Source organism: Populus trichocarpa, chromosome 1 (genome assembly GCF_000002775.5).
Source record: "Populus trichocarpa isolate Nisqually-1 chromosome 1, P.trichocarpa_v4.1, whole genome shotgun sequence".
In the NCBI taxonomy this organism is placed as follows: Eukaryota; Viridiplantae; Streptophyta; class Magnoliopsida; order Malpighiales; family Salicaceae; genus Populus; species Populus trichocarpa.
In genome coordinates, this window is record NC_037285.2 from 1,527,810 (window position 1) to 1,652,958 (window position 125,149).

A 125,149-nucleotide genomic window follows, 5' to 3' on the forward strand; every position below is an offset into this window, starting at 1 on the left:
AGTCTATTGAATAACTTTCTAAACAGTAAAACAATGTAGGAATTAATATAAATTAGGAGACAATGTGATTGTTTTATACACTTATTTTGTATTAATTATAATATGTTTGGATCAAATGAGGAATAACAGAAACGCATGTGTTTACCAGGTAGCCAGCTACAAATGGAAATATTCTAAAGAAATATAGGATAGGTCATGTACTTTGACTTATAAGTAAAGATATGATATAGGCCGAATAGTGGATTGAAACGTTCGAGAGAGTTCAGTTTATGCTCTAATCACTTTCAATACAAACCGAATGTTAACAAGTGAACTTTATTTTATGTGTAAATAAACAAGTCAATTATGTCCAACAAAATTGTGCATATGAATTTCTACGCCTTGTGCCGGTGAACTCACCAAGTCATTCAAATTTCATCACATCAACGTAAAAAAAAATGTTCCAAATAAACCACAGCCTAAATTTAATAACTATGCTATTAGTGTTGGGCTTCAAGTTTCTAAGAGATACTTTCCAACTTGATTCTTGGATCTTATTTAATTGATTTTGTCTTGAAAAGAAACTCTTATGAAAAGAAAAGAGTGCCTAAAATATAACTTCGGGGATTATGGTGCCAGAAATAGGCCCAAGTCATAGATTTAGAGGTAAGTATGGGCTACACAATCCAAAAGACATTGTTTTCCAACAAAGCAAACCCCCCAACAGTATTCTATATGTGATCTTTGTAAACAAAAAACTACTTGTCCATGAAACTTCACGGAGAAAATCCCACTACCTGTTCAACAATGTCCATGTACAGATTGTTCCATTGTTCTTCTTCTGTTTGGCATAATAGCCTATATATATATATATATATATATTAAAAAAAACGTCCGCATAATGGCTAAGCAATGGACTATAAAAACTGTAACGACGACCTTAATTCCTTCTTATTTGATTATTCTGTGGGCACCCTTTGGGAAGTGGATGAAGCCATTACAAATAGACTTAAAGCAACTTGCTTTTTGATCAATCACATAGCAGATCTTTCCTTCCATCGACAGAAAAAAAAAAAAAACTTTCAGCCACGATTGAATGCACAAGTACTTTTAGGTTGTATGGTTCTTGACTTCATCATGGCCAACACAATTAACTCTCTTGTCTTAAGTAGTTCTGATTGGGACGCCACTAACTAATGGTTGACACATAAATGCACCAAACAACACGGAAGATCACTATATAAAGGGTTACAGAAGCGTATGCAAGTCACAGAATTACAGTTCTAAGAATTCAATTTCAGGTTATATATCAACCTTCAATTCCTAGGAATGGGTACTTGGGGAAGGCCAGGGCATTGGCCTTTACAGCCTGTTTAAGCAGTGGCATTTTGCCTTGTACCACTAGTGTGGTTGCCTACCAGCCTTAATTCTTCGCCGCCGCCACCTCACCACCCCAAACTCTTCTACAAACACTCATCTTATAAGTTACCTTCAATACCAAAACATGTTGCTCATCTTCCACACCATTACAAACCTCATCTTCCTAGCATGAAAAATCTCCATCCTACCAGTACAAGTGATTAGTACTTAAAAGTGCATTTTTATCAAGGTTTTATATCATCATTTTGCACTTGAAGTATCAATAACTCCTTAACTAAAACATGTTTTATAATAACATGTTTAATAATATAAGATACCTTTAATTTATTGTAAATGTTCATCTTAAATGCAAGCCTATCACATAAATCAAAGGATTGATTGATGAGTTTAACTACTGAAATTGAGAAGACAGAGAGGGATAAGCTTAGAAAAGAGATGTTGGTTCAGTTCAAACTAAAACACCATTCTGTTATTAGATCATAACTGGAGTTGTAGAACTTGGATTTAGGTTTGGTTTATATGTATGAAAAGCTAAGACATAAGCCTAAAACTTTCATGAGGAGTCCAAGATTTAAAAGAGCCATTTTCAAGTTCAAATGGTAGCAACAACGGAGAAGTCAGAATTTGTCCTGCAGCCCAGACATTGTTCAGTGTTCAGCCCATATCTCGAGTTCTAGAAGTCCAAATGCACCGATTCTTGTTTTGTTGGAAAGCTGAGACAATTTCCCAAAACTTTCAGTTCAAATTCTGATGTTAGCAATGACATTTTGTTCAGACAAGAAGATAAGGATTGTCACCAAGTCAAAATGTGGTCATCCACTCAACAATTAGTCATCAAATCAATAGTTTTGAATTTTAGCCTATAAAAGGAGGCATTTGCCATGCATTTAGGCATCTTAGTTTTCAAATCAAGATCATGTTTTTGCTCTCTCTTTTTATATTTTTGTAATGCTTAAATTTTGTTTATATTAATCTCTTGTTTATGCTTTTCATTTCCTTTCCTTTACTTAGTTAACTTATATCTTTTATGTTCTTATCTTGTTTATTTATGTTTCTCTCTTTTATTATGTTTAGTTAAGTTTATTATGTCAAGGTGAAAAGGTTACACTAATGGTGTAAGAATAAGTATAATGTAAACTCAACATGGACTTTAATGTTTGATACTAACATGTTTTGTATTTGTTATCTTATCCACTCTTAATACTTTGCTTGGTAAATGGTTAATCTAGATTTATGTTGTATAACCCTTGGTACAATAAATACTTGATCCTTTCATAACCAACTGTATGAAAGGAACTTGATTTGTTGTTAATATAAATTAACATCATGAATACCTGACAACATTTACAAGTATTAGCATTATTCGAATAAGATAACTAATGTAATCATGTTAACAATATATAATCCGATTGGAACCTCCTTTGTGTGTGGTTTCCAGTGGAGTAATAAAAAGAGTTTATACTATACTTATTTGAAATACTATTAGTAGATCCTCTAACCTTGACAATTGTTTTATCCTTGTTTAATCCTTACATCAATATCCTATAAAATTCTCATAATTCTTTGTTTTATTAAATATATATATTATTTGTAATTTATATAGTTCACCTCCCTGTGGTTCGACCTCGGTCTTACCGGATTATTTATTACTTCGACACTCCTGCACTTGGGATAAGACATCAATATTTTAATCGTGTCAACAAGTCACCTCTACCGCCACCAAAACATGTGTTGCATTTGTCATATTATTACAAATCACCGCCTCCACCTAAATATGTGACACATTCACCTTATATTTACAAGTCACCACCACCACCAAAAAAGCAATCAAAACATACTCCTAAATACTATTACAAATCACCACCAACACCAACAAAATATGAGGTGCCTTCACCATATTATTACAAGTCCCCACCATCACCAAAATATATAAAACACCCACCTTATTATTACAAGTCACCACCACCACCAAAGCATCATCAAGCACCATATTATTATTACAAGTCATCACTTCCACCTTTGAAATCTCCACCTCCACCGTATTATTATAAATCTCCACCACCTCCATCTCCATCACCCCCTCCTCCATATTATTATAAATCACCACCCCCTCCATCCTCATCACCACCACCTCCTTAAACTACAAGTCACCACCACCTCCATCTCAATCTCCTCCTCCCCCATACTATTATAAATCACCACCTTCTCCATCTGATCCATCACCACCACCTCCATACTACTATAAATCACCACCACCTCCCTCTCCATCTCTTCCCCCTCCATACTATTATAAATCACCTCCTCCACCATCTCTATCATCACCATCCTCATTCTATTATAAGTCATCACCACTACCATTATCATATCCCCCCCCCTCCTTGTTACTAAACATCCCTTCCACCCACCCTATTTTAATTGTATACTACCACAACCATCTGACCATTTTCCATGAATCACTTCCTCCACTATCTGAAGGATACTAAGCTTACGTGTGCTTTCTTATTGATTAATTCACTATTTCAAATTGTAAGTCATTATTTCATTTGATTTGTTTTGTGTGAGAGTTTTTGACGTTTCCTTGTGAAAGGCAAGCGTTTTTGTTCTAAAATAAGGTTTGAAGAGAAGATATTCGTGATGAATTTTGTTGTATGATCTGTTTTTGGTTCCAATTCTTCTACTTCATGAAATATTAACACAATCATGAAGAGAATTGTTTTGCATCACCATATTCGGTGCTACATACATCATACAAGCACACACATTATTAACACACATGAAATCTATTAATTTAAAAATTCTAAAGAGATGAATAAAATTGTAACTTGATTTGAAATAAACAAACAGATTATCAAACTCACACTCTATTTTAATTATTTTTTTCATCATTACAAAGAAGAAACTCTTTAGGCGTGGATCATGGAGACAAAATAATATAAATTGGTCCATGATAATTTCCACTGGTTAAGCTCATGCATGCATGTTTTTCTTATATTTAAATCAACATGATGGCTCTTATCTTTTTTAGGCAGATTGAATTACCTAGAATAGGAATCGAATAACATAGAAAGAAAAATTTATGAAAAAAAATATATCAAAATAAAACCCTGGTTGTATTTTATTTCATACACTTTTTTCCAATCTCTAGAATAAGAAAAAAAATATATAGAAATTTTGGGCTTAAAAACTCGTATAGAAAAGATGCTCTTTCACCAAGAAATCAAAGTTGTGGGTTAATTAAGAGCTAAATTGAAGAAATTCAAGATCAAGGATCTTTTCGCAAAAGGCGCACGAACTCAAGGGGCGAATTCAGTTGAAAAGAGGGGTGAAATTGAAGAAATTAGAAGTTTGAAAGTCAATTGAAGATAAAATTGAAAATATCTAAGACCAAGGACCAAGATAAAAAACGTGCTGGAATTAGGGGGTGCTTTTAAAACTTAGCAGGGATGAAATTGAATTGATTCTTATAATCAAAATTTAATTGAGAACTTACTTGAATAATTGAAAGTTTGAGGGCTGGAATTAAAAGAGAGTTTAAATCCTAATTTCACCCTAAACACCAAAACCATGTCATTTCATTTTGGTCAACGCCAAGTAAAAAATAAAGTCAAACAACACATCATCTGGCTATTGTTCATCATCTTCCCCAACGAACCTGAAAATGGCACCTCTAATGCCACCTTTCCAGCCCCCCCTCTCTCTCTCTCATATCTTCACCATATAAGAAAAGAAACATATCATTCTCATGACCTAACAATGTATTACACCCTCAGCTCAAAAACCGCTGATTTTTCACCCAAAAAGTCAATGAAAAAATGGCTTGAATCTCTTAGCCCGATCAGCCTTACAACCTGGTTTTGCAGGACCAGGTTGTTGGTTTGTGGCCTCAAGACCAATAGGTCCAACCCATGTGGTGGGTCAAGTCCAAACTCCGACATAAGGGCGTGTTTGGCACACCCTATTTTTCCTTAAAAAATAAGGTCATGTTTGGCTCCTAAGGGCACGTTTGTCAAACATGCCCTTAAGGTATTTTTAATGCCTCTAATTTTATGCTAGAAGCGTGTTTGGAAAACACACCCTAAGCCTTTTCCTTTGTTTTTAATTCGTCTATATTTGTGTGCCTAGCCAAACAGACCCTTAAAATTTCATAAAAGAATCTCAAAAAGTTTGGGATCATTTTGAAATTATTTGTAGGTTCCTCATGTGTTTTCCCAATTTTTTTGTCTAATATCGAATTATAGACATACAATGTAAGATATGAACTTGGTATTAAAAATACCTGATTTTTCTCTAAAATTTCAAAAAAATCAAAAATTCAAAACAAATTCCCTTTGTTTCTAGAAAACTCTAAAACATGTTTTTCTTCAAGAATTTCATTTAATATTGTGTTGTACATTTACACTGTAAGATATGGACCCGGTATTAAAAATACTCGATTTTCTCTGAAATTTCAAAAACATATCTAAAAAAATTCAAAAAAATCTTCATTTAAAAAACACAAAAAAAATATGTTTTGTTTTCGTGCATACAACAAAATTTTAAAGGTTTTTCATGTATATTTTCTACGAAACAAAATCACATTTTATCATGTAAAATAAATATTGTAACCAGTTTATAATTATCTATTAGGATTTGATCAAAATATAAAAAATATCACAACAATTAATTTGTTTAGTTAACATTTAAAGTGTTAGGATTTAGTTGTAGACTTTTCGGATAAAACATATAAGGGCATGTAGACTTTTCGGATAATGGACTATGTAGACTCTAATAGCAACCAATTCAGAGGTCGAAGTGCAAATTATCTATCACAAGGTCCACATATATACGTATATATGTCGTTGATTTGTGGGCTCGTTTGTGTTCGGCTTGGAGTTTCTGAAGAGTTATTCTCTTCCTTGAATATTGTTAGATCTTATTTAAATTGATTTTTTTCCTGAAAAGAAACTCAGAGAGACTAAAATTATCTTATCTTGTGGGGGATAATGGTGCCATAAATAGTCCCAAGTCATGGATTTAGAGGTAAGCATGGGCTACACAATCCAAAAGACATCCATTTTCCAACAAAGCAAACCCTCAACATTATTTCATGTGATCTTTGTAAAGAAAAACTACTTATCCGTGAAATTTTATGGAGACACTCTGACTTCAAATTTCACTATGTCCATATACAGATTGTTTCATTTGGTTTAATTGCTTGTTTATTCTTCTTCTGTTTCGCATAATAGCCTATATAAAAAAAACGTATGCATAATAGCTGAGCAATGTACTAAAAACCTATAACGAAGACCTCAAATTCTTCTTATTTGATTTTTAATTATGTGGGCAACCTTTCGGAAGTGGATGAAGTCATTACAAATAGATTTAAGCAACTTGCTTTTTGAACAATAATATAGCAATTCTTTCCTTCTATCCACAGGGGAAAAAAAATTCAGCCACGATTGAATACACGAGTACTTGGAGGTTGTACGGTTCTCGACTTCATCATGGCAAACACAATTAACTCTCTCTTGTCTTAAGTAGTCCTGATTGGGAGGCCACTAACTAATTGTTGACGCATAAATTAATGCACCAAACAACACGGAAGATCGCTACATAAAGGGTTACAGAAGCTTATGCAAGTCACAGAATTACAGTTCTAAGAACTCAATTTCAGGTTATACATCAACCTTCAATTGCTAGAAATGGGAACTCGGGGAAGGCCAGGGCAATGGCCTATGCAGCTTGTTTATGCGGTGGCATTTTGCCTTGTAGCCACTAGTGTGGTTGCCTACCAGCCTTACATTTATGCTTCGCCACCACCACCTCACCACCCTATCATCTACAAACACCCATCTTATAAGTTACCGTCAATACCAAAACATGTTGCTCATCTTCCACACTATTACAAACCTCATCTTCCAAAGCATGAAAAATCTCCATCATACCAGTACAAGACACCTCCACCACCACCAAAACATGTGGTATCTTTGTCATATTATTACAAATCACCGCCTCCACCTAAATATGTGACACCTTCACCTTATATTGACAAGTCACCATCACCGACAAAGCAATCAAAACATACTCCTAAATACTATTACAAATCGCCGCCGCCGCCCCCAAAACATGTGATGCCTTCACCATATTATTACAAGTCCCCACCTCCACCAAAATATATAAAACATACACCTTATTATTACAAGTCACCACCACCATCACCACCAAAGCATCATCAAGCACCACATTATTATTACAAGTCATCACGCTCACCATTGAAATCTCCACCTCTATCGTATTATTATAAATCTTCACCACCTCCATCTTCATCACCTCCTTCTCCATATTATTATAAATCACCACCTCCCCCATCCCCATCACCACCACCTCCCTACTACTACAAGTCACCACCACCTCCATCCCAATCTCCTCCTCCTCCATACTATTATAAATCACCACCTCCTCCATCTCCATCGCCACCACCTCCATACTACTATAAGTCACCGCCACCTCCCTCTCCATCTCCTCCCCCTCCATACTATTATAAATCACCTCCTCCACCATCCCCATAACCACCACCCCCATTCTATTATAAGTAATCACCACTACCATTATCATCTCCTCCCCCTCCTCATTACTAAACATCTCTTCCACCCACCCTATTTTAATTATATACTACCACAACCATCTGATCATGTTCCATGAATCACTTCCTCCACTATCTTAAGGATACGAAGCTTATGTGTGTTTTCTTATTGATTAATTCACTATTTCGAATTCTAAGTCATTATTTCATTTGATTTGTTTTGTGTGAGAGTTCTTGGCGTTTCCTTGTGAAAGGCAAGCGTTTTTGTTCTAAAAAAGGTCTGAAGAGAAGATACTCGTGATGAATTCTATTGTATGAGCTGCTTTTGGTTCCAATTCTTGTACTTAATGAAATACTAACACAACTGTGAAGAGAATTGTTTTGCATCACCATATTCAGTGGTACATAAATGCACACATTAACACATATGAAATCTATTAATTTAAAAATTCTAAAGAGATGAATAAAATTGTAACTTATTTGCAATAAATAAACAGATTATCAAACTCTCACTCTCTTTTAATTTCTTTTCATCATTAAAAAGAAGAAACTCTTTGGGCCTGGATCATGGAGACAAAATAATATAAATTGGTCCATGATAGTTTCCACTGGTTAAGCTCATGCGTGCATCTTTTTCTTATATTTAAATCAACACGATGGAGCTTGTCTTTTTGAGGCAGATTGAATTACCTAGAATAGGAATCGAATAACATAGAAAGATAAATTTATGAAAAAAATATCAAAATAAAACCCTAATTGTATTTTATTTCATACACTTTTTCAATCTATAGAATAAGAAAAAAAAATAGAAATTTTAGGCTTAAAAACTCATATAGAAAACATGCTCTTTCACCCATATTTTTGTCCTTAATCTCATATCATAATATTTTTCCCAAGCAGATATAAAGCACACATTGATAATCTTTAGCATATCACCAATCATCCCAAGGGAAGAAAACATGTTCTTAATCATGATCTTCTCTCCACATATCAAGCAAAAAGGGGTTGGTGGCTAGCATTTAATCAATTTTCAGCCCAAATTCATTATCCAAAAAACTAATCCTCTTATTGAGCCATAAGAGTCAGATTACAATAATGTAATTATTATTTTTCTCCTTGGTCTCACTACCTCTTCCCCTTCTTTTAGCCACTATTTATAGGAGAGAATTTGATATTAAATCTTCATCAATAATGGGTATTGTCATAACCTAATTCTGGGTTATTCTCTAAAATTCATTTTTTTTTCAAAATCAAAATCAGAAAAATAAAATAAAAGCTGATAACGTGAAGAAAGCAGGCCAGAGAGAATTTTAAAAATACATAAAAAAACAAGCTGTAATTTTAGAGGAAATTTGAAGCCTAATTGTACCCCATCATGCCAAAAAATAGAGAAATAATGCAAATTTAACGTCAAATTAAATTATTATTGGATGGATTTGCATAACAAATAAGTTCAAGAACATAATTAAATTTTTAATAGGCCAATTTGATTTAATCATGGGCCAAATTAAAGTTTAATTATGTTTAAAGAATTGATTTGTGTCCAATTAAAGTATTTAATTAAGTGCAAGGACTTAATTACACTTTAAATTGGTCAAATTAATTTTATTAGGGGCTCAATTGGTGAAACATTAAGTGTGGGAGCCCAATTTAGGCTTAATTGAGAAGATTTGAATTTTAAAAGACCAAATTTAATTTTTACCAAGTTAATTGATTGAAATCATGGGCAAAATCATAAGAAAATAGAAGTTTTGGGGTTAATTAGGGGTCAAATTGAAGAAATTCACAGCCAAGGATCAATTTATAAAAAATACCAAACTATGGGGGCTTAATTGACAAAAACTGGGGGTGAAATTGAAAGTTTAATGGTCAATTAGGGGTTAAATTGCATAAATTTGAAACCAAGGACCAAAGTGCAAAAGGCGCTTAAATGCAGGGTTCACATTAAAGTTCAACAGGGGCTTAATTGCACTAAATCAAACATTTAGGGTCAATTAGGAGTACAATCAAAAAAATTTGAAAGTGGAAGGACTAAATTGAAGTTGGACAAAAATTCCTAATTTAACCCTAAACGGCATCGTTTTGCATTAAAAAAATATCAGACAACGCGTCGTCTGGTCACTGCTCATTATCTTCCTTGATTTTTAGCCGAAAAGTTGCCCGGGTGGCTACTTTTCAGGTACATTTAATGCTTCATTTCTCCACCAAATTTATACGCAAATGATCACCTGACATTGCTCTATAACACCATGTGGTCCGTTCAGGCTGATTGACACCATAAAGGTCGCGACACCGGCCTAACGTTGCCAACTCAACCAATGATTGGGATCTTTTCTGGACAAATCAAGGGCAGAAATTTTTCTCCAGTAAAGACAAGATTACCCTCTTTCATCCCCTATAAATAGGGGTGGATTTCATGGCTTGAGCATGAAGAATATCGGGTCCACAAATTGCAAAAAATCAGCCCCCTCTATTTTTATTGTTGTCGTCTCTCTCTCTCTCTCTCTTCCTTCTCCCTCTCTGCCATGGCCTTCGGCCACCACCACTGTCACCGTCGAATTGACCACCATCCTCTCCACCATAAGCGACCGCCTGACGTGGTGGTCGCACCACCTCTTTCTCTCTCCATTACAAAACTCTTCTTCTCTGCCACCACTACCCCAGCATCAACAGCAACCACCTCGTCCAGCAGCTTTCATCCTTCCCAATAGCAGCAGGGGCGGCAACTCTGTCGTCAGCCACTCCAACAGCTCCAAACGTGAGCAACTCTAGCATCAACCACAGTAGCAGCAGCTCCAACAACATGAGCAGTAGCAAATCTGGTGGCAAAACTCTCCACCAACGCCGCCACCAGCCTCATGTCATCCTCCACGACCAGACGACGGCCAACGCTCCATAGCCCTGGTATCCTTTTCCCTTCCCTCTGCCCCCCTACCATCTTCATCACCCTGCATGCAAAATGAGAATTCGTTTTGCATGCGGGGTGCAAGATAATTAACTCTTACTTTGGGTCAAGCCAATTATGGCCTCACCCAAATGTCTAGGCCGGTCCGGCCTAGACCAAAAAAAGAAAAAGAAAAAAGATATGTTGGGCCGAGATCAACGCAACCCAACTTTTTTGGGCTCGGCCGAGTTACTTGGGCTGGCCCACCTAATATATTTAATTATATTATATATTATAATATTTCATAATTTCAAAAAAAATAAAAAATAAAAAATCCATTCAAAAACTTGTGATTTTCTCGTATATTTTTCTACCAATTTTGTTTAATATTGGGTTGTATTTTTTCACTGTAAGATACAAATCCAGTATTAAAAAACTCGGTTTTATCCAAAATATTTCTAAAAAAATTCAAAAAAAAATCTCAAAACTTTTAAATTAATTTTCCTTTTCAAAAGGCAATAAAAAAAAAGAGAAACAAAAAAAATATTTTGTTTTCATGCATACGACCGAATCCTAAAACTTTTCCAAGCATGTCTTCATAAAAATAAAAATTGCATCTTTCTCATGTTAAAAAAAACAAAAAAAATAGATATCGTAACCAGTTTAAGATCATCCATTAGGATTTGACCAAAATGTCAAAAACTCTTTACCAGTCTTTTTTTTAGGGTCTAGATGCAGACTTTAATATTTATAGGATGAAAAACTACATATCTATGGGATGAAAAACTATACGATAGAGTACACCCTCAAGTATTAAAGATATAAGGTGTAAAATAAATGCGATGTTAAGATTCAGACTTTAGAACGGTTAGGATTTAACCCAATAAGATAGAGACTCTCTCATGACGAGAGATCCACCTTGAACCGTAAATGAGACCAATAAATAGAAACCCGACCTAGAAAAACAATCAAACAATGATACAGCTTACCTTAGGTAGGGTGCACTAGGGGTGATGCGTCTTCCCCTTGCACAACCAATCAATTAGCCAGACTCTCGCAGACCATATGTTCCTAGTGACCATATTAATACTAGGTGGCGACTCCTGAACTTTAATCATAATTTTATGATTAAATCTAAAAAACTCGTGACTATAATACTATGTGGCGACTCCCGAACTTTAATCATAATTTTATGATTAAATTCAAAAAACTCTTCCCAATACACACACCTCATCAAGAGGTACAACAAAAACCTCATCGTCGCCCATGACATTGCGGTCACCCCGCAACAAGTATCAATCCTTCATGATTTCAACCTTTGAAGAAGAGGATTTTGTCAAAAATCTTCCTCTATAATAGCTGCCAATCTTTGATGATTTCCATCTTTTTTTAGATTAGACTAGACATGTTGCCCGCTGGTTGCCATATATGGGCGAACAAATTTTATGGATCTTTGTAAAGAAAAACTACTTATCCGTGAAATTTTATTGAGAAACTCTGAATTCAAATTTCACTATGTCCATATACATATTGTTTCATTTGGTTTAATTGCTTGTTTATTCTTCTTCTGTTTCGCATAATAGCCTATATAAAAAAACGTATGCATAATAGCTGAGCAATGTACTAAAAAACTATAACGAAGACCTCAAATTCTTCTCATTTGATTATTATGTGGGCAACCTTTCGGAAGTGGATGAAGTCATTACAAATAGATTTAGAGCAACTTGCTTTTTGAACAATAACATAGCAATTCTTTCCTTCTATCCACACGGGAAAAAAAATTCAGCACGATTGAATACACGAGTACTTGGAGGTTGTACGGTTCTCGACTTCATCATGGCAAACACAATTAACTCTCTCTTGTCTTAAGTAGTCCTGATTGGGAGGCCACTAACTAATTGTTGACGCATAAATTAATGCACCAAACAACACGGAAGATCGCTACATAAAGGGTTACAGAAGCTTATGCAAGTCACAGAATTACAGTTCTAAGAACTCAATTTCAAGTATACATCAACCTTCAATTGCTAGAAATGGGAACTTGGGGAAGGCCAGGGCAATGGCCTATGCAGCTTGTTTATGCGGTGGCATTTTGCCTTGTAGCCACTAGTGTGGTTGCCTACCAGCCTTACATTTATGCTTCGCCGCCACCACCTCACCACCCTATCATCTACAAACACCCATCTTATAAGTTACCGTCAATACCAAAACATGTTGCTCATCTTCCACACTATTACAAACCTCATCTTCCAAAGCATGAAAAATCTCCATCATACCAGTACAAGTCACCTCCACCACCACCAAAACATGTGGTACCTTTGTCATATTATTACAAATCACCGCCTCCACCTAAATATGTGACACATTCACCTTATATTTACAAGTCACCACCACAACCAAAGCAATCAAAACATACTCCTAAATACTATTACAAATCACCGCCGCCGCCCCCAAAACATGTGGTGTCTTCACCGTATTATTACAAGTCCCCACCTCCACCAAAATATATAAAACATACACCTTATTTTTACAAGTCACCACCACCATCATCACCAAAGCATCATCAAGCACCACATTATTATTACAAGTCATCACGCTCACCATTGAAATCTCCACCTCCATCGTATTATTATAAATCTCCACCACCTCCATCTTCATCACCTCCTCCTCCATATTATTATAAATCACCACCTCCCCCATCATCATCACCACCACCTCCCTACTACTACAAGTCACCACCACCTCCATCCCAATCTCCTCCTCCCTCATACTATTATAAATCACCACCTCCTCCATCTCCATCGCCACCACCTCCATACTACTATAAGTCACCGCCACCTCCCTCTCCATCTCCTCCCCCTCCATACTATTATAAATCACCTCTTCCACCATCCCTATCACCGCCACCCCCATTCTATTATAAGTAATCACCACTACCATTATCATCTCCTCCCCCTCCTCATTACTAAACATCCCTTCCACCCACCCTATTTTAATTGTATACTACGACAACCATCTGATCATGTTCCATGAATCACTTCCTCCACTATCTTAAGGATACGAAGCTTATGTGTGCTTTCTTATTGATTAATTCACTCTTTCGAATTCTAAGTCATTATTTCATTTGATTTGTTTTGTGTGAGAGTTTTTGACGTTTCCTTGTGAAAGGCAAGCGTTTTTGTTCTAAAATAAGATCCGAAGAGAAGATACTCGTGATGAATTCTGTTGTATGAGCTGCTTTTGGTTCCAATTCTTGTACTTAATTAAATATTAACACAATCATGAAGAGAATTGTTTTGCATCACCATATTTAGTGCTACATACATGTGTCAAATAATCATCTCAACCTAATTTAAGTGAGGTCCCAAGATATGATTTATATTATTCTCTAACACACCCGTGAAAGCCCTTTGGACTTGAAACTTGCATAGACCCACATTATCTTATGCTTAATTTTTATCAAATAATTAGGGATGGTGAGATTCAAACTCATGACCGCTTGGTCATCAAGGCTTTGATATCATGTCAAAGAACTATCTCAACCTAATAGCTTAAACTTTTAAGTGAGGTCCCAAGATATGATTCATATTATTCTCTAACAACATGCACACATTAACACATGAAATCTATTAATTTAAAAATTCTAAAGAGATGAATAAAATTGTAACTTGATTTGAAATAAACAAACAGATTATCAAACTCTCACTCTCTTTTAATTTCTTTTCATCATTACAAAGAAGAAAATCTTTATGCCTGGATCATGGAGACAAAATAATATAAATTGGTCCACGATAATTTCCACTAGTTAAGCTCATGCATGCATGTTTTTCTTACATTTAAATCAACATGATGGATCTTGTCTTTTTGAGGCAGATTGAATTACCTAGAATAGGGATCGAATAACGTAGAATTTCATTTGATTTGTTTTGTGTGAGAGTTTTTGACGTTTCCTTGTGAAAGGCAAGCGTTTTTGTTCTAAAATAAGATCCGAAGAGAAGATACTCGTGATGAATTCTGTTGTATGAGCTGCTTTTGGTTCCAATTCTTGTACTTAATTAAATATTAACACAATCATGAAGAGAATTGTTTTGCATCACCATATTTAGTGCTACATACATGTGTCAAATAATCATCTCAACCTAATTTAAGTGAGGTCCCAAGATATGATTTATATTATTCTCTAACACACCCGTGAAAGCCCTTTGGACTTGAAACTTGCATAGACCCACATTATCTTATGCTTAATTTTTATCAAATAATTAGGGATGGTGAGATTCAAACTCATGACCGCTTGGTCATCAAGGCTTTGATATCATGTCAAAGAACTATCTCAACCTAATAGCTTAAACTTTTAAGTGAGGTCCCAAGATATGATTCATATTATTCTCTAACAACATGCACACATTAACACATGAAATCTATTAATTTAAAAATTCTAAAGAGATGAATAAAATTGTAACTTGATTTGAAATAAACAAACAGATTATCAAACTCTCACTCTCTTTTAATTTCTTTTCATCATTACAAAGAAGAAAATCTTTATGCCTGGATCATGGAGACAAAATAATATAAATTGGTCCACGATAATTTCCACTAGTTAAGCTCATGCATGCATGTTTTTCTTACATTTAAATCAACATGATGGATCTTGTCTTTTTGAGGCAGATTGAATTACCTAGAATAGGGATCGAATAACGTAGAATTTCATTTGATTTGTTTTGTGTGAGAGTTTTTGACGTTTCCTTGTGAAAGGCAAGCGTTTTTGTTCTAAAATAAGATCCGAAGAGAAGATACTCGTGATGAATTCTGTTGTATGAGCTGCTTTTGGTTCCAATTCTTGTACTTAATTAAATATTAACACAATCATGAAGAGAATTGTTTTGCATCACCATATTTAGTGCTACATACATGTGTCAAATAATCATCTCAACCTAATTTAAGTGAGGTCCCAAGATATGATTTATATTATTCTCTAACACACCCGTGAAAGCCCTTTGGACTTGAAACTTGCATAGACCCACATTATCTTATGCTTAATTTTTATCAAATAATTAGGGATGGTGAGATTCAAACTCATGACCGCTTGGTCATCAAGGCTTTGATATCATGTCAAAGAACTATCTCAACCTAATAGCTTAAACTTTTAAGTGAGGTCCCAAGATATGATTCATATTATTCTCTAACAACATGCACACATTAACACATGAAATCTATTAATTTAAAAATTCTAAAGAGATGAATAAAATTGTAACTTGATTTGAAATAAACAAACAGATTATCAAACTCTCACTCTCTTTTAATTTCTTTTCATCATTACAAAGAAGAAAATCTTTATGCCTGGATCATGGAGACAAAATAATATAAATTGGTCCACGATAATTTCCACTAGTTAAGCTCATGCATGCATGTTTTTCTTACATTTAAATCAACATGATGGATCTTGTCTTTTTGAGGCAGATTGAATTACCTAGAATAGGGATCGAATAACGTAGACATATAAAATTTATGAAAAAAAATATCAAAATAAAACCCTAATTGTATTTTATTTCATACACTTTTTTCATTCTATAAAATAAGAAAAATAAATATAGAAATTTTGGGCTTAAAACCTCATATAGAAAACATGCCCTTTCACCTATATTTTTGTCCTTAATCTCATATCATAATATTTTTCCCAAACAGATATAAAGCACACATTGATAATCTTTAGCATATCACCAATCATCCCAAGGCAAGAAAACATGTTCTTAGCCATGATCTTCTCTCTACATATCAAGCAAAAAGGGGTTGGTGGCTAGCATTTAATCAATCTTCAACCCAGGTTCATTATCCAAAAAACTAATCCCTTTATGGTGCCACAAGACACAGATAACTATTCATTACAATAGTGTAATTATTATTTTTCCCCTTGATCATTTTATCTTTAGCCTTTGTTTTAGAGGTAAGGTGGTCTTTTCACCATGGCATAAATTTCTTTTGATGATTGTGCAGCGTTATTTTGATGATTGTGTTTTATTATACTTAGTAAATTTACTAATGAAACCCTTGAATAAAATAATCTAATTCCTTATACATAAGGACATTTATGTATTTTCATATTTTATAGAACTATTGAATTACTACATTACCCTTACAATTCAATTTTCTGAGTTTTAGCTTCAGGGGCTTGGTTGTAATTTCACTGTGGTTTGTTTGTCACTATTGTTTAGTCCTAACGGCATTTTTAGTTTTTGCACACAAAAAATGAAAAAGCTCGCACGCGCCATTCGCTCCGTCGTATTCTAACGGTGCGTGCAACTTGCTTCTGCGATTGGAACCAAAATTCTGTTGTATCATTTTGATTTGTCTCGATGTCTTCTTCCTCTCTAGATGGCGTGTGTATGGTGGTTCGGCGTGGTTTGGCCTGAAATTACTTTTCTTTTCCTCTCTTTCTTTCTCAGATTGCATGTTGTTTATGCAAAAATTCATATCAACCCTTCAATTTACTTTTTCTTTTGATTCAGTCCCTCTTCTCTTATTTGCAATTATTTTATTTACATTGATTATTTCTCATTCAATTTTATTTCATATTTCATTCCTCATCATTTAATTTTTTTAATTTATTTTTAAATTTAGTTCTCATTCTTTTAATTTCTATTTGTTTTTTTAATCGTTTTCTTTTTTTTCAATTCCACCTATAGGAATTTATTTTCATTTAATTTTTATGTCAAATTTGGTCCTAATTATTTTAATTGATATTTTTTTAATCATTTTCTTAATGGATTTGTTTTTTACAATTACATCCCTAAACATTAAATTTCATTTGATTTTTCCCAAAACATTTAATTTTTATGTAGAATTTAGTCCTAATTTTTTTAATTGCTATTTTTTTGTTTTTCATTGCTTTTTTATTGATTTATTTTTCTCAATTTCATCCCTCAATGTTTGTTTAATTAAGAATCTTACTTCTTTATTTTTTCAGATTTGTTTTTAATGGGATCACCCTCGTTTCATGACCCAGGTAATAGATCTGAAAGATTAGCTCATGTCGACTTCTTTTTTTTTAAAGCATTTTTTTCGGTGTTTTTTTCACTTTTCTATTTATAAGGTCATCCCAATTTAATGTCCTGGGTCATGTAATTGATTTGTTCACCCGAATTAGCTGTTGGGTTCGCTCGAGGTTTTTTTTGTTATCTTTTTATTTTTTGCTTTAACAAGTTTTTTAAATTGATTTATAATAAACTTATTGATGGAACCTGGATCTAGGATTTTATAGGTTGCGACTTGCGAGCTTTTTAAGATTTGATTATGTTTAGGATGTTTGTTCGGGTTTGCTTGGTTTTTACAAATATTTTTAATTTTACCACCTATGATTTTTTAAAAATTTTAAAATTTGATCCTTAATCTTTTAATTGATATTTAGTTTATTTGGGATTATTTTATTATTTTTTTCATTGAATTGCATCCTCTTTGGGTTTTTTCTATCAAATTTTATCCTCAACTTTTTGTTGCTTTTGCATGTGTTTTTATTAATACTTTTCTACCGATCTCATCCTTCGAAATTAAATTAGTTAAGAATTATGCTACTTAATTAAATCTGGGTAAAAACAATTCATGGGATGTAGCTTTTAGAGATTAGACAAGTTTAAGAGGTTTGCCTTATTTTTTTCTCTTTTTCTAAATTGATGTTGTTTTATTTTTTATCCTCTTTTTTTAACTTTTTTTTGTTATTTTTTTTTATTTAATTCTATTGGGTTAGCCCTTAACAATTTTTTTCTATTTCACCCCTACTTTTTTTTAATCTATAAATAATCTATCATAATCTTTCAAGTTTGGTCCTAATTTTTTTAATTGTAATTTTTTTTGTTTGCGATAATTTGTTTTTAGATTTCATCCTCATTGAGTTTTTTCCTGAGAGATTGTAGCCCCATTCTTTTTTTGTTTTCTTTTTTGTTGTCTTTTTTCTTTTTCAAGTTTTTTTATTAATAGTTTTTTCAATGATTTCATCTTTCAAAATCAAAATTAATGATATTTAAACTTCTTTATTGAACTTGGATCTATAATTTAAAAAGTTGCAAGTTTTTTAGATCAGATTAGATTTAGGAGATTCGTTTAAGTTTATTTGGTCCCCCCTCATGTTTTCTTCTCTCTTTTTTTAAGTTTAACTTCTTCTTTTTTGTTTTCTTTCAGTTAGGTTATTATTTGATAGTTTTATAATCTGATTAGACTTTGGTATGTATTTTTTATATATTTTTTTGTTGATTTATTTATTACTGTTTTTTATTAAAAAAAAGAATTAAATTATTAATTTAACCATTGACTTGAAATTTAAATATAACTTTTTTTACATTAAAAATAAAATTTGTTCGCCCGAGGAACATGTCCAGTCAGCTCTAAAAAAAGATGGAAATCATCAAAGATTGGCAGCTATTATGGAGGAAGATTTCTGACATACTCTCCTTCAAAGGCTGAATTCTTGAAGGATTGATACCCATTATAGATGAAGATTTAATATGAAATTATCTCCCATAAATAGTAGCTAAAACTAAAAGAAGGGGAGGAGGCAGTGAGACACGAAAAAAAAAAAAAGCAAGAAAGAAAACGAGGGAACACACACAGAGAGACCATTGATCTCCCCATCTCTCATTGATCACCGCTGTCAACAACAACACACACAAACTCATCTTCCTCTCCCATTTTTTAACCGAAATTGACACCAAGATTAAACAAATCTCTTCCCTTTCTTCCTCTCAGGAGCACAGCCGAAGACCACCCCACCTCTCCATTTTTCTTCACACCACCAGCAAAGAAAATCCCAAATCAATTTGTTTCTTCACAATCGTTTCTGGCTTGCTGGTTATTAATTAGGTGCGTGACAAGCATGTGATTCAAGTTCAGTGGAAATTAATTGGCCAGACCGTGAGTTGCACGGGCGTGCCTCACTGGTATTTTTCAATATTTTATGGTGTTTTTCCGCCTTAAAAGTCAATTTTGAACCCCAAATAAATATTTTTTTTTTCTGTTACTTATGTTTTTAAGTTTCATGTATATTGATATTTTTGTTTTTATTAGTGTGAAAGCGCATTTTTTTAGTGATATTCTCATTAAAAAAAACAAAACAAAAAAATTGTAAAAAAATAAAATAATTTATTTATCATTCCAAAATATTTTCCAAGCATACATAACAATTTGAACCGGGTCACCATGATTTCATTAAAGCCCACTGAATAATAATGGCAGCTTTCAAATCCATTTCAAAACTAACCAAAATAATAGCCAAAGCGCAGTATAAATTTGTATCATTTTTATGGGTCTAATATCCATTTTAAAAATGGCTTAGTTGACTTGACACGTTTTCATTTTATAAAGTAACCGATGTCCAGTTTTTAAAATAAAATACAGGTTACGCATACTTTTAATAATTTCAAAAAAAAAATTATTACTTATTTGATGAGTCTTTTTATTTTTAGAAATCAATATAATTTTCTGACGTGTTTAAAAATTAACATTAAATTTTTCAAAAATAAATTTAAAATAATTAGAATAATTAATGGCAATTACAAATATAAAAAAAGGAAAAAACACATAATAAAAATAATTTTTTTATAAAAAAAATATTGTAAAGGTAATGTTGGTTTTTCTTAAGAATAACTAACTTGTTACTTGAATTAGAAAACCAGTACTTATTTTAGAATCATTAATTTTTTATAATTATGATGTCCATCAAGATGAGAAAATATTATTAATTAAACTATCCATCAACCTCAACATTCTTTGAAGTTCAATTTTCATTTCATAATGTTTCCTTTGGTTTGTGTGGACTTTGTGTTCATAAGATAACAAGAGCAGTTGCGAATATACCAATGAGGAGACGCAAGGTGAAAAAACCTCTTAGGCTATCAGCGGTTAGACAAATTCTACACTAGTTGACAAACAAAAAGGAAGCATAACAAGTTGACAAACAAAAAGGAAGCATAAAAAAGCACTTGAGAGATGCTTCTTGTTGGTCTCAGAATCTTAACATAGATCAGGTAATAGCTCTCTATCTCTCTTTCTGACTATAAGAATATCTACATTTTTTTGCTTCCCATTTCTATCAAACACTTTTTTCTTGCTTTTCTTGGTATTCTTGCAGTGTAAAGTTATGCTGTTTATTTATTGTCACCTATCCACTTGAAAAGCTAAAGATTGTTGGATTCTCTTCTGTTGTTGAATGATATATTCCAATGTCAAGATCTTTTCTTTATGCTTTATTTGATATTCTTGTGAAGAATCTCCATCTGGGTTTTCTTTAAATTGGTTAAAGAAAGCTTCTTTTTTTTCGTTGGATTGAATTCAACTTTTAAAGCTTTTTATTGGTTTGAAATGTTAAAGGGATGGTTGTATTTTTTGTTGATTATGACAATTGAGGTTGTGGGCAGCTATAATATTATGTTCTATGTATGGACTCTTTGCCTTTGCATATATTCTTAAGGTATTATATGGGCAGTAATCATGCAAATTGCAATCCCACTTTTGTGTTACAAGTTGGTGGTTCTGGTTTGTTACAAGCTTAAGTTGTTCAATTTTGCATTAGGATTATTGGTTTGTTAGAGTAGTTGAAGTGATTGATCTAAGACAAGTTAGAAATTTTGGTCTTGCAGATGTACTCTTTCTTGAGTTGTCTGGCTGAAAGTAGTGGTTTGTTTGGAGGAATGAAATGAAAGATTATAACATGGATGATGGGGAGATAGAGCTTTCGGATCATGTTTTGTTACCGAATCCCGATTCATCTGGCAGTTTGCAGAGCTCTGCATCTGTGGATTCACTTCTTGATGAATTCTTGAAGAATACGAGAACATGTACTCACACTCACACTTGCAACCCCCTTGGCCCTGACATAACTCATACACATACATGCTACCACACACACACCCAAGTCATTACTTCTGAAGAAGATGATGACGTAAACAATAGAGAGCATTCCAATTCTAAAGTAAAAAGGCCAGCAGGAAATAGAGAAGCAGTTCGAAAGTACAGACAAAAAAAGAAGGCACATACTGCTTACTTAGAAGAGGAAGTGAAGAAATTGCGTATATCGAACCAGCAGCTGGTGAGGAAAATACAGCAGCAGGTAATTCTTGAAGCCGAGGTTTTGAGGCTAAGAAGCATATTGATGGGCCTGAGGGGAAAGATTGATACTGAATTGGGTGTGTTACCATTCCAAAATCAGGGTGACGCTACTGCTGCTTTCAAGGATGGCAATTGTGGTGCGCAGTCTACTGGTGGGCCAATGAATCTACAGTGTCAGACAGATTTACCGTGCTTCCATACTCAAGTAGTAGGTTCGTCTTCGCGGGTTAATATTGACGGAAATGACAAATTGATGGAATCATGGGAAGGGACTTGTCAGCCTGTGATATTAAATTCTCAGGCTAACATGGATAATATGGCAACTACAGAAGGACACGCAATGGACATGGTGGAAGCCTTGATGTCATCTGCCTCTCAAGTTCAATAACCAGAGGGAAAGATAATATCTGTAAGCTCTTCAGCTCTTTTGATCTTCCTGCATCGAAGATATGTTGAAGTTGAGAATACTGATCTTGTGTATACTAAAATGGATATAGGACTTAAAAGGCTGAGGGCCACTGTACAGTAGTATATATGTATGGTGCTCAATAAAACTTCAGCCAGAAAGTCATATACTTCACGACAGACTTTTGTTTTGATTATCTCTATAGATTGTATGAGGATTAGAATGTAAATATTACTTTTCCTTTCTTCCTTGATGAAGTGCAAAGATGTGGGAAAAATGTATAAGCTACTCCTTGGTGAAAATAGCGATTGTCCATTGGCTGAAATACAACTGTAGCATGATTAAGTTTCTGCTTGTTTTGCTGTTGAAAATATCCATGGTGATTAGTGTATTGTAACATTTTTCGCTAGTGTACAACTTGATCTATGCTCAAGAGCTTAAACGATTTCCACGAAAAACTCTTTCAGTTTCAGATTTTTGAAGTGGTGGTAGACACAACAGACATGGTCATTCTATTTACATACATGCTTTATTGTATTTACACTTTGTGAATCTGTGATGATGGTGAAAATGGTATGTGCAGCTTATTCTGAACCTCTCTTCACATCTCTTTCGGTCTTCCCTTTTGAAAAGCTAATGCTTTTACCTGATTTCATTTCCTGTCTAGGTTATTTCATCCGGCTGTGCCCAATACAACTTTCCTTTGGTTTTTCTAGTTTTGCTTCTCCCTTTTGGTCTGTTCTTGAGTAAGCTTCCGAAGTCGAAGTAAAACTGTAAAGGTAGTTAATAAAGCATGCTCACCGAGTGCTATGATGCAGAGGCTGGCATCCTCACCTTGATGACCTCTGCTTGATGAAATGTATCGAGGTACTTAGCATCAGTTTCTATGTCCACTATAAGTGATACCAAATGCAGCAGAAGGTTAAAACAGGTCCCTTATTCCCACGTCAATGAAAATTGTGTGTGTGCCGGGATAGAGGGGATTTCCACACTTACCAAATCACCTAGGTTTGTAAAGTGGTGTCCTGTCCCTTTCATATTGTTCAAGTAAAATGGTGTATGCAACTGCTTGTAGCTAGATGCCCTTGCCTTTGCCTGGTCAAGGATCCTGCTCTTGGTGCAAGTCCTTGCAAAATATGGCCAAAACTTGGATTTGAATGTAAATAATTGGTCCTAATTCACCATGATCTCTTTAAATATAGCCCACAAACTCACAATGGCATAGGAACTCACACTGTAGTCACTTGAATTGTTTGGAAGAATAACAGCTGCTGGTACCTGAATGCAGAAAATTTATTAAAAAAGACACACAAAACCCCATCAGCCAGCGCATTGATGATTTTGCCCTCCATGTTTGTAAGGAAATGGAGCCAGCGCACTGATGATTTTGCCCTCCATGTCTGTAAAGAAATGGTTGAGTTTTTTTTTTTTTTTTTCTGGGATGGTCTTTTTAGGATTTAATTAACATTACCAATTTACTTGGGGTAAATTGATCACTTTATAGTTTATAGGATAGTTAAATTAGTAATCTACCCTTTAATAACAAAAATTACAGCCTAGGGGCAAGGAACATTTTTTATTTTTTTATTTTTTAAATAGTATAATTACTTAAATACCCTTACAAATTTGTTTTTCTTTCACTCGGGTCTATAAATGTTTTTTTTTCCTTTGATTTTTCTGTAATTTTTAATTACAATTAGTTGCGATTTAGTCTTTTAATATATAAAAAAAATATTTAAATAGAAAAAAAATTGATACTTGTATCACTTTAATTTCTCTTTTTTTAATAATAAAAAAAATGAATCAACTCATGCTCGCAGCAGAGCCATATAAAAATATATAAGAGCAGGGTTACTCAGAACGTTAATATCACAGTGACAAACTTACGAGCACAATAAATGAGATCTCATTCAAAATTGCAGCAACTCCAAAGCAGATGTGAGGGTAATGAAAATGAGGCAATGACAGGAGGTGGGGAGACTGGAGAGCAATGAATGACACGTACGTATGCCATTCATCATTCAGAAGACTCACAGGTTTGAACCGTACGTGGATGAAAAGAACTGTAGCTTTGACAGGCCCGTAATTAAAGGTAAGCTAAAACCAGAGCAAAGCAAGATGGAAGGTGGACAAGTGTGTTTGAGTTGGGTCAGTTTAATCTGTGCCTTGAAAAAGTTGAATCAAGAGAAGAAACCATCTTGGGCCATTTCCTATAGGAGGGGAGAGCAGCAATGATCTTGTCAGATTGATATTGCTTCTTCTTTCTTGATTAAGAAGATGCCTCACATGTTTCAGAAACATGAGCAGCTTGGCGCCAAACACCATTGATAAACCCTAAGAACAAAGGTATCATCACCGTATCAGCAAACAAATGCAACAGTCCAGAGTCACATCCACGAAAGCCACATCTCCCTATCACATTATTCATATATTGATTATTCATGTCTTTTTGACCCCACGTTATATTTATTTCATGAAAGTGCTTGTCCCTAACTTGTTCTCTGCCCCTCTTCCTTAACTTGTTCTCTGGCTTCTTTCATTTATTCTTCACTGTTCTTTTACCATATCTTTGCGTGGTTCTTTTTCATGATTCAGTGCAGAGATTCTCCTTACCGAAGCAGTTTGGACCCTTTACTAGTTAGATCTAATGTGTAGATTTTTTCCATTAATTTCTTAACATCGCAAGTGTTGTTTAGATTTGTCTTTTGAACCACATAAACGTGTGCAGAATTAGTTGAAGTCCGTAGAGGTGGAGATGTTATGTGCAAGCTTGGATCTTGTAAGTTGTTACCCCACAAACACAGACATGTAGATTTCATACAAGACAGAGTTTTAATGCGTCGGTCACACAGAAACAGGTCTCACCTGGGCTCCATGAGAACCTCACACACGCTCAAACTTCTTGTATGAAAGTGTGGCCGAGTTTCATAACAATACTGCTTGTAGGCAATTTCTTAGTTCGAAGATTTTAAAAAAAAGTTGTTGAAAAATCGTTAAACTTTAGGTTCTTTATTCAATTTTTTTTTGTTTTGTTTTTATACACCAGACATTTTTAATTCCAAAAACTTGAAACAATTTTAAATAACTTTACCAGCTCAATCAGCTTTTTGCACATAAAATGAGGATTGCACGACGTAATGGCACTATGAGCGTTCAACATTTGGATAGTTTGTGACCCATACGTGCCCACCAAAACGCACCTGTTATTAAACTCTCTAAGTCCAGCGTGTAAACTTAGTGATTTGTCCTTTAGAACTTAGCTCGGGCTTAGTTTTAAGTTAAATTCTAATATTGTCGACTCATTAAAATTTGGTTTAGTTTTTTTTTAAGATATTAAAATAATATTATTTTAATTTTTAATTTTTAAAAAAATTAACTCAAGTTAACTAAGATTAACTCACCCAAATTATTCCTCAAATCTTGAAACTAATCAAATTTAATAATTATAAATCATGTAAAATCTAAATAAAAAAATGTCAACTACCTCAACTACCCTTGATAAAAGCATATCTAATTTGATTTTTTAAAATTTATAATGTGTACTTGTACCAGAAGAATAGCCATTTAACTCATGTAAAATCCAAATAAGGAAATGTCAACTACCACAACTACACCTGATAAAAGCATATCAAATTTGATTTTTCAAAAGTTATAATGTGTACTTATACTAAAAAATCCATTCAACTCATGTTTTGTCGTGGATTATAAAAAAAATTCAAAACAATATCAGGTATGAAGGTTGCTTTAATATAAATTTTTATATAAAAAAAATTAAAAGATAAATTGAAAAGTCTATGCAAATAAGATCAAGATATTTCATAACATAAAATAAGATGTGCATCTAATTTTATTTACTGAATTTATTTATTTAAATAAATCAAAGATAAATCTACACCTTAAAAAACACATGACTTAAAAAATAAAAACAAATTTTTTATATAAAAAAAATTGAAAAGTCTGTGCAAATAAGATCAAGATATTTCATAACATAAAATGAGATGTTCATCTAATTTTATTTACTGAATTTATTTATTTAAATAAATCAAAGATAAATCTACACCCTAAAAAACATATGACTTAAAAAATAAATACAAATAAAACTAACTGAATAAACTCACACCATAAAAAAAAAGAATAAGGACTGAAATTAATAGAATGAGAGCTGAAATTGAAAAGTAAGAAACAAAGAAGACAATGGTATACATTACTTGTCAAGAAAGAGAAAAGAAAGAAAAAAATCAAACGACCACCAGCGATAATCCGGCCACTATCAGCTGTCATGTGCCACTCCAAATGGAAGAAGACACGGCGGCTCATCTAGGAAAATGACGGTAGGCCAGGTATGTATATTAGATGGTGTAACACATGCCGCCTGAATGGCGTGGATACCAATCATGCGCTTGAGCATGCCAAGCACACTCCAACAACTTTAAGCATTAAAAAATTCAAAAGAATATGAAAATATCAAAATACCCCCACGACCCCGATAATTACACAAAATACTCATATGAAAGTATAAAATACCTCCAAATGCTAAGCTTATGTTTTGTCTCTTTCAAGGTTAAAGATATAATTGCATTATATATTAAAATTCAAAAATCTTAAAATACTCTTATTCAGTTATACAATAATTTTTTTGATTCTATGAGCAAATGCGTATTTTTAATGTTAAGAAGGTTATGCAAAATCAAAAAAACTCTTAGTCAACAGGTTTGTATTTTGTTGATTTTAGAAGCAAAATAATATTTTTATGATAAAAAAAAATAAAAAATATATCAATACTCTCACCCGAAAGACTTAATTTTTTTTTGAAACAAAGGGCACGACTGTGATTTTATTGTGATCCAAAATACATATAGTACTATAGATTGAACTATAATAAAACACCCAAGTCATTTAGATTTGCAGGTAATTCCGTTGAGCTATTAGTTTAGGCTTACGGCATTCTTAATTTGCTTAGCCCAGCTGATTATAGAGTGCTATAGCTCTCCCAACTTTTAATTAATGTACTCGGTTCATTGATGGTAGGAAGAATAGACATCTCACCTTAATGCTAGGTTTAAAAACCTTGTTTGGGAGTTCTTGTCGATGCATATTAATGAAAATAGCTTATGAACAAATTAATTGCTATAATAGATAAGGCAAGGTGCTGGTAGCACTCCCCTAGTTTCTATCTACCTTATTTTAAATGTTCATGCTATCTTAACAATTAAAAAATATTTTAATTTTTCACATCAATTGTCAAACCCATGGCTTCTCAAAAACAATCTCTGCTACCAGGCATGTTGCAAGTGCTATTAAGGATCAATTCGATGATTATTAACTTGAAATCTAGTTTAGAATGGATTTTAAATTAAATTAAGTGAGTTTATTTTACTTAGTATTTTAATTTTATAAAAATTAAAATAATATCATTTTGAATCGATTTTAGTTAACACATTTAATTTATAATTTAAATCTTACTCGAGTTAAGTTAGATTTAATAATTTTATCGTAAGTTATTTATTGATGTCGAAGCTCCATTAATGAAATTATATTACATGTTGTGCAACATATTGGGTCATTTTAAGCAATGAATGTTATCATAGTGTTGATTGGACACAATATTTATATAAGAGTGATTGTTGCATTATATCTAGCTAGGGCATAAGTGAAATAAACTAAAGCAAGAGAAGGCCAAATATGATGGATTAATTCAGATTCAATTATAGGAATATAATTGTGTATATCACAATTTCACAATATTTAATTCGGATTCAATATTTAAAAAAGGAATGTTTTCATGCAAACAAGCCTAACTTTTATATATCAACGACATTATTTTCAATTTATAAAAAATGTGAAAAACATTAACGATTGTTAGATTTTTAAAATTCAAATAAAATGATTTCAAGAATTGAGATAGTAATTGTCGATCATACATTTTTTTACAACAAAATAATTTTTTAATTTTACTTAAAAAACACTTAAAATCGATACCACAATAATACTAATCAACAAAAAAAAAATCATTTCTAATTGTAATCAATTACTTATATGTTTATTATAATAAAGCCGGTACTAATACTATAAGCAAAACACCACAACAATACTAAGCAAATCCGAATTCTAAATTTTAGTTGAGCAATAAATGCTTACTTTAATTAAACATATTTAATGGGGTAGCAACCCTTTCATGAAGTATTAGTATCAAAGATCAAATTCTATTTGATTTAACGAGAAAATAGATGTTAATCTCGATTTTCAAACATCATAAAATACACGTTGCGTTATTGCTTGCGACAATTTCTTGAACCCAGCTTAAGTTTATAGATTTCGTTGAAATTTCACTGAAGAAATTTTCAAGGCAATGCTAAGAATGTAGTTTATATATCCACGTACCAGAGTCCTTGGCAGGTGCAAGCCAGCTAATTGTTCCAAAAGTTTTTTATTTTATTTTCTTGGCTCCAGAAATTTATGAGGTGCTGAATTGGGACCCGAATTCTCAACTGAGGGTCCCTTTATTTTCGAGTTTCCACACCCAGTGTCTGGTCCTAATCTGAAAATTTGTTATGTTTTTGGCCTTGAGTGAGTATAGTAACCCTTTGATGGGGGAAATTCATTGATAGCTTCCGGGAAAAGGAGAAGGTGGGTCTCCTCTATATTTAAAAATATATATATATATTAATATGTTAAGCTATTAAATAAGATTTTAAGATATAATTTATATTATTTTATAATATATTTTATCAAATAAAAATTCTTTAAACTTGAAATTTATACAAGCTCACACTACATCATACTTAATTTTTATTATATAAATAAAAATGGTAAAATTTGAACTTGTGACCACTTGATCATCAAAGTTTTGATATCATATCAAATAACCATCTCAACTCAATAATTTAAGTTATTAGGCGAGGTTCCAAGATATGATTTATATTATTCTCTACCACTCACTAATGAGATATTTATGAGCTTCAATTTTATTTTAATGTAAAACATATGTTTTGATTAATTAATTAAGATTAAGTTTTTTTTTTATTTTAAAAATATATTTTTTATATTAATTTAGTGTAAGCATATGCATCTCCTTAATCAATATAAGGGCAATTCATTGATTCATTAATATTTTTTTTATGTTTTATAAATATTTTTTAATGATTCTGGTATAAAAATACAAAGAATTAGAGAAATCAAATCAGTGTATTTTTAATTTGAATGTAGAATTACAATAACACATATATTTACATTATCAAACACACATATACGAGCAAAGAATCTTAATATCTATCTTTAAATTCCACACAACAACAATTAACTTAAACTAGCTATTATATATATACATGTGATCATATTCCATGAATTTATCGTACTAGCTATCACTTTATGATAGAGTTGCTACCCCATTAGCTAACAAAGAGGATTAACATTGTGAATATGTTTAATTAAAGTAAACATATATTCCTCGGACTGAAATCTAGAATTTGGATTTGTTGTGTTGTGTTATAAGTTGAAAAAAACATTAGCAAAAATGAGATATGATTTTATTTTTTATTCACAACTTTAAATATAGACTTGCTATTTTTTTGATGAAAGAATACCAATGTGTGAATGTGTTTATCAATACAAAACATTTATTTACATTTTTATTTATGAATGTATTAAAAAGCAGGTTCAAACCCAATATTTATTAAAAAGGAAAAGTATTTACATTTTAACTGGGTGCATGAACATTGGCAAGATGCATTATGGCATTATGCAATGCATTAGAATCTCAAATTTCCACACAATGTTGGCCATGCAAAAATATCTTCAAACTGGAAGGTTTAGGGGGTCACATTCTTTTTATTTTCCATTTATTCACGATATAATTTTGGATTGCATGCCTTAACAATTTGTGGCCTCAAAAGCATACAAACAAATAAAGAATAATAAAGAAAAACAAAGGGAGGGAGGTGCAAAAGTCTCATCCCACTCACAAGTGGGGAATGGAGAACCAAAAAAGCAATAGCCTTTCTTTAGAATGAAAGAAAAAGGGGGCAACTTTAGGCCTTTAGCACAAGAAAATAGAAAGCAAATTGAAGGAGAAAAAGAAAAAAAGACAATGGTTAAATCAGGCCATGGCACGTGCAGAGAAGCGTGCAAATTGCAGAGGAAAATGTCTCTGTGTTTGGTAGTCTAAAGCCTGTATTATTAAAGGTGCATGGGATTTACAAACAGTAGCCTATATTTTAAGCACAAGATTCTAATACAGGAGAATAATCACCGTAAGACTCAAGACACTATTGACGACAGTTCATTGCGCCAACGCGGCGCCCTGCAATTGCTGCTGTGATTGTATTTGTTTCTCGCCTGTAAAAATACAAAAAATATTTTTGTTGCGGATGCGTTGCTCCTCGTTGTCAAACAGTGATACCTAGAGGAGCTTGAAGAATCAACCACTTTGCCCCCTTTTTTCACCAAACTGTTTTCTTACAATGTTGTCACTGACGACACAGATTAATAGTTGGTTGGTACGATAATTAAAAAGTTTCCTGTTCCAGAACGAAAGTGAATCTATATATATGCAGAAATGTCACTCCCGAGAGATGTTAGCTTCATTTGAATCATAATTAATAATTATCTCAATTAAGTTCTTAACGGGTTTGTTAAGATTCATTCAATCCGATATCTGAAATTTGAGTTTTGTCATTAATTTTCTGTTAACATGCATGGTCGTATCAATATCACTCGCAAACATTTATTAAATATTCACTTCAATGTTATATATGAAAATCCATATAATAGTACTGTGTAGACGTGAAAAATACAAGTATTTCTTTACTTACGGGACATATTCTCCATTTATAAGTTAATTCTTTAAAATGCAACAATGGTAGTAAGGTTTTCTTATAAGAAGGTGGGTTAATGTATGGCGGATCACTCAATAATTATATATATATATATATATATATATATATATATATATATATCTCTAGACTCCACCATTCCCTAATAGGTTGCTTGCTGGGATGGTTGGATTTCATCACAGTAAAAAAAATTACACGCAATTATTTAATGCATAATTAATTGGCCTAGGGACAGGTAAATTGAGTACGTAGCATTTAAGATAATTTTGTTTGATTTTCTCCTCCTATTAAACTATAATTAAGCTACTTAAAAATGTGTTCCACCCAACTAATTTCTTGAGATTTTACAGACACTTTTGATAAATGTGCACGCATTAATATATGCTAGCTGCTCAACCTCCCACCATGAATTTAGGATAGCATGGTAGTTCCTTAGGCTGTTAGACATGACTGATCTATCACTAACCATGTGCTGTCTTCAATTAATTAAAGTATGATAATTGATTATTGATTTAGATTTAGATTTCTGATATAAACGTAACCAAGTATAGAAGTACTTGCTGCTTCATTAAAACATAGTTTACCATTTTTATATTTAATATCTTCTTTTTACTGGAGCATATTCAAATTCTAACTAAATCACAAAAATGACTATCTTCCATTATTTAATCCAAAATCCAATAAACTTGTCCATGAATAAATTGTCATCTCATTACACATCCATGCATATCTTCCATTAAATATAACCAGTTTAAAGCTTTTTTTCTCGAGCAAGATCCTTTAACAAAATTTTCTTGGTGACCAATGAAGTTAGTTGAAAGGATATTGAGTTTTCTACAACTGATCTTTAGCTTGAATTCCTAAAAATAAAAAAAACAAGTTTTATACACAAGTAAGGAAAACACATGGGACAATATGTAAGAATGTAACGATGGATAGAAGGAAAAGATGTGGTTGTGTGTGGGTATGATATTTTTGTTTCCAGTTATCTTTAAGTTATCCTCTATATTTATAAACATTTGATTATGAGAGAGTTGATAATTATTAAAGAATCAATTCAACTTAAAATTTTTAGTTGTTACGTAAAAACTTTTTAGGTCTAAAATTTATATAAATTCATATTATTTTATGTTTAATTTTTATCAAATAAATATGAATAATAAGATTTAAATTTGTAATTTATAATTGCTTGGTTTTTAAGATCATGTTAAAAAAACTAATTTAATCAAAATATTTAAATTATTAAATAAAATTTTAAAATATAATTTATATTATTAAAAGGATGAGGTTGCCAGCCTATAACAAGGATACGGTGGCAAACCTGTGGGAGTAGGGTAGGATTGTAAGCCTGTCGCATGGAATGGGTTGTGTGTTATTCCTGAAGCTATCAATTAATTAAGTTAAAGAACATTGAAATACGCTATATAAATATTTATTACAAGAGTACTTCAATGATACAATAATGTCGGAGGCAACATGTTGATTGCGTGTTAACATCAATACATTAGTCATTTGTCAATCCATTGTTCACGTTAAAACCTCTCGACTCTCGAGCGAGGTAGGATGTCTAAACGAGAATTCAAGAACCTTCGAGGAGGGTTGCTGTGGAGAATCTGAGACAATTTGAATGTCTAAAAGCGACATTGCAAGAAAACGTCAAATTTGATATCTAAAATCATTTGGAGGTGTGTTAGATGCTTAACCCTACAAGTGACAACAACACTTTAGTCAACAGTGTCTTTTTAGTGTTGAATTGGTGTGAAAATGGGTATCGGCAAAATCAGCACTCTCCAGAAGAAATGTGATAATTTCCCTTGATCAGAACAGAAATCTGTGATGCCAGAGCATCATTTTCCAACAATTTTGAATGTGGAAATCTCAATTTTTCTAATATTATAATATAGTGCACGACCATACATTAGTTTCTTAGAATGTTCGTTAACAAACACTTTTCTTTTTTTAATTAATATATGCATGCATGAATCTAGAGGCGAGCTACGATAATTTTTTTAATTTGTTAAAATTTATTTTTATTTTTTTGTCTTTTATAAGGGTTACACATATAAAATATATATATAATTTTATAAAAAAATTCACCCGCTGTTAGAGAATAATATAAATTATATTTTAAAACCTTACCTAATACTTTAAACTTTAAGATTGAGATGATTCTTTAGCATGGTATTAGAGTCATGATTACCAAGAGGTCACGAGTTCGAATATCATCATTTCTATTTATTTGATAAAAATTAAGCACAAGATACTGTGAATCTGTACAAGTTTCAAACTCAATGAGCTTTCACTTGAGGGAGTGTATTAAAGAATAATATAAATTATATCTTGAAACTTTATATAATAGTTTAAATTTTTAGATTGAGATGATTCTTTGGTATTTATTTATACCTTTATCTCCACACCTGCATGAATTGTTACTAGAAATTTTTAGATAAATTTAGTCTTGAACAAAATTATATAAAATGCATATATATTATTAGATAGAATCATGTACAAATGCATATTTTATATTTAACTATTGATTTAATATACAAATGATGTGATGGAATAAATCTATCTATGACAGTTTCTTCAATACCCAGGCTTGCAAGTTATTGCAATTGAAAAGTCATGGGATTTATAGTATGATATATTTAATTCATCTTTGAATTCTTCTGATTTAGGCCTGAATTAACTGTTTCGCGGATTCCACACCTTAATCTCTACCTATCTTCCTCGCCCTCTTCAATGGGCAATCAAGATATAAACAATTACCATTGATCATCAAAGTAAAACAAAATATTGTTAACTATTCAGGTGGTGGTCCTGTGGTAAAAGTTTGGGACCAAGAGGTTTGTTCCCTCTGTGGTCTCAGGTTCGAGCCCTGTGATTACTCATATGATGGCCACTGGAGACTTACATGGTCGTTAATTTCAGGGCTTATGGGATTAGTTGAGGTACGCGTAAACTGGCCCAGACATCCACGTTAAACTAAAAAAAAAAACAAGATATTGTTGCCATACGTTTGTACTAAGTTTTCATTGCAAGCATGTCACACTCAGAACGATTGATCTACATTGTACCCTGGTGAGAAAACAACAAGCAAAAGTGAGCTATTGATCCTACTTCAGTCTTTAATGCGAGAACAAGAAGAAAAAAAAAAGGTGGGAATGAACATCCATGATGTTTCCATTGCAACATCAATTAAAAAAAAAATATTTTTTGCTGTATATTTTTAATGATACACTACCTAATTTCTCGATTTGCCACACAGCCTAGTAATGATGGTGAGAGAGGAACAATTTTGATCATTGAAACCTTATCCAACTACCCCAAGGAGCAAAGTTTTTAGACAAGGGGCCAACGTTGTTGGCAAAATCTTGTGTTCGGATTTATGATTCAAGGAGGTTTTTAACGATCAACAGCCATATAAACTCCTCGTGCTAAAGTTGATAAATCTTTCTGAGTAGAAAATGGTAATCATGACATAGAACGATGGTAATCATGACTTCATTTATGAGCATCAGTTGTGTAGAAACCTTCACTTGTATCTAGGAAAAGATCAAATGACAGATCATTGTTTGGTGTTTTGCTTTGGTTCAATGCCTTGATCAAAGCATTACGAAAGAAATATAGTATAGTGTTACTGCGGAAATGTGATCCTAACTATTTTTTATAAAAAAATAACATATTAAAATTATTAAAACACTAAATAGATATTAATTTAATATTTTTTTAAATAAAAATAACTAAAAACATTTTAAAAAACAAATCCGTATTATAAAACAGAACATTTAAATGTTAGCTTTTTTTTATTTTATGTTGCATGGTTGTTTTGCGGCACAACTATAAAATACAATTTAGATTAAAGGATTGAGTTTTTTTTAGAAGTGTGGTTATAATTGTTTTTGAAAATATTTTTCGTGTCGAAATGCATTAAAATGTTAATTTTTTATTTTTAAAAAAATATTTTTGAAATCAGTGTATCAAAACGATTCAAAACATACAAAAAAAAAATTTAAGAATGTGGTTTGCATTATATTCCCAAACATTTTTTAAAAACTCAACTTTGAGCCGGGTTTTAAAAAAGGTTATTCTGAAGTTGATATGGTTGTTTGAGCAAATCAACTCATTATTGATAAAAACTTATTTTTTAAAAAATAACTCTTTAATAGAAATATTTTTTAGTAGGGAAGTTTTTTTTTTTTTTTTTAGAATCGTTTCACAATATTAGTTAGATAAAATCAAAAGGTCAGGCCTCAGATTGTGGAAAAATTAATAGCTACTTGACACACATATTCAATTGATAAAATCAATTAAATAAATAAACTACATCGAAAAAAATATGGTCAATATACTCGATTGCAAAAACCATAAAAGTCTCTGTATACTCACAGAAAAATCATCTCTTTTAGCAACATTACAAAGGTAAAAAAAAAATTAATATGGGCATAACTCTCAAAATAATTGTCAGTAGAATTTAATTTTGATGGTATATATGGACAAATGAATTTAATTTAACCGAGTATCTTCCCAAATAATTCTTTTAAACCCAACTTAAGCTTCGTGCCCGGTACCGGGTCGACTTGCTAGCCGGTTTTAGAGTATTTGGTATTGTGATTATGGTTACCTTTCAAAATATTTTTCACTTGGAAATGCATTAAAATAATATTTTTTTTTATTTTAAAAAAATTATTTTTGACAACAGCACATCAAAATAATCTGAAAATATTAAAATAATATTAATTAGAAATAAAAATAATAATTTTTTAAAAAATACTTTTAAAATATAAAATTATCAGAAATTCCACGCAAATTTCCCTTTCTTTCATCTTTATTCACACATCATTAGGGTAAGTAAAAATTAAAAAAGGTGTAATAATGAAGGTTGTGCTGTGAATTATAACAAGCTAGGGTTGGTCACGAGCTGGTTGATTGCGTGCTGTAACGCTGTTATTTATAAAGAGGAAAAAACTGATGAGAGAAGGAAAAGGTTGAGAGATTCAGTAGTATCGTTTATTTATTCTGTGGGGAAATGGTAAAAACGACAAGTGATGTAGGAGGTAAAGGGGCTATGCAGGAGCCTCTGCCCCCTGTTCAAATACCATCACCTTTCTCCTATTCTCTGTCATTAATATAATTCTTTATTCTTTATTTTCATAGGAGTTTTTTCTTATCATTTGATATATATATATATATATATATATATATATAATGGAATATTTTTATAAGAATTTTGAAGAGTTTGATCAGTAAATATGTTAATAGCGTCTTTAGAAATGTGGTTATGGTTGTTTTTTAAAATGTTTTTCACTTTGTATTAAAATAATATTTTTTTATTTTTTAAAAATTATTTTTGACATCAGCACATCAAAATAATCTAAAAATACCAAAAATATATTAATTTAAAATAAAAAAAAATTCAAATTATTTTAAAAATATCTTTGAAATGCAAAAACATGGTCTAAATTTTTATAAATTCAAAGCTTATTATCTCTAAATGTTTTCACATGTGAACTAGAGCATAATTTCATCCTTAATTAGTTTCCTCACACTACTTAGCAAGATGGTTTCGACGTATTTTTTTTTCTGGTTAATCAAAAAGTGCCAAAGGAATTTCTAATGGCTTGTCATTCTTGGAATGTGGTATTTTATCAGCAAATTTTTTACACACCACGATTAATTTCACAAGTTATATATATATATATATATATAAAATGTAATCTCTCCCTCCCATAAAGAGAATCTTTATTTTCTCATTTAGATATTCCAGAATATATGTCTTTTATAAAAAAAAAAATCAAAGAATTTTTTATTTAATTATATTTTTAAAAAGAAAATATAATAAACACAGCAAAAAGTATATGAGTTGACATCATATTTAATACATTATTTAATATGTGTGAAAAGCCTAATAAAAATTTCTTGATATGAAAAAATGGGGTAAAAGTTTTACAAATATTTTATTTTCCATGACCAAGACTTAAACTCGATAATTTAGGATATCTTTTTAGCCACCACCTAGATGCTTAGGCTTGTATATCTTGGATATGACATTGAATATTTTCAAAGTAAGCTTGGCATGCTCAAATGATTGCACTCATTCTTTTAGTAAGAAAGAAGAGTATGTGACACATTGTTGCAATGCAAGGATTCTAGACGTGTGTTACAATTAGCTTTGATTTGCTAAGTGGTGCTAGAAAGAGATTAAAACTCCACGATTATTACTCCTATCATCAATTTAAATATGCCAAGACTTAGTGCGAATCAGTTGTTACTATTATTGTAATGTTTTGATTATATTTTAACGGGCGTTTGTTCTTGGGATTCAACGTGTTTTTATCGGTTTTTACATGAAAAAAATATTAAATTAATATTTTTATTATCGTCCGCAAAAACACCCTACAAACCATTACCAAAACAGCTGAATAAATAACTTCAAAGAAATTCAACTACTAAGGTAATCTTTCCACTAAGACAAGCTCCAAGGTAGGATGAAAAGAACACTCTGCCCTTGTCTCTCTTCTATTTTTATACACTATATACTATCACAATCATGATCACCTTGATATCAATAATTTAAGTGAAACAAGAAGGTGACTCACTCATGGAAAATGAAAAGAGGAGAAAGCATATGCCTGTGGGGCATGGCCAAATACCCCCTCAAATCATGTGTTCAGGGAATGAAGAAAAAGAAGCGAATATTTTAGAAGGAGGAAAAAAGAAAAAAGAAAAAAGGAGAGGGGTAAGTAGGATGCATGACTTCACGGATATTTTTTGTTTTATTTTTTTAATTCCACAAGAGTAAATGTTATTACGATTAAATCTTAAAAATATAACTATCGTATTCGTATTGATGTCATTAATTCATAAATTTTTTATACTAATCCTAAAACTTTTTTAAAAAATTATTACATCAATTCCTTCAAATTATGAAGAGTAAATGTTATTAAACGAGAAGATGCATTTAAGTAGCATTATTAGTATTTTTTTTATTTTAAAAGTGTATTTTGATATGTTGATGTTTAAATAAATTTTTAAAATATATATAAAAAATATTATTTTAATGTATTTTTAAATAAAAAACTTTAAAAAATAATTGTTATTATATTTCCAAACACCACTTTCCATCCAATCTAGCCCATAGAATCAACTTGATGCCTAAGAATCTATTGGAGTTTTAAATTATACCGAGAGGGTGAGTTGGTTGAAATTTAATTTTTATTTAATTTTTTAAGTTCATATGGTTTTTTATAAATTAATATAAATAATTTGAATTAGCACTAATCCGCGCAATGGAACTGGGTTATCAGGTAAGGTGACAACTTGGCATTAACTATCCAAGAACACCAACCCATAACACAAAACATATTATGAATCAATCAAAAAGACAATAAAGGCAGAAACAAAGGGGGTCACACTCTCCAATCACCACACATGGTGATCATCTCAAAAAGGGTCCCACAAAATGAACAAGATACTCATCATCAGCGCGTATGATACACAGTCTACATGATCAAGTGGGCACTCAAGAAAACCCTAAGAAATTTTCTTGAAAAAGAAAAGAGTTCCATGGTGTGTCAGGTCAGGGGTTTGGAGCAAGAACGTGCATTATTTGAAGCACAGATCTGGATCCACTCAAAACACCTAAAAGACCCAACTCCCCACACGCTCTCACTCTCCGCACTCTCTTGGGTCCATGTTTTTATATAATCTTCAAGAGAGAGAGAGAGAGAGAGAGAGAGAGATGGAGACAGTGTCCAAGTGCTTAGAGGGAGAGAGAGAGTTACTATAAGACAGTGTGTAGATAAAGAAATATAGCTTTGACTGTCTACTAATAAGCCCAGAACCCAAAACACCAAGCAGCAGCTTCCTCCACTGAATCAATTAATGGTTTCTCTGCTGCTGCTAGTAGCTCCTGCCAATCAGCCTCGTAAGATGGCGGTGGTCTGGCTTTTGTAGCAAGTTTGAGAGAGGAAAAAACCCCATCGAAAGTGAGAAAATATAAAAAAGATCCTTGCTTTCTTCATGGGTAAGTTTTACTGTCTTGACTAGAGCTGAGTTACTATCACACTTCTTCTTTTGTTACTGTTTCTTTGGCATTCTTGGCTTGCGTTATAGAGAAATTCAACGGCAAGATTTTTTGGTTTTATTTCTCTTTTCTGTTGTTTTTAACAAAGGCAACTACTAAGAGTATTTCTTAGTTTCTTTCTTCTTTGTGCAGTTATCGTTAGCCTCCTTTTAAACAACCGCACGAGAATACTCTCCTTTTGAAAGCTTTCTTATCTTCTCTTTACCTTCCTTTTCCTGGGTTTTGCAGGAGTGGGAGAAAGATAACTGCTTTAATACTACTACTAGTGCTAGTGTTAGCTGCTACTAATACTCTTTCTTTGATGTTGGTAGGTAGGGTTTGTGGTTGAGAAAGAAGTTTTACTTGTAGAAGAGAGTACACAAAACTTGCTCTCTCACAAGGCAAGAAAAAGAGAGAGAGAAAAGGGAGAAAACAAGTCTCTATTAGCATAGACAAAACAACTACTACTGCAACAACAAGGTTTTGTAAGAGAGGTAGGGTTTGGTGTGAAACATAGTACCAACTCTCTCTCTATTCACTGCTACTGCTACTACCATGGATGGTTATGAAGCAACAAGAATAGTTTTCTCGAGAATCCAAAACCTAGACCCAGAAAATGCTTCAAAAATCATGGGTCTTCTTTTGATTCAGGACCATGGTGAAAAGGAAATGATTAGGTTAGCTTTTGGACCAGAAGCACTTGTTCACTCAGTAATCCTTAAAGCGAGGAAAGAACTAGGACTTTGCTCTCCAACAAACCCTTCTAAAAGTCCTTCGCCCCCTTCGCCTCTATATTCAAGCAACCCAATAACCATCTCTAGACAGAATTCATCTTCTTCAACTTCAAGACTTGGGTTTAACATCCCACCTTCACTTACTATCCCAAACCCTTCATCAAATTTTTCTTCTTCTTGGAGTGACCTTCCAAACCCTGATGACTTGATTAGTCCTAATGGTAGTTCACTCAATCCTGCTTCTGCTCCTTTCTATGCTAATGGAGTAAGAGGTGGAGGAGAGTCTGATTTGATGGATGAGTTTCAGCTCCAAGACCAGCTTTCATTCTTGAATGACAATTCAGCAAATCTTGGTCCAAAAAGCTCAGATCTTTTTTACTCTCAACTGGATGCTTTATCAAGTCCAACTGGTGCTAGTGATTCTGTGATGTTTCCTTCTTACTGGGGTGGGTCTGTGCACAGAAGGAGCTGTTCTGTCAGTGATGTTTTGGGGTCTGAGGATCCAAATTCAGGCTTTGGGTGGAGACCTTGCCTTTACTTTGCTAGAGGGTACTGTAAGAATGGAAGTAACTGTAGGTTTGTTCACGGTGGGCTCGGAGAATCTGATGGTGCAGGTGTTGTTGTGGGTTCACCTAATGGTAACAACAAGATTGATATGATGGACCAGTGCCATGAGTTGCTTAGATCCAAGTCTGCTCAACAGCAAAGGTTAGCTGCTGCTTCTCAGCTCATGGGTGGCTCTGCTGCTTCTTTTCCTTACTCTCCTAAAAGCATGAACTTTCTTCTTCAACAACAGCAAAATGATAGCCAGAGGTACTTATTGAGTTTGTTTAAAAAAACACATCAGTGTCAATTTTTTTAGTGTTAATTGATTTGTGAGCTCCTTTTCTTTCTTCTGCAGGGCTGCTGCTGCTTTGATGATGGGGGAGGACATGCACAAATTTGCAAGATCTAGGCTTGATAGGAATGATTTGATTAATCCTGCTTCCAGGCAGATCTACTTGACTTTCCCTGCTGATAGCACTTTTAGAGAGGAAGATGTGTCAAATTACTTCAGGTTCATTTTCTCAACCTGGTTTATTTTGCTTTTTTTGGTTTTCTGCAAGATGAACATATCAGAAAGCTTCCTTGCTTAATCATTGTGGTTTTGTTTTTTGAAGTATTTATGGGCCAGTGCAAGATGTGAGGATTCCTTATCAGCAGAAGAGGATGTTTGGATTTGTTACCTTTTTGTATCCAGAGACCGTGAAGATAATATTGGCCAAAGGGAACCCTCATTTTGTTTGTGATGCAAGGGTGCTTGTTAAGCCTTACAAAGAGAAAGGCAAAGTCCCAGACAAGTACAGGCATTCTATCTCACTATATACTTAGCTTAAAATTTCTATAAGCTTAAGATATGCTTTTTTGGAGTTCTTACTTGTATGATTCTGTTGCTTGCAGGAAGCAACAGCAGCAACAAGTTGAGAGGGGTGAGTTCTCACCATGTGGTACTCCTACTGGCCTTGATTCCAGAGATCCATTTGATCTCCAACTTGGTAAGCAATGCAAACAATCCAACAGTCGATGTCTGTTTTGCACTTTAGACATTGTTGCTCAGTCTTTGTATCATTCTCTTTATTCAGGTGCAAGAATGTTTTACAACACACAAGACATGTTGTGGAGGAGGAAGCTAGAGGAGCAAGCTGATTTGCAGCAAGCCCTTGAGCTTCAAAGTAGAAGATTGATGAGTTTGCAGCTTCTTGATGTCAAGAAACATCATCATAGGGCTCTTTCCACTGGCAGCCCTGTCCCCTCCCCAACTCACTCTCCAAATATTTTCAATCAATCTCTTGCCTTTCCTCCACTCCACAGCAACACAGAAGTTCCACAAGGTATACCTCTCTTTATTAGTCCTTTCTGTACATGTAAAAAAATTGAGCTTTACAACCTAGCTCTGGGTTGTTTTGTTGCAGAGAATTGTTCTAGCCCAATGCCAGCCATTTCAGTGGCTGCCCCAACTGAAAAACAGATATCAAATGCTAATTCTGGGAAAGAATGTACTAGCAGTGAAGAGAATGGCAGTGGTAAAGAGAGCTCCCATGGTGAAGACAGCGATTTACAAGAAAGGTAATACGCCAATCCTTTTGCATTTATTTATAAACAGTAAGGCGACCTAGAATAGTAACCACCATATTTTTGCACAAGATTTGCATCTAATATCTGTTTTGGTCCATGGTTTGAAATTCTTGAAACATTCCAATTTAGTTAGAGTTTGTATAATGAATCTTATCATTGATGACACAGTTTGGAGCACAACCTCCCTGATAGTCCCTTTGCATCTCCTACCAAAGGCTCCGGGGACTACTACTCTGCCTTCATCCATGGAGTTCCTGACCTCTCCCATGAAAAGGATGCTAACATCCCGGCTTCATCTTCTGCTAACAATAGTTTGGTCACTACAAGTCTAATCTCTCCTAATTCTTCACTAGAAATGGCATCCTTCAAGTCCTTCAATTGCCAAATGCCCAGGTAACAATGAAAATGCCTACATGTATACGTGATTTGTTAAAACAACATTGAAGACAATGTGACAAGCTTGTTGACATGATTTGATTCTTTTTTCCTCTAGGTTTTCATCCGGGCATGGAGCAATAGGGATGTATGCCAACACAGATGGACCTACCTGCCCTGTTGGAATTTAGCTTTTCTGTGCCTATAGGTAAATTATTGAAACTTTGGATTCCTTTACACGTTTATTTTGCTAACTTCATATGCATACAAGTTATGATTTGTATTTTTAATGGGGTTTGGTTGGTCCTGCTTTGGCTTTTTTCTTGTAAATTTACAGGAAGATTGAGAAGTGTAACCAAACAAGAACTCACATCAAATATTATGTAGAGATTGAAACATCACCACCACCACTACTAGCGACGTTCACCATATCTTGCCACCATCATCACCATTAATACTATACTACTTACTACCATACAAATTGCATACGTGAAAGGGAGAGAAGGAAGCGGGTCAGCCATTCCTTTCGTTGTTGTACCATTTTCATCACTCATTTCATTTCATCAGTAGTTGAAGTTGGACCACAGGTAAAGAAAGCAAAGAACAAAGAAGAAGAATCACACAATGTGTAGTTGTAAGTTGTAATTTCATGGAACTGTAATTTCTTTCCCTTTCCCTTTTTTTCACCACTCCTGTCTCTACCCTAGAAGAAACAAAGAAAGCTCATATTTAGTGTTAGTTTGTGTTGTTTTTAGGGTATAATCAAAATCTTTGTACAGCAGAAGCTGAACCCCAGAGATCAGAGAATCTATATACTACTTATCTATCAATATCTACGTGGATGAAAACAGGGACTGACACTGTTCCCCTTCCGCAGCAGTAGTTGTACAATTTCCATCACCAACAAGCTCTCACTTGTCAACTCTCTTCATTTTGAATTTAAGCGTATGGCTAAGATGAAAAATTAGGCTTTCTAGGCTCCGAAGTTGTCATAAATACTATATAGAATTATAGAAAATCTCTTATATTTTATATATATATATAAAATAATAATATGATGTTTAGCTTCACAACTGTTTTAAATAAGTCTAAAACTAATTTAAACAAGAAAATAATTAAAATTTATAATTAACTAGAAAAATAATTAAAAAGAGTCTTAGTTTTAAGAGATCTAATGATTTGACAAAGTGGATCCCGTGGAAACTTGGTCTAGAGCTCGATTTATCGGGTGGATTTTATCTTTGAGCTTTTATATATATATAATTTCACTATTGATTTGTCGATGAAACAAAGTGGATCCCATGGAAACTTGGTCTAGAGCTCGTGGATGTAACATTTTGGAGAAAATGTTGACTGCAAGCAAATATTCAAGAAACTAACTCACAGTGGATTCAATATTTATTCCTGGAATTTGTCTCGGTTAACATGCAATTAGCTGTTCGGAAAGTAATTTTAAGAATCAAGAAATGGCAAAGACACTGTCCTTACAAAGAAGTTACTTGTTGCCTTTCTGCAAGCTGTTAGGAGCAAACGAATCCTTCTTCACTTACTGTCAAATGTTGTTTGCATCACTCTAAAGAGCATTTTTTCGTTTGCGCCCGAACCGTATGACAATTTCTTCGAACGAAGATCTTAAATGTGATGGAAAAAACACCTTCTTTCGAAATTCCAGTTTGTCTCGCACCCTCTTGTTTTATTCTCCGGCCACATATTGTCTTCTGTGTGGTTTCTAAAAATCTCTCCTTTTTCCACTGTAATCATACTACCTTATGCCGCGGGTTGCTTGAGTCCAGACTCATGAAATTGATGGGAAGTAATTTTCATAAATTCTAAATTCAACCAGTTATGTATTCTTTGTTGCTGTAATGCATAAATTCTAAAACCCTTCAGATTATGAGAAAGAAGGCAAAAAAAATAAATAAAATCATGATCATGAAGAGAAAAAGAAAAAAAAAAGGTGGGTTTAAAATATTAAAAAAGGGTCTCTCCCCCTCTTTCTGATGTCCTTTTGTCTTGTTATGGGAAGAATTATTGTTTGTCACTTAGTTAGCGCAAATAAATTAATACTTTCAAGTATTTTTTGCAGTTTTTCTTAGTGGGGTCTGCCTTTAATTCTTGCCATTCATGGAGAGGAAAGAAAGAGAGACAAAAAGGGGCCAGAGGGGATAGCATCACATGGGATGCTGACGATGCATGTGGGTGCTCTTCTGCTTTTATTTTGTATCTGATTGTGCCAGGTTGTTTGTGGGTCCTATCCATCACCAACCACTGCCACCACTTTCACCATGACATGTGATGGCTCTCTATTTTAGCGGTGTTTGTTTGGTATTATAATAATAATTATTTTTTAAAATATTTTTTATTTTTAAATATTTTAATTTTTGATAATATCATATTAAAACATGATATAAAATTTTAAATTTTTTCAAAAATATTTTTAAAATACAAAAATAAACATGTTTTTATACTACTACACAGTCACACTTTGCCACCATAGCTATAAAACATGGTTAGGTAGTATTTGAGATTATACTCTAAAATGATTGTGTTTTCAAAGTGTTTTTGTTCGGAAATACATTAAAATAATATTTTTATTATTTTTTAAAAAAATTTATTTTTGATATTAGCACGTCACCACTTTATTTGTGGGTTCTATCCATCACCAACCACTACCACCACTTTCACCATGACATGTGATGGATCCCTATTTCCTTGTAAATATTTGTTTGGTGTCGTGAGAGCGGTGTTTATTTATTATTTTTAAAAGTTTTTTTTATTTATAAATGCTTTGAAATTTTTTTATTTTTTAAAATTAATTTTTAATATTATCACATTAAAACAATATAAAATTTTATATTTATTCAAAAACGTTTTTAAAACGCAAAAATAAAACTATTACACAATCACACTTTGCCACCGTAGTTATAAAACATGGCTAGGTAGTATTTGAGATTGTGGTAGTGATTGCTTTTCAAAGTGTTTTTTGTTCGGAAATATATGAAAATAATATATTTTTTATTTTTTTAAAATTTTATTTTTGATATTAGCACGTCAAAACTATCCAAAATCATAAAATAAATTTGAAGCAAAAAAAAAAATTCAAAACTTTTCAAAACACTTTTTGAAAGCAAAAACAAACACTCCAAGTCTGGTTGGTTTAATTTAAAATCTGGCCACCTCAGCTCTTGACCAGGATCAAGTTTTAAAAAAGTCAACTTGGAATTGATTTGGGCAACCCAGTGTGTATTTGGTATTGCGGTAGCTGTTGTGGTTGTGGTTTGAAAAAAATTATTTTATAAAAAATACTTTTAGTTGAGGTTGGTTTGAAAAAGTAAGTGTTTGGTTAAAATTGTGGTTGGAATTGAGGTTGAAGAAAAAGTAGTTTAATGTGTTTGGTTAAGAATGCTTTTGAAATTGAGGTTATAAAATAATTTTAAAAAATATATATTACTATTGATGGTTTTAAATTTAAATACTGTAGAATTAATTACTCCTATTACATCATGAAATAAATAATACTTTATATAAAATATTTTTTATTATTCCATTAAACTATTTATAATTCAATTACGTACAAAATTCATCCGATAAGAACTACAGTTTTCATAATTTTTTGAGCGTGTAATAAAATTAGATAAAATATTATCAGGTATAAACTTGATATTACAGTGCGAGTGAATTTAATTCACTCTATACTAGTTTTTCGGGAAAAAAATAATATTGTTCACATCATAATGCGAGTGAATTTAATTCACTCTAAACTAGTTTTTTTTATATAAAAAAAAATGTTAATAAAATCAACAAACTGAAAAAAAATAATTCAGGTGAACAATGGAATTCTCTTGCACTGTTCACATGAACAATGTATCAATGTACACTGTTCATGCTAATTGCACTGTTCAGTGAACAGTGCAATTAGCATGCACAGTGCGTGAAAAGCAGGTTGCTTTTCATTACCTGCATTTCGGACGCAAAAATCATGTGAGACCCATAAACAGTAAATCACTTTTTTTTCATTACCAAACAGTAAAACACAGCCGCAGCTGCGTAAACAAACGACCTCTTAATATGTAACTTCATCGACTAAGAGTGTATTTGATATTATGGTGCATAGTGTTTTTGAAAAGGGTTTTTCGCTAGAAAATGCATCAAAATTATTTTTTTTCAGATTTTTTTTGTTTTACACATTAGCACATCAAAATTATTGGAAAACACTGAAAAGACATTAATTTGATTCTTTTTCAAGTGAAATGCATCCAAAATTAAAAGCTAGCGCACTTTAAAACAATCGTTAAATCAAAACTTGATTTGACTTTTAAATGTTTTTCAAAATATCATCGTTTTAGCTTTAAAATAAAAACAAATTAACCAGGATTAACTTAACTTATCCCGCCCAACCTACAACTTAGATCTTAAATCAACTCTTGGACGAGGTCAAGTTTAACTTTGTTTGTCACTCCTCTTGTGTTTGCGAAAGGGTATGGCGGCTAGGGTATGTTTTCATTTTAGTCATGAGATTCTCGATCCCATATGAGGCTGCGAGAAGTGAAAAGTGTGTTCATCCTTAATTGTTAGGGTTTAAATCTTAAAATAAATAGTGAGAAATGAGATTCCCATAAAATCTTTAATATGAACTTGAATGATTTGATTGTAAAAAATTGAAAAGATGTACATAGTTTCAATGCTTGAAAACTAACATAAAGGTTTCCACGACCATGAAACTAAAAAGATATTGATGAAGCTATAGAAAAACTTCACTTGGAATGAACTTTTCCTAATTGAGTTCTGGAACTGAGTTATTCCTATAAAAATAAGTTTCTTGTAGAACAAGAAACACTCTGATATTGAAATCAGTATTTGAGTTTGGTTAATCAAGTGACAAGCATGTAAAAAATCAAGATGATGAAAAATAATATTTAGTTGTGTTTAGAGAAGCTCCGTGTCTTCCATCTCTTCCATCTCTGTTGTTGAGACAATATCCTCCTTTTATCTCCTTAAATTTTAGAATATATTGCTTATTTTGAACAACATTTAGAGCAGCTTACCATGAAAGATAAAAGAGGAAAGGCGGTGAACCCTTGAACTAATAAATACTAGTTTTTTTTAGAGGGTATTTGAGAGTGCAATACTAGTTGTTTTTTAATGTGTTTGTTTGCTCGAAAATACATCAAAATAATATATATTTATTTTTAAAAAAAATCATTTTTGATATCAACATATCAAAATGATAAAAAAACATAAGAAAACAATTAATTTTTTAAAAAAATATTTCAAATATTTGAAAAATACTGTTTCAATTGTGTTTTAAATTAAATTATGTAGAAATTGATTTTGTGTGGTTCAATCAATTCAACAAGTAAACCCATGAACTTATCAAATTCCAATTCAATTTTTTTAAAAAATATTTTTTAAAAACAATGTAATTTTAGACGTTAATTCACTCCACTGATGAACTTTTGTGAAACATAGGTTTGAATGCGGAATATCCTATTAAACAAAACCGATGCAATAAAAGAAAATTACAATAACGTTTAAAAACTGGTTGGAAAATACCTTTTACTGTTAAGAAACAGAAGTACAAAGTTCTGCTTCTTTTCTTACCCTCTCCTCTTACTATTTTACTCACAGGGCCTTGGATATATTGGAAAAATATTCGTGATTGTTTTTTAAATTATTATTTTTTTAGAAATATATTAAAAGAATATATTTTTTTATTTTTATAAAATTATTCTTAATATTAGTATATGTAAAATTAATTTAAAAAAATTAAAAAATTTAAATGTTTTTTAAAATATAAAAACAAATTATCTATCTATTGATAAGAGGAAAGGACACCTACATAGAAAACCAGGACAGACATAGATATAATAAAAGTAAAGAAGATGATATGATATAATTAAAAGCCCACACGTATGACAAAAGTGTACTGTTGTTGCAGGAATCTTTTGGAGTTTGTGTTCAATGTGTCGTGTTTGGTTATTGGTATTGTCATCTCTTAGCACGTGTGTTTTTTTCTCTTCTTTAACTCGATTCTGTAACAATTGGAGAGAGTGGGGATGCAGGGAAGCCGGCTTCATGGATGAAGGGAAGCCGGCTTGCTGTTCTTGATAATGTCAGGGATCTGATTTCGGCTTTTTATGAATCAAAACGGATCATGTAGTGTTTTTTTCTTCTTTTTTTACTTGTAAGCTATTAGCATGATATTAAAACTCGCTTAGGAGGTTTATATTTTAGAGTTAATCAATTCGAGTCTCATAAACTTTAGGGTCATTGAAGATTTATATATTCGTTAACTTCAGAGCCCGTGAAATTAGTCGAGGTGCACGCAAGTTAGCCCGGACACTCACATTAATAAAAAAAATATTTATTATTCGAAACCTTATTTAAACTAAAAAAAGATATTAAGTTTGTTAAGCTTTGTTGTTCTAATATTTTTATTTATCGCTTGGTTTGATTTGGCCTAACCTTGTCGGGTTAATATTAAGAATAAAAAAAAAATGATGTTATTTTTATAAAATATATTAACTTGACTTATTATTTTTTGGTCAGGTTAATATTAAGAATCTTTTTTTTTAAGACTCGGAAATTAACTTGATAGACCAATAATCCATGACTTTTTTTGAGAATTTATAGACCAATAATCCATGACTCGGAAATTAACTTGATAGACCAAACCAATTTTACATGCGTAAACAATTAGTCCTATTTCTTCTATTTTTAAGAATTTATCGCACGATCTTTTGGTAGATTTGAGGAGGCACCGCAATGAGCTACGTTTTTTGTTTTTCCTTGTCAGGTTTTCTGGTAGGAGGGTCCGGTTCTTTATGCCTTCTTGTATTTTCAGAGAGTTACATGTATAAATAACAAGAAATTGGTGTGCATGATAAAATATAAGCTTGGAAGCCCAGAGACTGAGTCAGACTCAAGTCCAATCATAGAAAGATTTTGGCCCACGAAAAAACTGGTCAAACCCCAGCTCGTTTTGCTCTATTTGATGTTCATTGCATGATGGAGGCTGCTCCACTAGCACGCACTTGGTTCTGTCATGGCGAAATTATGTGATTAGGGTTTCCCTAATCATTGATTAGAAATACTAAAACATCAGAATCATATAATCTTGGTCAAATTGATGGAGACTATATATATATATATATATATATATATAAGATGATGCCCACTGACATTTGTTTAATGGAGATATTGTAGTTTACAAATCATGATGGGAGGCCATTATATTCTTTCTCAGACTTTAGAGTTTGTTTGCGGCCTTTTGTCTTCTTATGAGACATTTTCGAAAGTTTTGTTGAATTTTGCTCCTTCATTTTTCTTGAACTTAGTCCTTAGCACGCGAGAAAAAAATGAACAAGTTTATTACAGGAAATAATACAAATAAATCTTCATAGATCATGTCAATGTTCATGGTGGTTGATTTTGTCCATATGTGAAAGAAGTCATACTATAAAATATAATAAAAACTATAATTATAAAATATGATTTGAGTCGAGTTTTATTTCGAACTAGCTTTTTATTTTAAATTTAATCATATATACTTAAGAGACTCATAATTAGAGCGATGCTTCTTGAAAGTAGTTAGGTTTTTTTCGGTATTGAGGTTCTGTATTTTTAAATTTTTAAATTTTTTTATTTTAAATTAAATTTTTTTAATATTTTTTTTATTATTTTGATGTATTTATATATAAAAAATATTTTTAAAAGCAATATTTAATGCACTTTTAAATACCAAATTAGCTTTTGATTTTTGCCACAATCATTACCATATTATGCTAAATGGAAATATAGCTTTCGATTTTTGCCGCAAGAAGTGTGTAGATTACTAAAATTTTAGTGGCAGTTAATCCAGTTTTAGCAATTTTACCATGCATGAACCACATGCAGTCATGTCAACAAACAGCAAACAAAGCTTTTTTCAGTGCCTGGTTTTGGAATTTAGGTCCAAATCCAATTCTTGATCAGCAAGATTTTCAATCACCTGAATGATTGAGAATTTGAGATTGCTTTTTTCCCCCCCTCTCTGTTACCAGGGTGCGGTGCCCTGTCATTGTCTGCTGCAAAAAGAAACTTGTTTAGCAATAACAAAATTTCATGTTGTTTTTTTTTATATATAATATGAATTAAGTAATCATATGTAGCTCAGGAGTACCTGTCATGCATAACTTATAATATGAAGTATGAACCCTTATCATATATATATTCATGCTATCTCTTCATCAGTAGCCCAAGCAATCCCAAGTCTATCCCATCTGCTAGTCAGGCAGCAGCAGCAGCAGCCGTAATATTAGACTATACGAACAATGTCATCAAGTAGAAGCATATTAAGCTGTTTTTTGTTCTCTTGTATTTGTTACTATATGCGATTCAACTCTCTAGAGGGTGTTTCATGCTGTGGTTTGACAGAGCTTTTTAATGCTTGTCACTTGTATAATATTAAATTTGATAATTGAGTTTGAATTATATTAAAAAGATTAAACATACTCCATATGGTTATATTATATTATATTTATTGAACATGAAATAGTTTCTTAATTAATGTATATGATAGGTAATGTTTGATTACTTCTGAGACAGAAAAAACCTAAGAGAACTTATCTCCATGTACTTTATTTTCAAATTCCAAGATTCTCCTGAAAATATATTTATATTATTCTTTTTTATCTCAATCTCTTTAATCAAATATATCTTTATTTTTTCATGTTAACCTAAGAAAACCAAGCACAAAAACCTAATATTATACAGAACTGGACCTCCTACAAAAGGCAGCCCAAGCGAGTATACCTAGGCCTATAATTGTTATCTATAACCATGTTGAACCCAAATGCAGGTGGCCCAGTGAGATTTAGACTTCATTTATTGGAAAGATTAAAATTGGAGACGGATCCATTTCTCTTTTATAAACATGATGATAGTGGGATCGCTCCCTTTGGTTTCGGCATCAAGCTCTTAACCTCACTGGCTAAAACGCTAGCCTGCTTCTGGAACTCTGCAAGGATAGGATAAATGTTCCTCAAAGCAGTGTAGACGGATTCTGAGTACTCTTCGAATTCTACTTCTTTCTCTCCCATAAACATGACAAAAGTTAGAACACTCCATTTGGAACTGATCTCTAGCTAGTCTACTTCTAAGAGTACTCTTCTAAGGACATGGCGGATGTTATTGAAGGCAGTGTGATTGTCTTCTCTCGTCTTGACACAACTTAACGCACCATGACTGGTGCTGAATTGCTCGAGTACAGGACACTTAACATCATATATTGCATGCATGCAGCAATATTCTAAGCCTTGAAGTTTGTAGACTTTACAGGAAACTCAACTTTTTGAACAATTCCTGCAAACTTTCGTTTCTTGTATTGGAACTCAGTTCTTACACCTGCAAGCTTTCCTGATCGAATCATTAATGTTGTTGTTTTGGGTCGCAATTTGACTCTCCTATATCAATAGAGAGACGACTAGCTGGGGTTATATTTTGCATTTCATGCTTGTAGGGCTTTTACAAATCCAACTGTCCATTTGTTTTTTAGATTGCACCATAACGGGAAAATCCTTCACTAATTCCATGCTTTAACATTTAGGAGCTTTAAGGTTCCATAGCGAAGCATTTCATTTTCGAGAAAAAAAAATTACAGCATTGATCCCTGTGATTGTAAAGAGATATGAATGCATGTGACATGCTCTTAGAATGATGATTAACAGCAAATTATCACAGACTTGTAATTTCATAAAGCATTGAAAACTTAGTTGCTTCATATGTGACAACGTAATCATCGGGCCGGGGACTGGACAACAATTTGAGTTTAATTTCTTTTTGATGTTTGGTCCTTAAAGATTAATATATTGGAGTAAACTAATTCCAGTAAAAATATTTTCATTCTAGATCCCGCCATTGCTTGACGTTCAATTTTTAATGGTGGGAAGGTGCAAGAAGAAAATTGCAGTGTTCCAATGATGTTTTTCTGAAAATTGCATGATTAAGGATTCTCCAATCATGATTAAAAATAAAAAAAACACTATTAACGGATAATATTGTTGGATTTGACAGGGAATTTAAAATCTGCTTGTTTTTGCGTTTTAAAGATGTTTTTTTTTAAAAATAATTTTTTTTACTTTAAATTAATATTTTTTTAGTATTTTAATATCATTTTGATATACTGATATCAAAAATAATTTTTTTAAAATTAAAAAAATTATTTTAATATATTTCCGAGTAAAATACATTTTAAAAAACAACTATTACCATACTTCTAAATACCCATAGAAATATGATGGTTCCACTAACATTTTTTTAAGGGAGATATTATAATTTACTACTCTCCTAGTGATGGGAGGCAATCATATTGCTTTTTGAGTTAGTACATTGAATACAATATTGTTTGCGGCCGGTCTCTTTATGGAACATTTGCATGAATTTGCTCAATGGTTCTTAAGCTTTAAATTTATGTTGTATATACTTTTTTTTTAAGGAAAAAACTATCTTCAAACTAGTTCATATATATGTTAATTAAATATTTGAGATTAACGTTTGTTAAATAATCTTAAAAACAAATCTTCTAAAATTATCTACATCTTCATCCGTCTGATTAATTTTTGTGTTGAAAACTCAGAATGCATAATACAAGAAAAGTATTTTCTTACCTCAACATGAAGCAATTTTATTTCAGTGATGTGTGTCAATTTGCAAACAATGGTAAATGGCTGAAATCCTTCTTACAATATGGAGGGGATAACTTCTCATTATACACATAATAATTACAGCCATGTAATCCTATATAATAGGATGGATTAAATACAAATAATTAAAATATCCCAACAGCTATACAAGCGGATATAATTATGGTAACAGAGAAATGAATGCAGTGTATATTATGGAGAACCATTCGATTCTTTCCTTATCACCCCCTGCAAGGTGAGCATGGCAGAAGGGATAACATTGAGCTTGCTTTAAAATAGAAAAAACTGAGGTTTGGTGATGTTTTTTTGTCAGCGAAGCAACAAGCTGCAGATGTGAAGGAAAAGAATTAACTTTCAAAGTGCCATTAGCAACAAGTTTACGAACAAATGGTAGTTCATCGCAATATGTTTTGACTGAGGACGAGTAACCGGATTAATTGAGTGCCATAAGAATTGCACTTTGATCGTGGCAAAGAATTTTAGGTGGCGCTGAGAGTGTAACAAGAAGGTCCCAAAGCAATTGAATAATCCAAGCAATATCAACAGTGGCGATTTTCTGCTTCCACGCTTGAATGAGATACAATGCTTTGTTTCTTTGAGGACCAAGAGATTAAACTGGCTTAGAAAAAGATAGCATAGCTGGTAGTAGAATGACATGTATTAGGATATTCAGCCCAGTTCGCATTAGAATAGAGGAACAAACTGGTTTCTCCATAACATGTAATTGGAGGACATATGCACCATTGTGTTGAGCGGAAGAGTAGGAGATAAAAAAGACGAATCAACCATGGTGAGGATCGAAAAAAAAAAAACCGAGCTCTGATACAATAAAGGTGTTTGACAAACAATGATAAATGGTTGAAATCCCACTTGTGTAGGAACCATGGTTCAAATCTTTTTTTCTAATGAAGTAGTTACATTAAGCACACAGACCAGTTTATTAAATTTCTCTAAATACACAAGATAAAAGTGTATCTTTAAGATCACAAGTGAAGAATTTTAGTCTCGATTGATAGATACTTCAGTACTTCATTGATGTAAAGATGAACCGTAAAGGGGAAAAAAAAAGAAAGACTTCATTGCTATAAGGACCATCACCATTAGCATACACTTTTATTTCTACTGGTAGGGATCATTACCCAGATAGAGAAACAAAGGAAATTACAATCTCAGCCATTTTTCTCACAATCCTCTGGACCAAAACTCAGCACTCGAGCTTTAGTATCGTACACAAACTTTTGCTTCATTTGCTGATAAGCACCAATTATGGTCTTAGAATCATCAGAAAGCATTGACAAGCAGAAAACATTTTTTCCCTCGAACTCACGGAACAAGAAGATGGCTTCAGGTTTAACTTCAAGGTCAGCATTCTCCAAATGGAATGTAACAACCGGAAGGTTCTTGCGGCCGGCATCCGATAATTGTTCATAGCAAAGATCCTTGTGCAACTTGTGAATGACCCATCTCTTCAGGTTTTGATTGCTCGACAAATGATTTGCCAAAGCTGTGTGTAGTGTATCAAAAATAGGTTTGACAAGTAATGTGGCCAGGGTACCAGCATCTATGATGCATCCTCTGCTACCATCTTTTCTCACAGCAAGATCGGTTTTGGTGATGTTGAGCTTCACCCCATTAACACTTATGCCTAGCAAATTCACATGATAAGCTGCAGAGGGCTTGACTTGCATTATTTTTGTAGTTTGTAAATTTTTTGATTTCACAACATGTTTGCCAAACCTTAAATAGGTATTGTGTGTGTTGTTTGCTGTGATGCAATATGAGAACTTTCCATGACTGATTGAGCCTAATTGTGCTAGAAAAGATCGAGGACCCCATCCCATACCCAAAACCCCACTCACCGGATTTTTGTCAAGCAAGAAAGCATATATCATGTTTCTACTATCGGTGCTGCATCCAAAACTAATGCTCTTGAGAGCTGTGTGTTTGCCATGGTTAGAATAGAAAGTGAAAGTTTCATTAGCAAGATTCCCGCTTGTGTAGGAACCTGGACCATAGGTTACATTATAGGCACATAAGCCTTCTTTGCATTGGTTTGGCTCGCAGAAGGAGTGTTGATTGCAAGATACAGGATAGTAAGATTTGGATTGAGAACTGGGGTATGGAGGATCCTTATGAGGGAAGCACACGTTGCCTTTATTTTGGCAACCTTCACATTGAATCCAAGAGAGCTCATTACCAGTGTCTATTTGAAAGTAGTAGGTTTTGAAATGTGTACGATGAGATTTTTCTTGGAAGGAGCCAACACCAACTTGTGCCAAGAACAAAAAGGGGTCACCATAGGAAGTGAGAGGACTCATCATCCTGTTCATGACAGCTTTATTTGTTGACATCATGCTGGTTTGGTGGTGCAACCCAGCAAAAGGGCAAGCAGCTGGCTGTAGAATCTGCTCACCAGGAGGAAGATTACCAGGGTAAAGAGGGGATTGTGGGGAGTCTTTGTGTATGAGATCCATGGTTAAGCCATCAAGTTGCATTGTTGCAATGCAACCCAGCATCATGGATGAGAGAAAGAAGTGAAAAATGAAGGAAAAATTTAGGGACATTTTACAGACTAGATAGAGATTCAAGATGGATTCTGATGGAGAATTATGACAAGTAGGAGACTATAAATATATATTTTGCAAATCAATCTTGTATGGCATCACTAGAGATAAAGGGTTGTCAACGTTTACTTGTTGCTACCTTAATTTTGGATTGTTGTTAATTATTATATCATTGAAGGTGAATCTGGAGACCAGATACTGGCTTTCAAAGCCCATTAATGTTTAACTAAATAGAGCTGCAACTGCAAGATTATCCGTTTGGTGCAACTTGATATATCACTATATATATATCTCACTCGTATCCGCCGCGGATTGTAACTTTTTTTAAAAGAAAAAAAATCTACTAGATAGAATATTTTAATATGTTTTTTTGTTATAAATTTTTTTTAAAGTGTAAATTAAAAATTATATATATATATATATATATATATATATATATATATATATATATATATAATCAAATAAATTGATAATCACCAATGTAAATAAACAAAAAAAATAAAATTGTTAACAATAATAAAAAGAAAAACAAGAAATTTAAATTGAGTATAAAAACAAATACTATGCAATGTGGACACATCATAAATATTATTTCAAAATAAATATTTTTTTATATAAAATAAACCTTATCCGTATAAAAACAAAAACATTTTTTCAAAAATTAAATACAAAACATAACATTTTTTTTAAAAAACTTCAATTAAAAAAAAGCTTGCAAAACTCGTGGCCTAAATTATGAGACTGAGACCCGTTTGTGTCTATTAAATTTATTTATTAAAATAAATAAAATATAATAGAAATAGAAACACATATGAAATTTAATGAATAAAATAAAAGAACAAAAAATACTATGCGAAGTCGGACAAATTAGAAATATTATTTTAAAATAAATATGTTTTTTAAAAAATGAAGCTTACCTATGCAAAAATAAAAACATTTCTTCAAAAATTAAATACAAAACAAAATATTTTTTTTTTTAAAAAAACCTCTATCTAAAAAAGACTACAAAACCCATAGCCTAAATCATGAGACCAAAATAAATCAATAGAAAAGAAATTGATGATAACCACAAAATTAATTTTTTTTTTTTTAAAAAAAGGTAATATGATAAAATCCTTACCCATATCATCTCTTAAAACTCGTGACCTGTGTTATTAGATCGGAAGTACAACAAATAAAAAAACCACAAAGCCCAATCCCCAATAAATCAAACACCGAAAGATAAAACCGAGAAAAAAACCTATCATAAAAAAAATGTAATTAAAAGAACAAGGGTAAAAATAAAAATAAAAATAAATTAGAGGGCATAAAAAATTAAATTGGAGGGTTACATTTAAAAGTAAAAAAATTTAACAAAAGAAAAAAAAATCAAAAGAATAAGGACTAAACTGAAAAAATAATGTATAGACTAAATTGGAAACATTAAGAACTTTTCTAAAAGAGTCAAGAACTAAAATAAGCAATCAGAAACATAAGGACCAAACTTGAAAAATAAAAAGAAAAGAGGACATGCATGAACTTTTTCAGCAAAAGAGAGAAAAGAAAGAAGAAAAAAAAGAAACTACTGTCGACAATAAATCACTCATCAACAATCATCAAGTGTCGCACCAAGATGAAAAGGGAGCGGCGATGCTTTTAATGAAATGATGAAACAACAGATTTGGCTACCGAGAGGTGTCGTACATGTTGTCTAAAAGGCACATGCGGCTCCTATGGGCCAACGTGTATTGTCCACATTCCTACATCTTTTTTATTAAAAAATTAATTATTAAGAGCAAAAAGTCCAAAACACTTTCCATATTTTTTGTATTAACAGAAAAACCTTTTTGAAAAGACAAAATCACCCCTGAACTATTGCCTTTTTTTTTATTATTTTAAGGGCATAAAAGTCAATGCATAATTTTATAGAAAATGTAAAGATATAAATACCCTTAGTCAGCTGCTAATTTTTTATTTTATTATGGGGGTAAATAAGTGTTTTTTATTGTTCATAAAAAAGATGAAAATAATCATTTACAAATCTTTAATGGTTAATTGGCCTTTGGAAAAGAAAAAACCACAGTTGAAATCAAGACAAATAAAAAAAAATTCAAAGGATAAAAGTTTAATTTTACTATCACAATGAATAATCTTTTGTGTTTGTGTGCATAGTAAACTTTATAGTGTTTTGGCAATGCGTTTTATATATGTTCTCTACAATGTTCAAGTTATACTAGGTATGATCCGGGGTCTGGACTGATATAGATTGAAAAATAAATAGAAAATGAAAAAAACATAGATGACCCGGTTAAAAACCTAGGTTGACCTGGTCATCAACTCGTCAACTTTTTTTGAATCCTTTTTTTTTTTTTATCAAAACAATATAGTTTTGATTATTTAAAAAAAATAATTTTAGAGTTGACCCTCCCAACTCAAGATATAGGTCTACTCTCCGGTTATGTTTTAAAATTATAACTTAACTGTGAAATAGTAAGTGATAGGAAGCAATATATCTAATACTATTTTTTTTTATTATAACCTATCCATGCTAAGTATATGACATGATTTATTTTTTTGATAAAAAAATTTATTTGTGCCTTGAATTATAATTTATTTTGGAGAAAAACTTATTAAACTAAAAAAAGAAGAAGAAGAATTGCAAGTGATATGAAACAATCATAAATCTATTATTTCAATTGAAAAATTTTGTTCTAATTTGTATGAAAACCTTCTCACTATTTTATTTTTTGTTTAGAGTATCAGTAATAGAAAAAAAAAAAATGCTAGGTTTGTTCTTTATAAGAAACCATTGCATAAATATGAAATGCATTTAGATAGGGTTCGGGAACACAGTTCTAACACTGTTTGGTAAAAATTATAATTTGTTTTTGTTAAAATTAATTTTTTTATATTTTTAAATCGTTTTGAAGTGTTGATATAAAAATAATTTTTTTAAAAAAATATATAATATTTTGATGTATTTTTTTATAAAAAAATATTTTGAAAAACAACTGATATTACACTAACAAATGCTACTTAATCATTGAGTCATAAACAATAATACTACATTGATTTATTCATGTCCTCCTTTTGTTTTCGCATTACCAACTTCAATTATTTATAGATAATATTTAGGTATTTGTCTGCCAAACTGGTTCTTTAATATATATTTATTAGATTCACCTGCTGGACTGAGAGGAAAATAATTAAAATAAAATAAAATTGACCCAATGCCTAGAAGTTTGATAAAAAGACAATGAAATCAATCCCAACTAATAATTATAGTTGTGAAACCTAATTTGGTATAACAATTTGATTCGGAAAATTCAGGATAAAGAGTTAAACCTGGGTTGAGCTTTCCCTTGAAAAAGACAAAATCTGATCAATGAAATCAGGTTTTTAATAATTTAACTAACTCGGTCAAATCTAAGTCTAAATCTAATCAAATCAACATCAAATAAAATAAAACACTATTATTTTAAGAAAAAATGATTAATTTGACTCAATAACACATCAATTGAACGGTGTTCATAGATATAATTGGATTGAATTTAAATCTATAATTATATTTAATTTAACTTTTATTTTACAAATTTTAAACCCAATTCTTTCAAAAAAAATTACCCGAGTATACTGGATATAATGAGTATCTCCTAATGGGGTTTAAACCTGACTACCCTTCAGACTCTGCTCTCATATACAAGCTTGCACGTTGTCAGGATTTTGAAGCGGTTGAGGAAGTTCTTGGTTATGTGCAAGATAATACTGTTCATTGTCAAGAAACCCTTTTCATTGCTTTGTTTCAACATTATGGGAAAGCCCATCTGGTTGATAAGGCTGTTGAGCTTTTTCATAGAATGACTTCCTTTAACCGTGTCCGTACGCGTCAGTCTTTGAATAGTCTACTTAATGTTCATGTTGATAATGATCGGTTTCTTGTGGCCAATGAATTGTTTGATAAGGCTTGTAAATTGGGGTTTCGTTTAATTCGGTCGCCTTTAATGTAATGATCAGAGGGCAGTTTGAGAAGGGTGAGTGGAAGCAAGCTTGCAAGGTGTTTGAAGAAATGCTTGAGACGAAAGTGGAACCCAGTGTTGCGACGTTTAATAGTCTTATTGGGTATTTGTGTGGAAATGGGGAGTTGGATAAGGCATTGTTAGAGGATATGATTAAGAGAGGGAAACGTCCAAATGCGGTAACATATGCTTTGTTAATGGAAGGCTTGTGCTTGATAGGCGAGCATGATGAGGCTAAAAAGATGATGTTTGATATGGAATACAGAGGGTGTAAACCTGCAGTTGTGAATTTTGGTGTTTTGATGTCCGATCTTGTGAAGGGAGGGAAGATTGAGGAAGCAAAATCTTTGGTTCATGAAATGAAGAAGAGGCATTTAAAGAAGGATGTTGTTACTTACAATATATTGATCAATTATCTTTGCAAGGAGGGCAGGGCAGCAGAGGCCTATAAAGTTTTGTTTGAAATGCAAGTTATGTAACCTGATACTACAGTCAATAAATTGTTATTTTCCTTCCCCATTTGCAGTTTACCGTCTGCTCCATACTTTCTTTCTCAATTGACCATAAGGAGTTCAGAAAGTAAAATGATTCTAGCATTCTTAAAAAAAAAAAAAGGGGTTCAAATCCTTCAGTTTCAGCATTGCAGATTTATTATTTCATCATGTCTATAAAATTTCATGAATTGAAACTTGCCATAAAGAATATCAAGTATTTGCAAACAAATCGTAGTTTCCCACTCCAAAAGTACAATTTCTTGCCTTATCTCCCATAAATTCTGCAGACAATCCAAGCACACTGCAACGCAACAAATACTGAGGTATCGGGAAGATGTTAGTTTGGTGCTTGTCGCTCATTTACAAGACCTTACTTTCAAATAATAGAAGGAAATATTTGTTTCAGCTCCACCTGCAAATAAGGGCAAGCCACATCAACAGTAAATACAGCTTGATTTTGGCTGCTGCTTTCAATGCATGTTGCCTACGGTATTTTGCTTTAGACCCTTCACAAGTCAAACACTCTACGCCAAATCCGGACCGCTAGGAAGAGGCTCATAACCATCGTGATGCTTGGCAGTGTTGTCATCTTTCTTAGTTTCAACAGGAATGCACTTCAGGATGACAGCAATGACTAAACTTGCAGCTCCAATTAAGATACTGGCCAGCCATAATTCCCAGCTTAATGGAACAGTATTAGCAAATGTGCCCAAGAATTCAACTATCACAATCTGGAAAACCACCGTGGAGAACATGACAGCCAAGAAAATCCAGCTACTAAAGATGCCTTTGAAGACATTTATCTTCTCCATATCTCGGCTGTTTATTTCGTTGAACACCTAAACATATATTGGATATTTAGCAATGAAATTTCTATGAGATGTTGTGATGCTAAGGCAGTTGAAGATCAAAGTATGGTACCTGGCAGAGAACAAAGGTATTGAATATGAATGTATTCAGGATTTTAGTAGCATCTGAACCCGAAAGCTTCAGGAGATGTTTCCCATCAAATTGGAGGATGACAAGGACAATTATTTGATAGATGCTTTGTCCAATGATATTCCTCCACATGGTCTTGGTGATTATGCTTACATTCCTTCCTATTGGAGGTCTTTTCATCAGTCCATCATGAGGTGGTTCTGTAGCCAATGCTAATGCACCAAGAGTGTCCATGATTAAGTTCACCCAAAGCAGCTGAACAGTGGTCAATGGCGCATTGCCTGCAAATTATTTCACCAATTTTAGTCATGTATTTTGAAGTGCACATATCAAGCTCCAGAAGAAAGTCAGTATCAGGATATTATCCAGTTAAAGTTCTGCGAAAAGAGGGTCCTGAAAAGGAGAATTTAGGACATTCTTATCCTTCAAAATTTTCCATGAATTGACTGCTCTAGATTCTCAAAGCTGCATCCTTTTTACTGCAAGTTTATGAATCAACTATTGCTCCAAGCATTGGTCCCTAAGGCCTTGAAAGAAAGATCAATAAAAGATTAACATTTAGAACTTAGCAGGTAGTGATGCAAAGGAACTAACCAGAGATGCATGCAGAAATAAAATTGATCATCAGGGCAACAACATTGACCGTTAACTGGAACTGAACAAACTTCTGAATGTTGATATAAACTGCTCGACCCCATCTTGCAACATTCACTATGGTTTTAAAGTTGTCATCCATCACAATAACGTCGGCACTTTCTTTTGCTACCTGCAGGAAAGAGGAGAAAAATGCTGAGCCACTGCCTACTGGAATTACCAAAAACAGACAATGAGGAAGTGTATCCAGGAGGACCAGGACATTAACAAACCTCTGTTCCTGCTATACCCATAGCAAGCCCAATATCTGCCTCTGCCAAGGCTGGAGCATCATTAGTACCATCTCCAGTCACTGCCACAACTTCCTTAAATACATTCCTCAATTGAGTAACTAATTTATGTTTGTCTAAAGGCGATGATCGCGCCATAACCTGCATTGCCATTTAAACATTTTAGGAACTTTTCCACTTGATTAAGAATAAGTTATTCAAGTTTCGAAGAAGTTGCAAGACCTGAAGTTTTGGTATTATTTCCTCCAACTCCTGAGGACTCTTAGTGCGGAAATCTGGCCCTTCAATTGCCAGGCCAGTATCTGTCAAGATGCCACATTCCTTAGCTATGGCTTTTGCAGTGTTGATATTGTCACCAGTGACCATCCGCACGGTGATTCCAGCAGCTAAGCAAGTCTTAACAGCTTCCTTCACCCCAGGGCGTACAGGATCCTTGATTCCAACAACAGCAATTAGTGTATAGTTGTTGTCAGGTATACTATCTGCATCAGAAGTCTTCTCTATATCCTTGAAAGCGAAGCATAGAGTTCGTAGGGCTTCACAGGCAAAACCATTTATGACATCTGTGATGTTCTGTCTTTGATTTTCAGATAGTGGCACAGATTTGCCATCAGCAGTTAAAATCTTGTCACACATTTTCAAAATTATTTCTGATGCACCTTTGCAGAATGCTCGAAATCTACTGTTGTCAGGAAGAGAAACAAGCACAGACATCTTCTTCTTTTCTGAATTGAAGGGCTCGACTTTCACTATCTCAGATTCGATATGATGAGTTTTAAAATCACCTCCCAAAAGCAATCCAAACTCTACTATTGCTGTCTCTGTCGGCGTCCCCAAAATGTTAGTCTTTCCATCTTTTCCCTTGGTCACCTCTGATCCTGTGTTCTGAAATATAGATTGCAAAAGGATTCCATGCACATCTTCAGAGACAGAGGACATCAACAGATCTTTATTGTCATTAGTTTGTATTGATTTTGTTTTCTCACAGATCCATATTTTGTTCACCACCATATGATTTGTAGTCAATGTTCCGGTTTTATCTGTGCAAATGCAACAAGCAGAACCCATTGTTTCACATGCAGAGAGATGCCTCACTAGTGCTCTATCTTTCATTAATTGCTTCATTGCAAATGCAAGACTAAGTGTAACTGCTAATGGAAGCCCTTCAGGAACGGCGACAACAATTATGGTGACCGCAATGGCAAAGAAATTTAGAAGCTGCAGAGCATCCCCACTAGACCATTTTGTGATCTCATGGTTGTGTGCCTTGGCCACTAGAAACCGTGCCATCAGAACCAAAAATGTCATGACAGCAAAAGCCAAACCAATTTTCCCAATAATAGTTGCAACCCCATTAAGCTTCACTTGCAGTGGTGTTTCATCTTCCCCGACTTCGCTCAAAGTAACCATCAGCTTACCCCATTCAGTCCTCATACCAACCGCTGTCACCAGCATTTTACCAGACCCATCCTGTACTTTGGTTCCTGATAGAAGAAAGGGCTTCTTTTCATTTATGTTCACCGGCTCACTCTCACCTGACAAGCTGGATTCGTCGACTGATAAGCTGTGGCCTGATATAAGAATGCCATCTGCAGGAACCACATCTCCAATTGATAGATGAACAACATCTCCAACCACCAAATCAAAGATAGAAACCTTCTGTCTTCTACCTTCTCTGGTAACCTGAACAGTAACATTTTTCTTCTCCTTATCCAAGACCTTAAATTGCAAGGACTGCCTGTAATCACTTATTGCAGTGACCATCACTACTAGCAAAATGCAAAGTACTATTCCCACCCCATCATACATTCCATTTGGCCAACCTTCAGTTGCAATACCAACACCAACAGAGACCACAGCACATGCCATGAGAATAATTAATGTCAAATCATGCAAAGCATCCCAAACAAACATCCATAAAGATCTGGCAGGTTTCTCAGCATATTTGTTAGGGCCATATATATTTTGCCTAATAGATATGTCACTTGAGACAACCCCATCATTCAAAGACACAGAGACTTCTCTGGCCAATCCTTCAACCCCCCCATGAGATTCCAAAGCCTTGTTATCTTGGGACCGAACGATGGCTGCGAGTTCATCCGGCTCAATGCCGAAACCAGTTTGCCTGACATTGTCTGAGAGCTTGTGCTCAACTCGATTAGCAGCTGTATCAAATAAAACCTCATCATTCAGAAAAAGACAGAATTGAAATAAATTTTTTTTTTACTGAATCTAGTAACGATCGTACCCTCGATGAAGTGCAATGCTGCCTTTTTCACATAAAGAGCTATCCGTATCTTTTCCTGGCCAAACATGAGAGTGTGTTAATTCTAGGAACTGTTAAAAAAGGGGGGGGAAACCATACCAGCACTCTCTCTTCTACAGCGGTAAAAATCTAACTACTAGTCCAGGATCAACCAATACTAGAAAAGAACATAATATTACTTGGGCTATAAAAAAACATAAAATTGCAGTTTTTGCAGAATATTAAACATCATTACTACATGGTCAAGTGGTTGGTATGGAGTGTCTTCAAAGCTGGCAATGATTTCTGTAAGAAACCCAGACACATACTTCTCATGATGGACCTAAAATTTTCAAAAAGTCATTAGCACCCAAAAACTTTATGATTGATTAGATAGACCACATAATTGGCCATTAAATCCTAGGCCACCAGTCTCACTAACCACTCGAACAGTATTTTTCTGGATGGATGTTATTATTTATGAAGCAATATCATCCAGTTCTGCTTCTGTATGTTTTAGACGGATTAGCTACCCTTGTCTCAGCGAAAAACTCTGGCTGGTAGTTCTTCGTATGGAATATTTATAACCCAAATTTTCAGTTTAAAATCATACACTGATGCACTGGTAATATGTACACATGTGTGATGAACTTGTATTTAAATTACTGAATTAAACATACTTCAAATCTGATCAACATAAAACCTACGTCCTACTCGAAAATTAAGTACTTTTCATCCTCACTGTAACATCAGCACAATCAAAGCAAGCTATGCGATTGGTCTGGCAGTCTTTCGAGGATAAGTTTTAGCTCTATCAAATAGAAGCTAGTCATGGATTCGTGGGTTATATATAGTGTTAAGTGAAGACAAGAAATGACTCCACTCTTCATTGTTTGAAGTACATAAAGTATATCAATAATGGGAAGAAAAGAGATGATGAAAATTCTAAAAAGTTGGATCATATTCAATTCTCTAGGTATGTATATTTTGACTAAGATACAACCTGTGTGTTGTACACGTTTGAAAGTTCCAGAACTATATCATTCACATTAATTATCTGGTCTCAAGTTGATAATTCTTAACCTAGGTTTCCGGATAATATATTGCCTAGTCTTCCTCCCTAAGACGACTTGTCATTTCAATAACTGGGAGCAGCCATTAGGTACTCGTCGTGGGACACCATCAAAGAACATGGCATTGTTCCTTATTTCAACGTTAATAGTCAAATGACATGCATGGTTCGTGGGGGTTGCTAAGAAAGCTGTAAATTTCTTTGGTTACCGTTCGAGTCTTTGAAAAGAATACCTACCTGCTTTATCAGCTATTGAAAACACCATAACAACAGAGGAAAGCAACATTCAAGTATCTAAACCTTTTAGCTAGCAGACTCTTGGAAAAGAAAGCCCTCCTTACCGGCTATTTAAAACAAGTTGCTAGCTTAGGAAACAGACATTCAAAGCTTTGAAACTTTAGCAAGCAGTTGACTTTAGGAATGCTGATGCTACAGGGAAGTTTCCTAAGATCCATATTACTTTTTGTTACATGACCAGTTGAACACAAGGCAAGATTTGTCTGAATAATGCTGAACTCATATTTGAACAAAATGCTAGTTCACAATTTTTTTGGTTCAAATGGAGGCCTAATAGTTCTTACACTCCAAGGATTTGAACCTGAAACTTGTGGAAATCTAAAGCCTTAGTATGTGTTTGGCATTGTTATAACTTTTGCGGCTAAAGTTTTCAACAAAATCATGCAAAACTATGGTGTGTGATTAACCAATAAACGAAATGCTTAATTAATTTTCAACAACTAGCAACCAGTTTAGAAAAGGAATTCAAACTGCCATTCAAGAAAAACTCCAGTTTTTTTTTTTTTTTTGTGATTTACGTGGGTGTACGGGCTAGCTTGCGCGCATCACGACTAATCCCACGGCCCACTGAACACCCTGCAAACCCAGTGGGCATGTAAGGCACCGCGGGGGTGACAGGCGTGCACATGAGGACTCGAACCCAGGAGCGAGGAGACAAGCCCCTCCTACCGCCAGGCCAAGACCCTCGGTGCGAAAAAAAAAAAATTTACATAAGCTTTGAATGCATGAATACGTCAACAAATTTCTCAAAAACAAACAGGATACAAAGACTTAAGAGAAGGGGTTATCCCCTTTGGTAAGACCTTTCCATCAGAGGAAAAGAAAGAAATATCAGCAGTGGCTCACCTTTTCTTCTTCATGAACAGCCAATTTACATATACCACTCAACCTAAATCAAGAGTCTTGGCCCACGAAATCAATACTTGGATGACCTTTCCCAGAAGTCAAAAGGTGTAAACAAAGGGATTCTCACTTTTTTTTTTTTTTTTTCTGATTTGAATATTTCGATTTGCTAAGAAAACAATTAAAACATCTCTACCTGTATAAGAATGTGGGCAGCATGAAAGAGAGTTTAGTTAAAATTAATAACGAGAAAATTGCTTCCTCGTAGAAATCAGTAAAAATTGAGCACAAAAATATTTTGGTTTCTGCCAAAACAAATTTCTTGAAAGATTCTTTAGGATTTTTTTACAAAGTGATTAATTGCTCGAAGATTTTTGGTAAAATCAGCATGCACGATTCGATTTCTTTCCGATCAACTAACCACATTGGACCCATAATTTATTTACAATTTGTAGTAACATATGGTAAAATTTTGCCATGTCTTGTCTCGACGATAAGAGGTATTCTCGTATCAGTTTTTATGCAACAATTCGATCACCTAGTCCTCCTTGGATTCGATCTTAAGAAGGTTATCCAAAACATCTGGACTTATGCATTTATATTATATATATAAAAAAATTCTTATCAACAACTTAATTTCTGATAGTGACATTAATTATTTGTTCAAAAACTTTCTGGAAAAAAAATCAAAAGAAAAGGAGAAAGTGTGAACCTAGATCACAAGAAACATGACCAACAGGCATTGTAAAGTCTGACCTGGAGATTTTGACGTTTCTTTTCAGCTTCAGCTCTTTTGGCAAGATCAGCAACCATTCGAAACCTCCGGCGAGGATTCCTGACGACGGAAACAGCAGATCTCCATCTTCTTAAAGCCTCGTCAGAGGGTCTCTTTGCATCAACTACGAAGTTTTCTTTCAAGTATTTCTCCATATAGAAAGCTTGTCAAATCCGAAGATCAAAAGAGAATAAAATGGTGTATCAAGAAATTAAAGGGTTTCAATAACATGGAGCTAGCAATACTCTTGATGAGGAAAGATTCAAACGTAGCCGATAATGGCGCGCAGGAATCAGGAGAAACAGCAAGACGGGAGGAAAAAGTGTGGCGAGAACATTTGTTATCAAATATTTATAAGCATAGTTACCTCCTTACCGTATCCTACCCGAGGGTCGACCGATCTAAGGCTCAAAATCATTGGTCGGTCGAACACAACTTTTTCTTTTTATAAAAATCTCAAAACAATATTAAAAATAATAATAATCATATTTCCATTGATTCGAGTCGAGTCGGTGAAGTTGTAGACAAGGTGGTCACCAAGAAAACTCACCGATACGAGTCCTATAGCTAGGTTTAGAAGAATAACTGTCAAAATGGACTTGGTTTCTATTTATACAAGGAAAGAATTCAACATATAGGAAATTGAAATTTGATATAAAAAAAAAACCCGAAATGGAAATTAATGACATTTTTTATATCAATATTGAGATAAATTCCATGGGGCTAAATATTGAAGGTGTAACACGTGATCATAAAGTTTATGTTGACAGAGACAAATATGGAGAAAAATAAGGTTATACCAAGAGAGAAACTGGAATCAATAAAGGAGTTCGTTGAGTAAAACAATAAGGTCGGTACATGCACAGGATTTTTACAACGGTTTGCATGTTTTTTTTTTAATTATTAACGTGGGTGTTCGGGTCAGTTTGCACGCATTTCAACTAATTTCACGGGCCCTGAAATTAACAATCATGTAAGCTTCCAGTAGCTATCATATTAGCAAAGTTTGCATGTTTTTTGATAACTACCTATGGTATATTTTAAATTGAAATATCACATAGAAGAACTTAATCTTATTAAAAGTAATTAGATATAAAGAAAAAAGTTAATATAAATCAAGAAGGAATAATTATATAAATATAAACTAAGGTCAATGGCAATAAATCTATACTCTTTAAGTTAGTATTTTTCACATTGAAATATCACACAAAATATTTTTTAAACTACTTTTCACATGAAAAGATATTAAATTAATATTTTTAAATTCTTTTTTATTCTTTTAATTAATGTGTTGATGTTAAAAATTAGAAAATCTAAAGAAAATCATTTTAATGTATTTTTAATTAAAAAAGCATTTTTGAAAAAGCATTCTACACCATATTATTAAACACAAATTTAGTCGGATGGAACCTTTTACTTTATATTTTTTTATCAAATCAATCTAATAAAAGCAATGCAAGATGCTCCCTTCAATTATGTCACAACATATATGGCATTAATTTGTCCTGGATGTTCAGTTTGAACTTCATCTTGGATCATAGCATTTTCAGTGTTTGAAAGGGTTCCCCACGATTAAGCTGTGTTTGGCACTATGTCAAAAATTGCTTTTAAAAAAAAAATTTATTTTAAATTAATATATTTTTAATGTTTTTAGATCATTTTGATATGCAAATGTCAAAAATAATTTTTAAAAAATAAAAAATATATATTATTTTAATTTATTTTAAAATAAAAAACACTTTAAAAAAAACCATTACCACGTTTTCTAAACATCCCTAGAAAAAAAAGAAAAAAAGAAAAAGGACCGGTGGCTGTTTTGGATGCAGCTAATGAATCCGCCACCACCATTGGTCAAGATCCGCCAGCACAAACTTTTAGCCACCGTTGAATCAAAACGTGTTTTGTTCCAAGAAACAACATTAATTGTACCTGAGGCAATGTTACATTTGAAATTTCATGGTAACCCGTGGCGCTGTTGTATTCCATCCGAGTCTAGCTTATTAAAAAAACTTCATCCTTAATCTGTTTTTTTTTTAACAATATTTTTTTAATTTCTTTTAAGAAATAGAATTATTTTTTTCTTGTGGCTTGGCTTCCTTGTATTAGATGAATTCTTGAACTGAGTTTTACAATTAAGTGTGTGTCTACGACAACGGTGCATGAAATTTTGAAATTGTTTTTTTAAATTAATTATTTTTTTTATATTATTTTGATGTATTGATATTAAAAATAAATTATAAAAAATAATAAATATATATTATTTTAAAATATTTTTTTAAAAAAAATTAATCACTATCCCGAATATACCGGAATTGAAGGTGCAAATGTGTGTTCGTTCAAATTGAAAAAAAAAAAAAAGAAAAAGGAAAAAGACAGGACATTAATCAAGCTACTAAACGAACAGTCAAAGATATTCTTACGTGTTCTATGGGGAATGACAATTGGATCCGCTTGCATTGGAGGAGATAGACATACACATAGGGGACTTTTTTATCCATGGATAAGCATGGATTTTAAACCAGTCAGGTGATCATGGATTTGAACACAGTTATTAGATTTTGATCAGATTAATTTTTATTTTTTAAAAAATTATTTAAAATATAAATAATCAATGGGAGTTTCTTACCAAGTCAGTTAGGATTTTATCTTTTTCTATTTTGCTCGGGTTCGATCCCGAGCTGGAAAAGATTTTAAAACTACGCAAAATTGTTTTGGTTTCATCTAATTTAAATTTTAAGTTACAGAGTTAGCAAACCAATCTTAAAACTCAATTGTTTTACATCAACATAATTATATTTTATTTCGCCAAAATAAACATCAATCAAGTGCTGAAATTTTTTTGAGACATTGCGAGAATCGATACCCAGGCAAATAAGACAAACTACAAAGTCAAATCTCAAATAAAATTAATATAAATGTATCAAATTAAAAGAAAAAAGTTGAGTTACTAGAGGAAAAAAAAACATATACTCTTTGATTGTACAAATTAATCCCTGATATTAGCAAAAAAAAAACTAAATATTTTTCTAAACCTTAAATTTGATCCTATAAACTTTAGTTCTTTTAAATCAATGAAATTGAACTTTATTTTACAAAATCAAGTATCAACCAAGCAACATAACATTTCTCCAACACCTCATCATCCTCACATGTAGACATGAAAAATAAATCTTCAAAACCAATCACAAATAAAAGCAACTAGTTAGATGACCAGCGCGATGCCGCGGGTCAATCTTTTTTTGCATAAAAAATATCAAAAAAAGCTAAGATTTAAAAGTGTTAGCTCTTTCTGCAAAGTTATACCTAAGAGTCTTGCATTTTACTGCAACGCCTGACCCAAGAGTAATATTTATAATATTAATAATAACATTAAACTTGCATAACCCAAGTTTAAGTGGGTTTGGCTGCAATACCAGATCCAATAACCTTGGATGTAGGTCTGGCTGCAAGGTCGTATCAAAAAAGTATGATAATTAAATAGATTAAGTAAAAAAAAAAATAGAAAAAAAAACCAACATGAAGAAAACAACTAATGAAGAAAAAGAAAAAAAAATATGAATTAACTGAGGGGTGAAAGTTTGATAACTAAATAGAAAAAACAATTGACGGGTTACCCCAGAATTAACCGGGCTAACCCGTCAAACCCGGGATTCGTGTCGTGAAAGTTTGATAACTAAATAGAAAAAAAAAATTGACGGGTTACCCCAGAATTAACTGGGCTAACCCGTCAAACCCAGGATCCGTGTCATGAAAGTTTGATAACTAAATAGAAAAAAATTTAACATTAACAAACTAAAATAAATGAAAAAATTAATTAAAAAGGAAAAACACCAAAAACAAACAAAAGACATCGGCCTTTTCACTGTTGACTGCACTGTGCAGTCTACAGTCAAAGGCATAAAAAAGGCAAAAAAGCGAAAAGCAAAAATAAAACTAACAGGGTTAAAAGAAAAAAACCTATAGGAAAAAAAAATTAATAAAGAAAAAGAAAAAAAAATCTAAATTAACTGGGTAACCCGTCAAACCTGAGATCCGTGTTATGAAAGTTTGAAAACTAAATAGAAAGAATTTTAATATCAACAAACTAAATTATATATAAAAAAAATTAATTAAAAAGGGAAAAAAAAGAAGAAAACTAATGAAGAAAAAAAAAATCTGAATTAACTGGGCTAACCTGTCAGACATGAGATCCATGTCATAAAAGTCTTATAACTAAATAGAAAAAAATTTAACATAAACAAACCAAATTAAAAGAAAAAAAATTAATTTAAAATTTAAAAAAACTAAAACAAACAAAAGGCATTATCATTTTCACCGTAGATTACACTGTGCAGTCTAGAGTCAAAGGCATAAAAACATAAAAAGAAAAAAAAAACTAAAGGCATTAGTCGATAATTAAATAGAAAAAAATTTAATATTAATGAACTAAATTAAACAAAAAAATATTAATTAAAAAGAAAAAGAAAAAAAAAACCTATAAAAAGAAAAAACTAATGAAGAAAAAAAATATATAAATTAACTGGTTTAACCCGTTAAACTTGAGATCCGTGTTTTGAAAATCTGATAACTAAATAAAAAAAAAATTAATATCAACAAAATAAATTGAAAAAATTAATTGAAAAGAAAAAAAAAGACCGTGGACTCCACTATGCAGTCCACCATGAAAGGCATAAAAAGAAAAAACTAAAGGCATCAACATTTTCACTTTGGACTGTATACAATATTAAAATATGAAATTAGAAGAAAAAAACTACTCAAAAAAATAATTTGAATCAGCTGAATTAATCTGCCAAATTATATCTTTTTTCTTTTTCTTTTTCTTTTTAATTAATATTTTTTTGTTTAATTTAATTCATTAATATTAAATTTTTTTCTATTTAGTTATCGATTGATGCCTTTAGTTTTTTTTTTATATGTTTTTATATTTAGTTTTTTTCTATTTAATATTTAGTTTTTTATATATATATTTAGTTCATTCAGATCCAAGAGCCTTGGATGTGTGTCTGGCTGCAAGATCGTGTCATAAAAGTGTGATAATTAAGTCGATTGATTAAAAAGAAAAAAACAAAGAAAAAAAACCAACATGAAGAAAAAAAAAATCTGAATTAACTGGGTTAACCCATCAAACCTGAGATTCATGTCATGAAAGTTTGATAACTAAATAGAAAAAAAAAAGTTAACGATTTAACCCAGAATTAACTCGGTTAACCCGTGAAACCAGGTTAACCAGTCAGACTTGGGATATGTGTCATGAAAGTCTGATAATTAAATAGAAAGAAATTTAACATTAACAAACTAAACTAAATGAAAAAAAATAATTAAAAAAAAAACTTCAGGTTACCTTGTCAAACCAGGTTAACCCGTTAAACCCGAGATCCGTGTCATAAAAGTTTGATAACTAAATAAAAAAAAATTAACATTAACAAAAGAAAAAAAAACAAAAAAAAATGGACGGGTTAACCCGTAAAACCAGGTTAACTCGTCAAACCTGAGATATGTGTCATGAAAGTCTGATAATTAAATAGAAAGAAATTTAACATTAACAAATTAAAGTAAATGAAAAAAATTAATTTAATAGAAAAAAAAGCAAAAACAAAAAACTTCGGGTTAACTCGTCAAACCAGATTAACCCGTTAAACCTGGGATCCTTGTCATGAAAGTTTGATAACTAAATAAAAAAATATTTAACATTAACAAAATAAAAAAAATAAAAAAAATGGACGGGTTAATCCAGAATTAACTGGGTTAACCCGTGAAACCTGGGATATGTGTCATGAAAGTCTGATAACTAAATAGAAAGAAATTTAACATTAACAAACTAAAGTAAATCAAGTTAATTAAAAAGAAAATAAAAATCTGGGTAAACTCGTGAAATCAAGTTAACCTGTTAAACTCGGGATCAGTGTCATAAAAGTATGATAACTAAATTTAAAAAATATTAACATTAACAAAATAAATTAAACAAAACAAAATTTATTAAAAGAAAAAAACAAAAAAAAAAGCAAAAAAAAACGAAAGGCATAAAAAATGAAAAAATGAAAAAAATTTGCTTAAAAAAAAGCAGCTTAAAAAAAAAAAAAAAAAAAAAAACTCAACATTTCACTGTGAATTGCTACAGTAAGATGCTAAGCAGTTTTAGTATATTTCTAATGTTAAGGAACCAAATAGGAAGAAAAAATTGCAAGATCAAAACATTTAAAAAAAATCTAAAATTTAAAAAGAAAAGGAAGAAAAAGAAGCAACAGCAATGTTAATGAACAATGTTTCTCCCCATAACCTATAGTGTTTCACAAAGCACTTTTAGGTTTTTGTGAAGAGCATGTTTGTTATTTTTTAGAAGAGCTTGTTTGTCACTATAGTGTAGCTATACCTTTTTTAAAAATTATTTTTTATTTTAAATTAATATTTTTTTATTTTAAAATTATTTTGATGTATTGATGGTAAAATAAATTTTAAAAAAATAAAAAAATATATTATTTTAATATATTTACAAATAAAAGATATTTTAAAAAACAATCGCTACTACAATATCAAACACTGCCATCTATTGAATTAATTATTTTCACAGATCCCTTGTGAATCTTAGAATTAATATGCATTCCCTTTTTATGAAAAAAAAAAATAAGAAGATAATATCCCAAAGAGTTAGATTAAGATTGTATAAAAATTGATAATAAATAAAGATATTTATTTTTTATGTATTCAGATTGTATAGAGCATTTAATTACTTGACCAAAGAACACACATAAAAGTTCATGCAAACATGAAAATAGCTGGGAGAACACCTCAAGCATTTCAACCATTTCTAATCATCTTAGAAGATATAAAATGAGATTTGAAGTGATATTAAAAAGATGAATATTTATTTTGTTTTTTCAAATGATACAAAAAATATCGAGCATACCAAACTAGGACGATATTAACAACTATGGCTTCCAATGATGATAATCTCATAATCATAAAGTATATATAATGAAACTCAAATTCGTATATCACAAGTCACTTAATTTGATACATATTCAGATGTAGGATGCTGTTCTTATTATCTAGGTCAAAGTCTAATCAATATCCACACAATCCATGCATCTTCTATAACCTAATGGCATCTGCATCACTGAACATTACCCTCCTTGGAAACAACAAGTTAAGGGATTAATGTCTGTTGAAAATTGAACATACTAGGATTCAGTTGCACAAAATCTTCTCAAGATCGACAAATCTCTTTCGACCGAGTTTCATTAACGTTTATCATGGGAACAACAATAAGATCTGTACAAGATGTATAAAAGGAAACAATTTTGATTTTGTGAAATAAAAACATGGAGAGAAATAGATAAAACATCAATCATTCAACTAACATAGGACAGCCTAGAATAGCAAGCAGTTTGGGCATCATCTTACCAGTGAATGAGGGGGAGTGCATTCAAAGTAGAATTAGGGTTCAGGGAGAGCTGATTCATGATTATATTGTGAATGAAAAATTTAGCATCCAAGAGATGAGGAAAGTTAATAATGGCAGCCATTGATAAAAAGAACAAAGAAAAGCAAACAAAAACAAGGGAGTGGCTAGTATGAGCACCTGTGTTTCAGCCATGAGACCAAACCAAAAGAATGTATGCAAGTACCAAAGAAAGTGAATTTCCAACACAATCAATGGCTAAAACATTGGTACACAGGCTATCCATTCCCTAAAAACAAACACACTGCACAAGGTCATGCCCAAAAAGAACCTTGCATTACTAAAAATTGAAGTTTGATAATTGATAGAAAATATAAACCCATTGACGTACTCACACAAAGAGCAATAACCAAACCAATTAAAGAGGCAAGCATTAAAAAATGTTCCAAGCATGTACTTTTAAATGTCTTGAGTGATTGCCTTCTAAAGGCCATTCCAATGATCATCTCATGATCTGAAAGTTTAGTGAAGCTCAAATTTATATATCACTGTGTTTAAACCTCAGGAGAAACTTCCTGACATGAGGTTCTGATAGGCAGTGAATTTTAAACAAAAAAAAAATGCTTGAAATTCAGCATACTCTTTGTAGGATTTTAAAAATATGACCTCCCCCCCAAAAAAAAAAAAAAATTAAAATAAAATAAAAATAATAATAATTATTATATAGATGAAAATCAAATCAAATAGTAGACTCATCCCTACCTAGAATGAGCATGAAAAAAAACCCCAAAGTCTCAATTGTGATCATTAGCTCTGGTACAAGCTCCAGCCTCCAGGAGCTGTTGTAAAAGATCTTGTTATAGCCTAGATATGCATATAGAGTGCAAATTATCTAGTAGTACCTTGGTGAACCAAAGCAATGCTCCAAACAATACACACAAATGCGATTCTAAAAGCAAAAAAGAAAAAAAAAAGTGGAAATTAAAATGTCATAAATCGCATCTAAGAATACATGCCAATACATGATCATCTGCTTACTTTTAAAAAAGGTCCAGGAAAACATAACAGCAGAAGTTCATTATCATAAGATGCAGAATGCAAGCAATAAACCCACTCTGAACACACCAAGATAGAACAACAAGCTCACAGGTTCTTGCCACATGAAGCACAATGCCTACAACAAATTCCCTTGTTCACACAACTATGCATGCGGTGTGCAACAGACAAAATAAACAAAAATGAAAATGAAATTCATTTAACTTTCAATGGAATATCTAGAGGCCAAATGATGTCCATTCTACAAAAATCCCAATCATAGCTATCAGATTGTCAATGAACAAGGTTAGGAAAGGCATGAATTGCAAGCATGTGCTACAAAATGTTTTGCATTTATACAAGTCAAGATCTCAGGAAACTAACAAAGATGTTTGTGCCATTATACACAGTTATAGAAATGTCACATGTAATGATACCATCACTGATCTGGAAGCATTTTAGTGAGAAGAGGGTTCTGCATGTCTTCTTACAAACAGCTTCCCAATATCTTCTGTCACAACATTACTCCTGGAAAAAACACAATTCAAATCATCAACAGCAATTTTATTTTCCTTTTCTTTCGCTTATGATAGGATCAAAATTGGTGTCTATAACATCAAGAAAATTGTCAATGAATAGCAAAGCACTGAGCAAGCCCTATCAGTAGCAAAAAGACAAGATAAAGCTTAAGAAGCCTCAAAATCAGGTTTACAAGGAAAATTAATAGCCTGAAATTTTCTAAAGGAAATTGATGAATCAAGTAAATCTGCACCTCTAGATGCAGCTTTTTGTGTGCACATACATGCATGAGACATGGTAGCGTTACTATACAAAACCAAATTGCAAAGGATATGTATAATGCAGCTTTTTGTGTGCACGTGCAGGCATGAGACATGGTCACATTACTATACAAAACCAAATTGCAAAGGAATGTATACAAAATGCTAACATCTGAATTCCCAGTCTTTTTCAAGGACAAGAAGGCAAAATCATACAGAATCATATTCGTCTATGCACTAAATAGTAAGCTCAAATGTCATACCTCCATCAAAAAAAAGAAAAAAATAAAATTAAGTCAAACAGCCAACGGTCCAGTAGTTTCAATTCCAGGACAGAGCAATTCCATAATATGGTAGCACACATTAATGGCACATTACTCTCTACATCAAACGTCATATATGAGGCTGCTGTTTCCTAACCTTACAGCCAAATACTCAAGTGAGTTGGGAACACTATATCAATCAGCTGCTCTTGCAAACGCTGCCTTCTAGAGAACTATTAGGTTCTACCTCAAGTGCAAATATAGTAAAACAACCAACCACATTGGTTAAACTCATAACTCTAGCTCAACTTCCACATACTACATCTTTCCACAGCTTAAATTTCACCCAACAACCTTAATCCCACCTCCATAAATAACCTTAAAACCTTAAAATGTCTCCAACTAACAATGATTCATACTCTAATTCAACAACCCAATCATTAAAACACGAAGCAAAACCAATTATTTTAAGTTCCACTATTAACTAACAGAAAGCAGCAAAAGGGCAAATCTTATATAAGATTTATACCAGAGAGTCCATAAAAATAACTAAAAATATCACCTTCCTTTAAGCTGAGGAGGAACTAACAAACCCCCACCAGTATCTGGAACATTCTTGTTAGCAACCAAATTCCCTCTTGCCACTTTCCCACTCCGCGAGGACCCCACATTTAATTCTCTCTTTCGCGACGCATTCTCTGCCATTGCTGCTGATACTCGCAACGCATGATCACTTCCACTTCCATCTAACCCAACTGTTGGCGTATTCAATAGCATTGAAGCATCTGGAAGCTTCGATATCGAAGGAAGAAGACTTGGCCCTGCTACTTGTGGCCTCGACAATGACAACCCAGATGACCTGAAACAAAAATAAAGGTAAGACTTTAAATCATGAAGTGAAAAACCCATGATTCAAAATCTCTTCTTTTGTCTGAAATTTAAAGACTTACAGTTTGTTTTGTGGCTTTGCAACTTGTGGTTCGTTTTGAGGTTTTGGTTCTTGTTCTTCTTGATCCTTTTGTTTTTCTTCTTCTTCTATGTTGTCTGTAGCATCCTCGTCCGAGGAAGAAGCGTAGTCAACCAAAGACATCTTCTGATTCTCTCTCGGTTTCTGTCTCTCTCTCCTTGATCTTAGAAACTGCTGTTTGGATCTCCTTTTCTTGTTTATGCTCATCAAGCCTCGGCCAGTGGCTGAAGAATCCAGGCCTAAACCTAATGACCCTGCATGCCTAATATCAGTGGGCTTTCAATCATCGAATGGATCTTTGGACCCATATCGATAAATTCAGCTAAAACCCTAACAAGCCCTAGCAATTCCTAATTGATTAAAACTCTTTTTTCTTTTTTCTTTGATGAGTGTCAAAATTCCTTCTTAGATTGCTAAATAGTCAATACTAGTAATGATCTTTCCCATGGAAAATAAGTGTTACATGGATATTAATTTCCATTCAAAAAAACTTATATTACATGGAGATGATCTCTAATTTTATTTTTTCTAATTTTAAATTTACTTAATTAAATAAAAAAATAAACCAACCGGTTTAGTTTATTTTTAAATTTGTTAAAATCATATAAGTTTAATTTTAATTGATTAAATATATTTTGACAAGCTTTGGTTTAATGGGTTTTTAATTCCTAGTGAGCTTGAATTTTATATATATATATATATATATTCAGTTTCTAAAATCTAAAACCAAAACCAATTTGAATCATTTTAAAATATATATATAATAAAATATATTTATTTTTTATTCAATTAATTTCAAATTAATTTTTACATATATTTCAGATAATTCATTTAATTTACTCACCCCAAAATACTTGCACACATTTTTTTTACTTCCCTAATTATAAAAGCAATGTGTGTGTTTAGTAATATGATACAAAATGATTTTTACTTGAAAATATATTAAAAAAAAATTAAATTTTTTTTATTTTTAATATCTATAAAAAAAATAAAAAAAACATCAATATGATAATTTCAAATGCATCCAATCAGTCTATAAGCCATGTAATTTAGCAAGTCAGATATGATTGACCTGAAAGATTTTTTTTTTTCATGATGACAGAACGCAAAGATTCTTAGTCAAACAAGCATCTCACAGACTCTTGAGAAATAAAATGCAACAAGTCTTTGTTCATTGATACAACATTACATAAGTTAACAACTCTAATAAACAGAACACAACCTTCTCATCCTAAGAATTTAGCTACTAAGCTTAGGAACTAGCTAGTGGAATCTAACTTGTTACTTTTACATCCACGGAGGAGTGACAAAAAAGCATAAGAGAGGAGGCAGCACAAGCTGTCAAGGTTTCTGACCAAGGAGTGCTGGTCTGTAGAAAACATGGGTTTGCGCAATCTCGATGCGATCTCTTGGGTCGTTCATTGTTTCATCCCTTAATGCTTGAAGAATGGCCTGCACTGTGAACTCCCTGAATGTTCAAGCACATGAAAAGTATCAGAATGCATAATGAAACACATGGATCCAGACAAATGGTGAGCATCAAAGTACTGCAATTCCAAGTGCAAGTGTGAAGACGAACTGCGTACTGATTATAGAACAAAGCCTCACATACCTTGTAATAAGTATTCTATATAGCATCTTCAATATGGGGCATAGCTCAACTGGAGCTACAGGTTTGTTTTTGTCAGGATGTAGGACGCTTATGGAGGACTGACTTAGCAGCTCGTAAAATGCTTTCACTGCTGAAACACCCTGCAAATCAAAAGGGTGGGCTTAATACGCTGATCTACAAGAAAGTAAGAAATATAAAAGGTGGGTCTGGTTGTGCAAGGTTAAAACCAAATAATACACTGCTGAAAGGACAAAATCAACAGCGGACAACATTGCTGATGTTGATAAATGACTAGCAAAAGCAATAAACATCTCAAGCAAACCAGTTGGTTTTGTACGAGGGCATATTTTTTATGATCACAAGCACTGAAGCCACAGAGTTACTTTTAGCTCCAAAAAAGTTGTGAGTACGGAATTGTTTCAAACTGATGATAGTTTTCAAATTCAATTTGTAGTAAAACTGATGATAGTTTTCAAATTCAATTTGTAGTGGGTCAACAGTCTCCAAGTAATGGAGGTATCATCACTCAGATATTCTCCCTCCCCTACAAAACCACAAATTTGTAAATGCAAGTTAAGAAGCATCTATTATAATCCTCTCATATTATGTATTGGATGACTATATCATGCATAGATTTCAATCAAATTGGCGTTTCTGAATTTGCACCCTACTGGAGCATGCTATCCAGTAAATATAAAAAACACATGGATCTTTAAAATGGTGATAAAAAATAATTGACCGGTCAAGTTTTCTCAGAAAAAATTCTGTTGCAGACAACTTCTAATATGATGCAAGTCCAATAAGCTTGAGAATCTTCATTGACCATGTCTATGAGTAGCAAAGATTACCTGAATCATTCCTTTGCCCTTGATGCTGTCTCCCATTTCAAGACTCAGCTCCCCCTTGGCCAGCTTTTGACCATACCATGCATTACGACCTTTCAGTAAGGTTACATAAGTGTCGGCTAACAAGGGGCCAGCAAGTTTTTCTGGTTCTTCGGTCAACAAATGTGTAATAAATATCATCTCTGATGTGCAGTGGGCAAAGTACACTGATTTACTGGTTGCACTCTCATTGGTCAGAGCTGCTACCATTCCTATAGAATCAAAATCAAGAGTTAAATTTTCAGATTGAAGACTCAAAATCAAAGAGGAAGTAGGTGTATATAAACAAACTAATGCTTTAAGATAACACAAATGGTGGATCTAAACACTATGCCTGGCTTAATAATTACAATGATAAAACAGTCAAGTTCTTGAGTTAATTTTCTGTGACAAAAACCATTACCACATGAAAAATGTCTAAATTCATTGGTGATTTAGATTCATTTCATATGGAAACTTCAAGATGCATGAAGCATTGTACACCAGAAAGCTGACATAAAAGTACTTTCTGGCATGATAAATTATGTGTCATTGAGAACATATAGATCCTTGATGCCAATCATTACTTACTAGTTGAGCATGGAGCTCAAGCATCAACTACTTGAGATATGAATAATATCATCTAATAGCGTTACAATATCGGGATTAAGAGTTAACGAAATTAAGGCTTACCAGCTCCAATTGCATAGACATTTTTTAAACCACCCATAACTTCATGAGTAACGAGATCACCATTATCCCACACTACAAAGTGTGGCTGCCTCAAAAATTTTGCCAACGGTTTCCTCCACTTTTCTGCTCCACAAATCCGAGCATTAGCATATTCCTTATTGTAAATCTCTGACGCGATATTAGGTCCTCCGAGATAGAGAATGTTTTCCATCGGAACTCCAGCTGCAAGGCACAATGTCAACAATTATGATGTGTGAAAGGTTGGCATTAAATAAAGAACTATCGCATGATTACTAGGGAAAAAAAACTAAGAGAAGTAATCTTACTTGCACGGTTGATCATTTGGGTGGGGGTTATTATGCGTGGCTCTGGCTCCAACTCAGCCTCTACACCTTTTGCCAAAGAGATGATAATTGGCATTGTAATCCTCTCCTTCCAATACCTACTAATTTCCTCGAATACTTCACAGGTTTCAGTTGATGGCAATCCATTAATAACAATATCAGCATCCCAAACAGCCTCCTGTAAATTGGTCACAACCTTCAATGGGCAAAGTGGGGTGTCTATCATATTCAAGCAAAATCCATCTTTTAAAATCACATCTGCATGTAAAATCCTATCACCTAATCTTGCCTCAACATACTTTAAATAAGCACAACGTCTAATTAATCTCCTTAACACATCTTCCCTTGAATTGATAACTTCAAATAAATGCTCAGCCGTGGCCCTGTCAACCGATCTACCAGGCCTCCTCCATATCCTTATCAGAACCTTATCTCTCAGATGACCATAACTCTCTTGCAATAAGGCAGTAAACACACTACCCCAAGCACCTGCCCCAATGCCAACAATCCTCAACGGATCACCTTCTGCTTTGCCTATCAGAGCACGAAGCTCATCAAGCTTCTCTTCCAAAACCCCATTTAAGTTTTGAACCGGCCCATTTGAATGCACAACGTGATTCATTTCTTCTGTATTTTCAACTACTCCCCCCTCTCCTTCAATTACTATAAGCTTCAAGAACTTCAATAAACCAATAAAAGAAAGAATACAACAACTAGTACTTATACCACCACAAAAACCTTTCTTGGTGATATATCCTCACTCCTCAGCTTCAAATGCAAAATTCTAGTATTTAATTCACTGATTCTGAAGAAACTAAATTTTCAATGGATTTTGAAACAATCTAATTTTAATTGATAAATGGGTTCCATCCCTATTCCCTCAAGCAACTATAAAAGCTCAAATCAGCAAATAACCCTAACAACCACAATTTTATAGGTGGGCTTTGTTGGCTAAATCAAGACAATTCTTTCTGGCCCCCACTGAACATCTATAACACGACAGAAGAAGATGCAAAATGGTTTTCGCCACACGAGATTTTTATGGCATAAGCAACATCTATCAAGAAAACCGACATGAGATATAACCAAGAAATGCTAAAAAGATCCCAACTTTGAAAACAAAGTCTTGAACTTTGGCCAGCTAATCAAAACCAAACCCAATCAAAACCAAACTCGAAAGAAGAAGGAAAAGCGAAACAACCTTTGTTTGTCAGCTTCCTCCGACAAAAAAAAAATACACGGAAACACCGAATTTGGCCCTCTGTATTCACACAAAGCTCCTCGTGTCTTTGGTTTTTCTTACAAAAAAGGAGAACACGTAGAGGAAGAAACTGACGTAAATTTCGAAGTGGATAGGAAAGAAAGCTGCTCTTTGAGCCAGGATTCTTGGTGAAATTTTGGGGAAAATGTCCCCCTTTTCACAAATGTGCTACTTTCTCAAAAATGGTAGAGACAAAAAAGCAAGGAAAGAGAAGGAAGAAGAAAGAAATTTGGGGGAAAATCGACTTATTACATTTTGAAGCTCAAATTATTGACCGGAGACTAGAACTCATTTATACAAGTTTTAGTAGGATTTAAGTTGTTTTTAGAGTTGAGAAATTTTTGAGTTAGGATTTGGTGAAAATTCGAGGAAAATGTGATTTCCTCGTAATTGAATAAATTAGATGTAGGAGGTCATAATGGATGTAATATGGTGGAGGAATTTTAAATAAATTCAGGTGAAATTGAGAGCTACGTGGCCGACTATGAAACAAATAGTAGACCAGTTTAGTTAATGTAATTGTTGTTATTTAGATATAATTGATATGTATAAATGTATGGATTGCGATTTAATATAAAATTTGTTGTTGTCTGAATTATTATTGTGTCTCGAGCTTGGGTTTATGAGATGAAAACGAATGATGTGAACATTATGATTATTGCTTGGGGACTTGAAGGAGAAGCGATCAAAGCGAAACCCGACTTATCAAGAGCTTGGATAACAAGAGTTAAGGTAAGGGAATGACCCTTCATTACCATTTTAATTATTTATACATGTTTTTATAATTATTAAAACTACAATGGTAATTAAACTATACATTGTATATTGTTGTTATGGTTAATGGAAGGTGTATACCTTCGAGGTAGAAATCGATATGTAATTTGTAGTTAATCGTATAAGCGATAATGTATAGTACATTATGAGATATGATTTGCCGCAGTGGAGAAAAAACCTTTTTTATATTACTTTTGACTGCAACGACGGAAAACCCTTGTACGTATTACTTTTGACCGCAACAACAAAATTGTATGCAAGAGTTATTATTGAGTGCATTGATAGGATCTGATGCATGATCTATTACTAATAGAAACAGTAAAAATCATGTGTAATTCGTATTAGACCACTATGGTGAAAATTAATGTTGGGACAAATATATATGACGAGAACTTTAAAATAATTGATGTGTGAGATAATCGACATGTGAGTAGATATTATTGTGGAAAAGGTGCTTGACACCTTATTCAACAAATTCATTATGTCAAGTAATGGGAAAATACGTTAAATGTGGTATGTTTTTATTTTTATATTAATATGTGTGAAACTAGTTACCATGGTTAAGAAGACTAGTGTCCTAGTTAATGGCTATTGGAGAAACTAGTTATCATGATTAATGGATTAGTACACTGATTAATGGGCAATAAGAGAAATTAGTTGCATTAATCAATGAGACTAATGCCTTAGTTAATGAGCAATTGAGTTACCCTGGTTAATAGAACTAATACCTTGGTAATTGAGCAATTTAAAAAACCAGTTAATTTAGTAATAGAATAAATATCCAGTTTGGGCTAGATAGGGCATTGACATGTTTTTAAATTGTGATAATTGTACTGATTTGTAAGGTTAAATGTAAAATAAAAAATTATCAACTTAGTAATTGATGTGGTTAATATATATAGAAGAGATAATAGCAAATAATAATTATGTATAAAGCTGATTGTATTTGGTATTAAATAAATTTCTAAATATTTCACAGTATCGTGTCGTGTAGTAGATCATGTATTTGGTATTAACAATAACATGTAATGGAGCAATGTGTGTGTGAGTTTAGATGTGTTGATAGGTTAATGAGTGAGTATTTAATTAGCTATACCGATAGAGTTTAACAGAAAATAAAGATGATTTGAGCATGTCTTATATGTATAAAAGTAATGGAAGGTTATTTGATATATTATAAATAATATAAATGGACATGAAATAAAAGAAATGAATAATAAATCGAGAAAATTTCTTAACATAACAAGGATGCTATATGGACTAAAGTACAATGTATTATATATAAAATAAATGTCAGGGAAATAAAAAGCTGACATTAATTAAATAACCATGTGAATTAGACATGCTTAAGGAATGTGTTATAATATTTATTGAAGGTGGCTGAGAGAGGAAAAAATCATATAATTTATAAGTGTTTAGGAAATGGATTATGAGGTAAATTCCTTTATTTGTGAAATAATAATATTAATATAAATTGAATATATTCATGAAGTGAAAATAGTTATGGAATAACTTAGATGTGAAAGGGATATTGTATCAAAGTGTTTGATGGAGACCATATAATTTTAAAGTTGTAAGGAATAAATCAAGTGACAAGTTAAATTAGATTACAAATAAAATATTTATTATGATGTAAGGATGATAAAGTAATAAATAAAATAATGGGAAAAAAATTTATCGGAGAAATAATAAAAAATGTAAGGTGCTGGAAATTAATATAAGATTAACATTCTTAAAAAAAAACTTATGAAATTAATTTTGATGATATAATTGTCAAACGTTAGTAACTAGAATGATGTAAATATTTAATATGATTTAATTTTTAATTTTATATACGATGTAAGCTTCTTCAAGGACGTTTATTTCATAAAGTCACTGAGCTACCAAGTATTATATCAAAAAAATATTTGTATTTTTTTTAAAAAAACTTATAAATAAATAATGTGAATGAAATTTTTAATAAGAGATATAATAAATTGTGTAATAAAACTATTGAAACTTTGTTGGGATTTTCTTCCTTATATATATATATATAATTTACCTAAATTTTTATGTATAAGATAATAAAAAATAGATGTAATTGTATTGAAAAGATACGGGATGTTACACCATGACTATAACAAAAGTGAGACACACCAACCATGAAGACTATGATTGCGTTTCCGTTAATGTTTTATAATAAAAAGATAATATAAAATAGATATAAATATATTTTATATAGAAGATATAAAAATAAATAAATATTTTTAAATATATGAAAATAATTCTTTTAAGCGTTTAATGGGCTTGTCCTCCAAATGCAAAAAAAGCTAGATGGGTCTCAATAAAAAAATTATAACTAAAAAAAACCAGGACAAAATCTCAATCGAAGGCCCAGTCCAATGTTACCCAAGACAGTAACTGGGCTACACCGACTACCTTTGTCGAACTTATATTCTAGCTAGCTGTGATGAACCGTGACTGTGGACAAAGTTGGTTTTGTGAAATGAAAGATGGGTTGCAGAGAAAGACACCAATGGAATTGCATTTAGCTCAACATCTGATCACAGGTCCTTCTTCATGTTAGTTCTTGTTTTTTTTTTTCTGGGTTTTTTATTTTTAAAGTGATCATGTTGTGCTGCTTTTTGTGCAAGAATTGATGTAATGTAGGACAGGACAATGCAGGGAAACAAATATGTTGAGGGTTGTTGTTTTGAGTTTATTTTCTTCGGGTATTATGTCTTTTCCCATGCTGTATGCATTTAAAAGAGCTTCTTGGGGTTTGTTTTTCTGGAGATTGAGATGTTTTTTTTTTTGCGAATATGAGCAATAATATGGGTGTTGTAGTCTGTTTAGGAGGGTGTTGTTGGTTGTTCTTGTTAAATTTCTTAGCAGATGCCAATCCTTGTTATCTTGATAAAAATTGTCTTTTCTACTAAGTTTTTTAAGAGTTAGGACTATGTTTCGATTCGGCTGTCCCATATGTTGAATGGTCCTCTGTATTTCTTGGATGATATTGGTCAAGTAAAATTGATTTACCTTTGATTAAGTATTGCACTTCAAATTGTCAAATGGCTTAGTGGGGAACAATAGAGAGCTCTTATTAAGTGTCAATGGAATTTGGGTTTCAGATTCTCAAAGCAGATCATTCTATTATAAGAGGAAGAGGAAGAATCTTGTTTTTTCAATGATTAATTGGGATTTGCTAGTTAAGTTGAGTCTTGGTTAACAGAAACAATGAAGGGAGACAAGAAGCAGAATGCTAGGGGTTTATTGGCTTAACTTCAATGGTAATTAGAACATCTTTAATGCTTTGTAACTGGTTGGCACCCTTTTTTTTTAGCAAAGCTGTAGTGTGCGTCTTGGTATCACAAGAGGCTGGTGCATTGTGATTGCATTGTAGAACTTTATTTTTTATGGTATGAATCACCCCGTCCTCCCTGCTTTTAGCTGGACAAATTAGGTCATGTCTTGTCCATGGCTGATATCTACGAGAGAGCTTACTTTCCATTTGTCTAGGTCTGGTTGTACCGCAGATATGTTCTTGGTTGGGTTTATTTATCTTTCTCTGATATGCTGGCTTGACATTTGAAGTTGATTGGACAAGTTTTCCAAAAATGCAACTGGGACAAGTTGAGCTCTCCACAGTTGCTTGATCCTGCCATATCAGGGCCCAGTTAGAGAACATTTGTGTTTGGTTCTGGAATTAAACCAATGACACTTCTGGTTTTCCCTTGCATTGGAAACTTCATCAATCAGAAGACTTTTTTCAGGCTTTTAAAATAGTTAGCTTTCCTAATATGAAACAGTTTTTCTTAGTGTAAAAGAACTTATAGAACTAAAATGAGAGGCATTCTCTTCTTCTGAAATTGTATAGTGATCTACATAAACCCAAATTTATGTTGGATTTACAGGGAAAACATTGGGTCTTAACCTGTATTAGACTGAAGCATCCAGGATTGCCTAATTTATTTTGCACCTTAAAGATATAAACCTTGCCAATTCTTGCAACATGCATTTGTCTAAAGTCATGCTTGTCAACATTTATATTCTTTACACTGATATGGAACTTGTTTTGTGCTTGGTTTATCACAAGGCACTTAAATCAATGTATTAAGTAATATTCTTCACTCTCTCCCTACAGTAAAGATCTCAACAGATTGGGCTTTTTGGTTTTATCATTTTTGAATTTCTGTTCCTTTTTTAATAACATAAAAAGCTCTCGCCTTAAAAAAAGACCAAAAAGGTCCTTTACCAATTATATTTTTAGATGTATTTCTTCAGTGCCACTTCATTAGTATAAAGAAGGGGAAATAAAAGATCAATCTTTTTTTACGTAATGGAAATATATTGCTCTTTTTTAAAAGAAAATTCAGAATATCTCAGCATATTTTCTTGTTAGCATAGAAACATGTAAATGTGGAATGATTCAACTCTTACCCCTAAGGAATAGAACTCAACAATGAATATTCTTGAAAGCAGTTTGTGTTTGAGCTTAGATGAGTAGTGGTGGCCTAAGTTTGGCTTATGCTAGTTGATTCTATGTCACATCACATAATTTTGTCATTTATGCTATTGTTGTTCTGTGGTTGAGCCGTTTAATCTGCACATTGAGATGTGTTATGCTTGGTGTTTCCTTGATGAAGTCTATATGTTAAAATGATGCTAGCTTACAGACGTTGTTTTTTATGTATCTTTTCAGATTTATAGAAGACATTATGACGTGTTTTCTTTATTCATATGCTTGTATTAAGTGCATATCTTGGTAACATTTTCAGCAATTTAATAGCTATATCAGATGACTATCTTTTTCATTCCTCTATCCCATTCATTTCATATGCTTATTCTTATAGATCTTCACTTTCAAATTCTCAGTAGCCTTGCTAAGGTTTCAAATTTTAGTTCTGTGGATTGAATTGCTGAAAACCTGTTTAAGTTTTAATTTCTATGTATTTCCCTCCTCAATTGACAATTTTACTGATGTTTTACATTTTCATATTCTATTGTTGATGAGCTGTTGAACTGTAGCTCCTGTAGATATTATTTATTTAAGGGAATGCGTAAGTTCTACTTGTGCCATTTTTCTTATTCCAGGATAAGCAAAAACAGAACTTGTCCTTTTGCAGTTGGTGGACACATGTTGATGTTTATATCGCCACCAAAACTTTTCTGTGGACTTGGAAGGTCATAAGAAAATTTGGCAGTAACTGCTACTTTGGATAGGTGCTCTGTGAAAGTGATTTGAAATTGAATAATGCAACCTCTTACAAGCCAGGTACAGCTCTAAATATATGCTTTATGAATTAAAAAATTCAAGAAATGAAGTTGAATGATATGCTTTTAATTAGTAGTAGATTGTCAGGAGCCACCATCTTAGATGGAACATGGAGGAATACATACAGTATTCCAAACTTTAGATTTTATTGTAATATGAAGAAAAGAACTGGGAAACATGACATGCTGTATGTATTTTTTTTTTGAAGAAAAATACTAGTACTCAGTAGTGCCCAGGTGTTGTATTTTCATGGTGAAAGATTATCCTTTTTGTAATTTTCTATGAATCTGTTTTCACTGTTCCAATAGAATTTTATGGAAACAGAAAAACTCGGTGTGCTTGCTACTCAGTTAGAAAATATTTGTGCTTATAGGTGCTTAATTAGCATTTCAATGTTAACAAGATGAATACGTCCGAAGGTATTGGTTTTCTGTGCAATTTCCAACAGAAACTTATTGGAATAACCAATAAAACAGGAACTTAGATGTATAGTTAGTAGTACTGTACCATAATGTCATTATTGGATTTGGGACCAAACACAGCCCTAAATTTAGAAAATAAAAAAAGCTCAGCACAGTGGCTATACATATTCCATTGACCACTGGCTAATGTTATCTCTTTCACTGGGCAGTCTTGACTGCTTGATTTCAGTTCTTGAGTTCAGAGAGAAGTTGCACAACTTGTTTGTTTTTTGTTTTCTGGATTGTTATTACGAATAACTGTTGCATAGTAATGGGCACCATGTAGGTCAAGTTTTCACTGATGAAATGCTTGATTTGAAGTTGCAATGTCTCCTAGCAAAGAAACTGTATTCTATCTATGGTATGTCTGGCATTTTATTGTTGACAATTTGTAATTTTCTTATAGAATCTTAAATCTGTAACTTCTAGTTAAGTGGTAATGTAAATTGCTTGCAGCATGAAAGATTTAAATAGTTTATTTGATATGTCAACTCCCGTCACATGCATGCCGTATTAAAGGTTGGCTCCTTATAGTGCAAGTATTCTATATTAAAGGTCTTTAGTGTTCGATGGAAAATTAGAGATTCACTTTATTCTGTAGCTACTGTAATTTTACTAGTGTCATCGGTTGGTTGAGTGTTTTTGAAAAACTAAAGCAGGCATTCTGGACCTATAAAATTATGGAGATGTCCATGTCTGCCTAGCAACTTTTTGCTTGAATATGCAAGTACAGTGATTACGCAGAGAATGAACTGCATGAACCATTGAGAGTTATTGCCTAATAGTCTGACATGTTGATATGTTAGAATCTGTAAACAGCATGTTGCTCCCTTTTGAGTTTGCTTTTCTCATTAGATCTTTTCTCTGTGGCTGACGTTGGTTGAATATAAAATGAAAATGGGAAAGATTCATCACACTAACATTCATTGAGAAAGCAAGGATTAGAGAATCATGGCAAATGATTTGTAGGACCATTAAAGTACAAACCTCGCTCAGTTTTAGGGAACTAAAGGATAAGTATATTAGGTTTCAATCCCACATCCTTGGCAAGATATGTATTGAGGATCCTTTACCTGTGTGTATGAGACAGGTCTATTGGACAACACTAACAGTAAACTCTTAGCATTTTCTGATGTTATTTATGATAATTGTTTTCTTTTTGTTTTTCAAATTGTTATTACGGTTCATTACGGATCAACCTTGTATAATGCACTCTTCTGAAAACAAATAATTTTTTTGTGCTTGGCTGCCAATGAGTCAAGTTTATGGCTGAATAGTGGCTGAATAATCATGTGGAGGATCCTGTTTAATGATATTTATTTGTGATTGTTCTCTCCAGAACGATCCCCAAAAAGAAACTTGACTTGTTCAGGTTTTTCTGCTTTTTTCTCTCGCTACACACCCTGCTTGGATCTTTTGCCCCTGGATTGCAGTATTGCACCTAAGACGGCAATGGCTGTAGAACAGTTTCACACTGCTATATGGCATTCTGTCATTGGTGTAGACTGAATGCTGCAAAAGTGGGTTGAGACGTCTGAGGTATGTCCATGATAGACCACTATACTATCTACTGTTTATAGTCCTTTTACTCTCTTATTGGTTCTCTTTGCTTTAAACATTTGGAGCAATGGGACCTGGCTCTTCTTTTGTCATACATCAGCTAACTCTTCTTGCAAGAAAAGATATCACTGTTGTCTTTAGAATTAGATTCACTGTAGGAATAACCGACACTTAATTGCAAAATGATTACTATATACATTTCGTCCACGGCTACTGTTTTCAGTGCCTTTTACTATAAATAATAGTTCATATTGGCAATGTTTGGCTTGTTTGATGGAAAAAAAATTCAACTAGCCCCTGCACCCTTCTAGTTACACTTGCTGTATATGAGAAGACAGGAGACCATGATAGTTATCTATTTACTCGGGTTAAGGCATCCCCCTCACATGCCACAAGGGCTTTTTTCCTTTTAAGATACGTATATGGCTAGTGTCATGAGAAAGATATTCCCTTTTGAAATATTCTCTGGCCAGGAGCAAGTATTGCCAGGGGGTCGTAAGTAGATTTTCTCTGGGCAAAAACCTCCCATCGTGGGCCAAAGTGGGCTCTCCATTCTCCCTGTGTATTGTAGTGGGGCAGATATTGCTTCATCCCAAGGCGTGCTGTTTCACAAAATTCTAGAATTCTTTTATTCTGAGTTAAGATATGTTCTAAGCCATCAGTTCCCATGGACGAGGGCATTGCAGAGTTAAGGAAAGCCACTAAGTAGAAAATATCTTCCTCTGGAAGAACAGCAGAAGTTCTGTTGTCCCATCTGAAATCAGAATCAGTAAGTCAATCAGTCAACAAAACTTGGAGAAATCACAAAATTGAAATTAATTCTTTTGTCAAACTGTTACTTTGATTTGTTAACTGGGTAGATAAGGATTGGACCGTTGCTCGTGTCTGTTAGGATGTTGCCAAAGACTTCATCCGCAAAATCGTTTATTTTGCTTTTGGGGATAAGAAGATTGAGCCATGGATGCGGAACTTCCCACAAGCCCTTAGACCGTAGCTTGACCTCAGACACATGAACTCTATCCAAGAATTCCAAGTATGAAACTTCTGTTAGGAAAAGTGTTGATGCCATGTAACTTAGTTGAGACAACAAATTCCCAACTTCCTGCATGAGAAAAAATGGTTCTGTGAGTAAATGCCTTTTTATTAATTAGTTTATGATTTCATAATTAGTTTACTGATATATGAAAACCAGAAGATAATGGACCATGTGGCTCACCTCATTTAGTGCATCTATCCTGTCTCGGTTGAAGTATTTGGCCAATTCTAAGCAGTATAGAGTTCTTCCATCCGATTGAAACTGGCTAGCTTGAACTGGGTCTTGAGGATCGAAAGATGACCTCCAGTTATTCAGGAGAGAAGTCCTGTTAATTATCACAAATCCTTCAATGTAGTCGAATGTGCTTTCTGCACCTATTAAACGCTCTTGGTCTGTGACAAATGTCGTGAAGTCCGAGTAGAGAACTCTAATCCATTTCACCTATTCAAAATATGAAATTGTGATGTGAGAAACGAAACTTACTGCTAGAGGCATTATTTCATTATCTTGCTTTGATTTAGTAAAACTTCTACGTGGACCCAGTGGCTATAATTTTACCATATCAGGTGCTGGTTCCAAGGATATTCTTGCCCGTGTTATGATGCCAAACTGACCAAGTCCTCCAAGAACGCCGTGAAATAGGTCACTATTCTGCTTCTCCGAGCAATTTAATACTTCTCCCTTTCCTGCACGGAGTTTCAGTTATTTTACAGAAGATTTGTGAGATGCACATGATATTTTTTTCATGCCATGTTTGCATATTTGTGTGTGCTCGTACACTCTAATTTTTGTACTTGAACATCAAATTATTGGCAATGGTCGAAATATCTTTGGTGGGAGCAAGGTCTAGCACAGCATGCATAGCAAGGACAATGCCATGAATACTTCACTTGACCCTGGTCCCATTTGCCTAGATGCAAATCATCCATGTGTGTTGCCTACTGTGTTTTTTTTTTCTCCCTTCTCCTTTTAAAAAAAAAAAACAAAAGAAAAATCTTTTTTTCGCTATTTTACTAATTTTATTCGAACGAACCTGTAACAACTTCCAGCTGATTGACATTACTGATCTGAGGGCCATGCCGAAACGCCTGCCCACTAACCCCAGCATTAGACAAAGTACCGCCAACAGTTAAATGTAAGTAGTCTGTCCATGATTTTGGTGCTAACCCATACTTGAGGCATTCACGCAGGATATCCATCCACAACTCACCGCCAGAGGCATCCACATATGGATAGTTTCCACTGTAAACATGCATTTTATGAACTTGGAGTGATTCCATATTGATTACAACTCCTTGGTGGGCTTGTGCCTGACCCTGGAGTGAGTGGCTGTGGCCTCTAGCTGCAACTGTCAGCTCTGAATCAGGACCCATCTGCCAAATATGCCTTATCGTAGTGGCAATATCAGAAACTGACTTTGGATATAGTACTGCCAAAGGGAGTAGCTGAAACCTATTGCCGAAGTCTTTGGCTGCATGGTGAACTTCATCAAAGCTGAAATGCCCGTCAACGGAGAGGGTTCTCAACGAAGAAGGGTTGCTGGAAAAACAAAGGTTTATTGTTATGGTCATGCAGCTCAGGAACAAAATCAAGAAGCTTCTTACGAAAAGCATATTGGTTTGCTTGAGGATACTCACAGGTGGATATCTCATTTATTTTTTCAGTTGGAAAGTTGAGGAAAGAAAGGTGATTAAGCTGGTTTTCTTTCACGTTTGTATGCAAAAAGAGCAAAAGAAGTGGTATGGAGGAGCCAAGGGTTGGGGGGAGAATTTAAAGGTGAAGATTTTGGGTGGCTGAGTCAACCAATATTCAGTTTTAAGAATCCGTATGAAGACTGCCTACTTGTTATGACTTTCTTTTCGTTCTCCTTTTTGTGCTCTTTCATTTATAACAGAAGCCATCGAACACAGATGCCAAGTTGAAGAAAAAAAGGCACAGGAAAGAAAGATTTCACAAATCTTGCACTTTTTCCCAACAGTTGCAACCACAATCTCACCTTTTCCACCAAAGACAAACATGCCTCGAAATTTATCTCTATTACCATGTTAAAGGGAACTTTGTCTATATTTAGAAAAATGAGATACTCAATGGCTACGCCGGTTTGTGTATCCCTCCGCCTCTGATGACAGGTATGCCCATACCTTTGTCTCCCATACATGAATTATTATAGATTATGTTTTTCTCATATCTATGGCTGTCGGAATGTAAGCATCGCGTATCTGCTTTGAGATCAGATGAGAGGCACTATGGGGCCTCCCTTTGATTTATTTGAAAGGGAGGGACGATCAGGTGGGGTTTTTTATGGGTCCATAAGACACGTGAAGTGCTAATCCATGTGTGCCAGTGTGAAGATGTAAGAAGAAGAGTACTGTAGATGGGGATGACAGCTTGAGGGAAAGCACTGAAAGACTCCTCTGCTACCTCTCTATTGTTTGTTGTTTTGAAGCCTTAGTTCCCAGCAAAGTGACAAGTCTGAAGGATTCTCTTGTTTATTTGTTTGCAAGTGCAATTAAATTACACTAGTTCAATTATTGCCTTTTTCACTTTCTTGCATACAAGTTGCATCACAGCACCTAGTTAGAGATTTGCACTTCCAGAGGGAAGCATCTTTCACTTCTCTTATTAAAAGCCTGTTTGTCTTTGCCGCCACGGCAATGGTTTTCAAAAAACATTATTTAGTTTTTTTTTTTTGTTTTAAATAATTTTTTTATATGTTTTTAATGTATTAATGTAAAAAATAAATTTTAAAAAATAAAATAAATTATTTTAATATATTTTTAAATTAAAAATACTTAAAAAAATAACCACTACTCTAATTCTATAGATGCCCCGTGTGAAAGGAATAACAACACTCAGATTTGAGCAATGGACTCTTTTTTTCAAGCTGGTTTGGACTGCCTGGGCTAATCAACTCTCATGAAAACTGAAAGGAATCAGCATCTTGATAATTGCAACCCCAGATCTGAATACAATCTTTGTGTACTTTGTGCTTAGAACACCGTGCTATGGAAGTGCCAGCTTATGGGCATCAGTCCTTGTATTTGATTTGCTGTTATTTTTGTATTCTAAAAATAATTTTAATTTTTTTTGAATTTTTTAGTTTTTTTTTAAATTAATATTTTTTTTACTATTTTCAAATCATTTTAATATGCTAATGTTAAAAATAATTTTTTTAAAATAAAAAAAATATTATTTTAATGTATTTTTAAACAAAAAATACTTTAAAAAACAACCGTTACTGTACTCCCAAACACTCCAAATAAACCATTGGTTTTTACTTACACAAATCCATCCAGTGTAATAATTTTCCATCATTCAATGTTAACATATACCAACTATTAACATTTTTGTGCCTGTATAGGAAATAATTTAGTGCACATCAATCATAATTATAAAATCTAGTATATTTATTGGGTCATGGCATGGATTTATTCCCTTCCTCATCATTCAGGTTCGATCCTTTTTATACATGTCTGTCACTCCCGCGGTGTTTTACCTGTCTACTGAGCTTGCAGGGTGTTCAGTGGATCCGGGGACTAATCGTGGTGCGCGTAAGCTGACCCGGACATCCCGGATTAAAAAAAAAATCTAGTATACCTTACAAGGTTAATTCGTATTATTTTAGGGTTTTGTTTTTTTGAAAAAAAAATGAATACAGTAGAAACGATCGAGACTTTTATTGGTAAAGTGTGCCATGCGTACAATGTATTTGTATATGTATTCTGGAATGGTGGGGTTAGTACTTTTTACTGCTAGAAGTTGTTTAGGTAAAGTGAATAGAACTTGAGTTCAAACTTTAATAGGAAGAAAATGACATAACGCAACGATACGAGAAGGAAAACAACATGAAAAAGACTGCATTGACAAATCCAACTACCGACTCGCCTTTAACTTCAGCTTCCTTGAGGTGGATTTTGACAACATCTTCTAATAAAACAAGCAAGCATTGTCTCTAGCGTTGAAGCTTCTCTATCGGAGTATGTTTGTTTTTGTATTTAAAAAATATTTTTAAAATTTAAAATTAATTTTTTTTATAATTTTAAATTATTTTAATATATTGATGTTAAAAATCAATTATTTTATACCACTGTCTAAAATGACGCGGGACATGACGAGTTGTCTTTTGAGTGGAAATTGCACTCGAACACGTACCTCTAGTTGTGGGATCGATATGGTGTGAAAGTGTAGGTGGTGTGAATGTGTTGTGTGACATGTATTGTTCTTTTTATAATTAATTTGTGGTGAAAAACCTAATCTTTGATTACATGCAATAAATATTCTAGAAGGAGACCGAGCATTTATAATAAAGAAAACAAAGCATAATTAACATAGGTTAATAATGATTACACGAGCCACCTCGAAGGCCATAAACACGTATCAAGGGGCCTTCATGTCCATTGATGCTTCGTTTTTGCAGAGCAAGAACCTCTTTACAAGTCAAGAATTGTTGAATTTCACTCGTAACAATTGCCATCCAAGAATCAAGAGGACGGCTGGAGTGGCTCCCATGTCACTTTCTAAGATCATGCTAATGTAAAATCACTAATCAAATCACCAAGCATGCCACGTCACTATAGCTAAGCGATCTGGTTGGCTCGGCGAGGGGCTAATAATAACTCGACATGTGGGGGAATCGCCACTAGGCCGGACGTGATGGGTGGAATATTACCACCTTAGGGCTCACCTTATCCTTATGATAATACAAATCATGCCATATGAGACTCAAGAAAGAAAAGCACTTCATCGGAGGGGATGGTAGGGCACGAATTTCATATAAAACTAAGAGGTTATAAATTAATCATACTTATCATGTTTTTCTTCGAGATTTTATTCCGCTTTAATCAATGTTTCCTTGTCTCTCCTCTCATATGATGAGGTTACCATTAAAAAAACTGTGATCTCTTGTTTTGTCGTTTCTGGCCTTTAGCACTTTCGACCTAGCTAATCAATTCGTATTAGCTAGCTAGCTAGCTAGCTAGCTAGGTTAAAAACTATGATTAGAAACCAAAAAAAATAAATCTATCCACAAGGTAAAAGCCAAAACTCAAGAAATTTGTTTCGTTTCCTTTTTCTCCCAGATCTATACGATATATTCATGAATGACAAGCTTACTGACTATCGATCTGACTACAAGATTCTCAGACGTAACATTGTTGTTTATGTGTGTAGACAATGCATGTTTCATGCATCACCTTCAGAATGACTTGCCACTGTGTTTGCGAAATCGTCTCCAATTATATATATAGGAATATCTTGATTAAAGTTTTTTGGCATACATAAATAATGTGGTTGGCATATATATGATATGCTTGGGATCATATGATTTAACGTCGGCAAGATAAATATCATCTCAAACAAATTAAACGAGTGGTTTTTTTTTTATATATAGTTATTTTACCCGATGAATAATATTAATATTAATATTAATATTAATATTGTAAAACTCTCCCAAAACTTAACTTGAATTAGACACCCACATTACTCTATGATTTGATTTTAAATAATAAATAATACTTGGGTAATGAATGCGCATGTCAATACAAGAAATTAATGTACAATATGAATATTTAGATTTTTTAGAGTAGAAATCTTATCTATGTGTTATAATTTAATCTAAACTCGATGGGTATCGATTTAAAGAGAGTGATTTTTTTATATAGTTTCGATCCTTACCTAATAAATAATGAATAGAATATGGATATTATCAAAATCGATCTAAAATCCAACCCCAACATAACTTGAGATATCTATATTTATACGGTGTCGCTATAATAGAAACTCAGATATCCCCATCTATAAATACAGTGGCAGTGGTCGAGAGATATATATCCTAATTGTTAAAACTAAAAGTAATTAAATTGAAACTTTATCTCTATACAATTAGTTGAGCTTCTATATATGAATATCTTACTAGGCGATGCAGGTTTAAAGGAAACAAATTAAGACAAAGAATGAAGTACCATGCCATCATGTTTCCGGGGCATAACAAATTAACTTTTGTGGTATATACAAAAAGAAAAAGGTAAAACCCATCAATGAAGAAACCTAAGTAACACCTTTTAATTAACATGATGATCAATGTTCTGTGTATCAATCTTTGCAACTCCTTTTCTTGTATATATATGTTTAATTTCTTGGTATTATTTTAGTGTATTTCTTCCTCTCAAAAGTTAGGCAAAGTTCATTATAGTAAGGCCTTTTGGTTTGTACAAGTGAGGAGATGAACTGTCCAGCACAAGAAGAAAACATAGACTTACTCAGCCTGTTGATTTTTAAATTTGCTAGGCCAACTTTTCCCTTCATTTTGCTTTAACTTGTTCACAAGCAATGATGTTCGTTAAAAAAAATAAAATATGAAGACAGCTAGCTAGGGTTCTATGTATGCCTTTCGTGCCTAGATTTCCTTTTGACGGGTGTGCATGTGTGTGTATGTGTAGCTTTATGCTAACATATTATAGAGAGAAATTAAAAGAAAAAACCTGCTTATGCCCTGCGGGGTGTGTCTATCATTTCACCTACCTTTTGTGATAATAAATTGGATTTTTCTTCTCTAGCCTAATTATAAATTAAAAGCAGATTCATAATTAATGTCGTCAGAGAATCAAAGCAATTATACTCGGGGATCTATGAAGGGTGCTTTTTTATTTGGCACATAGAATAAGAGTGCTTTAAAAAGTATATAAATAGTACTGCTTATTTACTGTTTTAGGATAGGAAAGATGGAAATAGTGGGCACAAATATGATATATTTCATTTTATATCTTTTTTTTAATAATATAAACATTTATTTTAAAGTTGTTACAATTAAATATTTATTTTTATTTATATTTTTGTCTTTTTTCTATTGTTCTTGTTTCTTCAATTAATAGACACTAACCAAACATAGCAAAATAAGCTCTTTATTAATATTAGGGGTGTTCATAGACATAGATGAGTTGAACTTGAGCTTTTCTAGAAGATTAAATAGGATTTTGTCAAGATACATGCATGTACCCTTTAAGGGAGATGTTATTATCAATAAATAAAATCTTTTAATTTGCATAATCAATAATATTAAATTATAGATTAAGATTATGTTATAACTAACACATAAAACTCGTAATCCGAGTTATGAGACCTGAATAATAGCATAAAAATCAAATTAAAATAAATTTAAAATCTAATACTTAATAAATCCAATATTAATAAAAAAATAAATTGAAAATTGAAAATACCCTAAAAAATCTCAAGGATCAAAACAAAAAAGATATTAATATTCCAACAACAGTGAAATGTCAATGTTAATGTTAGAAATGATTTCTCTGTTCTTCGATCTTCACCACGAAATCAACTTCTTTTCTTCTTCTTCTTCTTCTTCTTCTTCTTCTAAAGTTTTTATAATGACAAGCATAGTACATGGCAATATATAGTCAACACCAACATTATCTTATAAAGAAGTTCAATGTCTACGTCCGCAACACCTAACTTAGTCGATTCTCTGACCTACTTAATTTACCTTTTGGTGCCCATTTAACTCATAAATGATGAAAAACACATCAATTATGATCATTTCTGACTGCCTAGCGACTGTTGGGTTAAAGAAATCTCTAATCTCAATAATATAAATTGACTCGACGATAGAAAAATCGACTATGATGTTTTCAAATTTGACTTGAAAATATAAATAAAGAAATCTAATCTTATAATATAAAAATTGACTCTACAATTATATGATATTTTAAAAATTAACTCGAAAATATAAAATTTGACTCAATAAATTATCATTAAAAAAAAAATCTATGTCAATTAGTAACACGTACGTTGCTATATATTGTCCCACCTAAAACAAATCCTCTTATCATGACTCGTGAGAATGTTAAAAGTTGGCGCGGACGCACAAAACAATTGTCAATAAATAGTACCTCCAAAACAAATTATTTTATTAGCCAAAGGCATATAATGGTTCCTAAATATATTTTGGCATTGTTTGGTATTACGGTTTAATTGTGTTTTTTTTTTTTAAATTAAAAATTAAAAATAATATTTTTAATGTTTTTTTATTGTTTTAATGTGCCAATAACAAAAAATTAAAAAAAATTATTTTGATGTGTTTTTTATAATGTCCTAAAAAACTCAAGTAGCTTATGAGCAAAACTTATATCTTGGATAATTAGTTAATCTCTTCATTCTATCAGTTTTTTTTTTTATTTCTAATTAAGGTGACCGATGCCTAATAAGTCAAGGTGACCGGATGCTAGTACTTATGAAAATGTTCTCTTTGGTAGATTTAGAGACTTTCCGATGCTTAAGTAAACATTTTTTTATAAAGAGAGTGTAATAATATTTTAGAGAGAGATACTTTGAAAGTATGTATGCAGTTGAAAATATAGATTGTGAACCTGTAGCTTTAAGGATTCATAAATTATTTATAGCTTATAAGTTTTGTTCTTTTGTGAACAAAAGAAGTTAGAGTGTAATTTTGTCCTGATAGTATCAATGTGAGATAAATATCCCTTATACAAGTATTAATAAAAGAAAATATCTCTGACATATGTATTAATAGAAAACAAATATATTTTACACAAATATTAATGAGATGACTTTTATAAACTATTCCTTACATAATATTAATATTGATGAAAAGATGATATGTCTTTAAAAAACTTTTATACATCTAATAGTGTAAGGAGATTATGATCCAAAATATATTGGGTTAGTAAAAAGGTCCTCTATGATAAATAATGAATTCTCAAATGCTGAGCTCTGCTCCAAGGCTAAGCTCATGACATTGGGCTCTTCCCTAAGCTAAGCCCATGGGGCTTGGGCTTTCCTCAAGGTTGAACCTATAAAGGTTAGGCTCTTCTCTAAAACTAAGCTTATTGGAGCTGAGCCCCAACATATTGCTTGAAACTATGAGATTTTAGGTATTCAGAGATTTTTTAGGCTCGTTAAATTTTAATTTATCAATTTTCAAGTGAAAATTATTTTAAAAAGTAACACTTACCACACTTTCAAATAGGCTCTTAAAATTAAGGTCTTAGTTGTTTTCGTGAACTCAAAAGACCATATATATATATATATGAAAGCTTTTCATTACCTAGCTACAAAGTAAAATTAATAATAGCAGCATCCATTTGATATATCAAACTTGTTATATATCTAAGGGGTAGCTCAACTGGTCAAGTCTTGGGTTTGCTCTCTAATGGTCACGAGTTCGAGTCCTCTTAGGGCCACTGGAGATTTACATGATCATTAATTTCAGAACCCGTGGGATTAGTCGAGGCGCACACAAATTAGCCCGGACACCCAAATTAATAATAATTAAAAAAAATTGTTATATACCTTTGTGATTGCCACTTTTATATATATAGATAAAATTTACAAAATTCCCAAATGTTTAAGAGAAATTAACATGTTCAACACCAACCAAATTTCTCTAAAAAATAATTTTATTGAAGGCTAAGCTGTAAGATTCGAAAATCATTACAATTTCACATAGAACGTACCTCCTAATGCTTCATGTTGTCATCCATATATATATATATATATGTGTGTGTGTGTGTGTGTGTGTAGCATAATTGTTTTCATAATGCATAGTTAGGATGAAAGGAAAGAGAAAATCTATACAAAGGAGTAAATTATAATTTAGTTATTGTATTCTTTTATGATTTTCAAGTCAGTCCTTCTATTTTTAAAAATCACAAGTTAGCCTGTTAAGTAAAGTTTATTTTATTTTATTTTATTTTTTGAAAAATTGAGATTCTTATTTTTAAATGCACTTTTAGTATTGTGTGTAGTATATAAGATTAGAAAATTTAATTACAAGTCAAGGATATTTAGAAAAAAATTTAATTAAAATGAAAACCAACAAGATTTTGATTTTGCTTTTGTTTTTGTTTCGGTCCAAAATAGAATGGGTGGAACAGATGATATTGGACCGAGATATTCAAGACAAGCGAGCTTGAATTTTTTCTTTTTATTTGAAGTGGTACAGGATATTTCAATTATTGCAGCTTGAACATGATGAAATTGACAACTGTAATATAAAAAATAGAATTATATAAAAAAACGTTTTTCAAAGATTACAATTACATCATTGGGAAGCAATTCTTATTATTTGTTTATGTTTCTTGGACCAATTTGATTGTGTTTCATGTTTCACTTTCTCCTTGTTAGCTTTTCTTAGTCGTCGTCTTGTCGTGTGGTGATTGAAATTGTAGTATAGTTTTTTTTTTAAATAATTTTTTATTTAAAAATATATTAAAATAATTTTTTTTAGTTTTTATTTTTATTTTGACATTAACATATTAAAACTATAAAATAATATTAAAAAACAATAATTTAATGTTTTTTCAAGACAAGAACACTTTTAAAATACCCTTAAAGAAAAAGGAAAATATTAACTGGATTAGTTTCTTGATGCATATTTGTTTCTTACCTACTGCATTATGATTATGGTTAATAATAAAGAGAAAATATATCATTAATTTAAAGGTTAGACTTTAGGGATTTATTGCTTCTAGTAATTAATCACTACTCAGCTTGATACAGAAACATTATAATAAATAGAGCACCAAAAACATAAAAATCTAGACAATCAAGTTGATATGGACTTGACATGAACACACCTTCTTGACTAACTCATGGAACATTGGGTCCAATACAACATTATAAGACGAAACTATTTCAATTTTCAAACTTTGAATGTCTTTTTCTTAGACCAAATTAAATTAAAACGTGTCATTCTCTAAAGAGCTAAGTGTAAAAGAGAATGATTCCCACAAGTCTCAAATTGAATATTGTCCTCAACACTGAACACTACCGAGAAAAAGAAATCTTCCCTTTAATTTGAACCTGTTTTATATATATATATATTTGTTTGAATGACTTTTGAAAGTATTCAATTCTGCCCGCTTCAAACTCCCTTTGAAGCCATCAATTATCTCTCTTTTTCTCTCACTCTCGAGTCAATTTTGTGTGTTTTACAAGTTATATGTGCCATACACACAAGATATGTACTTGTTTTGGGAATCTATGTGCTGCCTGCCATGAACATTGGTTTAGGTCCAAGACCATTGCATATATAATGCTGGAAATCAAGGCCATCTTGAATATAACAACTATGGTGGTAGACCTTCGCTTTCACAAGTGGAAGCAATGCCCTTCACAAATTCTTTGGATTTTTGAATTTCCCTGACATATCCATTTATTTTCGTTGTTAAAGTTTGATGTTATAAATTTTAAGGAGTAGCTTAATTAGTCAAGTATTGAATTTGTTTTCTAATAGTTACGAATTCAAGTTCTCTCAAGGCTACTGGAAACTTATATAATCGTTAATTTCAGGACCCGTGAGATTAGTTGAGGTGCGCGTAAACTGACCCGAACACCCATGTTAATAATAATAATAATAATAAAAAGTTTGATATCATAAAACTTGAAGTGTCCAAATCCTTCAATCCCCAAATAGTTCACAACACTAGAAGAGAGAGCAAAAAGAGTCGTAGAGAAGGAACAAATTCATAGCTAGAATTCTTGTACACCTCTCCCCATCAAGGAGATGACTTAGTTGACACTCTTGTGGTTCTTGCGAGACGCCATAAACTTGATAGATACCTCTCTTTGGCTCCACATGAATGTGAGTGAAGAGGAACTACATATTAGTGGCATAAATTATCTTTCCAGCAATCATATTGCTTACTAAAGACCCAATAAATTCCCAAATAAAATAGAAAAGAGAAGAGGTACATGAAAAGGGTGATTGATGCATCCCCTTCACTAGCTGTGGCTTGAATTGCTAAAATGGAAAGGACCTTAAGAGCTTTTATCCAATATTTCATGCACACCTGGGCTGGCAGATGAAGAGTCAGGCCGGGCCAGGCAAGAAATTGACAAATTTCTAACTTGATTCTTTGCCCATAGAAGCATTAATTGATCAAACTTTTGCACCAAAATGATTTTTCTTTGTCTTTCACTTTCGTTCTTGGAATCCCACTCTGTGGAAACCTTCTTACAGGTTACATCACGGGCTTGGAAGAACAGTCATTGATCAATCATTGAGAGCCACGAAGGCGTCCCTGGGCTATAAGCTAGCTGTTATTGCTTATGAGCACACTATTCTTGTTCAACGGCGTAATGCCTTTATGACACAAGTTGAAATGAGGGCTGTCAGGATATAATTACGAGAAAGTGACCAAAATTTTAGTTTCTAGAGAGTGGATTTCAATTTATGACCAATAATTGATCAGTTGTATGTGCTTGTCACTTACATTTCCTTCTCGATCCAATGATAAACAAGAGATTTGGGTCAGCACTTCTATATGAAAATACTAATTAACATCATTATAAAACTAAGAAAAAAAATAATAATTTGTAGTAATTTTAAGATAAAATTTATGAAATATTCAGCAGGAGTACTTATTAGTTTGTAGTAATTTTAAGAATTTATGAAATAAATATTACTTTTTTCCTCTCTATAAACGACACTCTTTTTTTTAATCAAAATTATACTGTTCATTGATGAATTTATATGGTACAGTGAGTAAATCTGCTTGACAATTCAGAATCTTATGAATTAAATAATATTTTTTTTTCTTTTAAGGTTATAATAATTAATGAATTGCATAATTACGAAGTAGGTAGTTAAATTTTATGGAGTCGTGAGATAAATCCTTACACCATAGTCAATGAATATACCTAATATATGTGTTCTTGCAACACATATATGTAGGATTTTATTTAAAAAGAAATTAAGGAATTTTTTTTTTTATTTTAATAAATTTAAAATGTCAGTATTTTACTTTTGCAAGCAATAAAATCATCCACCAACCCTCTTTTCTTCAATATTTGGATTTAGAAGCTATCAAGCCATACCCGTTGAAACTATGTATGGTATAAGCCCAAGCTTACTTCTTTCTGGTAAAATAAAAGGCCCATATTCTCTAGAGTTTCATAATGGCTCAAAATCATCTTCAAGTCCAAGCAAGGTTTTTTTTTTTTGCCTAAAAAAAACAATTGCTGGAATATAGATATATCTTCATGTCAGTTTTCACCTGATTCTTTTTTATTTTTATTATAATCTTGGCCATGCAGGTATTAACCAGGGTTTTTTTTTTAAATTAGTTTTCATACAAAATTTAAATACTTTCCTATTAATTCTTATATAATTTATCTACATCCAAACTAATATATTTATAAATAGAAAGAACAAATAAAAACAAAAACATATTTGGTAGGGAAATAGAAACAAAAACTTAAAATAAATGTATTGCTAAGACAATCTTGAAATTAATTTGTGTCATTTTAAAACATGAGGTAAAGAAAACATGTTTTTTTTTTTGTCTTCATCGTCTTTATTTTTTTTTGTCTCGAAACAGTAATTTAAATGTAAGAAATGAATCAAGACTGTTTTTTTTTTGTTTTTATGTGTCATGGCTCATCAGATTGAAGTAGATGGTATGTTGGTGCTTGTAAAGTTTTCATGGACAGAGATATATTATTTACAGGTTAAATCCTCCAGTTTATACGCCTCCAAGAGAAGAAAAATTCAGATTGCTGCATATTTCAGAGTGCTGATTAGCAGGAAGGGCATGAACAGAATCGAGTCTACCAGGCCATTTGTTCTTTCTGAAGAAGAATCCTAGATGTTGAAGCTATACACCAGCCATATAGCTTCATGAACAGTTAATTGCTTTAGGAGAACAGATTGAATGAGACACACATATATCCATTCAAGTTGTATGTGTTTACATCTGCACTCAAAACTACTTGCACTTAACCACTCAAGTCTGAAGTCATCTAAAGGAACTTTGTTTATCCCAAGTCTTTAATGAGCAATCTGAATCAAAGCTAAGAACTTTCGACGTTGGCCGGTTACATTTTATCGGACCCGGAAGGCCCTTCAAGCTTGGAGACCTTTGCTGATAAGCACTAGGCCTTCCGTACCTAGCACTGCTCGGCACTTCAGTAGTTGTAGATGATATCAGAGAAAGCTTATTCTTACATGGAGAATAGCTGTCAGAGTAAGCATCAAAACTCCCTGGCCTTAGCTTTGGTGAGCTCATTGATCTTGTTTTTGCCTTGGCAGATTCAGTTGCTGCCATGTAAGTTGGAACCACAGGAGATCTAGAAAAGGAATTGTCTTCTCCCAACGAGCATTGCTTTCTATGGAAGGATTTTCTTGGAGCTGAAATGGGAGAATCTACACTGTCAAGGTGATACAGTCTCTGCAAACCTCTCAGTTTAATCTGCTTTCCTCTATATTCCACTCCAGGCTTTGGATTTGAGGTTAAAACTGAGTCCAAATCTTCAAGCTCTTTACTCTTAACAAGTTGAGTATCCACCCATTGATCTAACCAGTACCTCCACCTTCCACTTGGCTTGCTTCGCTCCGATTCAGCTGAATTCTGAATTTTTTTTTTGTTTTTTTTTGTCATCCATTCTGAGAAAATACTGCTCAATGAAAAGCTATCTAAAGAGTGAACGTGCCATGATAGAGAAGCTTACCCGGCGGTTGAACCAGTATTCTCTTATCCGTTCTCTCTTAATCGCGGCCTCTTTCTTGCTTAGAAACGAGGCAACTGCCTCTTCCTTTGTCAGAAGGCTGCTATCCCATCTTCTTTCACTATTCATATCCATCTGAAAACATAAAAAAAAGAAAGAAATCCTTCCATTATTCAGATATCATGGCACAGACCTGATAGCTTCAACATGGAGTTAGGGTTGTTAATTTGGGCCCAGATAGAGTTGAAGTGGTGACACAGACTTAAGATACTAAGATGTTTTGTGTTGATTGGGTTGCTGAGATGACAACAAAGATCCTCTATACCTACCTTTATTATCTTGTCACTCAAATTTTCTAACTGTTTATTTTCACTACAGGTCCAAGCACCTTCCACCATTTGGATCCTTTTTGCACAGACTTGTGACTGGATATTTACAATGGATTGCAAGCATTTTAGAGTAGTCATGGCTTGGCGTCTCACGTTCCGCCCTCGGATAATTGCTTGAAGCTTCACTATCCCCTTCAGCGCCCGCAAAGCTTTCCTTGCCTGCCGAAAAGAATAGTTGAGATTGTTGCATGTTCTATGAAAGCTTTCAATAATCAATTGACTGAGCTAATAAAAGGGACTTTGATGTCAAATGGAGAGAATAGCTTGAACAGACTCACAAGGTAACCCCTAAAGGTAGCTTGAATTTTGATGGCAGCCAGTTCTTTGATCCCCCTCGCATGTTGATGAGTGGAATGAGGGGCATCACCTTGAACTTCGAAGGCTAAATGGTCGGTTTCTTTCTCATATTCATTGATAGAATGAGGAACACCAGTGAGCAAAACCACCTCGGCCGCAGCCTGAGCAGCTACAACAGCTGCCTCAGCAGCAGCAGCAGTGGCAAGAGCAACACTTAGAGCATGCTTGCTCTGCTCCTTCTCTGCTTCTTCTCTTAGTGGTGATGATGGAGCTGCAATGGAGGCCAATCTATTCTTGACCTTAAACTTTCCAAAAAACATCCATTTTCTTCTCCTTTCCTGATGATAACACACATAATACATCAAGTCATGCATTTTAACAGGCATCGAGAGATGTTACAAAGGAGAAAAACTACCTACCTTTTCTTGTCTTGACTGTGTGTCAGAAGTAAATAACCTTCTCACTCGATAGAACCAGCTTCTCTTCTTAGCCATTGAAGCACCACAACTTCACACAATATTGTGAGATCCTCAATGATCTGAAAAGTTCTCAGCAAAGCACTTGTATATTACTTTTTTTTATTCAACTTGCATACAAATCTTAAACTAACTAGAAAATGCTAAATTTCATGAAGATTTTCGATGTTGTAAAGTAGGTCAATTGCTTACCATCTCCTGAAATCAAGGTATTTGGTGAGTCAAACAAGAAAAGCTACTTCAAATAAAGATCAAGTCTTGAGGGCTTGGATCACAGTTAAGAAACTGAGAAGGGATGATTTTCCTTGAATTCTCAAAACACAAACACCAAGAAATGTGATAGTAAAGTCACTAAGAGACTAATGAAAATAGACTGAAATCACAAACACCAAAAAAGTTTGTTAATTCCCTAGTTGGTGGCATTCTTGCTGGTATGTTTTGTATTTCTATGCAATCATTCATCTTTTCCATGATGAGTTTCATCTGTATAAAGTTGTGGGCCTTTAAGCAAGAACTGTCCAGAGGGGAGAAAAGAAAAAAGAAAAAAACTTGGAGCCATCCATCTTACTTTCATGGAAAATACCTCATATAAACATCCTTCTCAAGACTCATGGGACCTCCCATCTTTTTTCCAACTTTCATATTTCTCAACTCTGATAGACCTGACATGTACACATGTTTGTTGGGGTTGAAATTATTGAACTACCCTCGTTACCTCTTGTGAATATAATATATATATATATATATAAACTACCGCGCAACAAAAAACAAACGAAGTATTTAATGTAGAACTTTTTAGTGAATCCATAAAGTACCTGTATTTTTCCCAAAGCGAAGAATTGAGCCCTCAGTTTTTCCAGGTTACTGCTCTCCACCCTTCATGGCATGTCTTTTATTGCTTCCAAGGTCATCATCACAAAGTCCTTGTGAAACAGAAGAATGTGGCTACTCCTAAAATGACAACAAAACAAGGAGAGACTGTTGAATGGGCAGTGTCCTGCACATGAGCACACTTCTGCTCAGACATACGAGAGTGAGGGGACTATTATTGAGCAAAGTGGGGATGGTACCAATGTGCAAAAGCTGAGTGGGAATGTGCAGATGAAACCAAAACACACTTAGCTTGTAAGATGGAAAGACAGCTGTGTAAGGGCCCCTGGAGGAGAGGAGATGTCATAATTTTACTCAACTTTTGGGAAAAAAATAAAAAAGAATGAAGGAAAATTCTCCTTCCTTTATGGAGCCTCAGTTGCCCCTCTCTATCACTCTCTTAAAACCACCTGCATGACCTTAACTCCTCTGTCTAGGTTTTGGTCTGCCCAGCAAGTTGGAATTAATGGGCTTAAAATGGTGCTGGTGATAATGTTAATGCAATCACTGTCTCACTGGTTTCTTCCTGTTTCAACTACATTGTGACTGAATGGCTAGTGGAATTACAAAGATCAGAACAAAAGCTTGGAGTTTATGAACATACCTTAACTTTGATTAGAATTTTCAAATCATGTAGGGATTTTCTCACTTGTTAATGAGTAAAAGAACTCGGCGATAACTTGACTCCTCGAGCAAAAATATGATTGAAGAGAAAATTCCAACCCAGAAATTAGACACTCAATCTTAGAGTCCAACCCAGAAATTCCATAGTGACAAACAGGGTAAGTCAATAGACTTGCATCATTACAAGAATGGGAGTCAAAAAAGCTATGGGAAATAGATGAATGATTAAAGCCATTGGTAAGACGCTTGCATGTTTAACACAAGGCCTTTGATTATTCAAGGCATATAATTCATTGGTCCTTTGGAGCTCATGATAGCAATGCCTCAAATTGAGTGGTTTTTGACTTATGATTTCTAGCCATGGCGCTAGGATTAAAGATAAGTTGCTATTTCGAGAAAGAAAAAATAAAAAATAATAAAAATAAAAGGAATATATTTCCATGTATTTCTTGTTTCTAAAATACAGAAAATCACCTTAAAACTATTTTAAAAACGTATTTATTTTATGTTTTCATTTCTACTAAATATATTATCTCTTCTATCTTAAAACATTAAATATATTATCTCTTTTATCTCGAAACATTAACCTACCCTGTTGACATCCAACTGAATCTGGAACCGGAATTCAATGAGAGAAGTTCTCGTTAGTATCCAAAATTTAACCCAAAGGAGTGCTCATACAGCTATATATGTTCTTATTTTTGGTTTTAGAAAATGGTGCATTTTCATGTTACTTTCAGAAAGAATCAACAGTCTTTGGAAATCAGTGCTTGCCTGGCATGTTCTATCAGTCTGCAAATGGCAACCGAGGATCAGTACATGTTTCCCACTACCATCTCTTACTTTTCTAGTACATTTACTTCTCCAATAAAATATTTAAAACGGGTATGGTAAAACCTTCTTCTTCCAATATGTTACTTCATTGGTTAGTAACATTCTACCCCTCTTTTGTTGAGTTTACATTGATCTTTATTTTTATTTTTTCAGATTTCATATGACAAGTTAGGGGTGAGCAAAAAAACTGAAAAACAGATTAAACCGAGAAAAACGAAAAAAAAAACCAAAAAAACCGATCCGTAAAAAAAAACCGATTAAAATTTTAAAAAAACCGACTGGTTCAGTTCAGTTTTGGTTTTATAAGCCTGAAACCAAAAAAACTGAACCGAACCCAAACTGAAAAAAACCAAAAAAAAACCGAGCCAAACCGGAAAAAAATCAAGCCAAATCGAAAAAACCGAGTCAAACTAGTTTGAACCGATTTTTATCCTAAAAAACCAAATCGAAACCGATCGGTTTGAACTGGTTTTGGTTTTTTTTTAAAAAGAAATTTTTTTTGATTTGGTTATCTTTTTTTTATAAAAACCGAATCGAACCGAAAATAATCATCTCTATAACAAGCTATGTATATAATTATTTATCGTAGGCTCTCGAGCTATATAGAATAGAAATAATGTAAACACATGTAAAAATATTAAAGGTTTAATAAGTGAAAATGGTTGTAGATATCAACCCTGAATTTATATTTTTATTGTTTTAAAATAAAACATATAGTGATTATCTTCTTAAAATGTTTATAGGACCTTTAAATAGATGAGAAGATCATACCTCTCATAGTAAACAATTAGAAATTCCAGAAACATAAAAGAAAAAAAAAATTGAATTAAAGCATAGAATTCAAAAACATATAGGTAAAATAACAAAATTGACCCAAGAATATTTTTAAGATGTTAACCTAGTTGTCGCGTGATTATATTTTCTTTTAGATTTAGACATGTTCTATTAATTCATAAAAACATATGCTATGTTATCCACATAGTTTATTTGTGTTAGATTCGCTTCTAGTAATGTTTAAGAATTGTTTTTTCATGAAAAGAAAAAATTAAATACTTCAATGTAAAAGAAAAAAAAATCATAGCAAATTTGAAACAAAGATGGTTCATGGTTTTCAAACTCATTTTAGGGTGTAACCTGGTTTAGGATCAAGATCATTGAATTATTTGGTTAACTCACGAATCATTGGATTAATCATGTTTTTCTAAAACAAATATCATTTTATATTTTAAAAAAAAGTTCCTTGAAGTTGACCTTGCTCAACTAGGTTGCAAATTAACTAGTAAAATTAATCTTTATGTAACATATTTTTAATAGTAAATAATATTTTTGATAAGTTTTTAAGTAAAGTATTTCCATCAAAATAAATTAGTGTATTAACGAGAAAAATTATCTTCTCAAACAGGCACTTTAAGTTACTTTGTTCTTGATTTTGCAGGTTCAGAATTCACAGGCTTTAATGGACATGCTATCTTTCCTAGGATCCAACTCAATTCTAGGCCCAGCCTCCCTTAAGGCCCAATAACTCTGTAAAATGCACAGGAACATAAGCCCATGAAATCCTCTAAGAACTGCACAGCCATGTTTCAGGCCTGTGAGCTTTCTACCTTTGAAAAGACCTTTCGTTTAGGGCCTGGTTGGTGGTGATCTCTTCTCGTGAAGACACCCACCCTCGCGTGAGAGAGCCTTTCGCCCATTTATCAGAAGAAGGAAATAAAAAAGAATGTTGTGCCCTTTTTAATAAAATGGTGATTTGTTAAATTTCACCTTTATCTTCTCAATATCTTGACTCTCTTTATATAAAATTGTCAAAACCCCCAAATTTCTACTCAATTAAAAAAAAAACCCAGCTCGAGTCTGGTTTTGTTTTGTTTTGTAATGTGGTATGGTTAAAGGTGTTTTTAGATTAATTATAATTTTAAAAATTATTTTATTTTTATTGTTTAAACTTGTTTTTCATCTTAAATTATGGTAAAAATTTGTATTTAGAAAAAAATTATAATTTATAGCTGTTTTTAAACATGGATAATTGAATAATAAAAAAAAGTCTCACAAATTTCTTGTTTTTGCAAGGGATCTTCCCAACCCCACCTTTATAAAGCAAAAACTCTTCCTACGACCAGAACCAAAGCATTCTCTTATGCCCCTGTGTCTTCTCGTTACTTACCTTTACACGAAATCCAACCTTCTCTCTTCCATTACCCCCTCCTCTTTCTTCTCCTTCAAGCAAAACCAACAAATTTCCACACTTTTTTACATAATTTATTTCACTGTTAAAGTAATTATCTTTGTCGAATAATGAGAGAGTGAAAAGACAGAATCTTGATTTGTTTTGGAGGTTGTTTGATTTGTTTAGTGTAATGGGAAATTGGAGAAATCGTCCATCACGTAGATTCTTTAACAAAACATCAACAACGTATTCTTATGACTACCCTGAATCTCCTCCTCACTCAAGTAAGTATTGTTTCGATATGTGATTATGTATGTATTGGTTATTGGTTTTTTTTTTTTTGCATATATTTAGTTTTTGCAATTAAATTTGAATTGGGTTATGTGGGATTGTTGGAATCTTTATTTTTCATGATGGCTTTTTGTTAGAATCTGTTTATGTTTGTTTGGTTGATTTGTTTAGTTGGTTTTTGTTTTTCTAGTTGGGAGTTAAAAAATTGTTGCTTTCTTGGTGTTATGTTTGGTAGCTGAGAAAATGGTGGTTAAAGGATGGAAATTTTGATAATTTTTAGGGTTGCATGCTAAGAGAAAACGAAACTTTGATTGGCAAGTTGTTTATAATTGGTGCAATATTAGTTAAAAAAATGAATCTTCATGTCCTGTTTGGTAGCTTAGAAAATGGTAGGAGAGATTGGACATTCATATCTTTAGTGAATGCTGCATGTTAAGAGTTTTTTAAATGCAGAGATGGTATAGTTGGTGTAGTTTCAAAATAGGGTTTTTCATTCTAGGTAAGGTAGATAAGAACAAGAACATGACAACAAGAAAGCAATAGGATTAGGTTTGGATATGCTCGCTATGCTTGTTAGTTACTATTACTTAACATGGAAAGTGATATATATCAAAGAGGCATTTATCACATTACCAAATCTATATCAATTTCAATGTGTTTTCATCCTAATGCATAGTTGTTAACTGTATTCATGATTCGTGACGGTGAGAGTTACACGTGGTAGCTTTTGGGAGAATACTAGCTCAGTTTATACTTGGATTTCTTAGCTGTTCTTCGTTGGCCATGATTTTCCCTTTCCTTTTAATAGTAGCAATTAAGATTTCTTTCTTTTTTCCTTTTGATCAGGTTAAGTACATATACAGATGTTGCTTGTTAGGAATTTATTCTTAGAAGCTGACAGCAGTTAATTATTCTTGAAGCAAATATTTTACTCTTTTTATGTTCATTGCTTATGTGGCTACGTTTACACATGTGCTTAGCTGTTTGTATGAAGAATGCATTGTTTTGGAGGGTGAAGATTTTGTAGCTAGAACTGACAAACGTAAAAGGAAACCTCTTGGGTTGATTTGCTATTATGCTAGCTAACATATTAAACAAGAAATTACATGATATTACACCGGTCTTCTTGAGCAAGGGCAGATCGCATCCTCATTCTGTTGAATTTTGGCCCACCCATCTCTAAGTTGCTAAAATTGGTGGAGTTTTGGACTTTGGTCAGGTCCAACACTAATAGTGTAATTAATGGTGGAAATTGATTAAGCAAAACAGCTTTTATTTACTAACTGATTTTTGGAAGTCCATACTTAGAGGATCCTTTTGACTAATTTATTGGTGTTTTGCATATCATGAGAAATTTGGAGATAAGAATGGAGCAACATGCTTTGAAAAGATTAGGCATTATTCTATGCATTTGAATTTGAGCTTATTTTCATCTCCCATTTATCCCTTCTTGTAAATTGCTAGGCTTTAGTGCTGGCAATTATACATGACTTTTCTCTACTTTGGACAAAGCCTCGATGGAATTTCTTATCCTAGCTTCAGTCCTTTACTTCATTGGTTGAGTGGGACTGTGAATCACCACTCTCAGTGAATTCAAAACTCTGCACTAGCAGCTCTTTTGTGGTTTCATAGGTATGGGGATTTTCGAATTTTTTTTCTTCATGTTATGTGGTGCATACAAGATTTTTAAATTATAGGCTGTGTATGAGATAATGCTTGGATGGTTTTTTCTGTTTTGGTAATAAATTCCTTTCCCCTTTATGCTATATACTCTTTTAAGGTATGTTAATTAATTTATCTTTTAACCTTTTGAAGGCTTTGTTGATGATGGTATTCCTTCATGGGAAAAGAAGTTCTGCTCTTTGATTGGATCAGTACCGTGGCGGAAGGTTGTAGATGCTAAGAAGTATATGTATTGCCATGGTAACATACTCAATTGGGATGACTCAGCAGGTGAAGAGGCATTTCATAATGCTAAAAAACGCTTCTGGGCAGAGATCAATGGTGTCTCTTGTGGCATCTCTCCACCTGATCCAAATTTATTTATTGATGAAATAAAGTGGAATGCCTACATTGATCCTGAAGTCATCAAGGACTTGGAACAAGATCTCTTTGTCCCTGATGAGGGAGATACAGGTGGCAAGGTAGGGCGTAAAAACAAAAAAAGAAGGAACTTTGTCTCCATTCCTTCAAATGGGTGTTATGAGAATACAGATGATGTTAAAAATCCTTGGGAAAGTAATAACAATACGCAAAGCAGCTTGTCTTTGATTGATAAAGCGAAGAGCTGGAACCAATGGGATTCTGATATCAACAAATCCAGTAATTTAAATAAGGTTGATAACCCCTGGGAGCGTGGCTTTTCTCAGGAATCTGAAGCTGTGAAGGGCAAGACATGGGGTGTCTGTGGTAATAAATCATGGGGATGGAATCATAGTGGAAACCATGTCGATCAATCAAATGATTGGAATAACAACAGTAACCCTTGGCAGCATAGCCGTCAAGGAGTTGACCCTGCAAATGACAAAGGGTGGGGCAATTTGAGGGATAGTTCTCGGGGCTATAACCAGCATGAATCAAGGAAATGGAATAATGACTGCAAATCTTCGGGAAACGGATTTTTTCAGGGTAGTGGAGCTTCTAAAGATAGAAAATGGGAAGACAACGGCAGCAATTCACAGGGTTGGAAACAGTGGGATAATTATGGTAAAAATACAAAAGGTTTAGATTTCAGAAAACATGGTGGTGGTTGGGAAACCCGGAATGAGGGTTCCTGGCAGAGGGAAGGTGCTCACCAACATATAACTGGCTATGAAAGCACAAGGTTTCAAGGGGATGGTTTTCAAACAGGTCATTCCTGGAGTGGAGGAAGAACTAAGAGGAGGGTTAGTTTTGCTTTTGAATAGCCAATGTTTGTAGAATATTCTTTCTTTTTTCTTTTTCCTTTTGCCTGGGAAACAGATGCCTGTGCTGCCAACTCATATTTCTGAAGATGACAGAAATTCACAGCATCAAAGCGAGCAGGTTTTTGCAGATGCCATCAAGCTTTTAGATTTCTGTTTATTTCTTTGACTCACAAAGATATGCTTCTTTTGTGCAATTCACACCACACCCTGACAAATAAAGAAAGAAACAATCCTACTGGGTGTTCAAAAGTTCATACATGCAATTTCTTCAGAAAATCTACAAACAGATTTATTTATTTTTTTGGAATTCGTCATCAATGGTGTATTTAGGCCTCTGGATTGTATCTTGTGCAGTATCATAAATTGAATGTGAACCTGCCCAAACAGTTCCCCTTTTGGGTGGTTAATTCTGTACTGACATCTGATTGTTCAAGTCAGGTGATTCGATTATCTCTACTGTTGAAAGTACTTTTGGTACATTTCAGAATTGTGAAGCCAGATGAGGTAATGCTGGACTCTCAGGAGATGACATAACTTAGGTATTTTGGTAATGTGTTGTAACTGAAACCAAATGTATCATCACATTTTTAGCTTCAACTTGAGCAAATGGTCAAGTACTTGTCTTGGTTGCTCCAAGGAACCTGTAGATAACCCTGAAAAACTGTGGGAGAACTAAAACGTATGAACATAGAACTTTGCAGACAATTTCATAGAGAAGTTTACAGCAAACAGCTGGTCAAAGGTCAGGAAAGAAGCAAGCAGAAAGGGAGGTAAACTGGCACATAATGATCACATAGCAGTGCTATCCACCTATAACATGGAGTATAATCATCTGAATATAATCTTCCGCTTCTTTTACTGCAAAATGTGGCAGTGAGACTACGTATACAAGCAATGATCTGGAAAAGTATTTTCATGTCTGGCTGGTTTAAGGAATGGCAATTATAGCTTCTCTAAGCTAAAACTAACACCCCTAGATTTGCTCAAGAACACCCAGCAGCCATCTAAAGTAAAAATTACACTCAGTAGCTCTCAATTTTGACACAAAATGCGCTCTGAAGTCCTTCTGAAGAATTTCTGGCCTTTTTTTTTTCTTCGCAAACTCTGCAGCTCTTCTTGTTCTACACAAAGTCTCTGTCGTTCTTCAAGTCTTCAATTTAGAGTCTTCTGGTTGGCCTTAGATTAACAATACAGATTGGGGTCTCTTTCAGTTCCGAGTTAGGACGGCAATGACAGCTTGAATACTCAGTTAAAGATGACAGATTCAGTGTTCAGGGTTTTCAGTTTCAGACAAACTGACATTCAAAGATGACAATCCAACAGTATCAGGATTCTGGAGCTGATCAAGGTGCTTTTTACCAAGTAAAAGAAAATACTCTATGTAGAGGAAGTTTTTGTAATCTACTTGTTTGAAATTGCTCCTGAACCAGCTGAAACAACAGATTCAAAACCCTCGGTGCAAAGCATGAACACTACAAAATCTATAAATGACTTCTAACTGAAAAATGTCAACATAAAATCCCTTAATTGACACGGAAGGAAACAATACAAGAAGGCCACGCAAAATTCTACCAACACAGAATTCTACATCACCACATAAAAATCACAATTCAAAATCTTATTAGGAAATATTTCTCTTCAATTAGTCAGCAGAAATACAAGCTAGGAATTTTTAAACTAAATAGAAAAAATAAAATTACCCATGCACCACTATCATCCTCATTCAAAAGCACCCAATAATTCCTTCACAACACTTTCCCTCACAACTATATCGGTACTCGTCAATCTGCCCTTCTCCCATGGGAATGCTAAGCCATAAAGAATCCAAACATTTTCTCTAAGCATGGAATGCTCATCATTCCTTAGGTCCTTAATCCAATAAGTTACATTCCTAGGATTATTAATTAAGCCAGTTAAGCCAACTCTCATAAACCATCGAAGTCGAAATCAAATCAATAAAATTACCCAGCTCTTTTTTTCCTATAAAAACACTACCTCTTGATCCAGACCCCTGCATATTTGCACTCAAAAACACCACTTTCCTTTACGTTTAGGCCAATGCGGCACCATTTTCTTTAACAAGAACATCGTTGTTTCAACAAAGGATGGATCGAACTTCATGTCGGATTTCAGAGGTATATCTCTACTTCTCCTTGTGCTTGACAATACCGCAGTTTTAACAGCGAAGATTAATTCACATTGGATACTATCACCATCACCAATCATGCAGTTCAGCCTGGACACATGCAAACTCGAGGAAGAAGGGAAAGAGCAGAGCTTGATTTCAAGAAACTTGAGATTTGCAAACACCTTCATGAGGGCAGGGAATGCTGGTGGTGTAACGTGGTGATGAGACTGCAAGCACAAGAGAGTATCTTCATCGTCATCACCACCACCCTCGTTTTGACACAAGGATCTAAGGGAGACAATGTCGATTTTGGAGACGAGGGAATGCAAGTTCTTGCAACAGAGGAATTGCGAATAAGGGGTTCTAGAAAAATCTTGTACATGGTTTCTCGTAATAAAAAATCAAATTTATAAACTTGTTCAATTGTTCATTTCCTACTAATAACGGTTAAAAATTAAACTTAATTTCTAATTTTTTTTAAAGAATAAAGAAAATAGTTGACTAGTTAAATTAAATGAATCGATTGATTAATTAGTTCAGAAACAGTTAACAGGTTAATTTGACAAAATATAATTTCTATTCAGATAAAAAAATTTTATATTAGTTTAATTTCTTAATTGTTTAAAATTTTATATTTATAAAAAACTTATAATTTAACATTATTAAGAAACATAAAAAAAAAGAGAGAATTAATAGAGCTAAGAGAAAAACATTTAATAAATATATATATTCTTCTCAATTTTCTTTTTGTTTTAAAATTTCTACTGTTTTTGATCAAATACAACACATATCTTTCTTCCAAAAATAGCTTCCCACATGAACTGGACTCCTTCATCTTAGCACTCAAAATCACTATGCTACGAAGTGTTTGAGGCCAATGTAGTTTTATTTCATCGTAAAAGGAAAACACAAAACTCTTTAGTGTGTTCAGTTCAACCTCTTTCAATGCAAGACTAAGATACCTGATGGCAAATTATTTAAGATCCTACCTGTTAGAGGTCTAGGCGCGGGGCGCGCCAACGAAGGCACATTGCCTAGAATTCGGCAGCGATGGACTGCGGCAGAAACGAATTCGGCAGGCAGCGTGCATGGTCTGTGCAAGTCTTTGAGCTGGCGACTTGGCATGGACGTGGGGCTTAGACAATGGACCTTCTAAGTCAGCAGCTGATGCAGCAGAAATTGGCAATTGGGGGCTGCCAAGTAGACAGCCAGGAAATGGGGGAAGTGGCAGCTTCATGGGAAGCAAAACGTGGGAGCATAAAATGGGGTGTTCTCCATGCCACTAAGTCCTGGAAACATGGGATCATGGATGAGAGGTAGTGCTCCACTATATCCTGAAAACATGGGATCATGGGTTCGAGAAAGTGCTCCACTAGGTCCCGAAAATAGGGGTTAATGGGGGGGAGCTTGCTGCTCATATTTGTCTATAAATAGGCTGCCAAGCCTCTGTTGTGGAGCTTGCGATTTGTGCATAGCACACACCATATTGGTGTATTCCTTTGTTGATGAGATAAATAAAGGTTGAGAGGGATTCTTGTAAAACTCTTGTGTGCTTGTGTTGCTTGTGTTTACTTGTTGTCTACGACGAGGCGAGTGTGAGAACCTCCTTGGGTGAGCGAAACACATAGTCGTAGGAAAACACGAGTGAAAGGGTGAGGCAAGGCTGAGTCTAGTTGGGACTAGACTGCCGCATTGGGTTAAGTTTCGTTGCGAAAAATTAACCCCGTGACAATTGGTATCAGAGCACGGTTGATTCTAAAAACGTGCAGCGAAAGTCATGGAAGCTATTCGGGAACGGTTGACGCGTCTTGAGACCTTGATAGGGTCGGAGGAAGAAGACGAAGAACGTTCTATTGTTGATCGCTTGAAGGAAGCTGTGGAAAGCGCTGAAAGGGCTGAGAGCTTGTACATTTCTCTTGCGGCAGAATCGAGTGAACGATTGGCTACTATCGAAGAGACAATTGCCATTCTGAAGAAGGCAGTGACAAGCGCTCCTATTGGGGTAAGTACTTCTAAACCTAAAGTGCCTGAACCAAAGTGTTTTGGTGGGTCAAGAAGTTCCAAAGAGCTTGAGATTTTCTTGTGGGACATGGAGCAATACTTTAGCGTTGCGAAGATTAGCGTGGCTGAACAGTGGATCTTACCGTGATGTATCTCACGGGTGATGCAAAGCTTTGGTGGCGGACGAGAACCAAAGAGGACTAAGTGCTGGACGTCCAAGATTGAGACATGGGATTGTCTCAAGAAGGAGCTAAAGGAGCAGTTCCTTCCGAACAATACATCCTGGATAGCGCGGAGGAATTGAAAAGGCTCAAACACGATAGATCAATTCGTGAGTATGTTAAAGCTTTCAGTTCCTTGATTCTCGACATTGAGAATATGTCCGAGGAGGACAGGTTGTTCAACTTCATGTCCGGATTGCAAACTTGGGCGCAAGCGGAACTAAGGCGACAGAACGTAAAGGATCTGTCTCCGCTATTGCTGCTGCGACAGCTTGATTGATTTTAAATCAACTACAAGAGAGGGCTATACATCAACCTCCTTCAAGTCTAAGGGAAGAAACAAGGAGGAAAGAACGAGGAAGAAGTTCGGTGGGGGTGCATCGAGGGCTACTGCCGCGGAGAAGGGCAAGGCCAAGTTTATGGGTGCACAAGGTAAGAGTACTAAACCGAACTTTACTTGCTTCATTTGTGATGGTCCTCACTTTGCGAGGGAATGTCCGAAGAGGGAGAAGTTGAATGCTATTCGGGCGGGGATAGCGATGAAGGGGAAGGGGTAGTTACGCACGTCAATCCTATGCGTGTGATAAACTGCCTGGTAGCTAAATCAGAGGATGGGGCTGCCGAAACCCGCCCTGTCGATAAAGACTTGGCGAGGATTGATGCACTGCGGAAAGGGAAGTCAGGGGCTACGGACAATCTAATGTATGTGAAGATTGGGATAAATGGCAAAGACGTGAATGCTATGCTGGATTCAGGCGCAACCCACACGTTTGTGGCAGATCGGCTGGTGAAAGAACTTGGCCTGCGGCTGAGTGACAGCCACACATCAATGAAGGCAGTAAACTCGAAGGCACAGAGGATTGCTGGGATGTCTTATGATGTGCCGATAATGCTGGATCAGTGGAGAGGCAAGCAGGATGTGCTGGTCGTAAGTCTTGATGATTACGATATTATTCTTGGCCTTGATTTCTTACGAAAAGCCAAGGTTGTTTTGATGCCATATCTCAATGGAATGATGATTGCGAGTGAGGGATGCCCTTGTTTTGTCCCATGTTGTAATATCGCAGCTGTGAATGTTGTGAAAAGGGGAAAAGCGTGGTCTCGGCAATTGCTATTGATAAAGCATTGCGGAAAGGAGGGGAAGTGTTTCTAGCGACAATAGTCGACGAGAAGGCAGACGTTGTGGTGAGGTGCCGAAGGCAAGAAATTGCTAGCGTGCTGCAGGCAATTCGAAGATGTGATGCCGCCTCAGCTACCGAAGAAACTCCCGCCCAGGAGGGCCATCGACCATCGAATTGAGCTGGTGCCAGGGGCAAGCCACCATCTCAAGCCCCTTATCGAATGTCGCCAAGGGAATTGGCAGAATTGAGGAAACAATTGGAAGAGCTGATTGACTCAGGGTTTGTCCGGCCTTCCAAGGCTCCGTATGGTGCTCCGGTTTTGTTTCAAAAGAAGGCGGATGGAAGCCTTCGCATGTGTGGTGGACTACCGAGCGCTAAACAAGGTAACAATCAAAAACAAATATCCTGTTCCTTTAATTCAGGATTTGATGGACAGATTGTGTGGAGCCTCAATCTTTACCAAATTGGACTTGCGATCGGGGTATTGGCAAGTGCGGGTTGCTTGACGGTGATGAGCATAAACTACTTGTGTGACAAGGTATGGCTCCTATGAGTTTCTAGTTATGCCATTTGGCCTAACAAATGCTCCAGCAACATTTTGTAATCTAATGAATGACGTGTTATATGATTTCTTAGACAATTTTGTGGTAGTCTACTTAGATGACATTGTAATCTATAGTAGAGGCATTGAAGATCAATGTAACTCATCTCTCTAAAGTCCTAAGTAGGTTGAGAGAATATGAATTGTATGTAAAGAGAGAAAAGTGTGAGTTTGCAAAAGCTGAAATTATGTTCTTAGGCCACTTGATTGGAGAAGGACAGGTGAAGATGGATCCACGGAAGATTCAAGCCATCGTTGAATGGTCAGCACCAAAATCAGTCCCGGGGAATTGAGGTCATTTTTGGGGCTTGCAAACTACTACAGGACGATTCATTGAGGGTTATAGCAAGAAGACAACTCCTCTCTCGGATCTTCTCAAGAAGAGTCGGAGATGGGAATGGACGGTTGACTGCCAGCAAGCTTTGAGAAGCTGAAGACAGCGGTAGCGTCAGCTCCCGTTTTGGGGCTGCCTGATTTTGAGAAGCCTTTCGAAGTGGCATACTGATGCTTCAGATAGGGCTATTGGTGGAGTGCTGGTGCAAGAGGGACATCCGGTTGCTTTCGAGAGTCGGAGCTAAATGACGCGGAACAGAATTACTCGACGCCATGAGAAAGAAATGACGGCAGTAGTGCACTGCCTTGGCATATGGAGAGTATATCTGTTGGGCCGAAATTCGTTGTCAAGACTGACAATGTTGCCAACACATTCTTCTGGACGCAGAAGAAATTGTCGCAGCGACAAGCTCGGTGGCAGGAATTCTTGGCCGAATATGATTTTGTATGGAAGCACAAACCGGGAAGCCACAATCAGGTTGCGGATGCTCTTAGCAGACGCGAGGTAATTGCTACTGTTCTTGCTATTGCTCAGGTGGAGTCGGACATGCTGTGTCGACTTCGTCAAGCTGCGGGGGGAAGACGCAGCGTACAAGAAACTGGTTGAGCTTGTACAAGAAGGGACAATACGGAGGTATTGGCTGGAACAAGACCTACTCTATGCAAAGGGGGGTCGAATCTTCGTGCCAAAGGGAGAGCTGCGGAAACATTTATTGATGGAGACTCATGATCCGCAGTGGGCTGGACATCCAGGTAGAGAAAGGATGGTTGCTCTCCTATCACAGACTTATTATTGGCCGAAGATGGAGGAGGACGTAGAACTCTATGTCAGGACTTGTCTAGTGTGCCAACAAGACAAGACTTTGCGGCAGCGTGAGGCAGGCTTGTTACAGCCGCTGCCGATTCCAGAAAGACCGTGGGTGTCGGTCTCAATGGATTTCATTGTTGGTTTTCCAAAGGTGGATGGCAATGAACACAATCATGGTTGTTGTGGACAGATTCACTAAGTATGCGGTGGTTTGTTGCTGCCCCGACGGTGTGTACAGCCGAAGTGGCCGCTGAATTATTCTACCGCAACGTGGTGAAATACTTTGGAGTACCTTCTGACATTGTAAGTGATCGTGATGTGCGATTCACGGGCAGATTCTGGACAACATTGTTCAACATGATGGGAACAAGGCTGAAGTTTTCCACTGCCAATCACCCGCAAACTGATGGGCAGACGGAAAGGATAAATGCTTTGTTGGAGGAATATTTGAGACACTACGTGACAGCGACGCAGCGAAACTGGCTGGAGTTGCTGGATAGTGCGCAGTTTTGCTATAATCTTCAAAATCCTCGGCAACGGAAGAGCAAGTCCGTTTGAGCTGGTTTTGGGAGCCCAACCCCAAACTCCTGCGGAGATTGCAGTGCAGGGTATCGGGTGGGAAGAGTCCAGCGGCATACAGGTTTGCGATGGAGCGGCAGGAGCTATTCGAGCAAGCGCAAGATAGCTTGCGCAAGGCAAGGAAAAGAATGCTCAAATATGCCAATCAAAAGCGGAGATTGCTAGAATTCAGTGTGGGTGACAAGGTGTTGCTCAAGCTAACTCCGCAGATTTGGAAGAAAATTCTGGGGACGAAGCACCGAGGGCTGGTGCCAAGGTACGATGGACCTTTCGAAGTCATCGAAAAGGTAGGCGCTGTGTTGCCTATAGGCTGAAGCTGCCCGAACGGCTGAAACTTCATCCTATGTTTCACGTAAGTTACTTGCGGCCTTTCTATGAAGATCACGAGGATCCGAAAAGAAGTAAGTCGCAACGAGCTCCTCCTACGATTCATAAACAATTTGACGATGGGATTGTCAAGATTATGGATCATCGTAGACTCGGCCAACATCGAAAGAATCGGCGGACAGAATTCTTGATAAAATGGAAGAAAAATGAGGAGGTTTCATGGGAGAAAGACACTGACTTGTGGCAATTTGAGGATCAAATACAAGACTACCTCACATCTATTCCGACGAGGACGTCGGACTCTTCTAGTGGGGGTGGTTTGTTAGAGGTCTAGGCGCGGGGCGCGCCAACGAAGGCACATTGCCTAGAATTCGGCAGCGATGGACTGCGGCAGAAACGAATTCGGCAGGCAGCGTGCATGGTCTGTGCAAGTCTTTGAGCTGGCGACTTGGCATGGACGTGGGGCTTAGACAATGGACCTTCTAAGTCAGCAGCTGATGCAGCAGAAATTGGCAATTGGGGGCTGCCAAGTAGACAGCCAGGAAATGGGGGAAGTGGCAGCTTCATGGGAAGCAAAACGTGGGAGCATAAAATGGGGTGTTCTCCATGCCACTAAGTCCTGGAAACATGGGATCATGGATGAGAGGTAGTGCTCCACTATATCCTGAAAACATGGGATCATGGGTTCGAGAAAGTGCTCCACTAGGTCCCGAAAATAGGGGTTAATGGGGGGGAGCTTGCTGCTCATATTTGTCTATAAATAGGCTGCCAAGCCTCTGTTGTGGAGCTTGCGATTTGTGCATAGCACACACCATATTGGTGTATTCCTTTGTTGATGAGATAAATAAAGGTTGAGAGGGATTCTTGTAAAACTCTTGTGTGCTTGTGTTGCTTGTGTTTACTTGTTGTCTACGACGAGGCGAGTGTGAGAACCTCCTTGGGTGAGCGAAACACATAGTCGTAGGAAAACACGAGTGAAAGGGTGAGGCAAGGCTGAGTCTAGTTGGGACTAGACTGCCGCATTGGGTTAAGTTTCGTTGCGAAAAATTAACCCCGTGACACTACCCGCCATCCTTCTCATGAAGAAAATCTTGGAGAGAAAAAATGAAAGTATCTGAAGGTATCTTTGATACTGAAAAATCCAACAAGTCCTCAGAACCCTCTCACGCTGTTATTATGCCTCCAAACACTAGGCTTCCGGAAGATGCACACCATCTTTCTCAGACTCACTCTTCAATATAATACTTCTCTCTCATTCTCAGGACAACACCTTTATCGACATCAGAATTATCTTTTCCAGAGTTTTTCCATACCGAGCCAGGAAAGGGAGTATTTCTATGGCTATCTGTCATCCTCCATACCATCTGGTCCTTGCTATAGGAAAAAGAATCTCAATCTTCTCTGCATATGGGCTAGCCAGTGGCCATTACTTATCTATATCGCCTTTAGTAAGAGATCCTGAAACAAGTTCATGAATATTTTCCATGTCTACCAGGGGAACAACGAAAGCGATGATAAATACAAAAGTTGTGGTCAATAAATTAAGAATCATCAATACACCAAACCATACAATGTGAAGGCAGTTTTCATTGCTTGTTATTCAACTACACAAGTGATTTTAAAAGGCTTTCGTGTCTCTCTAAAATTATAGTCATGGTAAAATCTTGACTCCCAAGCACACAAATTCTCTATAATTAAATAAAAATAGATAGAAGGCTTGTTATACGATAGTATATAGCATGGCTTAATTATCTTTGTCAGCTAATATCAACATCTATGAATATATTTTTATGATCTTATTTATCAAGTTTTAGTGTAATTAATTAGAAGTAATATTTAGCAATTTGTTTGATATTTCAGTAACTATAGTAGTCTAGTCTTTCTCTGCTGAAATTTCTTTCAAATAATCAAAATTATATTTTAATTTAAATAATAAAAATTGCCATGATAAACACTACATTATAGTCTCAGACCTAGTTGTAAATTGTACTTCAAGAAATTAATAAAATAAATAAAAAGGTAAAGTAATATGGAAGAAGTCAGTAGGAATGAAAAGTAAATACCAAAGGTTTCTTTTCATTAGGGGTAGCTAAGTGTAATCACTTTCTCAACAGGGTTTTTAGATGAAAAGATGAGAAGCAATATGTAAGATTCTCAAACATATTCCCCTTATAAAACCCTCTTG

The 125,149-nt window shown here is 33.7% G+C and overlaps 11 protein-coding genes and 2 long non-coding RNA genes across 20 annotated transcripts; 7 read left to right on the plus strand and 6 right to left on the minus strand.

Annotated features, from left to right (window-relative positions):
• The first annotated feature begins 12,785 nt into the window (after positions 1–12,785).
• Positions 12,786–14,112, plus strand: LOC112328504 (extensin-like). Its single transcript, XM_024607606.2, has one exon. It carries the CDS (start codon positions 12,839–12,841, stop codon positions 13,730–13,732), a length of 894 nt encoding a protein of 297 aa, XP_024463374.1. The 5' UTR covers positions 12,786–12,838; the 3' UTR covers positions 13,733–14,112.
• A 6,533-nt stretch (positions 14,113–20,645) lies between these two features.
• On the plus strand, positions 20,646–23,503 carry LOC7496026 (basic leucine zipper 23). Of its 4 annotated transcripts, XR_002982352.2 has the most exons (4): positions 20,646–20,815; positions 21,428–22,305; positions 22,770–22,875; positions 22,970–23,503. XR_002982352.2 is itself a non-coding variant. In XM_052450749.1 (3 exons), the coding sequence occupies exon 2, from the start codon at positions 21,484–21,486 to the stop codon at positions 22,282–22,284; it is 801 nt and encodes a 266-aa protein (XP_052306709.1). In that variant the 5' UTR covers positions 20,646–20,815; positions 21,428–21,483; the 3' UTR covers positions 22,285–22,305; positions 22,886–23,503. The 4 variants fall into 4 exon arrangements, 3 of the variants coding, with proteins under 3 accessions (XP_052306709.1, XP_024458783.1, XP_002299223.2); XM_052450749.1 differs by lacking the exon at positions 22,770–22,875 and having other exon boundaries at positions 22,886–23,503; XM_024603015.2 differs by lacking the exon at positions 22,770–22,875.
• A 15,334-nt stretch (positions 23,504–38,837) lies between these two features.
• On the plus strand, positions 38,838–43,252 carry LOC18094313 (zinc finger CCCH domain-containing protein 22). Of its 2 annotated transcripts, none has more exons than XM_024583300.2 (10): positions 38,838–39,159; positions 39,531–40,745; positions 40,834–40,989; positions 41,093–41,278; positions 41,373–41,467; positions 41,555–41,803; positions 41,885–42,038; positions 42,216–42,440; positions 42,541–42,630; positions 42,760–43,252. In XM_024583300.2, the coding sequence occupies exons 2-9, from the start codon at positions 39,754–39,756 to the stop codon at positions 42,611–42,613; spliced, it is 2,130 nt and encodes a 709-aa protein (XP_024439068.2). In that variant the 5' UTR covers positions 38,838–39,159; positions 39,531–39,753; the 3' UTR covers positions 42,614–42,630; positions 42,760–43,252. The 2 variants fall into 2 exon arrangements, with proteins under 2 accessions (XP_024439068.2, XP_006368576.3); XM_006368514.3 differs by having other exon boundaries at positions 38,839–39,159; positions 41,093–41,272.
• An 11,021-nt stretch (positions 43,253–54,273) lies between these two features.
• Positions 54,274–55,578, minus strand: LOC18094314 (aspartic proteinase CDR1). Its single transcript, XM_024588211.2, has one exon. The coding sequence runs from the start codon at positions 55,576–55,578 to the stop codon at positions 54,274–54,276; it is 1,305 nt and encodes a 434-aa protein (XP_024443979.2).
• Positions 55,579–59,176: 3,598 nt separating this feature from the next.
• On the plus strand, positions 59,177–60,182 carry LOC18094315 (pentatricopeptide repeat-containing protein At1g07740, mitochondrial-like). The gene is given in 2 exon segments (XM_024600316.2): positions 59,177–59,628; positions 59,631–60,182. Coding segments are annotated over 2 exon segments (837 nt in total). The 5' UTR covers positions 59,177–59,303; the 3' UTR covers positions 60,143–60,182.
• A 154-nt stretch (positions 60,183–60,336) lies between these two features.
• LOC18094316 (calcium-transporting ATPase 4, plasma membrane-type) lies at positions 60,337–67,755 on the minus strand. 2 transcript variants are annotated; one of them, XR_002981612.2, is made up of 8 exons: positions 67,194–67,755; positions 64,229–64,283; positions 62,203–64,145; positions 61,963–62,121; positions 61,691–61,862; positions 61,079–61,377; positions 60,570–60,996; positions 60,337–60,458 (listed from the first exon to the last, which is right to left on the minus strand). XR_002981612.2 is itself a non-coding variant. In XM_006368517.3 (7 exons), the coding sequence occupies exons 1-7, from the start codon at positions 67,365–67,367 to the stop codon at positions 60,682–60,684; spliced, it is 3,117 nt and encodes a 1,038-aa protein (XP_006368579.1). In that variant the 5' UTR covers positions 67,368–67,755; the 3' UTR covers positions 60,337–60,681. The 2 variants fall into 2 exon arrangements, 1 of the variants encoding a protein (XP_006368579.1); XM_006368517.3 differs by having other exon boundaries at positions 60,337–60,996.
• Positions 67,756–75,840: 8,085 nt separating this feature from the next.
• On the minus strand, positions 75,841–77,939 carry LOC18094317 (uncharacterized). The gene is made up of 3 exons (XM_024604512.2): positions 77,639–77,939; positions 77,251–77,547; positions 75,841–76,174 (listed from the first exon to the last, which is right to left on the minus strand). Exons 1-3 carry the CDS (start codon positions 77,860–77,862, stop codon positions 76,105–76,107), a joined length of 591 nt encoding a protein of 196 aa, XP_024460280.2. The 5' UTR covers positions 77,863–77,939; the 3' UTR covers positions 75,841–76,104.
• Positions 77,940–78,767: 828 nt separating this feature from the next.
• LOC18094318 (probable glycerol-3-phosphate dehydrogenase [NAD(+)] 1, cytosolic) lies at positions 78,768–82,821 on the minus strand. Its single transcript, XM_006368519.3, has 5 exons — positions 81,150–82,821; positions 80,824–81,045; positions 80,116–80,363; positions 79,268–79,407; positions 78,768–79,123 (listed from the first exon to the last, which is right to left on the minus strand). The coding sequence occupies exons 1-5, from the start codon at positions 81,787–81,789 to the stop codon at positions 78,997–78,999; spliced, it is 1,377 nt and encodes a 458-aa protein (XP_006368581.3). The 5' UTR covers positions 81,790–82,821; the 3' UTR covers positions 78,768–78,996.
• A 2,828-nt stretch (positions 82,822–85,649) lies between these two features.
• On the plus strand, positions 85,650–88,885 carry LOC112326285 (uncharacterized). 2 transcript variants are annotated; one of them, XR_002979917.2, is made up of 2 exons: positions 85,650–85,751; positions 88,308–88,885. It is a non-coding gene; the product is annotated as an uncharacterized LOC112326285 (long non-coding RNA). The 2 variants fall into 2 exon arrangements; XR_008058015.1 differs by having other exon boundaries at positions 85,658–85,763.
• Positions 88,886–90,602: 1,717 nt separating this feature from the next.
• LOC18094319 (cytokinin dehydrogenase 6) lies at positions 90,603–93,753 on the minus strand. The gene is made up of 5 exons (XM_006368520.3): positions 92,547–93,753; positions 92,072–92,199; positions 91,694–91,954; positions 91,317–91,579; positions 90,603–91,231 (listed from the first exon to the last, which is right to left on the minus strand). Exons 1-5 carry the CDS (start codon positions 93,163–93,165, stop codon positions 90,910–90,912), a joined length of 1,593 nt encoding a protein of 530 aa, XP_006368582.1. The 5' UTR covers positions 93,166–93,753; the 3' UTR covers positions 90,603–90,909.
• LOC112326286 (uncharacterized) lies at positions 93,504–94,056 on the plus strand. The gene is made up of 2 exons (XR_002979919.2): positions 93,504–93,642; positions 93,748–94,056. It is a non-coding gene; the product is annotated as an uncharacterized LOC112326286 (long non-coding RNA).
• An 11,138-nt stretch (positions 94,057–105,194) lies between these two features.
• Positions 105,195–108,181, minus strand: LOC18094320 (protein IQ-DOMAIN 11). 2 transcript variants are annotated; one of them, XM_024601811.2, is made up of 6 exons: positions 107,969–108,181; positions 107,097–107,215; positions 106,659–107,015; positions 106,321–106,539; positions 105,995–106,126; positions 105,195–105,894 (listed from the first exon to the last, which is right to left on the minus strand). In XM_024601811.2, the coding sequence occupies exons 2-6, from the start codon at positions 107,169–107,171 to the stop codon at positions 105,283–105,285; spliced, it is 1,395 nt and encodes a 464-aa protein (XP_024457579.1). In that variant the 5' UTR covers positions 107,172–107,215; positions 107,969–108,181; the 3' UTR covers positions 105,195–105,282. The 2 variants fall into 2 exon arrangements, with proteins under 2 accessions (XP_024457579.1, XP_006368583.2); XM_006368521.3 differs by lacking the exon at positions 107,969–108,181 and adding an exon at positions 107,346–107,804.
• Positions 108,182–111,405: 3,224 nt separating this feature from the next.
• Positions 111,406–115,295, plus strand: LOC18094321 (uncharacterized). Its single transcript, XM_006368522.3, has 2 exons — positions 111,406–111,932; positions 113,755–115,295. The coding sequence occupies exons 1-2, from the start codon at positions 111,839–111,841 to the stop codon at positions 114,843–114,845; spliced, it is 1,185 nt and encodes a 394-aa protein (XP_006368584.1). The 5' UTR covers positions 111,406–111,838; the 3' UTR covers positions 114,846–115,295.
• Positions 115,296–125,149: the final 9,854 nt, after the last annotated feature.

What these genes read in the sequence shown, in the direction of transcription:
- LOC112328504 (XM_024607606.2), top strand. Translation starts at nt 12,839, where the DNA reads ATGGGAACTTGGGGAAGGCCAGGGCAATGGCCTATGCAGCTTGTTTAT.
- LOC7496026 (XM_052450749.1), top strand. Translation starts at nt 21,484, where the DNA reads ATGAAAGATTATAACATGGATGATGGGGAGATAGAGCTTTCGGATCAT.
- LOC18094313 (XM_024583300.2), top strand. Translation starts at nt 39,754, where the DNA reads ATGGATGGTTATGAAGCAACAAGAATAGTTTTCTCGAGAATCCAAAAC. An exon ending in AAAGTCCCAGACAAGTACAG is followed by an intron (nt 41,279 to 41,372) that starts GCATTCTATCTC and finishes TGTTGCTTGCAG; the next exon opens with GAAGCAACAGCAGCAACAAG. An exon ending in CAACACAGAAGTTCCACAAG is followed by an intron (nt 41,804 to 41,884) that starts GTATACCTCTCT and finishes GTTTTGTTGCAG; the next exon opens with AGAATTGTTCTAGCCCAATG.
- LOC18094314 (XM_024588211.2), bottom strand. Translation starts at nt 55,578, where the DNA reads ATGGATCTCATACACAAAGACTCCCCACAATCCCCTCTTTACCCTGGT.
- LOC18094316 (XM_006368517.3), bottom strand. Translation starts at nt 67,367, where the DNA reads ATGGAGAAATACTTGAAAGAAAACTTCGTAGTTGATGCAAAGAGACCC. An exon ending in AGAAACGTCAAAATCTCCAG is followed by an intron (nt 64,284 to 67,193) that starts GTCAGACTTTAC and finishes ATGTTTGGCCAG; the next exon opens with GAAAAGATACGGATAGCTCT. An exon ending in AAATAATACCAAAACTTCAG is followed by an intron (nt 62,122 to 62,202) that starts GTCTTGCAACTT and finishes ATGGCAATGCAG; the next exon opens with GTTATGGCGCGATCATCGCC.
- LOC18094317 (XM_024604512.2), bottom strand. Translation starts at nt 77,862, where the DNA reads ATGAGCATAAACAAGAAAAGGAGATCCAAACAGCAGTTTCTAAGATCA. An exon ending in GCAAAGCCACAAAACAAACT is followed by an intron (nt 77,548 to 77,638) that starts GTAAGTCTTTAA and finishes TTTTTGTTTCAG; the next exon opens with GTCATCTGGGTTGTCATTGT. An exon ending in CCTCCTCAGCTTAAAGGAAG is followed by an intron (nt 76,175 to 77,250) that starts GTGATATTTTTA and finishes TGTTTTTTCCAG; the next exon opens with GAGTAATGTTGTGACAGAAG.
- LOC18094318 (XM_006368519.3), bottom strand. Translation starts at nt 81,789, where the DNA reads ATGAATCACGTTGTGCATTCAAATGGGCCGGTTCAAAACTTAAATGGG. An exon ending in TGTCTATGCAATTGGAGCTG is followed by an intron (nt 80,364 to 80,823) that starts GTAAGCCTTAAT and finishes TTGATTCTATAG; the next exon opens with GAATGGTAGCAGCTCTGACC. An exon ending in TATAGAATACTTATTACAAG is followed by an intron (nt 79,124 to 79,267) that starts GTATGTGAGGCT and finishes TTGAACATTCAG; the next exon opens with GGAGTTCACAGTGCAGGCCA.
- LOC18094319 (XM_006368520.3), bottom strand. Translation starts at nt 93,165, where the DNA reads ATGAGATATCCACCTGTGAGTATCCTCAAGCAAACCAATATGCTTTTC. An exon ending in TCAGCTGGAAGTTGTTACAG is followed by an intron (nt 92,200 to 92,546) that starts GTTCGTTCGAAT and finishes AACTCCGTGCAG; the next exon opens with GAAAGGGAGAAGTATTAAAT. An exon ending in GGATAGATGCACTAAATGAG is followed by an intron (nt 91,580 to 91,693) that starts GTGAGCCACATG and finishes TTTCTCATGCAG; the next exon opens with GAAGTTGGGAATTTGTTGTC.
- LOC18094320 (XM_024601811.2), bottom strand. Translation starts at nt 107,171, where the DNA reads ATGGCTAAGAAGAGAAGCTGGTTCTATCGAGTGAGAAGGTTATTTACT. An exon ending in CACAGTCAAGACAAGAAAAG is followed by an intron (nt 107,016 to 107,096) that starts GTAGGTAGTTTT and finishes TGTTATCATCAG; the next exon opens with GAAAGGAGAAGAAAATGGAT. An exon ending in TGAGTGACAAGATAATAAAG is followed by an intron (nt 106,127 to 106,320) that starts GTAGGTATAGAG and finishes TTATGTTTTCAG; the next exon opens with ATGGATATGAATAGTGAAAG.
- LOC18094321 (XM_006368522.3), top strand. Translation starts at nt 111,839, where the DNA reads ATGGGAAATTGGAGAAATCGTCCATCACGTAGATTCTTTAACAAAACA. An exon ending in TGAATCTCCTCCTCACTCAA is followed by an intron (nt 111,933 to 113,754) that starts GTAAGTATTGTT and finishes AACCTTTTGAAG; the next exon opens with GCTTTGTTGATGATGGTATT.